General features: G+C 53.9%; 5 protein-coding genes and 1 pseudogene across 10 annotated transcripts in view; 4 read left to right on the top strand and 2 right to left on the bottom strand.

Annotated features, from left to right (window-relative positions):
• The first annotated feature begins 5,610 nt into the window (after positions 1-5,610).
• Hip1 (huntingtin interacting protein 1) lies at positions 5,611-78,978 on the top strand. The gene is made up of 31 exons (XM_090324175.1): positions 5,611-5,730; positions 48,138-48,201; positions 50,961-51,103; positions 52,266-52,322; positions 52,709-52,789; positions 54,538-54,614; positions 55,314-55,375; positions 57,450-57,590; positions 58,279-58,336; positions 61,043-61,118; positions 61,212-61,334; positions 62,162-62,259; positions 62,983-63,055; positions 63,830-64,013; positions 64,569-64,657; positions 64,892-65,008; positions 66,350-66,451; positions 66,608-66,751; positions 67,309-67,444; positions 68,761-68,847; positions 69,099-69,206; positions 69,284-69,420; positions 70,216-70,326; positions 70,834-70,892; positions 71,224-71,317; positions 73,475-73,575; positions 73,918-74,023; positions 74,812-74,935; positions 75,080-75,141; positions 75,818-75,926; positions 76,932-78,978. Exons 1-31 carry the CDS (start codon positions 5,611-5,613, stop codon positions 76,982-76,984), a joined length of 3,096 nt encoding a protein of 1,031 aa, XP_090180301.1. The 3' UTR covers positions 76,985-78,978.
• LOC150042749 (peptidyl-prolyl cis-trans isomerase H pseudogene) lies at positions 71,326-73,458 on the top strand (annotated as a pseudogene).
• Positions 78,979-85,563: 6,585 nt separating the features above from the next.
• On the top strand, positions 85,564-104,703 carry LOC150042750 (nuclear envelope pore membrane protein POM 121C-like). 4 transcript variants are annotated; one of them, XR_016533580.1, is made up of 14 exons: positions 90,385-90,971; positions 92,384-92,599; positions 93,263-93,421; positions 95,087-95,167; positions 95,660-95,831; positions 97,396-97,487; positions 98,023-98,096; positions 98,407-98,531; positions 98,644-98,746; positions 98,887-99,147; positions 99,496-101,127; positions 102,757-102,879; positions 103,160-103,447; positions 103,836-104,703. XR_016533580.1 is itself a non-coding variant. In XM_090324224.1 (13 exons), the coding sequence occupies exons 2-13, from the start codon at positions 92,535-92,537 to the stop codon at positions 103,255-103,257; spliced, it is 2,985 nt and encodes a 994-aa protein (XP_090180350.1). In that variant the 5' UTR covers positions 85,564-85,680; positions 92,384-92,534; the 3' UTR covers positions 103,258-103,773. The 4 variants fall into 4 exon arrangements, 3 of the variants coding, with proteins under 3 accessions (XP_090180350.1, XP_090180349.1, XP_090180347.1); XM_090324224.1 differs by lacking the exons at positions 90,385-90,971; positions 103,836-104,703 and adding an exon at positions 85,564-85,680 and having other exon boundaries at positions 103,160-103,773; XM_090324223.1 differs by lacking the exon at positions 103,836-104,703 and having other exon boundaries at positions 90,384-90,971; positions 98,413-98,531; positions 103,160-103,773.
• Nsun5 (NOP2/Sun RNA methyltransferase 5) lies at positions 104,694-109,036 on the bottom strand. Of its 2 annotated transcripts, XM_090324225.1 has the most exons (10): positions 108,930-109,036; positions 108,693-108,815; positions 107,455-107,629; positions 107,266-107,374; positions 106,051-106,189; positions 105,841-105,956; positions 105,495-105,673; positions 105,211-105,418; positions 104,992-105,132; positions 104,694-104,923 (listed from the first exon to the last, which is right to left on the bottom strand). In XM_090324225.1, exons 1-10 carry the CDS (start codon positions 109,020-109,022, stop codon positions 104,821-104,823), a joined length of 1,386 nt encoding a protein of 461 aa, XP_090180351.1. In that variant the 5' UTR covers positions 109,023-109,036; the 3' UTR covers positions 104,694-104,820. The 2 variants fall into 2 exon arrangements, with proteins under 2 accessions (XP_090180351.1, XP_090180352.1); XM_090324226.1 differs by lacking the exon at positions 104,694-104,923 and having other exon boundaries at positions 104,933-105,132.
• A 1,050-nt stretch (positions 109,037-110,086) lies between these two features.
• Positions 110,087-119,361, bottom strand: Trim50 (tripartite motif containing 50). Of its 2 annotated transcripts, XM_090324048.1 has the most exons (6): positions 118,955-119,361; positions 115,892-115,987; positions 113,549-113,779; positions 112,933-112,955; positions 112,115-112,239; positions 110,087-110,857 (listed from the first exon to the last, which is right to left on the bottom strand). In XM_090324048.1, exons 1-6 carry the CDS (start codon positions 119,351-119,353, stop codon positions 110,271-110,273), a joined length of 1,461 nt encoding a protein of 486 aa, XP_090180174.1. In that variant the 5' UTR covers positions 119,354-119,361; the 3' UTR covers positions 110,087-110,270. The 2 variants fall into 2 exon arrangements, with proteins under 2 accessions (XP_090180174.1, XP_090180175.1); XM_090324049.1 differs by lacking the exon at positions 112,933-112,955 and having other exon boundaries at positions 112,115-112,268.
• A 4,668-nt stretch (positions 119,362-124,029) lies between these two features.
• Fkbp6 (FKBP prolyl isomerase family member 6 (inactive)) overlaps positions 124,030-136,916 on the top strand; it is an 18,226-nt gene continuing 5,339 nt past the window's right edge. Inside the window, exons 1-8 of the mRNA XM_090324039.1 lie at positions 124,030-124,400; positions 124,486-124,603; positions 125,730-125,819; positions 127,222-127,424; positions 128,341-128,460; positions 130,971-131,165; positions 131,249-131,358; positions 132,073-132,165. Coding sequence (XP_090180165.1) covers positions 124,089-124,400; positions 124,486-124,603; positions 125,730-125,819; positions 127,222-127,424; positions 128,341-128,460; positions 130,971-131,165; positions 131,249-131,358; positions 132,073-132,163 — 1,239 coding nt within the window. The 5' untranslated portion in view covers positions 124,030-124,088 and the 3' untranslated portion in view covers positions 132,164-132,165. The remainder of the gene's footprint in view (positions 124,401-124,485; positions 124,604-125,729; positions 125,820-127,221; positions 127,425-128,340; positions 128,461-130,970; positions 131,166-131,248; positions 131,359-132,072; positions 132,166-136,916) is intronic.

A 136,916-nucleotide genomic window follows, 5' to 3' on the forward strand; every position in this document is an offset into this window, starting at 1 on the left:
GAGTTCAAACCCCAGTGTCACCATCAAAGGAGGTGCATGAGATGAAGAAGTTGAAGGTCACAGAAGTTAAGTGATTGGTACAGACCTGGCAGGGGCTCTGGCACTGGGCCCCGACTCATGTCAAAGTAGAAGCTTCCCCTGCATGCACAGCCTTACTCATCCAGGAAGCCCTGGCTGGCATCCCAGCGCACTTAACACTGGGAAAGTTCTAGACTAGCATCTTCTTCCCTGTCTGCTACTGAAAGACTTTTAAGACAGGGCAGAACCTTCCACACCAACCTACAGATGTCAGGCAGTAGTAACTCTCCTTGGGTGTGTTCTTTCTCCAAAGGTTGAGAATCTACATTCCTGTTGGCCCCTGTGGTGGGCTGTGCCACCTTCTCTAGACAATCCTGTGTGACAACGCCCCCGCCATGTTACCAGCTAGCACAAGAAGTGTGTGGTGTTGGGGACTGAACTCAGGGCCTTGTATATATATGCTAGTCACTTCTACCACTGAGCTACATCATACACCCTCAGCTCTTAACTCTTTCCCAGAGGAAATATACAGATATTAAATGAACTCATGAAAAAAAAAATAAAACAAAAACAAGCTTATTGTTTTTAGTCACTGGGGAAATGCAAACTTAAAAAGCCATGGGCTGCACGTTTGGCCTAGTGGTGGAGTGCTTGCCTAGCATGCACAGAGACCCGGGTTCAATTCCTCAGTACCACATACATAGAAAAAGACAGAAGTGGTGGTGTGGCTCAAGTGGTAGAGTGAGAGCCATGAGAAAGCCCAAGACAGTGCTCAGACCCTGAGTTCAATCCCCAGGACTGGCAAAAAAAAAAAAAAAAGAAAGAAAGAAAAGAAAAAAAATGAGATAGCATCACTGGTTCTCGCTAGGATGGCTGAGTGTAAGACACAGAACTCACCAAGTGTTGAGGAGGGGGAGGAGCCACAGGAGCTCTCGCTGGGGCTGTGTGTCTGAAACTACAACCATTTTGGAAGACAACTGGGAGATAGATAGATTGATTGATTGATTGATTCATGTTGGTTGTAGGGCATGAACTCTGGACCTGGGTGCTGTCCCTGAGCTCTTCAGCTCAAGGCTACCACCCTACCCCTGGAGCCACAGTGCCACTTCTGGTTTTCTGCTGGTTAATTGGAGATAAGGGTCTCATAGACTTTAGTGTCCAGGCTGACTTTGAACTGCGATCCTCAGCTCTCAGCCTCCTGAGTAGCTAGGATGACAGGCGTGAGCCACCACACCTTTAAAAATGACCTCCATGATTCCATTCGTGTAAAATTCTAGGTGGTTGTGAGTGTAGAGTGCATGGTTAGTTGGTATGTGTGAAGACCTGGGTTCAATCATGACCCCCCCCCCCAAAAAAAAAAAGAAATGAAAGAAAAAAGTTAACCCAAAGTCTGGAACATGCAAAGTAATTGAGAGTGGCCAGGGTGGGTGAACCAGGGAGTAGTGGTGTCTTCAACTCAGGCACTCGTGCTTGCCGTACCCTACCATTTCAGCCATTTGCTTCCAGTTCCAACTTTTTTTTTTCCCTAGCTAACTGGAGATTAAGAGTCTCAGATTTTTCTGTCTGGGTCGGCTTCCAACTGTGTTCTTCAGATCTTAGCCTCCTGAGTCCTGAGGATAAAAGCTGGGAGCCGCTGGTGCCAAGGCATCACAGGTAGGAGTTTCTTTAAAGAAGAATCAGCTCATCCAGTTGTATGCTTTGAATGGATGCAGCTTAATGCCAGTGATACCTCACTAAAGCTATTAAAGCAGAACCAGCAGGGCGATGTCTGATCAGCTCACATATCTTCATACTAAATACTAAGATTCAAATGACTGGATGTTAGATCTGCCCAGGAAAGTGGCACACCTGGGCAGTCCCCCAGGCTCTGAGGTCTTCGCTGGGACCACCCCCCCCACCTTCTCCCCATCTATGGGTGTCTACCCTGTTCTGCTCCTTCTCGCTTTATCCCAGGCACTCTTGCAGCCTTTCCTGGGCCTTTCCCCTGAGTCGTCCCCTCTCATGCAGGCTGGCAGGAGGCACTCACTCCCATAAACTCTTTTCTGCCTGAACCATGTGGTGGTCTCCTTTAGGCGAAACCTTACACTGGAGACCACACTTCAGCTACTAGGGGGAGGAGGGGATGGGCAGTTGATGGGTTTATCAGAGGCGAGTCTCATGTCCCAGACAGAACATGCTTCCGTGAGGGTCTGGGACAGGAGTTCCTTGGGCTGGGGTGCTGGCAGCAGCCGGCAGGTCCTGTGGTTTGCAGGGAGGAGGGGAGAGGCGCTTTACTTCATTGCACGCCTGGCAAAGGGTTTTGCTGCTCTGACAAAGTTTAAAAGTGGCACGGATCCTCCTTTGTAACTGGTCCTGAGTTTCACCCCAGAGGTGAGTCCTGGGTGCCTCCAAAACCGCAAATTCCACTCTGGTTTATTCTAATAAGCACAAGGCGGATCCCTTAATCCCTGTTGTAAAGAGCTGGTGTTTATTGATGCTATAAAATCTGGGCAAAGGGTCATAAATCACTTTTTTCCTCCCATCCAGGGTGTGAGGCCAGTGCAGAACTCAGCCTGGGCACCTGGGGTGAAAACACGGTGTGGGGGGGTGGGCTCTGGTTCTCTGCTTCTTGTTATTGAAAGGCCTGCCCTCCTATCCCTGGGTGGGAACCCCTTCGCTGGTGCACACCCCAGTCCACAGCGCTGGTCTCTGCGCCTGAGGGGCAGGCAGGACTCCATGACCCCTTTTTGACTCCATCTCAGTTTTATAGATTGGAGGCACTAGTAGGAAATGAGATGAGACCTCTGAGCAGGCCAAATGGCTCTTACAGTGATTGGTTTTTCTGCCAAGGGCTACAGTTCTTTCTTTCTTTCTTTCTTTCTTTCTTTCTTTCTTTCTTTTTCCTGGCTGGTTGCTTGTATTCAGGACCTGGACACTGTCCCTGAACTCTTTTTTTGTGTATGTGCCAGTCCTGGGACTTGAACTCAGGGCCTGGGCACTGTCCCTGAGCTTTTTTTTTTGCTCAAGGCTAGCACTCTACCACTTTGAGCCACAGAGCCACTTCGGGTTATGTGGTGGTTAATTGGAGGTAAGGCTCATGAACTTTCCTGCCTTGACTGACTTTGAACCACAATTCTCAAATCTCAGCCTCCAGAGTAGCTAGGATTACAGAAGTGAGCCACCGGTGCCCTGCTTTGCCACAGTTCTTTGCAGGTGCCAAACACCTCTTTGTTAACCATCCTCATTCTCTTCCCTTCCCCTTTTCTTCCAGCCCTCTCCCATCCCATCAAGTACTCAACTGGTTCCGCCGATGTGTGTGAACCATATTCTTTGGTCACACTTTTGTTCATAATTCATGTATTTACTTCCTTACTGATTGAGTGCCAGTACTAGGGTAATTGGGCTTGGGACACGGAGCTGGCTTGCCCAGCTGGAGCTCTACCACTTGAGCCACATTTCCAGCCTCCTGAGCAGCTAGGAATACAGGTATGAGTCATTGACACTCTGCCATAGCTTTTCATTGATGTCACTTTAATTCTTTGTTCTCTTTGGGATTAAATCCTGGCATGCCAGGCAAGTGCTCTGCTACTAAAGTAAATCCCCCCATGTGCTCACACCTGTTTTCTTTTTTTCTTTAACATGCAGCCCTTTATTTTATTTTTTGCCAGTCTTGGGCTTAGGTCAGGGCCCCAACATGTAGCCCTTTAAAAACTGGATTCCAGGGGCCTGGAGTTTGGCTTAGTGGTTAAAGTGCTTGTCTAGCATGCACAAAGACTAGGGTTTGATTCCACGGTACCACATACATAGAAAAAAGCTGGAAGTGGTGCTGAGGCTCAAGTGGTAGAGCTCTAGCCTTGAGAAAGTCCAAGGACAGTGCTCAGGCCCTGAGCTCAAGCCCAGGACTGGAAAAAAAAAATAAATAAAAAATAAAAAAAATAAAAAAATAAAAATAAAAACTGGATTCCAGTGAGAATGCTGAAGAGTACTAAACCCTCTATGGTAATTCAATTTACAAAACTGAATTCTTTGTTTTGTAACTATGGCCACAGAGAAATTCTTCAGCCCCAGGGACTGCTGCTCAGACGTCCCCCACCTCTTCCTTAGTAGGCGTGTGTGTCTGTGAGTGTCCTGGGGCTGGTGCCCTCTCTCAGCTTTCTTGCTCAAGACTGTCACTTGAGCCACAGCTCCACGTTAGTAAACCCGAGCTTGTTAACCTAAGCTTCCCAGGCGTGATGGAACTCTCTCCCTGCTTCGATTCTAGGCTCTTGTCATCCCTTTCCTCTCCAGCTCCTTCTCTTCATCTGAGCCAAAGCTTCGGTTGCTACCCAAGGCTTGGCCAACACTCTCACACCTTCTTTTGCTTTGAAGGCAAAGCTTTTTTACTTTAGCCAAAAGAAGAAAGGAAGGGAGGAAGGGAGGGAGGGAGGGAGGGAGGAAAGGAAAGAGGGAGGGAGGGAAGGAAGGAGAGAGAAAGGAAAGAAGGAGGGAGGGAGGAAAGGAAAGAGGGAGGGAGAAAGGGAAGGAAGGAAAGAGAGAGGGAGGAAAGGAAGGAAGGAGGGAAGGAGGGAGAAGAAATAGCAGGTGTCTGGCAGGCAGCAGAGCCTGGCCCAGTAGTTCAGAAGGAAGGAAGGAAGGAGGGAGGGAGGGAGGGAAGGAGAGAGGGAGGGAGGGAGGGAAGGAGGGAAGGAGGGAAGGAGGGAAGGAGGGAGGGAGGGAGGGAAGGAAGGAGGGAAAGAGGGAGGGAAGGAGGGAGGGAGGGAGGGAAGGAGGGAAAGAGGGAAGGAGGGAAGGAGGGAAGGAAGGAGGGAAGGAGGGAAGGAGGGAAGGAGGGAAGGAGGGAAGGAGAGAAGGAGGGAAGGAAGGAGGGAAGGAGGGAAGGAGGGAAGGAGGGAAGGAGGGAGGGAGGGAAGGAGGGAAAGAGGGAAGGAGGGAAGGAAGGAGGGAGGGAGGGAGGGAAGGAGAGAAGGAGGGAGGGAGGGAGGAAAGGAGGGAAAGAGGGAAGGAGGGGAGGAAGGAGGGAGGGAGGGAGGGAAGGAGGGAAGGAGGGAGGGAGAGAGGGGAGGAGGGGGAGGAGTCAGCGGCGCCTGCGGGAGCACGGCTGGCCGGGGTCTGTCCACGCGGGCACACCCGAGGCGGGCTTGCACACGCGCGTGTAAACGTAGTCTATCTAGCTCTCGATGCTCACACGGGGCTCCCGCCGGGTCCCTCCCATACAGCCCCGGTGAGCCGGGACGGCCGGGCGCCGCGGGAATCCGCGCGGGAGAGGCGGGAGGCGGCGCGGGCTCGGGGAGGGCGGAGCCCGGGAGGGGCGGGGCCCGTGCGGGCAGACCCACCCCTTCCCGCCCCGCCGGGGTGATGGGCAGGCCTCCTGGCCAGTCACAGCGCGCCTGTGGCCCTGAGGGCCAGCCCGGCGAGGAGCGCGGAGCGGCTCCGGAGGGGGCGGGGAACTCCCTGGCTGGGGGCGGGGTCTCCTGGCGATGGATGGCGATTCCAGCCAATAGGAGGAGGGATCCGTCCCGTTAGCGCCGGATCCCCCACGGGCAGGGCGGGGCAGGCGGCGCCGCGGGGATCCAGGGGCGGCCGCGGGCCACAGAGTCGTCTCGGTGAGGCAACATGGACCGTATGGCGAGCTCCATGAAGCAGGTTCCCAACCCGCTACCCAAGGTGTTGAGCCGGCGTGGGGTCGGCGCCGGGCTGGAGGCGGCCGAGCGAGAGAGCTTCGAGCGGACTCAGGTGAGGACCGGGGGGCGCCGGGCGGCGCGGGGTCGGGGCGGCTGTGGAGGGGAGTCCCGCAGGCCCGGCCGAGCGCTCGGGGGTCCCGGGGAGCCCGGGGCCGCCCGGAGGCGGAGGAGGAGGAGTGGAGGGAACGGAGGCCGTGCCCCGGCGCCTCCCCGGCACCCCCGTCACCGGAGCCCGGGAGGGGGGCTCGGCCTCCGCCCCAGCTCCTCCCCGCCGCCCGACAGCGCCCGGGAGCGTGGAGGCCGGGCGTCTCCGCCCTTGGTGGACTCATCCGTCCAGGAAAATCCATCCCCGGGCCAATCGGAGGACCCAGGCCGGCCTCCACTGCCCAGGGGCCAGGCCCCAGCTGTGCGGTGCCAGGGGAAAAGAAATGGTGGATAGGGAGGCCTGGGAGTGTCCTACAAATGAGCTTTCCAGAGAGTAAACGTGTGTGCGCGTGCGTGCACAGACAGACAGACAGACAGACACCACGCTGGTACTGGGGCTTCAACTCAGGGGCTCACGTTCTTGCTTCCCTTTTCACTCAAGGCTGCGGCTCTACCACTTGATCCGCATCTCTGCTCCCCAGCTTTTTGCCTCATGGACTTCCCTTGCCTAGGTGTGGGCCACGGGTGACTCAGGTGACTGGTTTAGAGAACAGAGCTCCTTAGCCCTAGAACCTCTACTTCCTGCACCCTCTGACCCTTCCCACTCGTGTCTTGAAAGGTGAGGACTGAGGTTACCCCAACTCGGAGAAGAAGGGGAGAAAAGTCTGCTCTGCGTCCTCAGATCCAGCCCTGAATGAGAGGGCTGATTCTCTGACAGCAGGATGACCCCTGACCTAAGGAGGTTTTTGTGATGGTCTTCAGCGGTTTCCGCCTTGTCACGTGGAGCTGCTTCCTCCTGCAAAACCCCTGCGCACGTCTCCTCTGGAAGAGGAAAAGAAATAAATGTTATTTTAGAACAATCAATTCCTTCCAGAGGCTTAGATCAGTAAAAACTGGAGCAATAAAGAACTATGCTCAAGAATTTGACCCGTTATGGTGATAGAAATTAGGTTTGGGAAAATTTCCAGCCCTGACTGGCATGTCCCCTGGCTGTCCAGGGACACACCAACAAGGAGAGTGTGTGCAGGTCAGTGTTTTCTCTAGAATACTTGTCATTAGCCAGATTTAATTGAGCGCGTGTGTGTGTTAAGGAGATGTAGATTGGACTAGGAAAAGAATGTTACTGTTGAAATTTCTTTTTTCTTTTTGTGGAGGGCAGGGTTATGGGCTTAAACTCAGGACCTGGGTGCTGTTTTTGTGCTCAAGGCTACTGCTGTATACTTGAGCCAAGGGCCACTTCGGTTTTTGAGTGGGTAATTGGAGACAAGCCTCTCATGGGGACTTTTCTGCCCAGGCTGGCTTTGAACCATGAACCTCAGATCTCAGCCTCTTGCGTATCTAGGATGGCAGGCGTGAGCCACTGGTCTCTGGCTTTTGTTGGAACTTTTAAGGGCCAGGCATGGCGTCTCATGCATATAATCCCAGCAGTTGGGAGGCTGTGCTGGAAGAGGAAAAGTTCAAGGATAGCGTAGGCTGCACAGCAAGACAAACAACATCACTTGCCCCTAGCCCAGCATTAATCATACTGCAAAAATTCATTTTGTGTTATGGAAACTTATCAAACATATCATAAGATATAAAAATGAGTTAGAAAAATGATAAGGTAAGAGAATCAGCTCAGGTGTAATAACAATTGTAATTAGCTGGGCACTGGTGGCTTATACCTAGAATCCTAGCTACTCACTGGCTGAGATCTGAGGAACACAGCTCCCAGCCAGCCTATGCAGAAAAGTCTGCATGAGCCTTCTATTTCCAATTAACTACGCAAAACAACATTAAGCAGCCGGAAGTAGCTCTGTGGCTCAAGTGGTAGAGCAGTAACCTCGAGTACAAAGAGGCCCAAGGACAACTCTCAGGTCCCGAGTTTAAGCCCTATAACTGACCATTAAAAAAAGGAACTAAATTATTCTTTAGCATCACTCAAAATACAGCCCTTCCTTATCTTCCACAGTCTTGGTGAGACCCTGTGAGGTGGGTGTCAGCCAGGTTTTACTCTGCGGAAATTGAGTCACAGAGAGGTTAAGCAAGTTACTAGAAGTCACACAGCTGCAAGTGATCCCACATGAACTACCAGTGCCCCCGGCTGCAGATAGATCCTTGGCTTAAGGCTGGGCATGTGTAGGGCACTTCCAGGCCGGCCCGGGCTATGGATTAAAGCGGCTGTGGGAATGGTAGCGTGCAGGAGAGCTCTCACCAGGTCCTCAGGCCTTTCATGGGTTAGCACTTGCCTGGTGGAGTGGAGAGGAGCAATGGCGTCTTCCAGCAATGAATGGGGAAGTGGTGGGAAGGGTTTGCTGGAGGCAGAAAGTCTTCCCGCCAGGGAACGGAAAGACTGTCTTCTGCGTCACTGCTCTGTGTGGCCCTCAGTAAACCATGAGGTTCGGGGTCAGATGCTTAGCCCAGCCCCTGGCCACATTTCTATCTACTTGCTGTTCTTTTTCTGATGGCTCCAAATCCCCTCCAGGTCTCCCTTCCTCCTGTCCATGCTCAGTGGAAAGCCCTGCCCCCCATCAGTGGGCTGTGGTGGCTTTGCCTGACTTCCTCTCCCAGACCCTGTACCCTCTGCCCTGCCTTCCAGCCACTTCCTGGAGGCCTTCCAGCCTCAGTTCTGTTGACAGTGACCACCTGGCCACTCTCTCTGCCAATGTGGGTATCAATGGCCCATTTTGATGGCCCAGCCACAGCTCAGCCCCCCCCCCCCGCCCACTACCTACTCATCTCCCCGCTCAGGGGTCCTTAGTATCTGCCCAGTGCCAGGGAAGTGAAGGCAGCATCTTGCCTCCCCAAAGCTGCTGTAATGATGTCTTGTCTGGGAAGCTGGTGTGAGTGTAATGAATGATTTCAGCTGGGCAAACACGGTGGTTAGGTGTGGGCCTTGTTCTGTGGACAGGGCCTGTGACTCAGGAATCTGGCATCTTGCCTGGGCTCCTCCCCACACTGAGTGAAAGGGTGGAGATTTGGGCTGGATGTGGTGGCGCGTGCCTGGAAGCTTAGCCACTAGGAAGGCAGAGGTGGAGGATCCGGGCGGGAGGATCAAGGTCAGGGTGACTTGGGCAAAAAGGAGCAGATGGAAAAGTACACAAGAACCCAAGTATAGACAAGAGGCCTCTGAGTTCAGTTTCTGGTCCCTCCTCTTCCCCCCAAAAAGGGTAGAGGTTCAAAACCAGGACACCGGGTCCCCCAAATGTCAGGTCTTTTTCACTTGTATTGGCAAAGAGAATGATTCTGGAATGAGCCAGGAGGGTGCGCGTTGCAGACAAGCCAAATATCCTGACTATTTACTTCACTAGAGAGTGGTTTTCTCTATGGCTGGTTTATTCTTTTAACATCCACTTAGGGAGCATGTACCCCAGAGGGGACACAGAGATAATCAAGAGACCAGTTCCTGGGGGGGCTCCTATGTGGTTAGAGGGGTCCCAGCACCAGCGTTACCTGAAGCCAGACCGTAGAGTGTTTGCTTGGCGTGCACAAGGCCCTGGGCTCAATCGCCAGCCTCACACACACAAAAAGCTGGGTATGGTAGCTCATGCATGTAATTCCTTGGGAGGCAGAAGCCAGAGGATGGTGGATTTAATGCCCGCTCCATAGGGAGACCCTGTCTCAAAAAACAAAACATGGCAGACCGGAGTGTGACCTAGTGGTAGAGTGCTTGCCTAGCATGCATGAAGACCTGGGTTTGATTCCTTGGTACCATATACATAGAAAAGGCCAGAAGTGGTGCTGTGGTTCAAGTGGTAGAGCTCTATCTAGCTTTGAGAAAGCCCAAGGAGTGCCTAGGCCCTGAGTTCAAGCCACTGAAATGGATAAAAACAAAACAAAAAACCCCCAAAACAAAAAATACCCCCAAACCAAACCAAAACCCACAACAGAGCAAATGGTGCTGTGATTCTTCCTTGGTCCCTTAGATGGGAGGAAGCTGTGAGCTTTCTTTGGACCACTCTTGGGTCATTTTCTGTTTTTTTGTTTGTTTTTTTTTTTTTCTCATTGGTAATAGTGACAGTGGCCAAGTTAACAGTGATCCAGGTCTTGCATGAGCTGCTGTCCTGTCCTTGTAATGTGTCTGACTTAAACATGAGGACTGTGTCTTTCTGAAGGCTGGTGAGGGGGGAGTTGACTTGATTTTTTTTTTTTGGTAGGTTATGGGGCTTGAACTCAGGGCCTGGGTGCTGTCCCTGACTCTTTAGCTCAAGACTAGCTAGCACACTACCAGTTTGAGCTACAGTGCTTCCAGTTTTCTGGTCAGTGCCTGGCAGACTGTTGATTTCCCCCCCCAGAATATTTGCACATGTGTAATGACATCTGTTGGGGAAGGGGACTGAAGTCAAAACACAAAGTTTTACTAGTTGCCAGGCATCAGTGGCTCACGCCTATAATCCTTACCCTTCGGGAGACTGAGATCTGAGGATCACTGTTCAAAGTCAGCTCTAGGCAGAAAAATCTGTAAAACTCTTCATCTCCAGTGAACCAACAGAAAGTCAGAAGCGGAGGCATCAGCCTTGAGTGGAAATCAAGTTGAGCTTGAGACCCTGAGTTCAGATCCAAGCATGTGTGTGTACGCACACACCAAACCCCCAAAGCAAAACAAGAACCCCACTTGTTCATATCCACGCATGTGTGTGTATTCACACACTGAATCCCAAACCACAGCCCCCGCTTGCTCATATCCAAGCATGTGCATGTACACATAAACCAAACCAAAACGCCCACTTGTTTGTTTCATCTACCTTAGGCCTATGGGCTATACGTCATTTGTTAAAGCATTGCTGTTATTATATATTTATTATCCAAGCTGGTCTTAAATTCCTGATCCTCCTGGTTCTCTCCCCCCACCTTTATTTTTAGGAAACCCACGCTGGTTTAGAACACTTTTTCTCATCTTCAAATAGTTCTACAGAGGAGTTTCATTATAAACATGGCCAAGCTTCAAATTCTTGATCTTTTTGCCTCAGGGTTCCGCTCTAGTGCTGAGATAATAAGCAGGTGCTACCACACCTTAAAAGGAGGCAAGTGATTTAATAAATATTTTAGTGGCTCTGCTGTCATGTTGGACATCCGAAAAAAAACAAAAACAAAAACAAATGTGGCGTCTGTTCATAACCCCACTTAGCAGGAGGGAAGAGAAGAAGATTGTGTTTCAAGACCCAAAGGAAACAGACCAGAGGTGGTTCAAATGGTCAAGGGGCTCTGAGTTCAATCCACAGTGAAGAAGGAGGAACTATGTCTTCAGATCCTTTTGGTTTAGATTCTCAAGTCTGTAATTCCAGTTTCATGGAAAAGAAAAATGAACTAGCTCAAGATTTTTTTTTTCCTTGAACCAGGACCTGGGCACTGTCCCTGAGCTTCTTTTGCTTAAGGCTAGCTCTACCACTTGAGCCACAGCACCACTTCCAACTTTTTCTGTTACGTGGTACTGAGGAATCAAACCCAGGGCTTCATGCATGCTAGGCCAGCACTCTACCACTAAGCCACATTCCCAGCCCTAGCTCAAGATTCTTAAGGAAGTGACTGAGCTGGGACCCAAATCCAGGACCACCAATCCTAGGGTGTGGCTTTCCATTGCTTCTCTCTCTGTACCCATTTACTCCCTCTCTCCTCTGAGCTTTGGTGTCCATCCACAAGGAACAGACCTCCCCTACTTCTGATTTTTTTTTTCTCTCTCTCTTTCAGTCGTGGAGCTTGAACTCTGGGTGTGGGCGTTGCCCCCGAGCACTTGAGCTCGGGACTAGCATCCCATCACTTGAGTCACAGCACCACTTTGGTTTTCTAGTGGTTAATTGGAGATAAGGGTCTCATGGACTTTCATCCCCGGGCTGGCTTTGCACCGCCATCCTCAGATCTCAGCCTCCTGAGTAGCTAGGATTATAGGCGTGAGCCACTGACGCCTAGTTCTACTTCTCATTTATCTCTTCCTCCTTCCTCTGCTCTCACCGCTGACCAGTGGTTTCTGTTTGTACATCTGTGATGCCAGCTTCCCACACCTCCCCACCCTGGCCTGTGTCACCACTCTCCCAGCCATCCTCATTCTCCCACAGCAGCTTTCCCTGCCTCTGTCCTCCCAGCTGCATTCTACTGATTGCTCTGTGATGCAGTCCCGGCTTCCCATCACCCTTCACCACTCCTGCCTTTGCTTCTGGAGACCAAGTCTTGTTACATAGCCTAGCTGGCCTCAAACTCCTAGACAGCTGGGATTACAGGCATGGACCCCCACGCTCGCCTCTTCATGAGCATGCCAATGTGCACATCTGTGGTAAAGGTGGAAGCCCAGGACAGGGAGAGGCTGGGAGTCCTTGATGCCTGGCTATGGCTGACTGGCAGGGAGTGACAGACATGGTCAAGGCACGAAGTAAAGGTCAAGCATCTCCATTCTGAGAATTCACAAGTATGACATGGCGTGAGCATCTGTATGATGCCCCACGGGTGTTATTCGCACTTTACCTTGCTGTGACCGAAGGTACCTGACAAACTTCAGAAGGTAGATTTTCTGTGGCCCATAGTTTTGGAGGCTGTAGTCGAGGTCAGCTGGCTCCCTTGTTGCCATGCTGAGGTGGCACACATTGGTGAAGGGCCTGGAGAAACCAAGTTGAGCACTTCATGGTGGCCAGCAAGTAGAGAGACAAACACAGCTTAGGCCCCCAAGGCCTACCACCAGTGACATACTTTCCTACAGTCTGATGCTGCCATTTCTAGCTTCCACTACCTCCTAATCATGTCATCGGGTTGTGGATCCGCCTGTAGATCTGCCCATTCATTACGTCAAAGCGATCCAGTGACTTCCTGGCGATTTGATCTACCAGCTGGGGACCAGGCCTTAGTGAGCCTTTGGGGGACAGACACGTCATTCACAAATCATAATGCCCTGAAACTATTTCATGCTCCAAATGACTAAACCATAATATATAAAAACACCTTCAGATTTGTATATAAAGGTGCATACGAAATAGAACTTCCTTTTGTGTCTAAATCTAACTCCCAGCCTCTCAGTATTTCCAGAGATACCCAGATCCAGGAACCATTTGTGGTTGCAAGTATTTTGGATTAGGGAAAGTAAGCTGAGCACTCTCCCTAGAGAGTAAGAAAGTCTGATTGTGCTACCGAATTTCCCTTTTTCAAAATGAGAGACTAGAAAAGCTTCCAGAAGATCCTTCCAGCTCTCCAGTGTTTTAGCTTACAAATTCCTGAAATCCGACTTGCAGATGAAATGGCCAGGAGCTTGATTGAGCTCTTGAAAGGATTTCCCATGTGCTCTGTTCAGGAGGAGCGGGGAGTGGGCAGCGGGAAACAGGTGTCACCCTGTCTGATTGCCCCAGCCCATCTGCCAGACACTGATGAGCGCTTGCACCATGCATCAAGGACTTCAGCATTCCCTTCCCTGAGACAGGCGGAGACCTGGGTGTGGCCCTCCTGCTGCTGTGGGCTGCTGGCCAGTGTGCTGCACTGGCCAGAGGGGCTGATGGCCTGGAGCACTGCCCACCTCACCAGGGTGTTTGGCAGCCCCACCTCTGGGCTGGGTGCAGTCTGCTTCCTGTTTCCCTCCTGGGAAGGCAGGGAGGAGCCATGGCCCCAGGCCTGGGCTATGCAGACTGCACTTAAATATCCATAAGGGGGCCTGAACTCAGAGCTTTCCACTCTTGCTCATCTATCATGTGAGCTGTGCCTCCAGTCTTGGTCTTTTTGCTGGTTATTTATAGCTAGAATCTTGTAGACTTGACCCCAGTTGGCTTCAAACCACAGCCCTCAAATCTCAGCCTTCTGAGTAGCTCAGACAACGGGTGAGGCCCTGGCCCTGCTGCCAGCTCACAATGGCCAGCACTGCACGTTGAAAGCCTCTGTGCACTTGACTGTGCAATGTTAAAATGGGGACATCGAGGCTCAGAGGGGATAAGTGGTTTACTCAGGGGGTCAGGAAAGGGGACTGAGCTTGGCACCTGGCCAGACTGATCCCACATGGCCTGCTGTCTGTAAATCTGAATCTTGGTCTACAACTGGTAACTTCTTAGAAAAGGAATGGAGATTTTGTTTTTTCCCCAGTTGACTTACTTGGCTATTTAAAATTCCTCCCAGAAGCAGTATTTTTGGTAACATGTAGAGCCATCACAGGATCTGAGTTTAGCTGGTGGTGATGCAGACTGTTCAAGCCAGACTCCCTGGGAGGCAGAGGCAGGAGAATCTTGGGAGCCCAGCAACTTTAGGCCAGCCTGGGCAACATGGCGAGAGCCCATCTCAACGCAGAACAAACAGCTCGGTGTGGTGGTACGCAGGTGTAATTCCAGCTATTTGGGAGGCAAAAACTGAAGAACGCACCTTTGAGGTTAGCTCAGATAAAGTTAGTGAGACCCTAGGTTTTGATCTCTGGGCCTCTTGCTTGCTAGGCAAGCATTCTACCAGTGGAGCCACTCCCCCGCCCTTTGCTTTTGTTGCTTTTCGGGTGTGTGTTTGTGTTTCCTGTCTGTGGCTCAGGGTGTCCTGGACCAACACCCTTCTACTTACACCTCAAACATATGTAGGATGGTAGGCGTGTGCTATGACGCCCAGCTTTTTATGTTGAGATGGAGTCTCATGAATGATTGTGCCCGTTTGGCCCGGATCCTCCGTCCTCCTGCTAGTTCTCCGCCTCCCATGCAGTTGGTTTAACAGCTGTGCACCCACAACTGCGCCGGCTATTGGTGGAGATGAAGTCTTGTGGACTTTTTGTTCAGGCTGGCCTAGAACTGAAATCCTCCCAGCATCTGCCTCATGAATGGTTGGGGATCCCTGGCCGTGAGCCCCTCACCAGGTCCCATGCACGCATTCCATTCGGCCTGTCACCGACTGGCTGTGTTCCTGGCTCTGCACACGCTCAGCGCAGGTAAACCCCAGGCTGCTTCCATGTAGTTGTACATTGTGCAGCGGTGGACAGGCAGCGCCCGCTCTGCATCCTGGAAGTGCATGGCACTCGTGGGTTGTGTTGTTTTGTTTTCATTGTCACTTCGTGTGATGCATTTCTGTTGTGCCATTAGGTGGCACTTGTCCCTTGTCTTGTTTTTCTCTGAGGTTGCCTGATATATATATATATATATATATATATATAATTTTTACTTTTAAGTCTTTTTTTTTCTTTTAAGTCTTCTTCCACACTCTGGATGCAGTTGTTTTTTTCTGCCAGTCCTTTGCCTTGTGAGCACTGTCCCTGGGCTTTCTCAAAACTAGAGCTCTGCCACTTGAGCCACAGCACCACTTCTAGCTTTTTTTCTGTGTATGTGGTATTGAGGAATCGAACCCAGGTCTTTGTGCATGCTAGGCAAGCATTCTACTACTAGGCTAAACTCCTGGCTCCATTAAAAACAAAAACACAAACAAAACCTCCTTATTAGGCAGGTGGTGGTTTATGACTGCATATTTATTCCCTGTGCAGTTTTCTGTACTTATATTTTTAAAATGCAGAAGTTCAAACAAAAACAGAAGGGTTTGGGACATGGCTTAGTTGGTAGAGTGCCAGCCAATGAGTGGAAGCATCAAGTACCGAGTTTGAGTTTCAGTCTCTGACCAAATAAAGAAAGGAAAAAGAGTCCTTTGCTCCTTTGAGGCCTCAGCAGGGCCCTGTTGGTGCCCTTGCTCTGATGCCGGGCTCCAGGCAGCAGGAAGTGGGGACCTGTCATTTGCCCCCACTTAGCAGGTTACCCTTGCCTTCTATTCCTCTGTATCTTCTGTCTGCCTTCCTTAGTGGCAAGCAGAAACCCCCTGCACCCTAATTTTCCTGCCCCTGGGTAGCGTGTTCCCCAGCACAAGGCTTCCCGCCAGCCAAGGCTCAGAGCATCTGTGAAATCCAGAACAGAACAGGTGGCAAAATGCCGTACAGCTTACGATGGCAGGCTCGGTGACGCCGTCCGGGACCCGTGGGAACACTAGCCTTCGGACGGGTGCTTTGAGGCCTACGACGGAGCCGGGCCACCAGGGAAGCCCATTCCAGCTGGTTTCCTCCATGTCTCTCCTGTGGCCCTCGCCCTCCCTCCCACCTCCGTCTCCATCACAGGCACTGTGAGTTCTCCTGAGCCACAGCCAGGGCCATTTCTCCCAGAGTGGCAGGTCTGCCCAGGTCACCTCTCCTGGGTTGGCAGTGGTAGATGTTCAAAAAATATACATTATGGGGCCGAAAGGATGGCCTAGTAGAATGCTCGCCTGGCATGCACTAAGTTCTGGGTTTGATTCCTCGATACCATATACACAGAGGAAGCCGGAAATGGTGCTGTGACTCAAGTGGTAGAGTGCTAGCCTTGAGCAAGAAGTGTCCAAGGACAGTGCCCAGACCCTGAATTCGAGCCCCAGGATTGGAAAAAAAAATTACGTCGAATCTGGAGCTATGTGGTAGAGCAGGTGGTTAGCATGTGCGGGGTCCTGGGTTCTATCCCCAGAGCCCCCACCTAGATTGTGATCCTATTTCTCACTTTCATTACGTCTAGGAGATCCGTAATATTCTATGTATTCATATGTGATTGCATTTATCTCTATCCACGGATGTAGATGTGACTGTATTGAAATATATGTTCATATTATTCATATTACATATGTTGAGTGCCTTATTCTTCTATAACTCTGTGTGTGTGTCTGTGTGTGTGCGTGCGTGTGCGTGCATGCATGTATGTGCATGCGCCAGTGCCAGTCCTATGGGTTGGACTCTGGTCTTGGCACTGTCCCTGAGCTTTTGTGATCAAGGCTGGTGTTCTACCACTTGAGCTACAGCTCTACTCCAAGCTTTTTGGTGGCTAATTGGAGACAAAAGTCTCAGACTGTCGTGCCAGACAGAATTAGCTTTGAAACACGATCCTCAGATCTCCGCCTCCTGAGTAGCTGGGATTGCAGGTATGAGTCACTGGCACACAGCCATCTATGTAACTTTGGTTCCCTCTCTCAGTATCTGTCCTTCAATAAGGCTAAAACAGTCTTATTTGTACAACAAAGGCTAAAATATTTCGGATGCAGAACTCAGTGACAGCCATTTAGGTTCTAGTTCTGGCCTTGAAACCGTCTTGAACTAATACACCCTGAGTCTGAACCTAAACTGGCATAGTTAGAGCCTTGAAGGAAGCTTCTGTCCTAAGAGTTCACTCGTTCTCCGAGGGTATTGTGGTCCCTCTCTGGGGAGGCTGAGTCAGGAGAATTTCCAGTGTCAGGCCAGTGTGGTTTCCATGGAAGGACCTCCTTGCTCAGGAAACCAGTGGCGGGGGCGGGGCGTTCATTGGTGACTTGCTAGGCAAGTGCCTGATGGGTCTCATTCCAGCACCTCAAAAAAAAAAAAAGTGCTCTGCATGACCCTCAGCTGAAACCTCAGCTCCTCCCCTGGCCCCAGCCCCAAAGGCACCAACCCAGACATCCTCCACATCTCTACCACACCAGGCCTGCCCGGCCCACTTCCCTGTATGCTGCCAGAGCCAAGTGTCTCAAGCTTTATTTCCTGTTTGTCCTCCCCACACGTTCTCCCATGCCTGAGCCCACCTCATCCCCGACTCTGGGAACTTCCCTGCCCATGCAACAACCACCATGTTGGGCATCAGAGGGAATGTAGGCGACCCAGGTGACAACCAAGTCCACACCTGAGTGCATCCATATTTCATATATGTCTCCATGCAGCCAGAAGGCAACTTGAGGAGATGTTTTTCCTGTCCCTGGTGTTTTGCCTGACCTGTCAAATGAGGCCAGGTATAGAATTTCCACAGTGGCGTCATGTTGGTGCTGGAAATTGTGGATTTTTCTCCCTATCCTGGGGATTGAACTCAAGGGCCTTTCACTTTCAAGGTGGGTGCTCTACCACTTGAGTTACCCCTCTCTCCTTCCCTTTGTCTCCTTCCTTCCTTCCTTCCTTGGTTGGCCTCCAACTGTAGATCTTCCTGGCTATACCTCCTGAGTAGCTGGGATTACATGTGGGTGCCACCACATTTGGCCACGTTGGAACCTGAGTTTCTGTCTTTGGCCAAGGTGGATTGTACCCCACATGGGGCTCGGAGCTTCCCTTTCTTTGTAGCCTGCCCACCTTATCCCAGGCGCTATGCTTAGCAGCCAGCAGGATGTAAATCAGTGCTTTTTGGATGACCTGAAGGTGCCTAATAAGGCCTAAAAGTAGCCTTGGGCCCTGCATCCACTCTACTAAGTCAGGCTCAATACTTAGGTGAACGTGTTTGATTTCTTTGCCACTGAGACTAATCAGCTTAGGTGGCTCTGCTGGGATAACGGTAACTGTACCTAAAAGCTGGAGTATTTAGGTGGAAGGCAATGTCTTCCCCTTAGTGGTATATGGCCTTGTATAAAGATGGAGCCTGTCTTCAGACCTCTGAATTTTAGTTTGATTTCAGGTAGGGTCTCACACTTTTGCTTAGGCTGGCTTTGAGGATGGCTAGAATTGCAGGCATGGCGTGGTATGAGGGGAGGGACCGAATGCTGAGATAGAGGAAGTATTCCTGATATAGGTTTTACAAGAAGATGGAAGGGTGTAACCGCAATGGCTTAGAAGGGGAAACGGGAGGTGGCAGGTGGGAAGTTGCCCCCCTCCTCCCATACATCTATACCCTAACCCTGGGACCTGTGAGCTGGCTCTATTCCTTGGCAGAAGGGCCCCTGGTTACAATGAGGCACTTTAGGTGGGGAAGGTATCTTGAATCACCTGGGCAGACCCCGCGAATCACAGGATACCTTCTAGCTGCATTTGTAAGAGCTTGAGCACGATTCTTCTGGATCTTAGGATATTTGCATATCATCATTGTGGGTGTTACCTATGTTATAGACATACAAATTGGGGCCTGAGTCTCAACATGAAACACATATTTGTTCCATTTACAGTTTACATACCTATTCAATCCTGCAGTGATTTCACAGTGCAAGGACAGGTGACAGCCAGCCAGGAGGCAGGGACAGCTGGCCTAGGGCTGCTAGAGTGGGTTCTACCACTGATTCTTCCCAGTACCACCAGTAGGGAGGGCAGCCTAGACCACACGTTGGTGGGAGCCCACTGAGGCCATGCTGACCTTCCACCCTGGGTGTGGTGGCCCTGTCTGTGGTCTGAATACTTAGGAGGCTATGGCTGGAGGACCTCAAGTTCAGGATCAGCCAGGGCTGACGTGTGAGACTGTCTCAGAGGAAAAATAAGAAAACGAACCCCGTGTGGTTTTAAGCTGCTGGGCTGTCGTTGTTGGATGCACTGGTGATAGAAATGGAGCGGCAGAGGGGAGCCTGTGCTCCAGGCTGCCTGTGGATCCTGGGACCCTGGCTGTTTCACGTGCCTAGTTAGTGCACAGAATCAGACGCTGCCCTTCCACGCCTTGTCCTGGAGGTTTCATCCGGAAGCAGCCATTTAGCAGCCCGTTCCAGGAATTTCTTCTCCCTGCTGGGCTGTGGAGTTGTTTGGTGTGATTCTAACTTGGAGGTTCATAGACACAATTGACTTAACCTTAAAGAATGTTTTGATGACGTGCTGGGCTGTTGAAAGGCCAGTGGGAAATCCCAGAGCAGCCATAGGACTGGGTGGCCCCTCTGCCGGGAAGAGTGCTGGCTTAGACCGGAAGTGGGGTGCATGACGCTGCATCCCACCAGCCAGGAGGTGGGGACCTGTGGCCAGGGTAGCTGGGAGGCCTGGATCCATGCCCAGGGTGGCCAGGAGGTGAGAACCTGTGGCCAGGGCAGCAAGGAAGGGTTCTGGGCAGAAATTAGGCACATGGTGGGGTCTGGACTGTTCCAGTTACGTGAGCATAGCCAGTGGAGCTTGGGAGCCTGGATTCTCCCAGCTGTGTGGGCTAGTCCGACCTCTGTTACTATAAGGAGATCACATCATCAGCTTGAAGAGAGACAGGGCTTCTTTGGACTCGGGATTTTAGCGGCTCTGTGTGTGGTGTGAGCTGATGGGCCTGTGGCTGACAGCATAGGTGGTGGAGCAGGTGGCAGAGCAGAGCCAGATGAGAGAAAGAGGAAAGGAGTTTGGTCTTGTAATCCCTTTCAAGGACAGCCTCCAGTGGCTTGGGGACCACCCTCCTCCCAGAAACAATCCAAAGTACCATGGATCTTTCTATTTTGCAGTCAGCCCTACTGTCCACAGGTTTTTGGGGGTGTATCTAAGAAACGAGAGGTAAGGACTGTCCAAGATTGCCCCAAAGGCTTAGAGACCGTGGCAGGCAGTTAGTGACTTAGTGTCCTGTCACAGCATTGGTGGGAACTCTCTTGGTATGGCATCCCTTCTCCTGCCATGGACAGCCTTGGCCCGCACTCTGCTCTGCTCTGAGACCCTTCCTCCCATGTAAATGGCTACATGTATCCTTTGGTGACTCATGTGGGCGGGGGACCCTGGAGGAACTGGCTCCCAGAGTGGGAGTGTGGCCCAGTGGCAGTGCCTCCCTGGAAAGTATACAGCCCAGAGTTCAAGGTCCCAGGTTCAAAACCTTGTACTGCCCTGGAACAAAGCAAACCTGGAAGTCAGGAGCTGGGACCAGGCTGAGGGGAGGGCATAGCCATCTCCATTGTGCCTGTAGCACATTTATTCTGAGTGCCAGTTTCCTATATTTAGAATGTCTTTTGCCATGGGAAACAGAAAGTGAAAAACCAAGTGATAACTCACCAGGCTAAGAATGACTAGAAAAACACACTGTCTAAATCTAGCCCTCTGTTGCAATCATATCACTGCAAATTAGTTTAACCCAGGTAGAATTTTAGTGATGGAATGTAGCGAAAAGAGCTCTGTTGGCTGGTAGTTTGGCCTAGCAGTAGAGTGCTTGCCTAGCATGCATGAAGACCTGGGTGCGATTCCTTGGTACCACATACATAGAAAAAGCCAAAAGTGGTGCTGAGGCTCAAGTGGTAGAGCTCTAGCCTTGAGAAAACCCAAGGACAGTGCCCAGGCCCTGAGCTCAAGCCCAGGACTGCCCCCCGCCCCCCCAAAAAAAGCTCTGTTGAAGCTCTGTTGCCAGCACCAGTGCTTGAACGAATGCTTCTCTCTCAGATCCCCTGTGTAACCAGATCAGTCCTGCCGTCCTGCCTTGCAGCTTCTGGTCATCAAGATGCAGGGAAGCAGTGCGTTAGAATGAACGCACTCGGTGTTAGAGATTGAGCTAGGCCCTGTCTGTCAGGGAGCTCCTGAACAGAACCAGTGGAATACACAGATATAACACATACACACATATGTACTCCTGCACGCGCGAACACACACACACAGGTACCTGTTCTGTAATAGCCTGCATACCACATGTGTGTTCCATATACATCACAGTGAGTAATAAGTATGTAGGGAGTAGAATCGGTGTGGGCGCTTGGCACACGTGATCTGGGCCAGTAGTCAGTCCATCGTGGTCATCTGTGAGCTGGAGAGCAAAGCGTGCCAGTACCTGCTGGGCTCAAGGAGCTGATGTCTCAGAAGGAGAGGGGCCCAGTGATGCAACCCTAATTAAGGGATGGAGGCCCGAAGAGTCTACTGTGAGTCCACATTGAAAGGCTGAAGATTCAAAAGACAAAACAAGAAACCCAAACACACACACTGAGGAACAGTCAGCTGTGCGTCCACATGTAAACTTCCCCTCTGGTTTTTGCCCCATGCAGGTCCCAGCCTATTGGATGGTACAATCACATTAGGGTGGGTCTTCTCCTTCTGTCGCTGGCCCACATGCCAATCATCTCAGAGACATCCTCGCAGACTCATCCAGAAGCGTGCTTCATTAGTGCTGTGGGTGTCTCTCAGTTCCGTTAGGAATCCCATTTCATCAGCTGGGTGCTGGCGGCTCACGCCTGTAATCCTAGCTACTTAGGAGGATGAGGTCTGAGAATTGTGATTCAGAGAGAGCTGGGGCACAAGAGTTCGGGAGACTCTTATCTCTAGTTAAGAACCAGAAAACCGGAAGTGGCATGGTGGCTCAAGTGGTAGAGCTGAAGAGCTCAGGAACTGTGCCCAGGCCCAGAGTTGAAGACCCACGACTGAGAAAAAAAAAAAAAGATGACCTCTGACACCCCAGAACCCAGGAACGGACCCCACAACACCTGAGTGTGACTCTTCAAAAGGGTCAAGGTCAAAACAAGGATTAGCTCACCAAAGAAGAGGCGTAGGAACAGTCACCAGCTAGGGAGACTCTGAAGACAGAACAGTTCATGCGAGGTGGGGTCCTGGAAGCCCATGAGGACCGAGAGGAAGGCCTGGAGACATGGGGTTAGTTCTGTAGTACGGGTGATAGTATTATTCTTGGATTGGTTATAGAAGACATGAGTTAATGGGGAGTTAGTCGAAGGGTGCTATTTTTACAACTCTTCTTAAGATCATCTCTGGAAACATCCTCACAGGTCCCCAGAAGCATGCTGTACCCGTTCTCTCAGTGTCTCTCCAGTCCTTGCTCATCCACTGTGTGTAGCCCCCCATGTCTCCACCAGGTTCCCAGGCATTCGCTTTGCCCCTCCGAGGTCCTGTCCAGGGTGGTCTCCAAGTCCATGGCTTGTGTTATATTTGGCTGCCCGCTGCCCTCTGCATATCACCCTGCGAGGATAGGTGTGGTTAAATAAGAGAGCCATGGAATGCATGAGGATGGAGCTGTTGAATGACTACCTGGAGGAATGGGGGAGGGAGGGAGGGATTGAAGGAGAGAATGAATGAGGGAGAGAGGGAAGAGTCAGAGTGAGTGAAAGGTAAGCGATGTGAGCATAGGAGCAGTTGGATGGAGGATGGAGTGAATGGTGAGAAAGTGAGTTAGTTGAATGAATGAGAAAATGGAGGTCGACCCTGCCTCTCAGAGAGAGGCTAGCTGCCAGGCTAGCTGTGGGGGACAGCCTCTGGTGGGTTCTACTTTGCTGACGGAAGCAATCCATCCTTGCTCCCTGCTCTCCACCCTGTCACTGTCTCCTGCTCTGGTCCCCTCAGGCAGGGCTTGCTGGAACCTGGGGAGTTCTGTTACCATCTAACCTTGAGCATCTCAGGCTGTGAGCTGCCCCGGGTGTGGCAGGCCTGGCCCCTCTCCTGCTGCTGAGAACTCACCACAGGAAATCAGGCTCATTTTCAGGACCAAGTAGTCTCTAAATATAGCCTCCCACTCCAGATACTTAAAGAGCTCTGCTGGTGATGTTATGTCTGAACAGAGAAGGGGAAAAAATAATTCCCCTCCTTCCCCCGGTAGAGCAGAGCATGGTTGCATGAGGTTTTCTTGGGACCACAGGACACAGATCTGCAGTATGGGGTCAGATGTTTTCATTATACAAGTACCATGTGTTTATCCTGGTCCCGCCACCAGCTTGACGCTTCGAGTATAGACTTCTGGAGCCGGACAGTGGTTTTGTTTTTTTTTTTGTACTGGGATGGAATGTGCAGTCTTGTATATGCTAATTAGGCCTGTCTCCTCTCCTTCATTTCTTTTCCTCTTCCCTTCCTCTCTTTCCTCCTTCCTCCCTCTCTCCCTCTGTTGGGGGCCGAGTAACGCCATTCTAATAACTTTCTGCTGAGACCTGTAGTGGGGTAAACAAGTGGACCTCTTTATCCTGCCCACCTGTTGTGCTGATAGGCTCCCGCACCCAATATAAGGAGGGGAGTTTTAGAGAGAGGGAGATTCCTGCCTTGATGAAGCTGCGTGGTTTCTGTTCGTGCTCCGGAGAAGCAAGGCTGAGTGCGGGAGGACAGTGGGCCCTCTCCTCTCGTGGCTTGGACTGGTTGGGGTGTGTTTTCCCATCCCTCCTCAAGAGGGACTGGGGATGAAGGACCCCGACATATTGGCACCCAACGTGGGGCACGAAAGAGGCATGAAATGGGGCATGAAAGGGGCACGACTGAGTTGAGCCAAGTGAGACATGGAGGAAAGACTGAAAAACCAGAGAAAACCTGAAAGGCACCAAAAGACTGAACAACCAGGGAAACCTAAAGGGATTTTGCAGGCTGAAGTTGCTCACAAGGAAAAAAAAAAAGACAGGAAGACAAGGAGAAAGAGAGGGACAAAGAGAAAGAAAAAAAGGTGATCAACAGGAGAAAAGGAAGCAATTACCTGCAAAAGTCAAAGAAGAAAAACTCAAACACTGAAAAACCAGAGAAACCTGAAAGGAAGATAATGCAAAGAAAAAGAAAAAGGGACTGAACAACCAGGGAAGCCTGAAGGGAAAATGCAGGCTGAAATTGCTCACAGGAAAAGAGAAAAAGACAGGAAGACAAAGAGCCAGGGAGAAAGACAAAGACAAAACTCCTCAAAGACTGAACCAGCGAATGTGTGTGTGAAAGAGATTTTACTCATTCCCAGGTCACCTCCGAAGTGCAGGTCACTTCAGGTATGGTAGGGGGGGAACCTCGCGGGAGTCTGACCAGAGCAGTATAAAGGCGAGGATATTTTAGAATAGAACCGAAATGGGTTCAAACCGGAACGACCGCGAATGTGTGTATGAAAGGGAACGAATGTGTTAAAGAGATTTTAGAATAGAACCAAATGGGTTCAGACTGGAACAACCGCGAATGTGTGTGTGAAAGGTAAATCTTAAGTCTATACGGGAGTAAACAGTTTAAGAACAGGTGAAAAGTGCAGACTTGAGAAAGAGAATTAAGTGGTAGTGATTTAGAAAGCCTGTGTTTGGGTGCAGAATAGTTGAAAACAGGCTAAAGCTTTTTAAAGTCCCTGAGTCAGCTTGAAGTTACAGAAAATGGATCTTCACCCATAACCCCCTAAAAATGAAGGGACCAGAGTCATTTTTGGAAAACAAGGGGGGACTGGAAGACTCTTAATTCTTCCATTGCCCTGCTATCCGTATGGCTTGTGTGAATGTTGTTTTCTTAGTTAATGTTGGAATGTTTCCCTATTTTCTCTGTTGTAGTCAGAGCCACTCAGTATACTAGTGCCTGGACAGGGGGAGGACAATGCTTTCCCGCTCATCAGTAAAAGAGACTTTGGTGTTTTCCTGCCCTTACTGCTGCGAGTATTGTCCTTGCCACTGTGGTTCCTACAGAGAATGCTTTGAATGTGAGGACTGGAATTGTTATGTGCACAAATGACAATATTCTAACTTTGGGTGATAGTTATCTTGATCAGTTTTGGGACTGATCAGTTTGGATTTGTTTTTATGCACTATCATTGTAATATGTCTATTGCCTGCCTACAAAGTCAACGCAGAAAGTCCATGCTAATGCGACAGTCATCTGCTCCCATGGAAGTAGGTGCATCCCCTCAGGTCTGATTTGCTTAAATGGACGGCTGGTAGTCAAAGACGGGCAAGTCCCAGCTGTGAGCCTATCGACCTAAGACAGGAGCCAAGTAAAAAGGACTTGGTGATCCCATGAAGAAGACTAATGAGCTTGGAGACACCTAAGACAGGCACAGCCGATCTAATATGGTGGTAGCCCCACATATCCTAAGTTTTGTCTTTTTTAAGATAAAAACGGGAGATGTTGGGGCCGAGTAACACCATTCTAATAACTTTCTGCTGAGACCTGTAGTGGGGGTAAACAAGTGGACCTCTTTATCCTGCCCACCTGTTGTGCTGATAGGCTCCCACACCCAATATAAGGAGGGGAGTTTTAGAGAGATTCCTGCCTTGATGAAGCTGTGTGGTTTCTGTTTGTGCTCCGGAGAAGCAAGGCTGAGTGCGGGAGGCCAGTGGGCCCTCTCCTCTCGCGGCTTGGACTGGTTGGGGTGTGTTTTCCCATCCCTCCTCAAGAGGGACTGGGGATGAAGGACCCCGACATCCCTCCTTCCCTTCTTTCCTTCTTCCTTCCTTCCTTCCTTCCTTCCTTCCTTCCTTCCTTCCTTTCTTTCCCTTCTCTTCCGCCATCCATTTTTCTCTTTTTTGTTGGTTGTGAGGCTTGAACTCAGAGCCTCGGCATTGTCCCTGAGCTTTTGTACTCAAGGCTACTACTCTGTCACTTTGAGCCATTGTCACTTCGGATTTTCTGGTGGTTAATTGGAGATAAGTCTCATGAACTTTCTTGCCCAAGCTAGCTTCGATCCTTATATCCCAGCCTCCTGCATAGCTGGGATTATGGGTGTGAATGTCTTCCCCTTCATTTGTTGATGATTTGTTGTCTCCATGGTTGATACATTCTAACATCCCAGCACTCAGGAGCTAAGGCAGGAATCATGAGATCAAGGCCTACATGGGCTGAAGAGAAAGGAAAGGGCTACAGGTATGGCTCAAATGGTAGACAGCTTGCTTAGTATGTGTGAGGGAGACCCTGGCTGCAAACCACAGTGCCACCAAAAAAGATAGTGCACACTCAACAGAAAACACCTCCTGCCCTGGACAAGGCATCATAAGGATGATACCGGCCTCCCTGCCACAGCCTCTTGGCCATGTTGTCAGAAGACCTGTGTTCACCCGCAGGGGCTGCCTTCCACCCAGCATCTCTCGTCCTCTCTCTGCTCCCCACCTTTCCTCTTCCCCTTCTTTTCCTTTCCCCTTCCCTTTTTTTCTCCTGTTCAATATAAAACAAATTTCAGACACACAGGGCAGGACACAGCTCACACCTCAGAGAGGTGAGGATGGTCATTCTGCTCGCTCCTGACCTCCCCCTCAGAGGCAGGCCCCTCCCACCTGCCACCTCTGCTCGCCTTTATTTGGGCTTGTGGGGTGGTCAGGATAGAGAGTTGTGGCTTTTGCATTTCAAGTGTCCCCACCAGACAGTGAATGGGGCCATTTAAGGAGGTGTGTGTGTGTCCATCCATCCCCATGATATATCTCTCTCTCTCCTTGTTGCCGGTCATGAAGCTTGAACTCAGGGCCTGAGTACTGTCCCTGAGCCTCTGTGCTCAAAGCTAGCACTCTATCACTTGAACCACAGCACCACTTCTAGCCTTTTCTGTTTATGGGGTGCTGAGGAAGCAAGCCCAGGGCTTCATGTATGCTAGAGAAACACTCTACCACTAGGCCACATTGCAGCCCCTCTTCCTCTGTTTTGGAGAGGAATCAAGTTTTGTTTTCTGTCCCAAGTTTTTGTTTTCTCGCCTCCGTGACCCTGGCATCCTTGTGTGCACAGCCGTCTACACTCACCTTCCCCACCCTCTGCACAGGCCAGGTCATTGCTACTTCTTCCTGGACAGTGACAGTATTAAAAATACCACACCAAGTCTGACACTAGTAGCTCACTCCTGTAATCCTAGCTACTTGGGAAGCTGAGATCTGAGAATCATGGTTCAAAACCATCTTGGACAGGAAAGTCCACGAGACTCTTATCTCCAGTGAACCACCTAAAAAGCCAGAGTGGAGCTGTGGCTCAAGCACAAAAGCTCAAGGATATCACCCAAGCACCGAGTTCAAGTCCCAGAACTGGCACGTAAAAATGAATTTTTCAGGAGCAATACCCAACCTTGGTCTCCTTTGTTCCTTGTTGCCATATCATACCAGGGGTTGGGTAACTTGTAGACTGGAGGCTTGTTTTGTCTGTGGCTGTAGAGGCAGCCAAGTCTAGAACCATGTGTGCCAGCTTCACTTCCTCCAGAGTCACATGTATGTACGTCATGCTGTGGTAGGACACAGCCAGTGTGCTAGATACTCGAGCTCCTGTAACAGCTCACGAACGCAGGAGGCCACGGTCCGGACTTAGCTGTGGAGCTAAGCTTCCAGTGCAGGGACTTCCAGAAAGTTCAAATCAGAACAGACTGTTTCACAGGTATAGAACATTCCGTGGTTTTCATATTGTTTTTGCACCTATCCAAACAAGGCAGAGCGAAGTATTTCCTCAGAATCTGTTTTACAGGACATACTTGGAAGTCTAGAGTGGAAGGAGCATGGGCGGGGCCCTCGGGGAGGAGGCACTGCAGGGCATCCTACACAATGGAGCATTTGGAAAGAGAAGACACTACACAAAGAGCCCTGTGCACACACAGCAGAGGAAACAAACCCCAGACTGAGCTAGAATGGAAATGGAGATGCAATTGTCATTTTCCACTGAGCTCTGGCCGTGTGTGTGTGTGGGTGTGAGCATGCTCAGAAGAGACTTGCGATGGTGATACCTCGCCTTGATAACCCCCCGAGTTATAAAGTGGCCCACAGGTGTTGAGGACAGGGCCAGTGTGCATACAGAGCTCAGCAACCTGTAGGAGGTAGATTGGTTCTGGAAGGTTCAGGAAATCTGTATAATCATTGCTGACCACTAAGTGACCTGAGGGAAGACTTCAGGTAGTTGCTGAACTAGTAACAACTACAGAAAGCAGCAGCGACAACCCATCTACCAAATGATTGAGCATGCTGGCTTCCAGATTGTCCATTTGTCCCATCTGAAATATCCTTTTCCTAACAAGAACGATGGAACATCCAAGGACACAGACTAACAAAATCCTTGGTCGGGGGCTGGGGAGGAAGCAATCCACATAAACTTTCTGAGGAAGTCTCCTCCAAAAGTTGAAGTTACTGGAGACAGTTTAAATCAGCAGTTTTCATGCCAGTCATGCCTGTGTTTGCTGTAAATACCAGCACTCAGGGCCAAGAACTTATCTGAAAAGAGAAAAAAAGAAAAGGGCTGGACAAAGTGGCTCACGCCTGTAATCCTAACTACTCAGGAGGCTGAGATCTGAGGATCATGGTTCAGAGCCAGCCTGGGCACTCCAAAGCCATGACACTTACCTCCAGTTAATCACTAGAAAATGGGAAGTGGTGCTTGGCTCAAGGGGTAAGGCGGTAGCTTTGAGCTGAAGAGCTCAGGGAAAGCACCCAGGCCCAGAGTTCAAGCCCCATGACCTACAAAAAAAAAAGGAGTAGGATTTGCTGAAAAGAAACTATGCAGTTCAAGAGAAGTTTATTGTGTGAGGGAAAGAGCAGCCCTCCAGCCACCAAAGATGGAGTCAGGTGATGGAGCAAGAGGCACTGTGGTAGGAGAGAGATTATATAGAGGAGAGGTGTGGCCACAGCGGAAGTGGAGGTGACCTCAGGGGATGGAGAACTACCTCAGTCTGGGGGACCACCTACTGACCCCAGACATGCCAGTCGCCAGGGTGAGGGGTGCTGGACAGGGATTTCCAAGGTGCAGGGGGAGAGAGAGCCAAGGGAAGGGCCATTCTTCCAGGCAGACCTAATGGAAGGAGTGAGAGAGATAAAATGTAAAAGTATAATTGAAACAACTTCACTAAAGAGCCTCAATAATGGATTAGAACTGGCAGGAGGAGGAATAGTGAATATGAAGTTTATCCAATTTGAGGGACAGGAAGAAAAAAAGTGAAGGTAAGTCATCTGAACACGAGGGTGGGTGGAGGTGGGGGGGAGAGGGATTCAGTGACGGCAGAGGGTAGAAAGATTTGAAGTAATGACTGAAAACACAACGGATCTGATGGGAGACATCAATCTACCTAGCTCCCCAAAAGCTGCGAGATTGCTCAAAGTTCAGAAGTCCTTACCAGCCGCCATATCCCAGCCACATTGTCAAAGAGAGAAAAGGGATGAGGCAGGAGTCCGGGGACGTGTTCATAGAGATGGACAGTTTCTCATCTAACACTGTGGCAGCCAGAGGGCAGTGGAACTACATTGTCTTAAGTTGGAAATAACTCCGTTAAATCACTAGCTGAAGAAACAGGAAGGATGTGGCCTGACCTGAGTACAGACACTGTGTCCGCTGTGCTGAGACCTCGGGCAGGAGGTGACGAAGCTGCTGGGAGCTGGGCTTAGACCCATGGGGAAGTTTTCAAAGGAGACTATTGTATGAAACAGTAACAGGGTGAAACAGAGTTGGAGAAAAAGTGGTGTGGTAACGTACCAATGTGAGCAGAGGTAGTTGGTACTGCTGAACTGTATTCTTAAAAATAATCGGGATGTTGCTGGCTCAGACCTGAAACCCTACCTATGGTGGAGTCTGAGAACTGAAGAGTCATAGTTTAGTTCCAGTCCCGGCAGAAAAGTCTATAATACTCCATCTGTAATTTGCCCGCAGAAAGCTGGGCTGGAAGCGTGATTCAAGTGAGCAAGAAACCTGAGCAAGTGTGAGGCCCCCAGTTCAAGCCCTGGTACCAGCACACATACAAAGGTACATTATTTTTGTCAGTCTTGGGGCTTAAACTCTGGGTGTGGGCCCTGTCCCTAAGCTTTTCAGCTCAAGGATAGTGCCGCTACCACTTGAGCCCCAGTTCCACTTCTGATTTTTGAGTGGTTACTTGGAGATAATAGTCTCATGGGAACTTTCCTGCCAGGGCTGGCTTCGAACCGCTATCCTCAGATCTCCGCCTCCTGAGTAGCTAGGATTACATGCAGGAGCCACTGGCACCTGGTTTAGCTAGGTAATTTTTTTATTTTTGCCAGTCTTAGGGATTGAACTCAGGGCCTGGGCTCTGTGTCCTTGAGCTTTCTCAAGGCTAGCACTCTACCATGTGAACCAGAGCACCACTCCCGGCCTTTTCTGTGTATGTGGTACCAAAGAATCGAAGCAAGGGCTTTGTGCATGCTAGGTGGGCACTCTACCAGTAGGGCGCACTCTTGGTCAGCCTGGTAAGTTTTTAGGTAATAAAAACTGTTCTGGAGGGTTGGGCGGTAGCCTTGAGCTGAAGAGCTCAGGGACAACACCCAGGCCCAGAGTTCAAGCCCCACCACTGACCAAAAAAACCAAAAAAAAAAAAAAAAAAAACTGTTCTGGAGTTGGGTGGTGAGTGGTGGTGGTGATCGTCATACAAGTAGCTCTTTACTTTTAGTTTGGTTTTCAGAAAGATACGGTGGTTCAAGTGGTAGAGCACCTAGCCAGTAGGCTATGAGCAGAAGCTGAACTGTGTGCCCTCCCCATGCAGACAAGAGCTAGTGTGCCTTTGATGCCATAAAACTATATTTATCCATTTTTAAAAAATAGTGTCATATTTTATAGACAGTTTAATTTGGATCAGGGCCTCTGTGACGGCGTTAATAACGTCATGTTATTAGACTCCCGCAGTTCAGCTGGCTTTGGGAAAGCTTGCATTTGCGGGGAGGGTTTATGGTGCGGGGCTGGTGACGAGCACTCAGGCCGCCCCAGCTCACCTCGCCCACTTTCCTGTCACCCAGGAGTCCAGCCAAACATGTGTTGACTCCAGCTCTCAGGCTCAGTACCAGGGTGCCTCTTTTAGAAACTATTTTTATAGAAAGTCTTTGATACTTGCCCATTCCCAAAGCTATTTATTTAAATAACATTTTTTCCCCTGTTAATCACATTAATGTTAAGGATAGAAGAGCCACAAAAAGTTTCAAAAATTACCACTAATAACCACTGTTAACGTTTTAGTGTATTTCTTTTCAGTATCAGTATCTGCCTAAAAATACACACACTAACATATATTTAGAACACTTTTACAGAATTGCCCTCCTACTCTATCCAGGCTTTGCACCCTGCTTTCCCACTTAGTATACGATGTGAAAGGCAGAGTTTGTATAATTGAAACAGTTAATTAGGCACTGGAGTCAGAATGGAACACCCTGTTAGCTATTTGCCCTTGTGGATCCCTAACTTACAGAACCTTCTAGAACCTCATGGTCCCTATTCTTAGGGCAGAAACTGTTGCATCTGAAGCTTGTTTGCAGTTTCTCCTGCAGGCCTGCAGGGTCTTGGCTTCCCAGCCCTCTTGCACGTCCCCTCCTGTCTCTGTCTCCCGAGCCTGGTTCACACCTGATCTAACCTGAGTCCTCCCTGCTGTGGGAGAAAACCACCCAGCAGCGGAATACGACATCTCTGTTGGTCCAGAACCTTCTGGACCTGTTTTTCTCCTTTTATAAGTTTCCACAGTTGGAGTCTATTTATTCTTTAAATATGTGATAAATGAAAATGATGTTTTCAAAAATACACAGGATGATTGTCATAGTAGAATCTTCCAGCCTCTGTCCCCCAGTCTCAGCTCCTCCCTGTCTTGGGACAGTCCATGTCCTCACGTTTCCACCCTGTGTCTGCGATGTGCACACACACACACACACACACACACACAAACACACCACCCCTTTCCATGGCTGATCTTGGCTATTATATTGGTTTGTTTCCTATTTTGTTGCCATTTCCAGCCCTTCCCCATTCCCTTACTAGGGTTTGAACTTGTTAGGCAAACACTCTGTCACTTGATCCATAAAGTTTCACGTTTTCATCTTGGCCAGCTTCTGATTGTGATCCTCCTCCTTCTGCCTCTTGAGTTGCTTGGGTGACAGCTATGAACTACTAGCCCTAGCTTATTTGTTGGTGTGGGGAATCCCTAGCTGGCTTTGAACCTTGATTGTCCCGTTGTCTCCTCCTAAGTATCTGGGACTACAAGTATGCCTCTCTGCACCCAGCTGGGGAGAAGCTTTTGAAAGTGTGCCAGGAAAAGAACAAGTTGGTAAATTTGACTATGTAAAAATAGAAAGCTTTTTGTACAGGAAGTGATGCCATCGTCAAGTCAAAAGGTCAGAGCCTGAATGGCCCCCTGGCTTCCTAGCCCTACAGCCCTTTTTGTGCCTCTCTGTTCTCGAGTGATAGGAGCACCCTTCAAAAATGCCCTGGAGGTGGGCCTGGAGCGTGGAGCCTGTGGTTCCTCAGCCACTGAGTTCAGACTTCTGGGACAACAGGTGCTGTGTGTGCCAGGGTGGGGGTGGGGGACCAGTCCTTGAAGACCCCATCTCACCTCCTTGTGGGTGAGCTGGCACAGCTGCTTCCCCTGCCTGCCCCCCTATGTGAGCAGCTGCCTTCCCCCAAGTGGTTTTCGCACAGAGCCCCTGTGATGACTTTTCAAAGAAAAATGCGGGGTGGATAAGCTCCTAAAAATACCCCAGGATCAATCTGGGGGTGGGGAGGTGGCCTTGTTTTTCCTCTCTCTTCCCTCCCTGAGGCTTGTAAATTGCTGCTGCCTGATGGCTGAGCCAGGCTGGCTTCCGGAGTGGCTGTAATAGCAGGGAATTAGCCCAGTGGCTTGCCATCTCCTCCCCGGGCACAGCTGAGGCCATGGTCACTCTGAGTGCCTCTGAGCTGCAACTTAACTCTTCTGCTTGGTCCATTCCTGGAGGATACATTTTGGCCACTGAGACAAACTGGGTAGAGAGGATTCTGGACTTGTTCCCAGGGAATTGCCATGGACCCAAGTCTCTGTCTGGGACTGGCTGCTTCTGGTCTCAGGCCACAGAGGGGAGCCCCACATTGCTGTGTCTCCTCCTTCTCCCAGAGGCCTCCAGGCCTTCTGCTGGCCCAGGGGCCATCTTGGTGCCGCCTCTTTGTTGTATGATATGACACGGGCAGCAAAGGCCCAGGCACGTCTGTGGTATGGGAGAATGATGGTGTGGAGAAAGAAATTGGGGGTAAAGGTCAGAAATTTCTGCTCATACCCAGCTTTGGCCAAGACCTGGAAAATTCCAGGTAGAAGGAAGCTTGAAAATTCCCAGTGTCGGTGGCGTACCTGTCCTTTATCTCCTGTCCAGCTCTGCCTCAGCCAGGACCAGTGTAGGAATTCCTGAGTCCACCTCTAGTTCTTGCTGTTTCCGGTCTTGGCTGCTAGTAAGGAAGTCCCGCCCATGGCACCGGGCTTGTACCCAGGGCCCTGTCCTTGCTGACAGATGCTCTACCACAGCCCCACCCAGCTCTTCTTGCTTTAGCTTATTTTCTTTTTCTGGGGGATACCCTTAAATATTCATCGATTTGCCTAGCTCTGCCTCCCGTGTAGCTGGGATGGCATGGCAGGAGTGCATCACCATACCCGGTCTGTTGGTTGCACTGGGGTGGGGACATCTCATTAATTTTGTATCCCAGCTGGTCTCAAACTGCCATCCTCTGCTTCCCCATAGCTGCGATGACACACACACACACCCATATGTGTACTGGAGTTGAACTCAGGGTCTTGGGCTTGCAGTGTCGGGGCACTACCACCTGAACTAGGCCCCCAGCACTTTTTTTGCTTTGGTTTTAATTTTTGTGTTAGGCCTTACATTTTTGCCTGGGCTGGTCCAAGACCATAGTCCTGTATATACTGCTTCCGGCATAGCATGCACCACCACACCGGGCTGGTTTGGTGAGCGAGGGATCTCACTGACTTTTTATTGGGTCTGGTTTCAAACCTTGATAGGATTATTGGTGTGAGCTACTGTATCCCACCCTCGGCACATACCTTCGTTGGTGCTAGAGTAAAAGGGGGCATGAGACACCTTTCAGCCCTTCCTCCTAGCTCTGCCATAGCAGGAGGGCCTACTCTAGACACCTGGGAGGGGGCTACACGCCCCAGAGCCCAGAGCGTCCCCCAGAATGACCTGGGGCCCGGTGCCTGCAGAACTTTTGACCTTCCCTGGCCTAAGGATGGACCGGGCCTTTTATTTACTCATTTATGCTCCAGGGCTCCCCAGCTGGTGCTCAGATGAGCAAGGGTTGGGGGTAGGGCAGCCCTGGTGATGACCTTGCTCCCTAAAGTCCTGCTGGGGAGGTGGGCAGATGAGCCTGCTGTGTTACCTCGCGCAGTGTGTGGTGACAGGATTGTCACAAGGAAACCCAGCACCTGGCTCAACACTGACCAGAGGTTCTGAGGTCCTGCTGTTGAGGGGTACAGGGGCTGGTACCTCCACATGTGGCTAGCAGAACAGCCACCCCTTCTGCCTGGCCTTCCCCTAGGAGAGTCCTCTGCCGCTTGTCCCCTTATCACTGCACCCAGGTATTTTGGAGCTGTGCTTCACGGGATCAGGATGAAGCCCTTGCAGACACTTGATGTGGTGGAAGGTGTTGACAGTGCCATTTAAATCATGCCTCCAGCCTCATTTTGCCTTTTGATGTAGGGTTTCCCTTATGTCCTTGGCCAGCAGGGCTGTGATCCTCCTGCTTGTACTTCTTGGAGTTGCTGGGGATGGGTGACAAGCACGCACTGCAGTGCTCGGCCATTGTGCCTCCCTGGCAGCTGGCATGACATTCGCATCCTAGGTACCTGCTCAAGACACAGCAGTGGAGATGGAATCTTGAGAACTTGCATGCGCAGGCCGGCTTCAAACTGTGTATGAGTCCTCCATCCCTACCTTCCTAGTAGCTGTATTACAGGCTTGAGCCACCACCCAAGCTGGTCTAGAAGAGGGTAGCCTAGACTGGACAAAAGGACATTTTATAACCATTGCACACACTTATTGTTTTTTTTTTTTTTTTTGTAAAAGCATGGTAATGTATCTGTTCAGGTTCTTTTGAAGCAGTATTGTTAGTTACTAATAAGAAGCCACATTAGGATCCTGGCATCCGGGACCCTGTTGGTATTTGTGGGGTCATCCCGCCCATCGCCCACCAGTAGGGGGCAGCCTCCACTAGGACATGGCCGCTGGCCTTTTGGAGATTGTCAGGAAGTCTTTTTTTTTTTTGCTTATTTTAGGTTTTTGGTGCTGGGGTTGGACCCAAGGCCTCACCTGTGCTAGGCAAGTGCCCTACCACCAAACCATATCTGCAGCCCTCATGTTTCTGAGATAGGGTCTCCCTATGTGGCCTGGAACTCACAGCTCTCCTGCTTCTACCTCCAGTTACCTGTGTGCTACTTCCCTTCCCCCTCGTTCTTTACTCTTTTTTTTTTTTTCCCCCAGTACTGGTGTTTGAATTCAGGGTCTCACATTTGCTAGGCCAGAGCCACACCCTAAGGCCACTGTGTGCTTTTAGGTAGTGTCTTGTGCATTTGCCCAGGCTGGCCTCAGGCTGTGAACCTCCTACCTGTAGGTAAAATTACAGGTGTGCATGAACACACCTGCCTTGTTTGTGGGTCTTACCCATCCTCTCATCCCTCCTCTCCCCCCACCCCACCATCCCCCTTAAACTGTGATCTTCTTCTCAAGTAGCTGTGATTAAAGGCGTGAGCCACCATGTGCTGCGTTTTCTGTGTTTTTAGCTGATGTTCCATGTGGACATCCAGCCTGGCTTACCCACCTGCAATCTGGGGAGCCCAGGGACTGTCCACTGTGGAAAGACACCCAAGTGTCTGGCTGTGTCAGCTGTGGCTTCACAAGCAGGAGGAAGACTCATCCAGGCTGAAGCTATGGGCACGTAGACGAGACTGGCAGGAGAGGCTGTTGACCCAAGGCCTTTGAATACCCAATGAACCTTGAAAAGGCTGGTTTTCCATTTGAGGCAGGCTGCTAGGGAATTAGGATGAAATTTGTGGCAGACGAGTCAGACAAGAAGACTGTGGGCAAGGAGGCTCATGTTGAAAGTCTTAGCCAGGCTGAGTATAGCGATTCCCAGACGAATCCCAGCACTGAAGAGGCTGGGACAGGAGGGTCTGGAGGTGACAGGTATCACCACATTCCGCTTTCATCTGTGTCTGGGCTGGTCTTGAGCTGTGATTCTCCTGATCTCACCCTTGCATGTAGCCAGGATTGTAGACATGAACCGTTGACATCCAACTTGACCTTGAACTCGGGGTGATCCTTCTGCATCGTCTGCCCCCCCCCTTTTTTTTGGCCAGTTCTGGGTCTTGACCTCAGGGCCTGAGCACCGTCCTTGAGCTTTCTCAAGACTAGAGCTCTACCACCTGAGCTACAGCACCACTTATGGCTTTTCTACGTTTGTGGTACCGAGGAATCGAACCCGGGTGTCTTCGTGCGTGCTGGGCCACTAAGCCAGGCGCCGGGCGCAGTGGAGAGGGCCTGGCCTCGGCTCTGGAAAGCCCCTCCTTGGCTTGTTCCAGGTGTGGCCCGCCTGTGACCCCAGCTTGTGGGTGGCGGGAGACTCTTAGGCCAGGTGTGTGGCCGGGGGCCACTCGGCAGCCCGGCTCCCCCTGGGTTACGACCGCACCTAAACCTCTGTGCACCTCCGGCGTGGGGCACAGATGCCACGCTGGTTCTGGGGCCCACCCCCGGGCTGGGGCGGGCGCTCCGAGGCCTTCGGGGGACACCTGTGCCCCCGCCCCCTTCTTCTGCTGCCTCATTCGGCAGGCGCACCATCCTTGAGTCTCCTCTTTTGTCTGGGGAGCCCGAGGAGGAGGAGGAGGAGGAGGGGCCCGGCGCGCCCCCTTCCCGAGCCCCCGACGCCCGCCGGGGCGATCCCCGCGCACGCTCACACGCGTGTGCGCGCTCGGGCCCACGCGCTCGGCACCGCGGGCCACCCGCGCTCCCGCCCCTCCCCGGGGCGCACAGGCCACCTTTTGTTATTCAGATCACACCTCCTCCCCGCCCCTCCCCCGCGCCGCCCCCTCCCCTCCTCCCCTCCCTCCTCCCCCTTCCCGCCCGCCCGGCCGCCGGCGCTGCCCGGCCCGCTGGCCGCCCGCCCGCCCGCCCGCCCGCAGCGCGGCTCCGGGGCCGCTCTCGCCGCCGCCGCCGGCAGCGTTCGGGGCCGGGGGATCTCGAGGGGGGGCGCCCGCAGCCTCGGCCATGGACGTGAGCAAGATGGTAAGCGAGGGGCTCTGCCCTCCCGCCCCTCCCGCCGGCCGCGGCGGAGAAAGTTTCTGGCCGGCGGATCCCGCCCGGCGCCTCCGCACCGCCCGCGGGGCTCCGGGGCGACGCCTCGGTCCGCGGGGACCCCGGAGCCGCCGGCGCGGGCCCCAGCCCCCGCCCGGGCCCCGCGCCGCCACGGCGGGCACCGCCGCGCGAGGGCCGCCACGCGAGGGCCGCCGCCGCCCGCCGGACCTGGAGGCCTGGGGCCGTCACGGGGGATTCCCTGGGGGGTCCGCGACCTGCCCGCACCCCAGACGCTGTAGGGGAGGGGCTGTGGGGGCTCCGGGGGGGGCTAGCCCTGCGGTTTGGGGGGCTCTGAGGGAGGGGTACAGCTAGCCCTGCGGTTTGGGGGGCTCTGAAGGGAGGGGTACAGCTAGCCCTGCGGTTTGGGGGGCTCTGAAGGGAGGGTGGCAACACTGCTCACTGCACTTCCCGGGAAGAAGGCGGGGCCCACTGACCCCAGGGCCCCCACCAGCCCGACTCCCACCTGTCGGGTTGGGAGGTCTCATGGTGGCTTGTGGGGGTCCCCAGAGCCACGGAGGAAAGGAATAGGCTGCTGCTGCTGTTGCTGCTGTGTCTGTGTGTCTGTGTCTGTGTGTCTGTGTCTTATCTGCCTTTCCACAGGGTCTTGTGCCTGTGTAGCTCAGCCATGAGAAGCTCGTCCTGGAATCCGAGACTGGTTGTCTTTGGGGACCCCCGTCCCTTACAGAAGGCAGATCCAGCCTTGACTGTGCCTGGCTTTGGCATTGTCTTGGTTATAGGGCAGGTGACAGGTGAACTTCTCTTCCTGTGCCTGGGGACCAGCCTCAATAGAACTGAGCCTGCCAAAGACAGGGGAGGGGAGGGGTCTTGTCTTCCTGTAGGGGCAGCCTGGCTGTGGTGAGCATTGCTGGAGGGCTGGGCCAGTGTGGGGAAGCTGTAAAGACCCCTTGGACCCCTGTCTGCCCGGCTGAAGGGTCAGGGGCTATGCAGAGCTGGCTTGCCCTTGCCACCCAGTTACCTGGCTGGGATATTGCGGTGGGGGCAGGGGGCGGTGTCTGATGGCTGCTGTACAGTGTTCTCCCCTTCCCTCCCTCCAGCTCCCCTTCTGACCCTGAACCCAAGAGCCTAGTCTGCCAGGACTACTGTTGTTAGAGATGCACCGTGCTGAAATTTCCACCATTGTCTCTCCCTCATTAATTCAGCATTAGTCATTTACTTATTTGTGGTCGCACTGGAACTCAGGGCCTTGAGTTTACCAGGCAAGCGCTCTATTACTTGATCCACTCTGCCAGTCCTTTTGCATTGGTTATGTTTGAGATAGCATCTCACTTGATGCCTAGTCTACAGTGCTTGTGTTTGGGATTCTTTGCTGCTGGAATGACAGGCATAGGCCACTGTGTTAAGCCAGTACTTGAAATGGAGTGTCACTAACTTGGATGCCTGAGCTGGCCTCCAGTCTCTACCCTGATCTCAGACTCCTGACTAGCTAGAGTTACAGGTGTGAGCCACTGTTCCCAGCACTCATTCCTTCTGTTGTTTCTATAACAAGTGTTAGGGTGAGGGGCACAAAGAAATGGAACCCAGACCTCTGCTCTTTGCGGCTCCTAGCACCTAAAGGAATGGTCTATAGAGACACAGGCCAATCAGTAGTCAATGTCCAGGCTGGCCCCAGACCAAGGCCACAACTCCAAAAGGCGGTCAGGTCCAAGAAGAAGCTGCAGAAGCAGCTGGAGTATGAGCGTTGCTTCTGCCTGGTACTGCAGTCTCAGGAAGGGCAGTGGGTATAGCCCATGGCTACGGCTGGGGCGTTCAGCTGGGATAGGGTTTTGAGTTAGGGAAATGTCTACGCTGATTGGTGGCAGCCTGACTGGGAAGGCTCTGAAAGCCGGCCAAGGTGCCAGGACAGAGGCCTGTGGGCACTGGGTATGCCTCTGGGGACTTATGAGATGAGGAGAGGTACATTTATTGCTGTGTTTTTCCTCTTTTAGCCTGGAGTCCAAACAAAAGTGATACTCAATTCTCATTAATCATTGAGCAGCCAAGAGGAGCCCAACCCAGAAGCCATTGTTCTGGCCCTTTGTGAGGCGTACAGACCCTGGGCTGTGTAGTGGAAAGAACCTTCCCACTGGGAAACTGCACCACCTACCCCACTTCCGTTCCCACTGGAGATGGGGGGGGGGCTTGCCTTCTCCACTGCCCATTCATGCCCCATGGGAAGTCTCTGGCTTAAAGGCCTCACCCTGGAGGCCCTGACTTCCAGGATTGGCCTCCAACTTACCACTACAGCCACATCCTTGCCTGACACTGGCCTTAAGGGCTTGTCTAGCTCATCAGTGAGGCGCCCTGCCCAGTAGGAGGTTTTGTGGCTGGCTGGGTCTGGTGTACTGGGAAGGACTGTTTACTAGGGAGGCACTAGCACTTGAGTCATGCCCACAGACCTTATTTTCTAAACAGGGTCTGGTGCTTTATTTATTTATAAGACTGGCCTCAGATTGACTGCAGTCCTCCTTCCTCCATCCCTCAGATAGCTGGGATCATAGACATATGCCACCACACTCAGCCCTGCACTCCTTAATTTGTTGATTGGCTAGAGAGCAGGAGTGTGTTTGGGTGATTGCTGTTGGGACCAATTCTCCAGGGTCTAGTTATCTTTTTGAAGAAGGGGACAAATGGCTACAGAGTGGGTTCACCAGCTGCTGCCACCCATGAATTTTTGATGACATCAGATATCTGCCCAGGGGACAGCCAGTTAGTTACCCGTGTGTTTGGGGCACAGTACAGATGCCTTGCGGAGATTGATGAGGGGTCTCTGCTTTCAGTGCTGTAATCCTGGGAACAGTCACTGCTCCCATCCTTGCAAAAGTGCATATTATTGTATGATGCTTCACAGCATGCAAAGTTTTTCCCTATCTGATTTTTTGGTAAATCGTGGGGCTTGAACTCTGGGCCTGGGTACTGTCCCTGAGCTCTTCAGCTCAAGGCTACCACTTTACCCCTGGAGCCACAGCGCCACTTCCAGTTTTCTGATGGTTAGTTGGAGATAAGAGTCTCATGGACTTTCGTGCCCTGGCTGACTTTGACCATTGGTCCTCAGATCTCAGCCTCCTGAGGGGCTAGGATGACAGGCGAGAGCCATCAGTGTTTTTATCTTTCATGATCCTCTTTAACCTCATCCTTCCTCACAAGTGTCACTAGCCACTGGGCATGTGCAGTGTGCACCTGTGATCCTCGCTGTTTGAGAGGAGGAGGCGGAAGGATTGAGAGTTTGAGGCCAGCCTGGGCAAAGTTAACTAGACTCTCAGAGTAAACACAAAAGGTCTAAGCCAAGTATGTGTGGCCTATCCTTGAAATCCTAGTTACTCAAGAGGCTAAGATGTAAATATAGAGGAACATGCTTCAAAGCTAGCCCAGGCAGGAAAGTTCATGATTATTCCACCTATAAAATAGCCAAAAGCAGGGCTGGAGACATGGCTCAAGTGGCAATGTTAGCCAAGCCAAGCGTGACTCTGGATTCAAACCCCAGTAATGCCAAAAAGAAAAAAAGCTGTAGGGAGTTCCTGGGGGCAATGAGTTTAGGGGGTGCTTGTTCAGTAAGTTCAATCCCTAGCCCCACAAAAACTGAATTCTGCATTTGGCCACCTGACATCAGTGAGTACCTGCTGTCTCCCTGCTTTGAGCAATTATGGTATCTGGCCTGGGGTGATGTAGCCACGTCTTCACTGTGGTCCCAGCGTGCTCGCCGCTCCACAAGGGCCACGCTTGTGCTACTTCCACATAGATTATGTATGGAATGTGGGGGGAAAAGACCTTAGAGTTTGGAGGAGATAGAAGAGTATTGGGTGGGCAAAGGTGGTGACAGAGCCAGGCTGGGCGTCTTCGAGAGATGGGGAGTGACCGCCTGTCCCCTGCCCACTCTATAGTTAGCAACTACATGAGAGGAAAGCTTTTTCTGCCCTTTATGTAACAGATGTGGTTTTGTATAAATCACTTTTCTGTAAACTGGATCCTATTTGGAATGAAATTAATGGAGATTGCTATTTAAGGGTACCTAGAATCAGTTTCTGTGGTGAAAGAAATAAGCATCTCCTTAATCTGTCCTCAGTGTCGATGCTTATATTTCAGAGAGGGGAACAAAAAGTGACCTGAACCTGGCCCACACCTGTAACCCCAGCTTTTCAGGAGGCTGAGATCTGAAGATCAAGGTTCAAAGCCAGCCCAGGCACTAAAGAACCTGAAATTCTTATCTCCAATGAACCTCTAGAAAACGGGAAGTGGGGCTTGGCTCAAGGGGTAGGGTGGTAGCCTTGAGCTGAAGAGCTCAGGGACAGTGCCCAGGCAGAGTTCAAGCCCTCTGACCCACCAAAAAAAAAAAAAAAAAGTGACATGAACTTAAATCAAGGTCTGCTTGTCCAAGCTGGTGGGCAGTACCCCTGAGCCTCCCTGGAGTCTCCCCTTCATTCCTGCTATTCCTTATAGCACACGGGCTGAGATCTGAGGATTGAAGTTCAAAGCCAGCCTGGGCAGGACCGTCCATGAGTCTCTTATCTCCAAGTAATCAGCAAGAAGCTGGAAATGGAGCCCCAGAATTGGCACACACACACACACACAAATGCAAACTGGTGAACCATGCCTATAAGTCTAGTCATTTCGAAAGTTGAGATCGAGGGGGTTACAGTTCAAAGATCGTCTGGGCAGAAAAGTTGGTGAAAAGGTCATCTCTAAAATGACCAGAAAAAAGCTGGACTGGTGGTGTGACTAAAGTGATAGAGCACCAGCCATGAGCAAGAAAGTTGAAAATGTGAAGCCCCGTATTCAAGTCCCAGTGTCAGTGCATGCAATACACACACACACACACACACACACACACTGCAGTGTAACCAATTTGGGGGTGGAGCTAAGAATGTTTTTGGAGTCTGCATCCTCGGGGTGTGGAGTTTGGTTCCAGTCAGGTTTAATGGACCATCAAGCAGAGTAGCACCTGTGCTCGTCTTAGGAGTTGCCTGCATCTACTCGGAAGGTCTCCTGAGACCCAGGGAACGTCCCGCTCTGGGGTTCACACAAAGTAGGTTTCGATGAGAGCAGGGCACTGTGGCCGCCTCCCTGGGGAGTTTCGTTCCGGACTCTCTAGACAGGCTGCCTGCGATGAGCTCAGACCTTGCAGGCCCGCCTCGCCGGGGTGGACAGTCTGTGAGGGTCGCTCCAGAGAGCACACAGCCGGGCAGTATGGGGTTGGGCAGAGACAGAACCTGCTTGTTTGGCCTTTGGTGTGGTCTTCTGGTTGTCACTCTCAGTTTTCTGCCAAAGCGTCTCCCTTTGGTTCTTCCTGTAATTGTAACAAGTGGGCCCCACAGAGTAGTGCATGCTGTCACCCCAGATACTCAGGAGGCAGTGGTCGAGGGCTCAGAGTCCTCCTCCATCTGAGACGAACACACAGGAGACCCTAGATGAAAAACAACAAAAACAACATAAATAAAGCAGAAAGATTTGAAGTGTGGTTTAAGTGGCAAAGCGCCTGTCCAGCATACCTCGAGCTCTGAGTCCAATCCCTAGTACTGCCACACATGTGCACACACTTATACACACGTGCATACTCACAGACATGCACATGCACACACGTACATGCATATCACATGCATTCATGCACACTTGTACTCTTCCACTTTTCTCTTCTGGGGTGAGGCATGAGCCCAGGCCCTGCCACTGACCAAGGCCAGCCCTAGGCACTGCTGCCTCAGGCCCAGTGTGGGGGAAGGGAGGGTCCCAGCATGAGCCGCAGAACAGGAGAGCTGTGCAGGTGTGGCCAGTGTGTTGTGCCCTGTCCGGCCCAGGCGTTGGGTTCTGGAAGAGCTGGCTGAGTGGCCGGAGGCCGAGGCCGCTTGGCTGGTGTGGGGGAGGACACGGCTTGGGATTGCAGTGTGTGTGGATCTGCTGTCCCAGAGTGTGGTGGAGGGGGCGCCAGGCCCTGGCTTTCCCTCTGTCCCACTGTGTCCTCCGTGGCCTATGAATCCCCACGATTGTTCCAGAAATTTGTGGGCACAAGGAGATGTCCCAGGACCCATGAGGGAAGCCAGGTGCCCGGCGCCATAGACTGTGTGGCCTGGGTTTGAAGGGTAGGGGGCAGGAAGAAGAGGGATAGGGAGAGATTTCTTGTGGAGTTTGGGAAGCACCAAGCAAGGCAGGTGCTCTTACCACTAAGCCACACCTCCACTCTGAGTTTTTGCAGGTAATTTTTGAAGCTGCCTCTTGCTTCCTCTCCAGGTGCCACCCGGGTATGCCCTGCCGGGGGCAGGCTTTCTGTGTGTGGGGGGCATGTACAGCTGTAGTAAGAGGGGTGTGGCTGAGTGCCACAGCTCATGCCTGGTCCCAGCTACTGGAGGCTGGAATCTGAGGATCACAATTCAGAGGCAGGCCAGGCACTAAAGACCCTTAACCTCCAATGAACCACCAGAAAACAGGCAGTAGGGCTGTGGCTCAAGAGTAGGGCAGTAGCCTTGAAGAACTCAGGGACAGCAACCGGGCCCAGAGTTCAAGCCCCATGACAAACAAACAAACAAAAAAATAGAAAAAGGAAGAAGAAGAGGGGGTGTCACGAGCCTCGGGCCCTGGTCCTCTATGTAGCCTTAAGATCCTTGATGCTGTGCAGCTGGATTGCAGGCTGCCCATACCGGAGTAAGGTCTTGCTGTTTTTTTCCCTGCCTGGCCTTCCAATTTGATCCTCTCACATCTCTATCTCCAAAGCAGCGGAGATTCCAGGGGTGAGCCAGTACACTGCCCCGTAGCATTTATGGGGTTTGGTTTGGTGTTTAAGACAGAATCTTGACATATAGCCCAAGCTGGCACCAGAACTCAGCGTGTAGCTTGGGCTGGAATCAGTTATGCTCTTCCTGCCTTTGCTAGGATTGCAGGCGTGTGCGACCACACTCAGCCACCATGGGATTGGACATTCTGATGGCAGTCTGCTTGCCATCAAGATATTTAGAACGCTCCCATACCTTCCTACTTCCCTCTGCCCCTTTTACACCATATCCTTCCCATCTCCCTCCTCTCCTCCAGTTTTTCCTTCTGTCCTTAGTGGTAGCCATCCCGGCTTCTGAGCTGCCACCCCACCCAGAGCACATCCTTTCTTCCTTTCCGGCCATGGGCCTGACCTTGGCAGCCCCTGGGCTGGCCTCCTGTCCAGAGCCACATTCGTGACCGGATGGTGCCCAGCTGGCCTGGAGGCTGGCTCAGCCCCTCCCCTCCACAGAAGCTTGGCCTGGGCTCCCATTGGCTCTTCCTGGCTGGGCTGTCCTGAGAGAGAGAGGAAGAGAGGCTGGGAGAAAGCTGCCCTTCCTGTGAGGCCTGCTGATAATTGGCTCTCGGGTACCCATGGGGCCAGGAGGGCCAGCTGGGGCCGGAAGTGTCGCACAATGCTGCCCATTCAGGGGCCCCGCTGAGGCTCCTAGGGCCTGGGTGACTGCATGGAAAGCCGGAGAACAGCCTGTTCTGAGAGGATGTGCTCTGACTCCGGGCTCCCTCCCGAGGTGAGACAACCCCTGGGGTGCTGTCCCCCCCTCCCCTCCCCCGCACGCTGGCATTGACTGGCAGAGCCCAGGCATCGTCCTGAGCAATTCCCTCCTGAGCGGGCTGCCAGTGTGGGGAGTGGATTCTCCCCCACTTCACCTAGGACGCAAGGCTGCAGCAAGGCCTGAGGACATGTTAGAACCCCAAGCCAGGCGCGGGTGTCTCCCTGCTGTCATCCTAGCTACTCAGAAGGCTGAGATCTGAGGATCACGGTTCAACGCCAGCCTGAGCAGGGAAGTCTGCAGGACTCTTATCTCCAATTAATCACCAAAAAACTGGAAATGAAAACTGAGTGTGATGGCTCAGGCCTATAATCCTAGCTACTCAGGAGGCTGAGGTCTGAAGATCTCAGTTCAAAGCCAGCCAGGGCACTACAAAGCCCAGAGACTCCTATCCCCAATTAATCACTAGAAAATGGGAAGTGGCGCTGTGCCTCTAGGATTGGATGGTAGCCTTGAGCTGAAGAGCTCAAGGACAATGCCCAGGCCTAGAGTAGGGTGGTAGCCTTGAACTGTAGAGCTCAGGGACAGTGCCCAGGCCGAGTTCAAGCCCCATGACCCCCCTCCCCCAGACAAACTGGAAGTAAAATTGTGGCTCAAAGTGGTAAAGCACTAGCCTTGAGCACTTGAGCAAAAGAGCTCAGGGACAGCACCCACGCCTGAGTTCAAGTCCCAGTTACTGGTGTGCCTATGCACATTCTCTCTCTCTTTCTCTCTCTCCTTCCTTCTTCCCTCCCCCCCCCCCACAGCTGTCTGTGGTGCTCCATGCCTCCCAGCTGTTGGGAGATAGAACTGCAAAGTCAGTATGAGCCAAAAAGTTAGCCAGACACCATCTCAAGTCAGGTGTGATGGTTTGCACCTGTAACCCAGCTACATAGGAGGTATAGGGAGGAAGGTGGAAGTACGAGGCTAGCCCTGAGCAGAAGCTTGTAACTGATGTAAAATGGATTAGTGATGCGGCTGAAAGAAAGCACAGAGCTCTGAGTTCAAACCTAGCTCAGGAAAAAACACAAGTCCTCCCAGCTGCCCTGCCTCTGCTTGGGAGTGCCCGCTGGGGCAGGAAAGGCAGAGTCTGGGTCTCTAGGTTTACCTTTGGTAGGGAGAAGAGCACGCATCCAGGACTAAGAGAAACGGGCCTGTGGCCAGGCGTGGCATGCATATCTGTAATCTAGCCACTGCCTGCCCGGAACCTGCAGTTGTGCCACATCCCGGGACCACGGCTTGCCTGCACTCACACAGGCATGTACCACTGGTGCCAGGCGTTGCCAGCTCGTTTTGGGCTGCGAGCAACCACGCTCCCTCATTTATGTGTCCGCTTAGTATTCGGTGACACAGTTGAGAATTACTCACAAAGCCTCAAATGTTGACTAACATTTTCTTCACAGAAAATGTTTGCTGATCCCTACCACTTATGGGGTGTGGTTTGGTTTGAAGACAGAATCTTGCTATATAGCCCAATGTAATGGTCACATTACAAATGTGATGGTGAGTGCTAGACTTGGTAAGACTGCTGTTCATATTTGTATTTCTTTAGGCTTTTCCATAATAAAAAGCTACAAAATGCCAGGCGCTGGTGGCTCACGCCTATCATCCTAGCCACTCAGGAGGCTGAGAACTGAGGATCACAGTTCGAAGCCAGCCTGGGCAGAAAGTCCATGAGACTCTCATCTATAATTAACCACTAGAAAACAGGAGCTGCGCTATGGCTCCCTGTGAAGAACAGTCGCCTTGAGCTGAAGAGCGCAGAGACAGCACCCAAGCCTAGAGTTCCAGCCCCACGAAACACCCTGACTCCAAAATCTCATACTCCAGATCTAACCTGTCTTAAAACACCAGCCAGTATTTACGGAGCCAGGCATGGTAGCACATGTCAGTATCCTAGCCCTGGGGAGACTGAAGAGGAGGATTGTGTTACAGAACAGCCTGGGCTACAGAGACCTTGTCTGAGAGAGGGGGGAGTGAGCGTGACTGTGTGGTGTGTGTGTGTATGTATAACAGTTCAGTAGAGGCAGGCACTGGTGACTCACGCCTGCAATCCTGGCTACTCAGGAGGCTGAGATCTGAGGATCACAGTTTGAAGGTGTGAGACTCTTATCTCCCTATAACCACCAGAAAGCTGGAAATGGCTCTTTGGCTAAAAATGGTAGTGGTAGCTTTGAAAAGCTGAAGAGCTCAGGAACAGCGCCAGACCCTGAGTTCAAGCCCCCTGAGCACTAACAAGAAGACAGTTTAGTACGTGGTTTGCAGTGGAGGAAGCGCTCGGCTTGCACACACTATGGAGAAGCGTGTTCTTCAGGACTGAGCTTGAGTTCTGGGGAGAAGGTGCCACGTGGTGTTTTCCTGTGGGGAAAGCAAGACGCGGAGAGGATGTGTGAACTGCAGAGAACTACCTCTGCTCTTTGCCCTTCACTGTTCCAGTCCTTGAGATGAACTCAGGGCCTGGGCGCTGGCCCTGAGCTTTTGCTCAAGGCTCACGCTCTACCACCTGAGCCACAGCACCACTTCCAGCTTTTTCTGTGTATGTGGTACTGAGGAATCGAACCCAGGGCTTCGTGCCTGCTAGGCCAGCGCTCTACCACTAGGCCACGCTCCTGCCCCTCTGCAGTTTTTATTAGGCATGTACTCCTAGCAAATGGTTGGTGTGATTTGGGGCTGAGGGATTGCATTGGAAGGAATGGAGAAAAGTGTAAAAAGGGAAAATCTACACAGTTAAGACACTCTTAGGCCACAGTGGCACAGGCCCGTAACCCCTCGGGAGGCCGAAATCAAGAGGATCATCGTAAGGCCAGCTCAGGCAAGATATTAGCGAGACCCCATCTCACCAAGTGAGCAGGGTACCATGGAGTACACTCTCGATCCAAGAAGCTCTAGGGGGACTGAGGCCTTCAGGCTGGCCCAGGTGAAAAAGGAGAAACCACACCTGAAAAAGGAAGCGAAAAGGTCTGAAGGTGTGGCTCAGGTGGTAGAGCACCTGCCTGGCAGGTGCCGGGCCCTGCGTTCAAGCCTCTCAGTACCACAGAATCAGCCTGCATTATGTAGTGTGGTTTTTATGTTTAGATCATTATATCCGTACGTATCTACACCATACCAAATTAAAGAGAGTTAGGACCAAACAAAGGACTGGGGAGACTAAGCCAGGTCCTCTGATATCATTAAAGAAAGCCGATGCCAGGGTGGCCGGCCAGGGACGGCCCCATGGACGTTTCAGGGTGACGAGGGGTGGCAGGATGGGCCCCCTGCTCCTGGAGGAATAATGTTTTCCTCGGGAATGAAAGGCCTCTTTGTGTGGGCCTTAATTGCTGGCCTGCCGTGCCAAGAGAATGAGTGGCAGGCGGGCATGGCAGCTGGGCACAGCCAATGCCAGGCAGTGGAGCACACTCCCTCGGCCAGCCTGAGCCAGCTGGCCTGGGACTGCTGCCCACCTCTGCCCCCAGCTGGGTCCGCCAGGCCTGTGGGCATTGGGGGAGGCCTGGGGGGGCGGGGCTCCGGGAGCCTCAGCCACTGAGTGGCTGGTTCACGGCTTTCTTCCCCTCTTGTCTTACAGACTATCAGCATCAACAAGGCCATTAATGTGCAGGAAGTGGCCGTCAAGGAAAAACATGCCAGAAATATCCTTTGGGAAGGATGTCCCGATCATCCTGGAGCAGAGGCGACCCCCGGGGAGGTCAGGCATGGGGAAGTGAGCCCCACCTGGGTCGAGGTACCCCAGGCAGAGCAGCCTCTGCTGGGTGCTGCAGCTTCTCAGAGTTCTGCCTTCAGAGCTCCCAGGATGGAAGGGACCCTGGGTTGCTGAGCCAGGTTTTGGGGGGGCTGTAAGTGGTTCTGGGGTCAGAAACGCAGGGCCTTGTGTTTGCTTTGCAAGGGCTCTCCTGCTTGCGTCACAGTCCAAGTCCTTCTCTGTTTCCGTTATCTTTTGGATATGGTGTCATGTTTTTGCCTGTGTGAGCCTGGACCCTAATCCTCCTCCTCCCTGTGGCCTCCCTGAGGGCACCACCATACTCTTCTTACTCTGATTGAGATGGAGGCCTTGCCGCCTTTATTTACCAGGCTGGCCTCAAACTGCCATCCTCCCCATCTCTGCCTCCTCAGGAGGTAGAGTTGCAATCATGAGCCACCATGCCTGGCCCCAGTCCTTCAACCCTGCCACAGACCTGCAGAACTCCCAGTCCATGCAGCGTTCTTTTGGGAGACCCTCCTGGCCTTTCGGGGTTCTCAGCTGTGGTTTCAAAACCTCTAGGCTTAGAAATTGGCTTCTGGAGCCACAATGACCACTTCCAGGCAGCTCAGTTGATCTTGAAGGCCAAAGAAGAAAAGGGAAAGACTCAGTCGTAAAGAAGCCAAGTCAAGGGACCACACGAGCCACAGCACCACATCCCTTCTTGTGAGCCATATCTGCTGAAGCCAGAAAATGGACAAAATGCTAGGTGGGGGTGTGGCTCATGTGGTAGAGCATTTGACGAGGCCTGGTGTTCAGTTTAAAAAAAAAAGGAAAAGCCTTACTGGGAGGCTTGAAAGGCCCCGTCCCAGACCACCGCACCGTGTCTGCCATCACGGATCTGTGGCCGTGTAGCAGGTGTAGGCGCAGCTCGCCCCGTCAGCGGGTCCCCTGAGGTCCTTCCTGGAGATACGGTGGGGCTGAGGCCAAGCAAGCCATGGGAAGGCTCCTGCTGGCTGGAGGAAGCTCCTGGGTGCCAGGCTTGTCGGGGCCACTGTGCTCTGTGGCACAAAGCTAGGCAGCTTGGAGCCCTGGAGAGGCTTCCCAGGGCCGGTGGCCCTCAGCGGCCATGCCTGGCACAGTGGGCCACAGTGACCGTGGGCAGCCACTAGGGGGCAGGCTCTGGCTGGAATTAAGGCCTCGCTGTAGAGCAGGGTCACTCAACCCCGAGTCACAAAGTAGGGAGGTGAGTAGTGGCCAAGAGCCGAGAGAGGAATTCTTCTACTGGGCCTGGGCCGTGGGGCTGCATCCCATCCTCCAGGCAGACTCGAGCCTTAGGCTTCAATGGAGACAGAAGGGCCTTACGCCATGGCCCAGCCCACCCGCTCCTCAGCCCTGCTTCTGTGGGTTCCAGGGACGTTGCTGTCTGTGGTCACTGTGGGGGAACAGTCCAGTCCCCAGGAGGTGACTGCCTGCTCCAGGTTGCCACCTCTTCCTCCTCCAAGTCTGGCGCTTACCATTTGAGCCATGGCTCCACTTCTGGCTCTTTGTGGTTAAAGCCAGCCTGCCCAGGCTGGCTTTGAACCACCATCCTCAGATCTTAGCCCCTCAGGTAGCTGTGATTATAGGTATGAGCCCCTGACACCTGGTTTAAGCTGGTTTTTTTGTTTTTGTTTTTGTTTTTTTCCAGTCCCGGGCTTGAGCTCAGGGCCTGAGCACTGTCCTTGGACTTTCTCAAGGCTAGAGCTCTACCACTTGAGCCTCAGCACCACTTTGGCTTTTTTTCTATGTATGTGGTACCGAGGAATTGAACCCGGGTCTTCGTGCATGCTAGGCAAGCACTCTACCAGTAGGCCAGACTCCCGGCCCTCTGCTGGTTATTTTTGAAATGGAGTCTCTTCTCCTGCCTTGGTGCAACCCTGAACCACCACTGGCCTATTTTCTGCTTCACTCCCAGCTTCTTCTGTTGAGGTGGAATCTTGAGGACTTTGCGACCCTGGCTAGCCTTACACCGTGGTCCTTCTCACTTCGGCCTCCCAAGTAGCTGGCCATTCAGATCAGAGCCACTGGCGCCTATGTAGGAGTAGCTAACAGATGTTCTGCCCCAGGAAGGGGCTTCGTCAAGCAGTGGATCCCGACCTGGAATCCCTGGGAGATCCAGGGCCATGGCACACAGAAGCACCTTCATTCATTCATCCGTTCTGCAGGGCTTTAGGTAGAGCTAGGCCCTCGCGTGTGCTAGGGGGTGTGCTAGGGGGGTGCGCTGTCACTGAGCACCATCCTGGCTTTCGTCTTTATATTTAGGATGAGGTCTCATGAAGTGGCAAAGGCTGTCCTCAAACCCATGATTCTGCTGCTTCTGGGGTTTACAGGAATGCTCTACCGTGCCTGGCACAGCCCCTCACTTAGTGTGTAAGAAACCCCTCTGAAAAGCTTGGGCCTGTGTTACTCAAGTGCTGAGGACAAGGCAGTGCCAGCCCTGGCCCAGGTGCCAGAGAGAGGGGGGGGAGGGAGGGAGAGAATGCGTGCATGCATGCCCAGGACCCTCTGTGAGACAAGTCTGTGTCCGGGGGACAGCTCCATGACTCTTCAAAGCAAGGCAGTTCATCCCATCGGCCCCCAGACTGGCAGGATGAGCACTGGGCTCGGGGTGCTGGCAGTGACTGAGCCCGGGAGGCCATGCTGGGCCTGTGTTTTCCCTGACCCCCTCACCCTGCATCCTGGGCACCCACCATGAGAAAGGTGCGCATACCTTCTGGTCCGTGGTCAACCGGCTGCCTCTGTCCAGCAACGCCATGCTGTGCTGGAAGTTCTGCCACGTGTTCCACAAGCTCCTCCGAGATGGCCACCCAAACGTAAGTCCTGGGGCCGGGGCCTGGGTGTTGGGCCTGCCTACCGCCACGCCCCTTCTCCCACTTCTGTGTCGTACTGAGATTGAACTCAGGGTCACGTCCTTGACTACTCAAGTCACACATCCCGGCCCCTTTTCCTTGCGTTGTGTAGAAGGGTGGTGTGCTTTTGCCTGGGTGGACCTCTGACCTTGATCCTCCCACCGGTGCCTCCAGAGCAGCGGGGCTGATATGGGCATACTACTGTGCCCTGGTTTGTTTGGTTTTGTGTGAATACGGGGGCTCGAACTCAGAGCCTAGCTCTGTCTCAGCTTTCTCACTCCAGGATGGCACTCTGTCCCTTGAACCACAGCTCCATTTCTGGCCTTTTGGTGGTCAGTTGGAGATAAGAATATTACAGACATTCCTGTCCAGCCTGGCCTTGCATTGCAATTCCTGAGAGGCTGGAATTACAGGCATGAGCCACTGGTATTAGGCTCCAGATTTTTTTTTTCACGATATTCATTTTTTCACTGAGACTGAATGTTGCTATTTAAAATGGACAGGCTCCAGATCTTTTTATTGCCTTCCCTGGACTTGAACTCAGGGCCTAAGTACTATCCTTGGGCTTTCTCAAAGCTAGAGCCCTACCACTTGAGCCACAGCACCATTTCTGGCTTTTTCTATGTATGTGGTACCAAAGAATCAAACCTGGGGCTTTGTGCATGCTAGGCCAGCACTCTACCACTAGACCAGACTCCCGGTCCTAGACTCCAGATTTTTTATGTGTTTGTTTGCCAGTCCTGAGGATTGAACTCAGGGCCTGGGCACTGACTGTAAGCTTTTTTGAGGCTAGAGCCTTACTGCTTGAGCCCCAGCACCACTTCTGGGTTTTTCTATGTATGTGGGACTGAGGAATCGAACCTGGGTCTTCGTGCATGCTAGGCAAGCACTCCACCACTAGGCCATGCTCCCGGCCCCTAGGTTGTTTTTGAAATGGGATTTTGCTGACTTTTGGCCAGGCCTGACCTTAGATCAGGTCTGCCTGATCTCATTCGCTGGGACTGCAGATGTCGTGTGCAGTTGGGACGACGGGCAGATGCGCTTCTTGGGGTCACCTCCTCAGTCCCCTCTCCAGCAAGATGTCCATCCGCTTGTCTGCTCCCTCACCATTCTGTTCCCTGTCCAGGTCTTGAAGGATTCTCTGAGATACAAGAATGAGTTGAGTGACATGAGCAGGATGTGGGTGAGTGTGGGAATGCTGTAGGGCTGCCTCCCCATCCCCCCAAGCAAGGGCTGAAACATGCAATGAATGCATCCCTTGCAGCTTAAGGTTTCTCTCCTGAGCAGCAGGGCGGGGTGACGGGGTGTGCTGCCACTTGAACCACAGCTCCACTTTGGCATTCTGCTAGTTAAGTGGAGATAAGGGTCTCATGGACTTAACTGCCTGGGCTGGCTTTGAACCTCAGTCCTAAGATCTCAGCCTCCTGAGTGGCTAGGATGCCAGGAGAGAGCCACTAGTGCCTGGAGGTTTTTTCTTTTCTGTTGAGAATAGGAAAGTTTTGGAAGGAAGCCCTGGCTGCAGGGTCTTTCCCTGGACACTATGCTGCCTCTCGTTGTCCATCCCTCTAGGGCCACCTGAGCGAGGGCTACGGGCAGCTGTGCAGCATCTACCTGAAGCTACTGAAGACAAGGATGGAGTTCCACACCAAGGTGAGCACTGGCGGGCCTGGCTGAGCTCATCTGTGCTCCTCACGGGGCCTGGGGTCCATCTCCCCGCTGGAGAGAAGACCACCGCCAGGGTAACTGTGCTCTGGGCCCTGGGGTGTAGCAATCAAGAGTTTCGGTTCATGTACTCTGCACCGATTTTACAAAATAGCCTCCCCCCCCAGTTGTGTGCAGTGCTTGTGAAAACGTTACAGAGGCTGCTGTGAGACATGCCTGTACCCCCAGCCACAGAGGAGACTGTGCATAAAAAGACTGAGTCTAAGACCCACCCTGGGCAAAAGTGACGGGGCTGGGAGTTTGGCCTAGTGGTGGAGTGCTTGCCTAGCGTGCACAAAGACCGGGGTTCGATTCCTTGATATCACATACATAAAAAACACTGTGCTGTGGCTCAAGTGGCAGAGTGCTAGCCTTGAGGAAAAAGCCCAAGGACAGTGCTCAGGCCCTGAATTCAAGTCCAGGACTGGCAAAAAAGGGAAAAAAAAGTGCAAGTGATCTTGGCTGAGACAAGGCTAAAGCACACAAGGGATGGAGGCGTGGCTCTAGAGGTAGACATCTCCCCAGCAAGCAGAGGATCCTGGCTTCAAACACCACTACTGGGGGGAAATTTTGGATTCTAAGGACTGCAGTTGTAAGGTAGTGATAGAGTTTTTCGCCTGGCATGATGCGGGGGAAGGCGGAAGGGAGGGAGAAGGACGGAGAGAGAGGGACGAGGAAGGGAGAAGTGGAGCAGGATTCATTTGATCACGAAAGTCATGGATGGAAGGAAGGATTGATTTGATCATAGAAAGCACTCCTGTAGCTGGGCTGAGTGCTTCCCGCCTATAATCCCAGCACTTGAAGGCCAGAGGATGCAATTGTAAGATCCTGTCTCAAATGTACAATAGGAAAAGGCAACTATTGCCATTTCCCTGATGAGTCTTCACACAGACCTTCATTTAGTCTGTATCTGGCAGTGACCCCAGCTACTCGGAGGCAGAGACAGGAGACTCGGAAACAGAATACAAACCACAGGACTGGGGATACACTCAAGGGGCAGAGCCCTTGCCTGGCATGGGCAAGGCCTGGGTTCCATTCCCAGGATTGCAGAAAGGAGAGGCTAGGAATGTTGCCTGGTGATAGCTTGCTTGTGTGCATGGATCTCTGGATTCAATGCCTCAGCACCACATAGAAAAAGCTGGGAGTGGCATTGTGGCTCAAGTGGTCAAGTGCTAGCTTTGTGTAAAGGAGGCTCTGAGACAGTGCGCAGGCCTGAGTACAGGCCCCTCTGTACCTGCAGATGTCCTTCCTGTGGTGTTGTAGCAGAGGGACACGGGTAAGTGTTGTTTTTGGGGTCACTCTGTGCTGGGCTCCTCATCCTGGAATCACTGGAACCCCGGTCCCTACAGACCCCAGAGGGTAGGACCAGGTGTAAGGAAGTGACCCGTGGGGCCACAAGAGGCTGAGAGCAGGTATGGAGCCTGGTGGTCCCAGCCTCTCAGGAGGCTGAAGCAGGATCAGAGTCAAGGTTCACACTTGGCGTTGACTCATGCCCGCCCAGGAATGTTCCAGTATATGGGCTGCGAGGGAGACCTGGACTCGGGTGGCAGTCGCAGTGGCGGTGGCTCCTACCCTCTCTCACCATCCGCGTGTGAGAGGTCTCGGGCACTGGCTCTGCAGTTCTGTGTATGGGCTGAGTGCCTACAGGAGGCCTGGCGGAGGTGGGGGGCTCACTTCCTTTCTCCCGCTCCTTCCAGAACCCCCGGTTCCCAGGCAACCTTCAGATGAACGACCGGCAGCTGGATGAGGCGGGCGAGAGTGATGTGAACAACTTGTGAGCTGGTGCAGGGAAGGGGGTTCCACACCTGTCACTCCCCACTGACCCCTACAGCCCAGGGCCCCTGGGTCTTCCCCCTCCTCTCCCCTACACGGGGCCCGCCCCCTAGCACTGGTGAGGGATGTCCACCCCTGTGGAGGGCTGAGCATCGGGGTGGGGTGGGCATGAGCCCGCATTTGGCATTAGCCAGAAGCGGGTGCTTCATGTCTGTCATCCTGGCTATTCAGGAGGCTGAGATCTGAGGATCATAGTTTGAGGTCAGCCTGAGAGTTTTCAACAAATCACAAAATCACCGCAAGTGGGGGGCGGGGGGGGGGGCACGTGGCCTAGTGGAAGCCCTGGGTTCAATTATTTGGTACCATATAAAGAAGTCGGAAGTGGTGCTGTGGCTCAAGTGGTAGAGCAGTAGTCTGGAGAAAGCCCAGGCCCTGAGTTCAAGCCCCAGGACTTGCAAAAAGAAAAAAAAAGCCCTAAGTAGCACTGTGATTCAAGTGGTAGAGCACCAGCCTTGTGGGAAAAAGCTCAGGGACAGCGCTTGGCTGGGTGCGAGGCTCAGGTGGCAGTGGTTACACGACATAGTCAGTCCAAGGCCCTGAATTCAGACTCTAGTTCTGCCCTCCCCACCCTAAAAGACCCAGGCTGTGGTATGTGATTAGCGTGCGTGCTCTCTCTGTCTCTCTCTGGTCTTATGCCCAGTTTCCAGCTCACAGTGGAGATGTTCGATTACCTGGAATGTGAACTGAGCCTCTTCCAGACTGGTGAGTCCCCGTCCTGGGCACCAGAGAGCACAGCGAGGGGGCAGATCTGCTGCCTCTGCTGGAAATCCTGCCAAGAGCCCAAGAACATTCTTAGATCTGCGATCACTGAGCAGTCTCGGCTGGTCTCATTCCCTCACAGGCCATGCCACCCCTTCTCCCCAGTGTCTCTACCTCTCGTCTTCCTGCAGTGGGTTCCCCTGTTTTCTAGGGACATTCCTTAGCAAGAGCCTGAATCAGAAAGTGTTCTGCACGACAGGCATTCTCACATAGCTCTGGTAGAAGCTACTGCCGTGGGACTCTGCCTCCCTTACCCCATTACAGCGTCTTCAGTGCCAGGCACTCCTTCATACTCAGCATGGGACATGAGCAAGGGAGTGCCAGAAAGATCTAGAAGCTTAGGTCTAGGCCAGCACCAGATCTAAGCAATTGTGATCCAAGCCAGTGGAGATGGAGACAGAGTTTGGTTTATAGCCCTGCCCTGGGCTGGCCTGGATCTTGGTCCTCCTGCCTCAGCCTCACAGGCAGGCACCACAGGCTGGGCTCTCAGATGCCGTCCAGAGCCATGTGTACTTTCCCACCCTCAGAGTGCTCCTGAGGGCCCTGCTCCTGGGTACGGAAGAGTGCTAAAGTTGGAGAGACCTCGAGGAAGCAGATGGACCCTGCACCACGCCCGCACTGCCACCCAGTGGCCTGTGCTCACCCAGGCAAATCAAAAAGGCGTGTGGAGGGTGGGTGCTACCCACTGTCCCCAGGGATGTCGTCCCACCCCAAGCTGAGAAGCCATTGTGCATCCGGGCGAGCATGGAGGCCCCAAGAGGGGGCATAACTTGTCCATACCACACAGTATGGCCAGTGACTGGCATGTAGAGTTTTCTGGGAAGGCCCTGGGGGAGCAGGCTGCAGAGCCGATGTGTTCTTGTCGGCTCTGGGCCTGAGCAGCGGATGCGGGCAGCCGTCTTGTGATGTGTGTCAAGAAGAGAAGCTGCCTTTTGGAACAGTTTCAGTGGGTTTTACATTTTTTTTTTTTTAATTTTTAGCTACCAGTTTAATCCTGGAGGCTCTGGGCTCCACTCAGGGCCACTCCACATGCAAGGCAGACACATCAGGGGAAGCCATGTCCTGGCCAGCCAGCGCTGCCTCTAGGGACAGTGGGCAGCCTGTCAAGAAGGAAATGAAGGGCCCGGTGGGATGGTGCATATCTGTAATCCCAGCACTCGGGAGGTTGAGGCAGGAAGATCCCCAGTTCAAAGTCAAGTTGGGCTATATAGCAAGACTTCCCATGTCAAGAAACCAGAAAAGGCCAGACAGTGATGGCTGTGCCTATAATGCTAGCTACCCAGGAAGCTGGGATCCAAGGACTGCAGTTCGAAGACAGTCTGGGAAAGAAAATGTATGGAACTCTTCTAATGACCCAGCAAAAAAATTGGAAGTGGAACTGTGACTCAAATGGTAGAGCACCAGGGCCTTGAGCCAGAAAGCTCACAGACAGTGTTCAGGCTCCAAGTTCAAGATCTAGTAGTCCAAAAGAAAAAGGAAGGAGAAGGAAAGCCCTGGCCAGGGGTGAGCTCTCCTGTCGCCAGCCCTGTGTCCAGTTGTGGGGCTGGGATTTGGATAGGGACTGGGGATGGAGGGGTCCCAGGAGCAGAAGATTGTAGGGCAACTTCTTTTCTAGACGTGGGAAAGCAGAGGGAGATAGAGTCTGCTGACCTGGCCATCCTTTGAGACTGTGGGGATGGTCTCGCCTGCACCCCACCCGACCCCGGGCCTCATGGGATTCCCAAGTGGACGGACGGACACCAGGGCTCCTGAGCAGGAGACCGAGTCTCTTGGCCTTCCCCGCCCAGGCTGGATCTACTACGATCCTGTAGATCTCCGCCTCCTGAGGAGCTGAGATGCCAGGTGTGCGTCACCTGTGCCAGGCTGGTTTTAGTTTTTGGAGTGAGGGCTGCACTCGAGGTCTTGTAAGTTAGCTGTGCTCAGGTGAAGGAAGTGGTTCAAAAGTACTCCTTGGTGGGTGGCACCTGCCTCTGCAAGCCCCCACCCCAACTGCCTGGCTCCCCCTCTCACTTGCCAGTGTTCAGTTCCCTGGACATGTCGCGCTCAGTGTCTGTGACGGCAGCCGGGCAGTGCCGCCTGGCGCCCCTCATCCAGGTCATCTTGGACTGCAGCCACCTGTATGACTACACCGTCAAGCTCCTCTTCAAGCTCCACTCCTGTGAGTAGCCGGACCTGCCTGGCCTGCCCAAGCTTTGGGGAGCCCCAAGTCCAGCTTCTGAGGTGCCTAGCATGGCCCCCTCTTCCCCCGCCCATGGCTGGGTGTGCAACTCAGCTGGGAAGCGCTGGCCCAGCATGTGCGAGACTCTCCCCTTCCTCCCAGCCCTATAGCCAATCACTGTTTTGCTTTCATGAATTTAGGAGAGATCTCAAGTGTTTGCTTGGGGCTGGCCTTCCTCAGTTCTCCAGCTCTGCCTCCCCATAGATTAGAGGGGTGCTTCCCTGCCCAGCCCAATACCAAATGAATGTGTCATCCCTTCAAAACCAACACTTCAACGTTCAAAAAATAAGCCCGGTGTGGTGGCATACACCTCTCATCCCCGGGACCCAGCAGCTCAGGGCCAGCCTGGGGGAAGTCAAAGGAAGGAGGAGGAAGACATACACATAACTTTAAAAACGTCCGATGAAGTTTCAGCTGCATCGGGATTCAAAGCTGAGGTTCAGATGTCCAGAGTCTGGAGGGCGAGGGGTCTGGAGACAGCAGCTCTGTCCCCAGGAGTGGGGACCCAGAGGTGGCTCGAGACCAAGACCCACACCCCAGAGTGTACCCCACCCAAGACAGCACCCATGCTGCCACATTTGGGCCACCACGGTGTCCCCTGTCTCTAACTGCTTCCAGTTCCCCGCAGGTCTCCCCGCTGACACCCTGCAGGGCCACCGAGACCGCTTCCTGGAGCAGTTCACAAAGTAAGCGATGCCCAAACAAGACCACGTGCTTTGAAATCCTTGCCAGGTAGAATTGTTCGCATAGAGCCGGGCGTTGTGGCACACCCCTGTAATCTCAGCACTTAGCAGCTGTAGGCCACTCTGGACCGTGCAGTGAAACTGTCTCAAGGTAGCTGTTGCTGGGCCCTGTGGCTTCAGCCTAGCCACTGGGGAAGTGAAGAGCAGGGGAGGGAGTTCGAGGCTGACCCAGGTAGGAAAATGTTGGTGAGATTCTATCTCAGACTGTGACTGCGTGTGGTGGCAGACACCTGCCGTCCCAGCCCCGGGGGAGGCTCGGTGGCCAGGCATAGGGGTGCCCACCTGTCACCCCCACAGTGCCAAGAAGCACAGGTGGGAAGAGCTCACCTCCACAGTGACCAGCGGTTCAGGGCCTGCTCTGTGAGGACAAAGTCCTGAGTTCAATTCCCAGTGCCCCTCAGAGCAGAGGAAAAGCAAGCACGCGCGGCCCAGGGCTCACGCTGCCGGAGATGACGGTGTCGTGGCCCGCGCCCTGGCTTCTGTGCCCTCCCACTGCAAGCCCTGCTCGGTCCACGTTCCGCTCCTCAGCCCCTGCCACCCTCTGGGATCTTCAGACTCCCAACCTCCATCCTGCCCCGCTTCCTGCCTGCACACCACCCAGCACACTCCGCAGCTCGTGCCCCCGCAGGGCCTGCGTGTCGCTCTCCTGGCTGGTCTGCCTGCCTGGCCAACATCTGATCCCCTCTTCCATGCCCGTGCCTGGCTTCCCCAGCTCCACTCCACCATCTCAGTGCTTGGTGTGCACTTGAGTTCTGTGTGTGTGCGTGTGCTGGTCCCGGGGATTAAACTCGGGGACTGGGTGTTGACCCTGACCTTCTTTGTGTGAGGCTAGTGCTTTTCCACTTGAGCTACTTGCCCACTTGTGGCTTTTCGGTGGTTCACTGCAGCCAAGAGTCATGGACTTTCCTGCCTAGGCATTTTGAAGCCTCCAGTAACTAGGGTTACAGGCATGAACCCCCAGCACCCGGCTTCTGCTTTTTTTATTTTTTGAGCCAGTCATACGTCTTGAACTCAGGGCCTCAAGCTCTTGTTTAGCTTTTTCACTCATGGCTGGGTGTTTTACCCCTTGAGACATACCAGCCTGGCGTTTTGCTGTTTATTTTGAGAATAAGAGACTCAGTCTTTCCTATCCAGGCTGGTTTCAACTGACTTTGAATCACAGTCCCCACCTCGGCCTCCTGAGCGGTGAGGATTCCAGGGTGGGCCTCTGCGCCGGCTTCCTGTTCATGTCTTTGTCCTTGACCAGGGCTCCTGGGCTGGAGTTTGTTGCTTTCCCATGGTCAGAGGGCAGCAGGCCTGAAATCATTTCTGGTCCCCTGGTTCTTGTGCAGAGCCTTTGTAAATATTCTGTAATGAATGGCTTATTAAAGCCGGGGAGACAGGCCCTGGGGCTCATTTCCTGGAATGGTAAATTCCAGTAGCTTGTGAAAGCAGTAGCCTGTTCACGTTGGCACAAGCCCAGCAACCAGCCTCCTTCCGCTTCCCCTTGGCTAAGGAGAACATCTCCCGGGGAAGATACTGTGCCTTTGCCTCCCCGGTGCCTTGCTGTACTTTAATTCAAGGAAAGCAGCGGTGCAGTGTGGCGGCGCCCGGGCCTGGGGCCTGCCAGGCTGTCCTGAGTCCCCAGACTCAGACTCCTCGGGGCTGAGCTGGAGAAAGTTCTGTCCCGCTTGAGATCTGTGATCCTGTCACACTTCAGAGTATCTCATTCTGAGTGCTCTTGTGATTCTAGGTTTTCAGTGGTTTGATTCAAAATAAAGAAGGGGCCAGGCTCAGTGGTTTATGTCTGCCATCCTAGCTACTCAGAGGCTGAGATCGGAGGACCACAGTTCAAAGCCAGCCTGGGCAGGAAAATCTGTGAGACTCTTATCCCCACTTAACCACCCCCAAAAAAAGTAAGCTGTGATTCACACGGTCGATCACTAGCCCTGCGCACAGAAGCTTAGGGACAGCTCCCAGCTTCCAGGTTCAAGCCCCAGGACTAGCAGCAAAGCAAGAGAAGATGGAACATTCCCACCACTGAGCTACTCAACCTAGGCCCCCCCCCCACTTTGTTTTTGTGCTGGTCAGGGCCCGTGTAATGCTGATTCAGTCTCTTTTTTTGGTTTGAACTCAAAACTATACTTCCTACCGTTTGATCCATGCTTCCAGTCCTGGTTTTTTGTTGGTTGTTTGTGTTAGGGTCTTATTTCCCGCACAGTATGTATCTGGACTGCTGGCTTCCTGTTTTCGGCTTGGTGTCATTGTGCTGGGATTACAGGAGTGCATCGCCACCCCTGTGGAGTTAGGAGTTTCCCGGGATTCTGTGCCCCTGTTAGCCTGGAGACGTGATCCTCCCCGTCTCAGCCTCCCACATGCTTGGGGGGACAGATGACAATGCATTGTGCCAGTTATGGGTTCAGAAGGCAGAGGGTGTCTCCAAACTTCTGCCTGGGCTAGCCTCCGACCACGGTCCTCCCGACCTCAGCCTCCTCAGCAGCTGGGATGGCAGGTGTGAGCCGCCGCTCGCCTTCCTATCAGCGTTGCCATTGGTGTGAATCGTGTCCTTCTTACAGTTGAAGGGGTCCCCCAGCAGGGCACAGGGTGGGGTGGGACAGCCAGGGGCCCCCACCCCGCAGCCGTCCCCAGCCCCCGGCCTCTGCTCCTCAGGTTGAGGGATCTGTTTCACCGCTCCAGCAATCTGCAGTACTTCAAGCGGCTCATTCAGATCCCGCAGCTGCCCGAGGTAAGCACTCCTGGCCACGCCCCACGTGGGGCCAGAGCTGGGGGGCCCTGCAGACAGGCTGGCGAGGCAGGCGGAACCATGTCTTCTCCTCAGAACCCCCCAAACTTCCTGCGAGCCTCGGCCTTGTCAGAGCACATCAGCCCCGTGGTCGTGATCCCCGCCGAGGCCTCGTCCCCCGACACCGCGCCTGCGCTGGACACGGACGCCGCCCGGCAGGTGCGGGCCCGGTGGGGGGGGGGGAGGCCCTGGCGGGCACTCCGGCTCCGGTCAGCTCCTGCCTCGGGGAGAGGCAGCCCTGGGCTGTGGACTCGGGGCCTTTGCCCCTTGAGCCACCCTCAGCCCTGTTTTGCTTGGGTTCGTTTGACCAGGTAAGGTCTTGTGTTTGTGTTGTTGGCTTTTTTTGCTGGGCAAATCTCAGACCCATGTTTTCTTGCTGTTCTTGCTCACAGCTAGGATCACCAGTGTGGACGACACGACACACTTGTTTGTTTTGGGATGAGGTCTCACTGCCTTGAATAGGCGGCTTCTGGATGCCTGGGCTGTGTCATTCTGGGACCCAGCTGAGTGGCTGAGACTTCTCTCAGCAGAAACCTGAGGGGGGGAGGCGGGGAGGGAGACACTGAACCAGATCAGAGATGGGGAAACTTGTGTTTGGTTTAGCATCTGAACTCATGGCCTCTTACTTATGAGACAGGTATTCTGCCACTTGAGCCACATACCCCATCCTTTTTGCTTTCGCTCTTTTTCTAGTAGAGTCTCAGTTTTGTCCAGGCAGGCCTGGACTGTGATTCTCCTATGTATCCTTCCTCTTATCTGTGGTCACAGACACACGCCACCACACTCAGCTTTTTTTTTTTTTTTCTTGGTTGGTTTTGATGGGGTTTTGAAACCATTTTGCTTGGACTAGCCTTGAACCGCAGTCCTTCCAGTTCCCAATTCCCAAGGAGCCAGGATTTCAGGGGTGAGCTACCTCACCCAGCAAGGGGAACTCGTTCATGTCACAGATGTCTCTGTGTGACTCGTTCTCCCGTGGGGCCCTGCAGACCTTGTTTGACGACAAGTTCGACGGCATCTTTGGCAGCTCCCTGAGCAACGATCCCTTCAACTTCGACAGTCAGAACGGTGTGAACAAGGATGGGAAGTGAGTGCAAGGCCCAGTTTCTCATCCCACACCCCTTGTACCCAGTCCTCCTGGTCCCTCGGGTGGGTCAAAGCCCCTCCCGTGGGCATCAGCATTTGCAGATGTGCAGCCTTGTGAAATGGCAGCTGGTATGGACATGCCACCCCCTGCTCAAGTCTCCACCATCTCCACAAGTGCTGGCAGCTGGGCCACGTGGCGGCACCGTATCGTTTCGGGCTAACAATGGGGGGTGCTGGGCACCAGTGGCTCGGGAGTCAGATCTGAGGATGGTGGATTCCCCAGCGGGAAAGGCCCTGGGACTCTTTATCTCCACTCAACTTCAAAAAGTAAAAGCCCCAAAGTATGGCGGTGGCTCTAGTGGAAAAGCACTAGCCTTGGGTGAAAAACCTCAGGGACAGTGCTCAGGCCCTGAGTTCAGGTCCCAGGAGCAGCACAAAAAGAAAGACCAAAGGGAAGCCTGGGACTGCTCACATTCCCAGCGGGTTTCTCGGTGTTGTTCACGCACAGTTGGTTGACTTCATGGGTTTGAATGTGCTGATGGGAAGGGCTCGTGTGATTTGGTGTCAAAGCATTGTTCCCCCCAAAAACACTGGCTTTGAGCTGGGGTCCTCACACCCGCTGGGCAGGCACCGGCTGCCCCTCCAGCCTTCCACCTCTGCCCCCCTCCACCCGCACACGCAGGACGCCCACAGTGGGTGTTGACCACGCTCCTCTTCTCCCCAGGGACCACTTGATCGAGCAGCTGTACAGGGAGATCCGTGGGCTCTCGGCGCAGCTGGAGAAGATCAAGGCAGAGGTGCGCTCGACGGCCGAGGTGCCCTTGTGCCTCCTGGTCAGCTTGGGGTGCTGACTGGTGGACCACAGCCCGGGAGGGTTAACAAAGCTGAGGAGCCCGCACTCGCCTCCCGTCCACGGCGCAGGCTTCAGGACGCGCGCAGCCTCCCCTCCGTGAGCCGTAGCTTGGCCCTGGCCAGGAGCTATGTTAAGGAAGATCCCCAGGAAGAATTGGGCTTGGGGTCAGAGCAGTGCTTCACCCTGTAATCCCAGCCCCCTGAGGCAGAGATCAGGAGGGTCTCTGTTGGAGGCCAGCCTAGGAGAAGTCAGCAAGACCCCAGCCCAGCCCACAAGGCCGACCTGACGGCACCGGCCTGGGACCCCAGCTCCACAAGGAGCCTAACTAAGTAGGAAGACTGAGACTTGAAACCCGAAGCAAAAGGGCTGTGAATACGGGTCAGTAGCACAGGGCCTGCCTAGGAGCCCTGAGTTCGGTTCCCAATACCACCAGGAGTCCAGTCTTTAATCTCCACTTAACCACTCATCAAAAACGCAAGTGGTGCTGTGGCTCAAGTGGTAGAGTGCTCGCCTGGAGCACAAAGAGGCTCAGGGATAGCAGCCAGGCCCTGAGTTCAAGCCCCAGGACCGGCACACACACAGCCTGTGCTTGTTCAGACGTTCCCGTTGGTGGTGGGTTGGATCTGCGGATCGGGGGTGAGGAGCGGTGGATGCAGAGGCCGTACTTGCTCAGTTCTGAAATGTCCCTCCTCACGGGCTCATCCCCGCCCCTGTGCAGAGCCAGCGCACCACGCTGCAGCTGAAGGGCCGCGTGAGTGAGCTGGAGGCCGAGCTGGCCGAGCAGAAGCACCTGGGGCGGCAGGCTGCCGACGACTGCGAGTTCCTGCGGGCAGAGCTGGATGAGCTCAAGAAGCAGCGGGAGGACACAGAGAAGGCCCAGCGGAGCCTGACAGAGATAGAGAGTGAGGAGTGGGGGGTGGGGGGCTCACAGGAGGCCCTGCTGGCCCCAGGGCTCCTGGGAACCTGGGGTGACTGCCCTGAGGGAGGGGAAACTAGACCGAGGCCTAGGGAAAGAAATCAGAAGCCCAGGTGTGATCCGGCTTCTTGGGGTGTATGTGGAAAGACGGCCACTGTCCAGGAATTGGTGCAGGCAGAACACAGGAAACCCTATCCAGTAAACTGACTTGACACACAGCACCGCCTGCGTGGAAAACCCAGGGAAAGCAGCACACCCCCAGTTTTAAGCCCTAAGCTGGTGAACCAAAACGAAACCCTGTGTAGGGATATAGACTTAAAGTCTCAGCACTCAGGAGGCTGAAACAAAAGGATTGCAAGTTCGAGGCCAGCCTGGGCTACATAGTGAGACACTGTCTCAAGAAAAGGAAAAAACTTGAAGGCATAATTTCTCGTGGGTGCAAGGAGGCGTGGATCAGTGGGCAGACCATTTGGTTTGGGGCTTGAGCCACCCCCCTGGGAGGAGGCGGGCCCAGGCCTCACCTCCATCCTTCCCCTTGCAGGGAAAGCACAGGCCAACGAACAGCGCTACAGTAAACTCAAAGAGAAGTACAGCGAACTGGTGCAGAACCATGCCGACCTGCTGCGGAAGGTAGGAGCCGTGGCTGTGGGGGTGGGGCACCCCAGTCCTCATATAGTGAGGGCTCTGTCTGCAGAGCCATGCAGAGTGAGCCCGTGGTCGTGCTTTTCCTCATACGTGGATGGCCAGTATCTGAAGGTGCTTGCTCCATTCTGGCGTCATCACACGATCTGGCCTGGTGGCTTCTTGAAGGAAATGCCCTCTAGGCCGGAGGCAAGCTAGCTCAACATCTTTTTCCCCACTCAGAACGCTGAGGTGACCAAGCAGGTGTCAGTGGCCAGGCAAGCGCAGGCGGAGCTGGAGCGAGAGAAGAGCGAGCTGCAGGGGACACTCCAGCACGTGAGCGAGCAGGCCCAACGCAAGGTGAGTGAGGAAATGGGAGCGTGGCGGGCTCTCCACCCCGCTCACTGGGGGCAGGGCTCACACACAGGGCAGAGACGAAACCCAATGTTTGAGCTGGAAGCTTTCCACTTCTCTCTGACCCTATCAAAAAATCAATCCATCGGGGCAGGGAGTTTGGCCTAGTGGTAGAGTGCTTGCCTAGCATGCATAAAGACCCTGATTCAATTCCTCGGTACCCCATATGTAGAAAAGCCAGAAGTGGTGCTGGGCTCAAGTAGTAGAGCACTAGCCATGAGGAAAGCCCAAGGACAGTGCTTAGGACTTGAGTTCAGACCCCAGGATGGGCAAAAAAAAAAAATCTGGGCTGGCTTTGAACCCCTGTCCTCAGATCTCAGCTTCCTAAGTAGCGGGGATTACAGGTGTGAGCCACTGTGCCCAGCCCTGCAGGGTGGTTAATGGCAGAGCAGCAGTTTAGTAAGCAAGCCAAGGTGAGAGCATGAGGCTTGTGAGTTCAAAACCTAGTGCTTTCCTCCCCTGCCCCCCAAAAAAGTAGCCGTGTAGGGCACCAGTGTCTCATGCCTGCAATCCTAGCTACTCAGGAGGCTGAGATCTGAGGGCTCAGTTCACAGCCAACCTGGACACAAGACGTGGCGCTGTGGCTCTAATGGTAGATCACTAGCCTTGAGCTCAGGGACAATGCCCAGGCCCAGAGTTCAAGTCCCACAACCCACAAAACAAACAAAAGAAGTCGCCATGAGGGGCCAGGAGTGCTTACCTAGCATGCACAAAGTTCAGGGTTCAATTCCTTGGTACCACATACATAGAAAAAGCTGGAAATGGTGTTGTGGCTCAAGTGGTAGAGCTCTAGCCTTGAAAAAAGACCAAGGACAGTGCTCAGGCCCTGAATTCAAACCCCAGGGCTGGGGGGGGGGGGGGGGGAAGTAGCCTTGAGTTCTGCTGCTGGGTGGCAATCCACACAGTCCACTCAGGAAATACCAGCACAGAAGAAGTCACTTGAAGAAGGTCCGTTGAAGCTCTGCTTGGACCTGAATCTGTGTAATAGGCTCAAGCCGGACTTCAGAGACATGGCCTCCTCCCTGGGCCGGAAGTGTAGTTTTAGAGGTGCTGCCTAGAATGCCACCTCCTTCCACTCTGCCCACACTTGTAGCAAGGTCTCACTGTGAGCCCAGCTGGTTTTGAACCCTCTTTCCATCCAGCCTCTGAATGCTGGGTTTCCAGGTGTGTGCCCCTGTGCCCAGCCCACACGAGTGTACGCAGTGTCACGTGATTGCGTAGGGACCTGTTCATTTGCTCATCCTTTCCACCCACCCCCCACACAGAGCCTGTGTGCTCCTCTTTCAGACTCAAGAACAGCAGGAAGTTCTGGAGAGTTTAAAGCAAGAACTTGTCAGCAGCAGACAGGAGGTCCAGGCCCTCCATAGCAGCCTGGAAACATCTGCCCAGGTGAGCCCCTCCCTGTCTCCCTCCTTCCCTGCCCCTGCCCCCCCGCCCCACCCCGCACCCTGCCGGTAGCCACACTGACCCCAGCTTTGGGTGGAGGCAGCAGGTATGGCCAGGGGACAGTTTCACCCCAGCGTCATCCTCTTTCCCATGCGGCAGTCAGAGGCACAGTGGGTGACGAAGATCACCGTGTTGGAAGAGGAGCATGGCAGCTTGGCGAGCGCGGCTGCCCGGCGGGAGGAGGAAGTGACAGCCCTGCGGGAACAGCTGCAAGACACCCAAGCCAAGCTGGAGGCTTCCCAGGCAAGTGGGGCCAGCGGAGACGTGGGTTTGGGGGCGTCCTGACCGCCCTGCAGTCTATAGGCATGGCATGCCCCACTTGTGTGCGAGAGGAGGAAAGCAGCCAGCCAGGCGAGGGTGTGACCCAGCTGCTTGGCATGTAGAGATCAGGAGGACCGCGGCTGGCGACCAGCAGGACACACGGCTAGGGAAACCTCATCTCCACTACAGCCAGGAGTGGTGGGTTTCCATGCAGGTCCACACTCCCAGAGGAATTAGGAAAGCACAATCCCGAGGCCGAATACAGACGGAAGCCAAAAGGGTGATGGCATCTGCCAAGAGCATCAGCAAGTGCAAGGCCCTGAGTTCAAACCCCAGCCCCACTGTAAAAAGAAAAGGGGAAGCACTTGGGAAGGAACTGGGCCCCAGCCAGCCCTCCGGAACTTGGTGTGGACAGCTCGCGTGCTCATTGCTACCTCACGCTCACTTGCCCCATTGGTGTCGGCCTGAGCCAGCCACCTGGCACTCAGCACCCATCATGGCACCCTTGGCAGATGCTCACTTCCCCGGGCCGTTTCTAGGAATCTCTGTGCCAGCACACGAAGGACCAGCGCAAGGTGCTCCTGGCGGGCTCCAGGAAGGCTGCAGAGCGGGTGGTGCAGGAGGCCCTGGGCGGGCTGGAGGAGCCCACCCTCATCCCCTGCGTGGGGTCTGCAGGTAACTCCACCCGCCAGCCTCCGGGGCTGCCCCAGCCCCATTCCAGGTCAGGTCAGCTCTGCCATAGGCCTGCGCAGTCCTGTCCTGCTACGTGCGCCCCCTGCTGAGTCAGCGATAGAACTCCAGAATAACCAGGAAGGAGGAAATGGGGCACATATGCAGCTCATGGGAGAAAAGGGCAGGTGGAATGGGCTTTGCCATGCATGCCTGCAATCCCTGCTGTGCCGGAAGCGAGCCCAGGCAAGAGTTAGGGAGATTCCATCTCAACCAGTACAACTGGACATGGTGGGACAAGCCTGTCATGGAGCCACGTGGGAGGGCAAGTGGGAGGGTTGTAACCTAGGGAGGCCCAGGCAACAATGAGCTCCAATTCAAAAGGAAACTAACGCCAGAAAGATTGAGGGCAGAGAGAAGAACTATGCTTTATAGAAGAAGAGACTTGAGTTAATGGAGGCCAGGAATGATAACAACTGCCAAGTGCCAGGTCTCACACCCCACAGTTCAAAGCTAGCCAGGATACAAAAGTCCATGGAACTCCATCCCCACTTAACCAACAAGAATGCCCGGGTGGCGGGGTGCTGGTAACTCCTGCCTATAATCCTAGCCACTCAGGAGACCGAGATCTGAGGATCACAGCTTGAAGCCATCCTGGGAAGGGAAGTCTTCAAGTCTGGTTTGTTTTTTTTGTTTTTTGGGGTATTTTTTTGTGGGGGGGGGGTTGTGGGACTTGAACTCTGGGCCTGGGCACTGTCCCCGAGCTCTTCAGCTCAAGGCTACTGCCCTATCCTTGAGCTACAGCGCCACTTCCAGTTTCCTGTGGATTAATAGGAGATAAGAGTCTCAGGGACTTTGGTGCCCGGGCTGGCTTTGAACGTGATCCTCAGATCTTAGCCTCCTGAGTCCTCAGATATCAGCCTCCTGAGTAGCTGGGATGACAGACATGAGCCACCACCCAGCTTCAAGACTGTTACCTGCAATTAACCATCAAAAAGTAGGAAGTGGAGCCAGGCCCTGGCTCCAGGCCCCAGGATTATCACATATGCACACACACAGGCAAAAAGCCAGGCTAGAAGTATGGGTCAAGTGGTAGGACTCCAGTAGTGAGAAAGAGTGTTAGAACACTTGGCTAACATGCCAGACCCTGGGTTCAATCCTCAGTACTACAAAAGTGCGGAGGGTCGCACACATGTCATCGGCACGTGTCTCGGAACGGCTGTTAAGGGCTGGGGCTCGCACTGGGTCAGCCTGTCCGTCCTGCAGCTTTGCTGCAGAGGTGAAAGAGGCTCTCCCTCTCATTTTACCCTCTCCCCTCCCAGATCACCTTCTCTCCAAGGTCAAATATGTTTCCAGCTGTCTTGACCAACTGGAAAGGGAACGAAGCCAGTACCTGGCCTGCCCAGAAGGTGAGGAGAGAGGGTGCCTCAGTGTAGCAGCAGGAAGGTAGGGCATGCCTGTAATCCCGGCCCCGGGCGCTGAGGCATGAAGATCATGAGCTCCAGACCAGCCTGGGCTACACTGTGGGACCCGGTCTCCCTTAGATATGGGGTGGTGACAAAATCCTGTATCCTGAGGAGATGAAAACCAGGGAGGGACCAGTCAGGGGGGACAGCCCTGTCCAGCCTGAGCTGCCTTCTGCTTCCCACCCCCCACCCAGACCTCAGCGGGCTCCTGCACTCCATCACCCGCCTTGCCCACCTCACCAGCGACATGATTGCACACGGGAGTGCCACCAGCCTCCGTGCCCCCCCAGAGCCCGCCGACTGTGAGTACGGGGCTGGGGCCGAGCCCATTGCAGGCTGCTTCAGGGGCCTCTAAGCAACCGTCCGCTTGTGTCTCCAGCTCTGAGCGAGGCCTGTAAGCAGTGCGGCAGGGAGACCCTGGCGTTCCTCGCCTCCCTGGAGGAAGAGGGAGCCCTGGAGAAGGCTGGCGGCGCGGCCCTGAGGCGCTGCCTCACCAAGATCCAGGCAGTTGGCGAGGTACGCAGCACTGTTGAGGTGCAGCCCAGGGGCCACACAGGAGAATGCGGGCCAGCACCCCGCACTTCCTTCCGGAAGGGGCTGTGGCGTTCCACGCCAGCCTCGGCTGCCACTGCCACTCCGCGAGACAGTCTCAGAACTGTCGTTAGTAGCGACAGAGCCAAGCGTGTCAGAGCGTCCCGGGCGAGCCGAGCCCTGTCATCCCAGCTACCGAGGCGGAGAGCCCAGGGGCAAAGCCAGCCTGGCAGGAAAGTCCATGGGACGCTCACCTCCAGTTAAACACCAAAAAGCCACAGTGGAGCAGCGGCCCGAAGAGTGGAGCACAATCCTGAGGAAAAAGGCTCAGGGCTAGCACCCAGGACGAGTTCAAAACCCAAAGTGCACCCGCATTGTCTCTCCCTGTCTCTTTCTCTCCCTCCACCTCTACCTCTCTTTCTCTCCTTCCCTCCCTCTCCCTCTTTCCCTCTCTCTCCTTCTCCCTTTCTCTACCTCTCTTTTCCTCTCCCTCCCTCTCTTCTCTCCTTCTCCTTCTCTCTCACTCCCTCTTCCTCTCTCTCTCTCCCCCCTCCCTCTCTCTTTCCTCCCTCTTTCTTTCCTCCCCCTCTTTCCCTCCCTCCCTCCATCTCTGTCTCTTTCTCTCTGTCTCTCTGGGCAGGGGTGTATGGTTTATTTCCTAGAAGTCATGCACAAGATCTTACGTTCAATCCAGAACTATAAAATAACATAAAGATCTCTCCATAGATGGTGTGGGGCGGGGCGGGCCACGCCTGTCAGCCTCTGCCCTCTTCTTCCCAGGAGCTGCTGCCCAGGGGTCTTGACATCAGGCAGGAGGAACTGGGGGACCTGGTGGACAAGGAGATGGCGGCCACATCAGCTGCCATTGAAGCTGCCACCACCCGCATCGAGGTAAGTGCTTCTCCGTCTCGGTGTGGTCCCTCAGGCAGTCCCAGAGGTGAGAAACCCAGGGGCTGCGTGTGGTGGCTCCCTCGGTGACCCGGCACTCAGGAGGAACAGGGTGGTCCCTGAGTAAAATCTCAAGACCCTACCTGAGAAGAGAGGGCAAAAAGCTGGGGGGCAGGGGGATCAAGCAGTGGATTGCCTGAGAGCAAGGCCCTGAGTTCATTTCCACCCCTACAAAGTAAAGTCACTGAGAGGAGGGGAGCAGTTTCCTGTGGGTCCCCTGGGGTGTTGGCCCATGCAGGGCTCAGGTTCCACATGACCACGCCCGGGCTACCTGTCGCCTCCTCCGAGACCGTCGGGCTGCCATGGCCCAGGGTTCAGTGTTGAATGACATCAGCCAGTGTCCCCGGGACCATCTGCCCGTGCTCCCCTAGATTCCCGACCCTCAGGGAGCAGGCAGCCACTTGAACCTGCTCAGTGCTACGCCCAATTGAGAAAACATCTTTTCAACAGGAAATGCTCAGTAAATCCCGAGCTGGAGACACTGGAGTCAAGCTGGAGGTGAACGAGAGGTGGGTCCAGCCTGCGCCTGCGCCCTGGTAGAGGGTGGGTGGGGCGTATCCAGGCTGCCGCACACAGTGAGGTCCCTGTGCGGTGGAAGCGTGGTGGCGAGAACTTAGCACTGTGGGAAATGGAACTCTGCCGGTCATGATAGCTTTTCTTCTTTAGCAGATGCAGGCCTTCATTCAACCCCCCTCCCCTTCCCAGCCATGTTCTAGCAATCCCCCAGCCCTCCCCACCTCTCAGCCCACTCCAGGTCTGCCTTGGCTGGGAGAGCCCGAGCATGCCTGCTTTGTCCTGGGTCTCTGGCCTGACCTTTTTGTCGTTGTACTTTCGTCTCAGGATCCTTGGGTCCTGTACTGGCCTCATGCAAGCCATCCAGGCCCTGGTGGCAGCCTCCAAGGACCTCCAGAGGGAGATCGTGGACAGTGGCAGGGTGAGCAAGCTGGGCCGAGGTTGGGCTGCATACCCGCCCCTCCCATTCCATGTGCTGGGTCCACGGAGGGCCGGGTGACTGTTCCCGAGCTGGCCAGCTCTAGAGAGGTGGGATCCTGGTAGTCCCAGAGCCCGGCCACGGCCCCTCGAAGGACTTGCTGTGAAAGCATCCCGTCCACCTTGCACATCTCCATCCTCTTTCAGAGGCTGGCCAGATCCCAGGAGCAAATCTACTTTAATTATCATTGGAGTCACAGGGGATTGGGTCTGGGATCTCTTGTGAATACCAAAACACCCAGAATGTTCCAGTCCCTTTGTTAGATGCTTCAGGGATACATATGGTAACACATACCTGTAATGTCAGCACTTGGGAGGCTAAGGCAGAAGGATGGTGATTTCTAGGCTAGCCTGGGCAACAAGGTAGAACTGTGTCTCGTGGCCTAGTGGCAGAGTGCTTGCCTAGCATGTACTAAGACCCAGGTTCAATTCCTCAGTACCACATACATAGAAAAAGCTGGAAGTGGTGCTGTGACTCAAGTGGTAGAGCTCTAGCCTTGAGAAAGCCCAAGGGCAGTGCCCAGGCCCTGAGTTCAGGCCCCAGGACTGGCAAAAAAAAAAAAAAATCACAACAAAAAACTGACAGAGATGAGCTTCCAGATCAGAGCCATGGTGGTGGCAAATTCAAGCTCTGTCAACCGGTTCTGTTCTTTGACGTCAGCATGGTGGTCAGGAGGCTGGATGCAGGAAGAGTGAGCTGTTTGTAGACGTTGTGCCCAAGATGGCCAAGAACTTTGGGCAGTTGTGCACTGGAGAATTAAGAAAATACAAGGTTCCAATAGGATACAACGGGAGCACTTTCCAGAGTCATAAAGGATTTCATGATTCAGGTGGAGATGGTACAGGAGTTCCCAGGATTCTCCGGGGGCCGTTTGCAGATGAAAATTTTAAACTGAGATACTTTGCTCCAGGCCTACTTTCTATAGCAAACAGTGGTCCAAGTACAAAGGGCTCTAAGTGTGACTGGCTGGGTGGAAAACATGTAGTGTGTGGAAAAATCATGGGTGGACTTCTGAATGTTCCCACGGGCCCCAACAATAAGCCCAAGCTGCCTGTGGTGATCTCACAGTGTAGGCAGATGTAGTCCAGAGGAAGACTGGCTCAGGCCTGCCCTTGCCCTGCATGCATTCTGGCTTCTGGTGTTGCTTTCCCGCTTACTACCTCCTTGTTTGGTAAAGAGACCATAGAAATGCACAGACTAGAACCAAGATTATCTGTTTAAATTTTCAATTGTAAATATAGGATTTTTTTTAATGTGAAAAAAAACTGACAGAGAACTTGCATATAACCTCCCATCTACTTTAAATCATATCTAAATGATTTACAATACCTACTACTATATAAATACTATGCGGCATAGTGGTTCATGTCTGTAATTTGAATGACTCAGGAGGTGGAGATTGGGAGAGTTGTGGTTCAAGGCCAGCCTAAGCAAAAAGTTAGTGAGGGGGCTGGGAGTTTGGCCTAGTGGTAGAGTGCTTGCCTAGCATGCACGAAAACCTGGGTTCAATTCCTCAGTACCACATAAATAGAAAAAAGCCAGAAGTGGTGCTGAGGCTCAAGTGGTAGAGCGCTAGCCTTGAGAAAGTCCAAGGACAGTGCTCAGGCCCTGAGCTCAAGCAAAAAAAAAAAAAAAAAAAAAGTTATTGAGGAACTTCCTCCCCCGCAACCAACAAAGCTGGGTACATTTTATTCCATCACCAGAGTCCTGAATAGACAGATCTGAGGTCCAGGTCATCCCAGGTAAACACATGACCCTATCCTATCCCCAAAAAACTCCAGATAGGGGTGGAGGCATGGCTGGAATGGTAGGGCTCCACCTTGAGATTCAAAACCTTGAGTTCTAACCCTAGTATTGCACCAGCCCCAAACAATAATGGGTCTTCTGTCGTTTGTGAAGTAATGGTTCTTTGCAGTTTAGATTTGAAGATTGTTAACGGCAGAGAGGGAGGTGGGCTGTATAGCCTCCAGGGACACTGTTGCCTGGGCCTTTTGCTGGAGCAGGGCTGGGGATGGAACCCGGGCCCTTGGTGTGAGGTGTGCTTGCACATGCTCAGTGTTGCAAAATGAAGCGCTCGCTCGCTGCCTTTTGCTTGCATAGGGTACTGCCTCCCCGAAAGAATTTTATGCCAAGAATTCTCGATGGACAGAAGGACTCCTCTCCGCCTCCAAAGCCGTGGGCTGGGGTGCCACCGTCATGGTGTAAGTGTGCATGTGCTGTGCCTGTCCCATGGCCACAGATGACAGCACGCAATTGTCATCCCTGGGAGACAGAAGGAGGATCATGAGTTTGAGGCCAGTCTGAGTTAAACATGGAGACTCTGCCACGTGTGGCTGCCTGAGATGGAAATCCTGGATCTGACCCCCAGAGGAGGAGGTGGGGGGAGCGTTCCCTTGGGAACAAATGATGGATAAGCCAATAGGAAGAAAAGTTTCACAGACGCCTGTCCTCCTTACCTGGCCAGGGCCACTGGAGGGGTCCCGGAGAGGGCTGGCCAGCTCTCGGCTCTCCTGGCCTCAGCCGCTGCTGTCTCCCGGCTCCAGGGATGCCGCTGATCTGGTGGTGCAAGGCAGGGGGACGTTTGAGGAGCTGATGGTGTGTTCCCACGAGATTGCTGCAAGCACGGCCCAGCTCGTGGCTGCCTCCAAGGTAGGACGCTCTTGGGACTCCTGCAACTCCCCAGGGCCTGGCTCGCTCGGAGAGCAGGGACTTGGCCAGCCAGGCACAGTAGCACACACTTGCAGTCCCAGCAGGCAAGAGGCTGAGGCAGGAACATCACCAGTTGGAGGCCAGCCTGGGCTACGTGGAACTGATGTCACGCTCGGGATTTCTCCACGACCTTGATCATGTGGGGCCCAAATGAAAACTCAGGGATTTCCAGTCTTTTTCTAGATGCCTTTGTGGCCCTTGACTTTGGGGAAGTTGAAATCACAGCATTCGGGGGACATGGGCTGGCCTGGTCACTGGGTCATCTGGCATAGCTACGATTGGGCATGTAACCCATGGGGACCCGCCCCTCCCCCCCTCCCCAGTGTGTTGTATCTACAACAGTTTGTCCAAAGAGGTGAGTTGGGTGCCAGTGGCTCCTGCTTGTCATCCTAGCTACTTAGGAGGCTGAGATCTGAGGATCCCAGTTCAAAGCCAGCCCAGCCAAGAAAGTTCATGAGACTCTTAGCCAACAAACTACTCAGAAAAAGCTGGAAGTGGCTTTATGGCTCAAGTAGTAGAGCACTAGCCTTAAGTACAAAGAGGCTCAGGAACAACACTTAGACCCTGGATTCAAGCTCTAGCACTGGCAAAAACAAATAGGTGAGAAAACTAGTGATGGGGTCCCGGGGCCATTAAGCCAAGAGTACTGGGAGCTGTTATGCTGCCCAGGGGCTGGTGGCGACAGTGGGTGGTGCGTGGGTAGGTAAACCCATCACTCTGTCCTGCAGGTGAAAGCAGACAAGGACAGCCCCAACCTGGCCCGGCTGCAGCAGGCCTCGAGGGGTGTGAACCAGGCCACGGCGGGGGTGGTGGCCTCCACCATTTCGGGCAAATCACAGATTGAGGAATCAGGTAGCCAGGGCCTGGCTGCCCCCTGAGAGATCAGCTCCTGGGACCCTGGGGTCTTTGTCCTCCTTCCTGCCTCCCCTTCTTCCCTGTGCTGTTGGTGGACAGGCGCCAGGCCTGGCTCACCTGCCCTCCCCTCTCGCCCCTCAGACAGCATGGACTTCTCCAGCATGACGCTGACACAGATCAAGCGCCAGGAAATGGATTCCCAGGTGAGCAGTCCCCAGCCTTTGCCCCACCACCATCTCCCTCACCAAAGGCCCCAGGAGAAGCTGTCCTGCCTGCTCAAATCCCTCTAGACACCCCCTGTACACATGCTTTGCCTGCCCAACCTCTCCCCCAAAGGCCACTGCTTCTAGGCACCCTCTGCCTAGAATGTCCTGGAATGTTCTCCTACCCTCCTGGGGCTTGAACCCAGGGCCTGGCCACTACCCCTTAGCTTTTTAGATTGTCTGCTCAAGGCCTGTGCTCTACCACTTGAGCCACACAGTTCTACTTTTAGCCATTTACAGGTTAATTGCAGATAAGAGTTTTACATGGCTTCAAACCATAACCCTCAGGTCTCAGCCTCCCGAGTAGTTAGGATGACAGGCATGAGCCAGGAGGTGGCTCTATGGCTCAAGTGGTAGAGCACTAGCCATGCCGGCACTGGAAATATTTCTGCAAGTGCTAACGATTAGAACCACCAAGCGCTTCCTGGAGGGAGCTGGAACGCCCGGGTGCAGATCCTAAGCTGTCTTGCTGGTCCCACGGTGGGAGAGAAGGGTTGCAGCTGGACTGGTGCCCACCATACCTGAAGCGGCAGATTTAAAATTATTGGAGGAACAGAAGCAGGACCCCTGCTGGCCTAGACATCAACGAAGACAACTGTACTTCCTCTGCCCACAGGTCAGGGTGCTGGAGCTAGAAAACGACCTACAGAAGGAGCGTCAGAAACTAGGAGAGCTGCGGAAAAAGCACTACGAGCTCGCTGGGGTGGCGGAGGGCTGGGCGGAAGGTAAGTTGTCCAGGACCCGCAGCAAGGTGCCCTGAAGAGAAGGGGTAGCAGGGCGAAACTGTCAGCCAGGCTGTGACTAGAAAGAGCCAGACACTAGTGGCTCATGCCTACAATCCCTACTACTCAGGAGGCTGAGATCTGGATCTGCTCGCCCAGGCGATCCTGGAGACTACATCTCCAAGCTAGCAAAAAACTGGAAGCGAGCCAGATGCCAGCAGCCCACACCTGTAATACTAGCTCTTCAGGAGGCTACGAGCGAAGGGTCAAGGTTCAAAGCCCCCTCAGGCACTCACTAAAGTTCATAAGACTCTTATTTTTCTGATCAACCACCAGAAAACTAGAAGTGGTACTGAGGCTCGAGTGGTAGAACACTAGCTTTGAGCTGAAGAGCTCTGAGATAAAGCTCAGGCCCAGAGTTCAAGCCCCACAACCAGTAACAACAACAAAAAGGTGGCAGTTGAGCTCAAGTGGTAGAGTGCTAGCTTTTGAGTCAAAAAGCTATGAGACAGAGCCGGGCGCGGTGGCTCACGCCTGTCATCCTAGCTACTCAGGAGGCTGAGATCTGAGGATCGAGGTTTTAAGCCAGCTCGGGCACAAAAGGACCTGAGACTCTTTATCTCCAATTAACCTCTAGAAAATGGGAAATGGGGCTTGGGTCTAGGGTAGGGGTGGTATCCTTGAGCTGCAGAGCTCAGGGACAGTGCCCAGGCCAAGTTCAAGCCCCATCACCCACAAAAAAAGAAAAAAAGGCTACAGGACAGTACCCATAAGTCCCATGGCCCTAAGTTCAAGCCCCAGGACTGGCACACAGTCACACCAGGCAGCAGGCAGCAAGCCCTCTGACCCCTAGGCCGAGGCCTGCTGTTGCTTGGCATCAGGAGCCCTACCTGGCCTCAGTGGCCAATTCAGTCACCATCTGACAGTTCCTGGATGCTGAGCTGGCAGGCACCGTAGGCCATGTTTGTGGGTTTGGTAATGTCACTCATGAGTGCCACTGTCTTGTAGGAACAGAGGCACCCACGTCCACACTGCAAGAGGCAGTCCCGGAGAAAGAATAGAGCCAAGCCAGTGCTACGCGCCTGCATAAATCCTCACCACCCACCCGTGCGTGCGCCACTCCCACACCAGACTGGCCTCTCCACCGGGACCCCTGTGGCCTTTGAAAGCTCCATCCTTGCTCGGAGCTGCCCCTGCGTGCTCGCACAGTCTGGGATGCTCGTCTGCTCCCCTGGGGTCCAGGCCTGCCCAGCACCCATTAGCACAGAAGCTGCTGCCATGAAGGGGCGGCTCCTCCTCTTTTTCTCTTCTTCCCAGTCTCTTCGGTGTTCATCATTTGCACAGTGTGGACCCTCTGGGGGCCAGAGGCAGGTGCAGGCACCACGGGAGTCCATCCGTCCCTGCAGAGTCCTGGCTGCCCCTCCGATCTGCACAGCTTCCTCCAGGGCTCCTTCGCGCTCTTGGTTTTCGGTTATCCACGTTTCACTTATAGCCAACTCTCCCACAGGCCCATCCCGGGGCTCTGAGCCTCCGGGGGCCCCACCATGGTGCCACTCAGGCTTTGCCTTGGTGCTGCATCTGCATCTGCTCGCTGGGTGTCCCCGAGTGTGCCAAGGCCACCCCAGGGTGGGTGACAGCCTCCTCTAAGGCCCAAGCAGAGCGAGTGCCTTCTCTTCCTCATGCTGGATGCCAGCTCAACACCTCTGCTCCCTTACAAGCCACAGGCACCTGAGTGCCACCCCCAGGGGACACCTGCAACTCCCTCATTGCGTGCTTTAATGGAGCTGGTGGCACCCGGCCTTGGCCTTCCAGAGCCTTCTACCAATCTGCCTACCATGGTGACATCTCCGACCTGCAGAAGAGGGCTCCGCGCGCTCTTGACCCTCTCTCCTCTCTGGAAGTGCTCTGGGCCAGAGGACGCCCCTCTTGTTAGCTAGCCCTGAAAGCAGGGGTGCTGGGGCAGCAGGGTGCGTGCATCCTGTCCTCCACTGTCTTCACAGCCCACAGAGGTGCCCTCCCAGGCCACTGCCACATATGGGTCCCAAAGCAGGCAGGTTCCTCAGCATGAAGGGGCTGGGGCCCAAGACCAGGACCTCCACCCATATGTCCCCAGCTCTCGTTGCCCTGCAGACAGGACAAGGACAAAGGGCACAGCCCCCTGAAAAGGACACTCCCCCCTCCCAAGTGACCCCGTGCTAAGTGACCTTGTGATCCTGGCAACACAGCGTCTTCCTTACTCACCAGTGGGAGCCCATGATTAGCCCTGGGTCTCGTCCCCACAGGACAGTCACATAGCTGGACTGCTGTGGGTGGGTTGTGAGACTTTGATCACTGTGAATCACCCCTTCTACCCCTCCCACTCCACTCAGTTGTCCAGGAACTTGGACAGTCACTCAAGACAGGTGACCTCCACACCAGGCTGAGACACAGGCTAGCTGCTGTGGAGGTATCCCTGCCCACTCCCGTGTCAGTGGGGCCCAAAGAGACCACCCCTGCTCCTCGCCTCGAGAATCTGCTACTCAATTACATCAGGACAGACTGGATTCTCAAAACCCACTAAAAATGGATCACAGCAAGACTGGAGGTGTTCCCTGAGGGGTATAGCACCTGTCTAGCAAGCACAAAGCTCTGAGTGAAAGAAAGAAGAGTGGAATTGAGCCCCGGTTCAGTGTCATCTGAGTATTCCTACCTGTCATGGGGTGTCACTCCTTTTGTCAGAGCTCAGATCAACAATGACGCCATTTTCAAACGCAAAGCAATTTGCCATGCCTTGGCTTTGCCACTCCTCAGCGCTTCTAGAGACCAGTGCATCACAGTGTGAAATGCCTGTGATAAGAACAGCAGTTACACCTGAGGCTAAGAGTGAATCTCCCAAGTCTTCTGAAGGGTTGCTGGGCCTCCCAACACTCAAGTCCCTCGACACGAGTTAATGTAGGCAGATCCTGACACCAGAGGATGGCATTCTAGGACAGAGTTACAGCTTTGCAGGCGTTTTATATCTGAGCAGAGCTTCAGTGTGACTCAGATTATTTGCTGGCTCTGCCATGGGCTTCTTACAGCTGATTATTTGCTGGCTCTGCCATGGGCTTCTTATAGCTAGCAAGTCAGACGCCACTCGTGTCCACACCAGGGAATGTGTCCAAGGTTGTCTCTCCTGGTCAGGTGGCTGCGCTTTGACTGCTGGCTCCTGAAAAGTTGGTTTTCTGCTTGTGCCTGGGACATTTCTCACCTCTTCCCTGCTCCTTAGGGGGCAGTAGATATAAATACCATTGCATAAACTGGATTGGTGGCTCATGCCTGTAATCCCAGCTAGTAATAAAACTATCATCTGAGGGTCGAGGTTCAAAGCCAACCTGGGCAGGAAGTCTGTGAGACTCTTATCTCCAGTGGACAACCTGAAAACCAGAAGTGGCTCTGTGGCTCAAGTGGTAGAGCGCTTAGCTTTGAGCCAAAAAGCTCAGGGACAGCACCCAGATTCAAGTTTAAGCCCCATGATCTACAAAATAAATACCATTATAAATATTGGACTGGAGTTCTCTGAGAAAGGCCTGCAGCCCCCATGCTTGGCCTTCCAAACAGTGGTTTTGCCCCTGACCAGCCATCTTGGTCCTTCAGAGACCACAGGAGGAGGGGATGTGAAGGCCACTGAGTCTGCCAACCACCCACAGTCAAATAGGAAGGTTTGCACTCAGCTCTTACCTCCAGGGACCAGCTGCCCGGGAGCCAGGGCGATGGGAGAAGACCCCGTTCCCGGAATAGCTCTGTCCAGCCAGGTTTTGCAGGAGATCAACTACCTCAGGTCTGAAGGCCCTGTTCACAGCTGATCCCACTCAGTGGCAAGCCCAGGCAACTCCTCAGTCTCGGTGACAGTGTAGGTTTTCTGGGACTGAGGACAGACTCCCGCATGTAGGTTTGCAGGGATGGGCTGGGTTGGTTTTCTTTTCTTCTGTCTTTTAACTTCTTTCCCAGTCCTCTAGTAGAACAGTCGCCGTAGGTAAATCTCATTTCTCACAGAGTGCCTACCTTTCCAGGGCAGGCAGACACTGCCTTTCGTTTCCTCCTAACCAGACGTTCATTCTGGTATTAAGACCTTTCTTTGTATAATACATTGCATCCATGTTTTCAATTTTTCAAATAAATATTTCAGCCTGGCCATGGAAAATAGTGCTGGTAATTTATCAGAGTGGCCGTGGGTTCTGGGCTCCAGGGTTCCCCATCCTGGGGTTTACGGAATCCACTTGACACCTCTGGGGATGTCTTGGAAGCATCAGTCTATGCAGAGTGGTTCACGCCTACAATCCCAGCAACCTCAGAGGTGGAAATCAGAGTCGGTCTGAGGCCAGCCCAGGCAAGTAGATCCCCATGTCAACCAGTATGTGGGCATGGAGGTTTGTGCCTATAATCCAGCTACTCAAAGAGGCATTGCTAAGAGGGTCTTGTTCTGAGACCAGCCCGGTGAAGAATAACAAACCATAAAGGGCCTAGCTAGGAGCATGGCTCAAGTGGTGAAGCACCTGCCTAGCAAGTCACCTGCAAGGGACTGGCCCTGATCTCAAAAGAAAAGTCACATGTAGTAAACAAGCTCCTCCATCTTTGTCCACTCAACCCAAAAGGGACAAAGCGGTTGGTCACTGCTGGGATTTCTCTAGAAGGCCGGGTCTCTGCGTGAACGCAGAGGATTCAGACCTAGAGATGCAAATAGGAGCTGCTAGACACTGCTGTGCAGGAGGCTCTCACAGCAGGGCAGCCACCATCTACAGGGCTGTGTGGGTGCTGGCCTACACAGGGACCTCATCGCACTGTGCGCCAGTGAGAGCCCAGGGGGGTCTGGGCGGGGGAAGGCTTGGAGTGGTGAGAGGTGTCCCATGTGCAGCAGGTTTTGTTGGTTCGAGGCTCCAAAGGCCTCTATCCATGGTGGGCTGTGGCAGGGCAGAGCATCGTGGAGGAGAAAGATGCTCTCGTGGTAGCCAGGAAGCAGAGATGCAGAGAGGCCAGGAACAAGATAAGATTTCAAGGGCACCCCCTGACCTACTTTAATTAGTCCCCGGCCACAGAATAGCCTGGCTCAACGCTCAGTGCATGTATTGATGAACTCAGCGCTCAGGATCCACTTCTCAAGGCCCACCAGCTGCCAACCAAGTCCTTCACACATGAGCCTTTGGGGGACAGTAGATTCAAACTGCAACATGCACAAAGGACTCATCAAGACAGGCCAGGGAAGCCAGGCACTGGTGGCTCATGCTTGTCATCTTAGCTCCCAAGGAGGCTGAGATTTGAGGATGGTGATTCAAAGCCAGCCCAGGCAAAAAGGTCGCCATGAGACTCTTACCTCCAATGAACCCCTCACAAACAGAAAGTAGTACTGTGGCTTGAGTAGCAGAGCGCTAACCTTGAGCACTATGAGACTCAAGGACAGCACCCAGGCCCTGAGTTCAAGCCCCACAAACAACAACAACAACAACAACAAAAAGGTAAAAATGAAGAGAGGACTGAAGGGAGGGAAGCAGGCAGGCAGGCCAGGGTGTGGCTTAGTGGGAGAATGCTTGCCTAGCATGCATGAAGCCGCGGGCTTCAGTACCACACAAACAGAAAAGGCCAGAAGTGGTGCTGTCTGTGGCTCACTTGGAAGAGATAGCCTTGAGCAAAAGAATCCCAGGAACAGTGCCCAAGCCCTGAGTTCAAGTACCAGGACTAGAAAGAGAGAGGAGTGGGGAGGAAAGAAAAAAAGGAAGGATAAAAAACGAGACGAGAACAAAAGGAAGAGACAGAAAGGCCAGGGACTGGGGCTGGTGGGGCATGCCTGCAATCGCGAAGATACTGATGGTGTGTGGTGGGAGATCTCCAGCTGGGATTGGCCCAGGCAAATGTGTGAGACAAACTGAAAAGCAAAACTAAAAGACACACTCAAAGCAAAAAGAGCAGATGAAGCGCAAGTGGTGGAGTAGCTACCTAGCAAAAACAAGACTGAATTCAAATGCTAATACTGTCAAAAAGAAATAAAGAAAAAAACCAACATGAAGAATCAAGTTAATGTGTCTATATTCTGGTTGGAGTATAGAAAAATATAAACGGGGGCCAGGAATTTGGCCTAGTGGTTAAAGTGCTTGCCTAGCATGCATGAAGACCTGGGTTCAATTCCTCGGTACCACATACATAGAAAAAAGCCGGAAGTGGTGCTGAGCTCAAGTGGTAGAGTTCTAGCCTTGAGAAAGTCCAAGGATAGTGCTCAGGCCCTGAGCTCAAACCCAGGACTGGCAAAAAAAAAAAAGAAGAAAAATATAAACGCTGAGGCCTGGTATAGCCTGGTTAAGGCACTTGCCTTGACCATTTGCATATGCAAAGTCCAGGCTCCATCCCTGTTACTGTGAAAGAGAAAAAAGAAAATACTGTAATCCAGGGGATCCTTCCATCCTGTGCGGACTCTGCAATCAGCCAGGAGTTGGGAACTGAGCTCCATTCCTGCTGTGTCCATGCTGGGAGAGACATTACCCATCCTGTTTCAGAAATACACTAATCCCCACAAGGGCCCCATACTGGTGAGCCAGCTCCTCCCGTGGCTTCCAGCCTCAACACACTGCGGATTCAGTGAGATTCAAGTGGCCCCAGATATCCAGTGCTCCACACAGGTTAAGGGATGGCTCGGGTAGCTATCAGACCTGTCTCCATCCCACTTGCCCCATGACACTGCTGTTATCCAGATTTTCCACCTCCTGAGACAGACAGACAGACACAAGGCTGGGGACTGGAACCCTGGGCTTCCGGCATCCCAGCACTCAGCACTTTGCTTTTTTCTGATCACAGTTCTGTTGGTCTAGATCAGATGCCTCCCATGCACAGCACTCACTCAGTGAGTGCACAGCTTCCCACACTTGGCTCACAGACCGGCCACATAGCTGCTAGTAGAGGCACACACTGCCTCTCCTGCCTTCCTCTCTTCCCTCTGCATTTCTGTGGGAGCCTGTGAACACTAAACTTAAAGATCAAAGAGACTTGGAATGCCATCTTCTAACTCCAGAGTGACTTATTAGTATTACAGAGACCCAACTTTCTGCCCTAGAAGTGAAGGCAAAAACAACTGGCTGTTTCTGCTTAAGTCCCCTCCTGAGATTGTTCACACTTAACTTGTATCTGTAACTTGAAAGAGATTGCTGGCTTGTTTTCTACATGTATCCCCGTTTGGTAATCAATCAACACCCTGTGAATGGTTGAGAGTCAGTTACAGACAAGTCACAGGCCCCTGGCTGCCCTGTAAACCAAATCCCAGCCTGTGGGGGGAGGGCAGCCGTTCATGACACATTTCCTGTGGGTTAGGCAGCATTTACTGCGTAGCCCAGGCAAGCCTAGAACTCAGGGTACTCCTGCCACAGCCTCCCTATTATGGGAATACACCACCACACATGGGGGACAAAAATATAACATTTTAAGTTTGAATATCAAAGTTCTGCCTAAAGTATCCTTTAAAATTTCCACTCAGAAGAGGGTGATGAAAAGTGAGAGAGGGAGTAAGACTGGCTGGCATATATTGTAAACCTGTGGAAATGTAACAATGAAATCACCCCTGTATGATGTAAGCTACATTTAAAAGGAGAGTAAAACCTCCACTCAGTTCTCCATGATTCTCCTACTTATATCTATTTCTATTCAAATATGAATAAAATTTGAATAACTGTATTGTTTAAAATGACAGATATCACAAGTTAATGTTCTCAATTCATGTTAATTCAACAAACATTTTTTGTTTGTGTCCATACTGGGACTTGAACCCAAAATCTGGGCACTTTCCCTTAGCTTTCTCTGCTCAAAGCTGGTGCTCTACAACTTGAGCCACAGCTCTACTCCTGCCTTCTTTTGTGTGGTTAATTAGAGTCTCACAGACTTTTCTGCCTGGGCTGGCTTCAAACCATAATTCTCAGACCTTAGTCTCCTCAGTAGCTAGGATTACAGGCACGAGTCACTGGTGCTCAGCACAAAAATAGTTTTTCTTGAATGCTCGAAGTAGAACAGAGCAGCTTTCAACCATGCAGTGTTGGCCAGACCTGAGACACAATGGCTGCTAGCTCAGGCCACACATTTCATCCAGCCTGTGTAATCTCCACAGAGATTATGTACATTAGTGAAGAAAAGCAAAAACTCATGCTATCACTCCTTGACAAATGTATGATTCTGTAAATAAATAAATATGTAACTAAGCTGCCAGCAAGGGGGGTGACTACTGTGTAAGTGTAACTGTGCAGCTTTATTATAATTGGAGTAGCTTTCAAACAACAACAAAAAACAGGACCAAGGCCGGGAGAGGTGCCTCCCATCTATAATCCTAGCTACTCAGGAGGCCGGGGTTTGAGGATCATGGCTCAAAGCCAGCCTGGGCACTAAAGTCCTGAGACTCTCATCTCCAATTAGCCACCAGAAAAGCAGAAGCAGTGCTATGGCTCAAGAGGTAGGGCAGTAGCCTTAAGCTGAAGAGCTCAGGGATAGCGCCCATGCCCAGAGTTCAAGTCCCATGACCCTATTGGTAGAGTGCATCCATGAAGACCCGGGTTCGATTCCTTGGTACCACATACATAGAAAAAAGCCGGAAGTGATGCTGTGGCTCAAGTAGTAGAGCCTTGAGAAAGTCCAAGGACAGTGCTCAGGCTCTGAGCTCAAGCCCAGGACTGGCGAAAACAAACAGAAACAGGGTCAGGCATGGTAGCTCATACTGAATCAGAGACACAAGGATAGAGGTTTGAGGCCAGCTCCTACAAAAAGTGATTGAGATGATCCTTTCCACCAACAAACCTTGGTTGTGGTGACTGCTATCAACCCAGCTAGATAGATGGTAGAGATGTTAGATCTGGCACAAGAGCAAGGCTATCTGAAAAACCAACTCCGGTGTGGGCCTGGCCCGCGTAGCAGCTCCTCCGCAGCAAGCTCCAAGCCCTGAATTAAAGCCACACGCAGCCCTCGCCAAGGCTCCGAGAGTCCAAACCCCGGGTCATGAACAACGGAGAAACGGAGTTGCAGCCTCACCGGCCCCGGTGCAACGGGAGACCTCGCCCAACCCCCGCGCGGGCCCGGGAACGACGCCCTCGTCCCGGCCGAGGCGCCCCCACGCGCACCCAGGACGGCGCCGCGGCCCAGCCTGCGGGGACGGGGAGCAGACTGGGTCTCCCGGCCGCGTGTGGGTCAAAGGGCCCGCGCCCACCGCAAACCACTTGCCGCGCTTCCCGTCCAGACCGAGCCCGGCGGCCGCCGCACCCTCACGGCTCCACAACAGGCCTCCTCGCCGCGCAGTGACGTCCGCGCGCGGTGCACGCCGGGACCACGAGGCTGGCCGCACCCTCATTGCTTAACAACAGGTCTCCTCGCCGCGCAGTGACGTCGGCGGGCGCGCGGTGCACGCCGGGACCACGAGGCTGGCCGCACCCTCATTGCTCAACAACAGGTCTCCTCGCCGCACAGTGACGCCGGCGCGCGGTGCACGCCGGGACCACGAGGCTGGCCGCACCTCCGTCGCTTGACGACAGGCCTCCTCGCCGCGTTGTCCGCAGTGACGTGGGCGCGCGGTGCACGTCCAGACCACGAGGCTTTGCGGCCCTGCCCTCGGAGGCGACGGCGGCGGTGGGGCGGCCTAGGGCGGGCGGGCGGAGGACGCTGGCGAGGCTCCCCCAGGAGAGGACTGGTACGAGTCCCAGATTGGCGGGCCTCGGCCTGGACTGGGCGCAGCCGTGGCGGGGCCGCCACCCTCCCCGACCGCAGCGCCTCGAGGCCCGCTCCGGTAAGTTCGGGCCGCTCCCTGGGATCCGGGGTAGACACCGGGCCGTTCCCTGGGATCGGGGGTAGACACCGCATGCAGCTCGCCTGGGATCGGGGGTAGACACCGCATGCAGCTCGCCTGGGATCAGGGGGTAGACACCGCGTGCAGCTCGCCTGGGATCAGGGGGTAGACACCGCGTGCAGCTCGCCTGGGATCAGGGGGTAGACACCGGGCCGTTCCCTGGGATCGGGGGTAGACACCGCATGCAGCTCGCCTGGGATCAGGGGGTAGACACCGGGCCGTTCCCTGGGATCGGGGGTAGACACCGCATGCAGCTCGCCTGAGATCGGGGGTAGACACCGGGCAGTTCCCTGGATTCGGGGGTAGACACCGCGTGCAGCTCGCATGAGGTCGGGCGGGAGTCGCATCCCAAAGCCCCTCTGCCTGGGACCGAGCTACTCGGGAGGGAGAGATTCCGAGGACTGCAGCTTAGGGCCGGCTTCCATTTCGTATGAACCTGCAGAAAGCCTGTTGGTGACGCGGTTCTATGGGGCTGAGCCGCTCCTGAGCAGGCGGCGGGCTCTGAGTTCAGGAGACAGGTCTTGCAGTGGCTCCGGCTTGTCCTGGCCAGGTCCCTGCCTTCTGCGTCCTGGTTTCCTTGAGCCCAGGACACCCCTCTTTGTGAGTGAGTGTGGGCGCTGGGACTCGGTCAGGCCATTGTTCCTGAGCTTGCTTGCTCAAGCCTAGCTCCCAACTACTTGCCGCACAGCTCCACTGCTGGCTTTTGGACATTTAGTTTAGATAATGGACTTTCCTAAGTTGGCTTCAAACCGTGATCGCCAGACCTCAGCCTGAGTAGGATCACAGATGTGAGCCACCTTTCTTTTTGTATTGGTCCTGGAGCTTGAGCTCCGGGCCTTTGTTCTTCATTCTCAAGGCTAGAGCTCTACTACTGGAGCCACACTTTACTTTTTGCTGGTTAACTGAAGGTAAGAATCTCAGGGAATTTCCTGCTGGGTCTGGCTTCAAACCTTGAACCCCAGACCTTAGCCTCCTCAGAAGCTAGGATTACACGCATGAGTCACAAGGGCCCAGCTCTGCCGCATTTTTCCTTTCACGCAGTGCTTGTATATTTCACTCTACCTCTGAAGGGAAAAGTAAAAGGATAAAGAAATAAAAATTCCAAACATAAGCAGATACTAGCCTTAGGTAGGGCTTTTGTCCTTTAAGACTAATAGTCCTGTGCCATTGTATACAAGATTTAGTCCGCCCTCTAGTGGGAGGAACTTTTTACCTGGCCTTTTGTTGACAGTTTAGTAGCATTTTGTTTTGTTTTAGTGGTCAAAGTTTACAATGTAGATTTTGTGTTTGTTTTGTTTTGCCAGCCTCTGGGCTTGAAAGCTGGGCCTGAGCACTGTCCCTGGGCATTCTCAAAGCTAAAGCTCTACTACTTGAGCCACAGCACTATTTCCGGCTTTTTCTATGTATGTGGTACTGGGGAATTGAACCTAGGTCTTCATGCATGCTAGGCAGGCATTCTACCACTAGGCCAAACTCCCAGCCCTACAATGTAGAATTATAAGTCATGAGGACCTACTCTAAAGTATGTCATATGTGATGTAAGAACTTTATACTACTCTCCCATCTGCCCTTCTGGCATTTATACTATTGTTTTACTATTCTACAATACATTGCTGTTTGATTTTTTTTTTTTTTTTTTTTTTTTTTTTGCCAGTCCTGGGCTTGAGCTCAGGGCCTGAGCACTGTCCTTGGACTTTCTCAAGGCTAGAGCTCTACCACTTGAGCCTCAGCACCACTTCCAGCTTTTTTCTATGTATGTGGTACCGAGGAATCGAACCCAGGTCTTCATGCATGCTAGGCAAGCACTTTAACCACTAGGCCAAACTCCCGGCCCTGTTTGATATTTTTTATGTGTGGGAGTTGTGGGACTTGAACTCAGCCTGAGTGCTGTCCCTGAGCTCTTCAGCTCACGGCTACCACCCCACCTTTAAGCCAAACCCTACTTCCCATTTTCTAGAGGTTAAGTGAAGAATCTCAGGTCCTTTTGTGCCCAGCTGGCTTTGAACCTTGATCCTCAGATCCCAGCTTCCCGAGTAGCTAGGATTACAGGCCTGAGCCACCATGCCCAGCTGTATTTTTTTTTTTTTAGCAACATAAAATTTATATGTGGTGTTTCAAGTTTGGTGTGTGTGTGTGTGTGTGTGTGTGTGTGTGTGTGTGTGTGTGTGTGTGTGTGTATCCGTATGCCAATATTGGGACTTTAACTCAGGACCTGGGCACTGTCCTTATGTTTTTTGGCTCAAGGCTGGTGCTCTACCACTTGAGCCACAGCTCTACTTCTTTCTTTTCCCTTGCTACTTAGAGATAAGAGTCTAGTGGACTTTCCTCCCTCAAGGCTGACTTCAACTGGAATCTTCAGATCTCACTGAGTAGCTGGGATTACAAGTGTGAATCAGGAGTGCTTGAATGCAAGTTTAATCTTGACCACTTTGAGAAAGATTAAAGCACTTTTGGAGTTGTGATAGGTTTTGCAGAGAGGATTAACAAAGGAAGAAGGACTGGCATGGAATGTGGGCAGCTCCATCTCACAAGTTGGGGGCTGGAGGGGATGCAGGGAGAGGAGAAAGGCTTAACTCAGGCATACTCCTGGCTCCAGGTGTGAACTGCTTTGCCCTGCCCTCCCCACCATGCCAAATTGAAAGAAAGCCTTACTCCTTTAGATTATTTTTCCCAGATATTTGGCCATAGTGACAAAACCTGGACTAATGTACAAGCTTACATACATTTCAGTAGTGTTGGGATATTCATGTGTAAGACAGCTTTTTCATCTTGCAGCTCTTTTCTCCCTACAGAGCCTATTAACCTACTTTCTTTTTTTTTTTTTTTTTTTTTTTTGCCAGTCCTGGGCTTGAGCTCAGGGCGCGAGCACTGTCCTTGGACTTTCTCAAGGCTAGAGCTCTACCACTTGAGCCTCAGCACCATTTCCGGCTTTTTTCTATGTATGTGGTACCGAGGAATCGAACCCAGGTCTTCATGCATGCTAGCCAAGCACTTTAACCACTAGGCCAAACTCCCGGCCCCCTATTAACCTACTTTCTATAGTGTTTGTATTGCAGTGCCACCAGTGCATCCATTTCCACTTGCTCCATGACCTTCTCTATTTTTGTTGCTTTCTGGTGTTTGATGGCACTGTCTTGAGTGTTAGATTTCTCTCATGATCAGTGATGTTGAACATCTTTCCAGGTTTGTTGTGCCATCTTGGAGAACTGTAAAGACTTTTCCTCACTATTTATTTGTTCCATTGTAGTTTTTTTGTTTTGTTTGTTGTTGTTTGTGGGACTTGAACTCTGGGCCTGGCCACTGTCTCTGAGCTCTTCAACTCAAAGCTAGCACTCTACCATTTGAGCCACAGTGCCAATTCCAGGATTCTGGTGGTTAATTGGAGAAAAGAGTCTCACAGTCTTTCATTTCCAGCCTGGCTTTGAACCTTGATCCTCAGATTTCAGCCTCCTAAGTAGTTACTTTTTACTGGGCTGTCTGGTAGTCTCTTTGTCCAATGTCAAAAAGGTCTCCTCTGATTTTCTATAGGATCTATTGCTCCAGATCTTTTATGTAGGTCTGTAATCCACTTTGAGTTACTTTTCATAGGTGGTTGAATCAGGTTCATTGCTTTCACAGTGGACATTCAGTTTTTCCAACATCATTGTTGGGGAGTCTGTCATTTCTCCGAGTCATTGCTCTTAGCATTCTTGTTTCTTCCAGTCCATTTGACAATATGCACATGGGTTTATTTGAGACTTCCCAGTTTGGTCAGTATATCTGCTTGCCTGTCCTGTGGCTTGAACTCAGGGTCTCATACTCTCACTTGGCTGTTCTCTTGAAAGAAAGTAACTTTGTTCACTGAGGGGCAGTTTGCCTTTGGTCACCTAATGCTAATGTCGAATCCCAGAGCTTTAGGTTGTTGTAAAGTGCCTGTTGCTGGGAACAACTCAGGTCAAAAAGCTGATGAAAAATGGAGGACTGGGTGCCCTGGTTTTAGTTACAAACCCAGGAAAAGCACCTCTTAAGTTGTATTAGATATCATATAATTCACAAGGTTGTGTAAAAATGGCAATTTTAGGGACTGGAGCCTCCTGGTAGAGTGCTAGCCTCCCATGGAGGAAGCCCTGGGTTCGATTCCTCCGTACCACATACATAAAGCAGGAAGTGACACTGTGATTCAAGTGGCAGAGCACTATCCTTGAGCAGAAAGTGTCCAAGGACAGTGCTCAGTCCCGGAGTTCAAGCCCCTGGACTGACAAAACAAAATGCAATCTCATTGCTTTTTATTTTAAATTACGTGTTTGCGGTGCTGTGGCAATGCAGTTTTGTTTCAACATTTTTACCTTCACAATCGACTTTTAGCCATAGCCCGGCCTTTAACAACTCGTCTTCTTCGGACCTCCAGACCCGCTCCTGCACATCTGCCCTGGCTCTGGCTCACTCTGGGCGTCGGAAGGGTGGCGGGCCCCTCACCTCCCGCGCCGTCCCTCGGGTAGGAAGCGGGGCACCGGCGGCGGCCGGGCGGCCGAACAGGCTCCTGAGCGTGACTTTGCCCACGCTGCGCCCAGGCCAGACCCGCGTCCCCACCCTCGAGCGTCCGCGAGTCGCGCGCGCGGTGACGCAGGCGGCGCGCGGTGACGTCAGCGGCGCGATGGCGCAGGCGGCGCGGTGCATGCTGGGAGACGCGAGTCTTCTCCGCGGCGCGGGGCCGCAATGTCTCCGGCGGCCGCAGTCGGCGAGCGGCGGCGTCCCATCTCGAGCGCCGGGGAGGGCCGAGGCCTGGTTCGCGGCGGGCCGGCCGGCGCGCTGCTGCTCGGCCTGGCGCTGCTCGGCCTGGTGCTGTGCCTGGTGCCCGCGGCGGCGGCGCTGGCCTGGCTGGCCGTGGGGGCCACCGCGGCCTGGTGGGGGCTGACCCGGGAGCCCCGAGGTCCGCGCGCCTGGGCCCCACGGCTCGCGCGGCGCCCGAGGGCCTTGCTCGCCTCGTCTCCCGCCAAGGCGGCGGCGAACGGAGGCGTTCCGGAGCCGCGGAGCCTGCTTGAGGGACCCGACCCGGCCGAGCTGCTCCTCATGGGCAGCTACCTGGGCAAGCCGGGCCCGCCGCCCGCCCCCGAGAGGCCAGGCCTGCGCCCCCCGCCTCCCGCGCGCTCCCCGCTCCCCGCGCGCTCCCCGCCGCCGGGCCCGCGCCTCCACCGCGTCCGCCCCCCGCTCTCCACGCCGCTCCTCGGGCCCGCCAGGAGGCCTTTCCAGCGGTAAGACGCGCCGATCCGCCCACCCGATCCGGGGAAATCTGGCTGTGGGGGGCTTAACTTCTAACTTCCGAAATTTTGGCTTGTGGGGAATCTCCTGCCCCCTGACTGTTCGGGTGCGACGTGGGTCCTGAGCATGTCCCTTCCTTGCAGGTCTTGGAACTGCCTGAACGTTAGAATGATCTAGATAGTGAGGAGATTACGAAGACATAAGCTCACCTTTTTAAAAGATGGGATAAGCCTTTTTCTTTGAGTTCAGTCGTTTGGCCCTGTTTTTTTTTTGAACCAGTTAGAGACATTTTTATGAAAACTCAAAGAGGCATCCCAATAAATATCTCCTTGACAATTTTGTTGATAAAGTTGATCGAATTTTGCCAGTCCTGGGGCTTGAACTCAAGACCTGCGCACCGTTCTTGGGCTTTCTCAAGGCTAGAGCTCTACCACTTGAGCCACAGCACCACTTCTAGCTTTTTCTAAGTATGTGGTACCGAGGAATCCAACCCAGGGATTCATGAATGTTAGGCGAGCACTCTACCACTGAGCCACACTCCCAAGCTGGTCTTGAACCCTAGCGAGCCTCCTTTTTGACTTCCTGGTACCTGGTATTGTAGGTGTGCACCACCACTCTTGTCTTTTTTAGAAGATTGGCTTACCAGTTAAAAATCAGTAACCCTACCTTCTCTGGACGCTGAGATCCAGAGAGTATGACTTTGAAGCCAGATCTGGTGGAAAATCTGTAAGAAACTTACGTGCAAATTAACGAGCAGAAAGTCAGGATGATGGTGAGCACCAGCAAAGCAATAATCATGGGGCGGTGAGTTCAAACCCTAGTACTGGGCAGGGGGAAAAAAGAGAAAATGCTGGACAAGAACAGTGGCTCAAGTGGTAGAGTGTAGAGTGCCAGTCATGAGCAAAAAAAGCTGAGCAAGAGCATGAGGCCCTCAGTGCAAGTCCCAATACAGGCACATAAGACAACAAGAAGTTTGGTTTTCTGTGCATGTGCTGATTTATAAATGGTTTCCTGATTTTTGCAGTTTTCCTCCCAAACTGTACGAGTTAGAGGTAGCTAACTAATAAGCTACCACTTATTCCTCATATGGAATAGGGAAAGTAGTTGTTGAAATATTCTGTGTTCTGTGCACCTTAGAAAGAGACAAAGCTGGGCGGGGATGAAGGGAGGGAAATGGGGACCAAGACAGGAGAAAGGGCATCAATGTATGTGAAGTCAGCACCTTCTACCTGGCGAATGTTATGTAACCCTTCTATTAATTACAATAAAAATATATGAAAATTAAAGAAAGAGACAAAGCTATCTGGAAAATATACGACTGAACTCCTGTGAATCTCTAGCCATTTAAATTTTCTGACATTTTTTATCCTCTTCGGTTCCCTGGTCTGCCTCTCATCCTCTCCAGGGACAGTGGGTCTTCATCCAGCCGCTTTGTAATAACGCCTCGCAGACGCTACCCAGTCCAGCAGGCTCAGTACTCCTTGCTAGGAGTGCTGCCCACCGTGTGCTGGAATGGTTGTCAGAAGAAGACGGTGCTCTCTGCACGGAACTCGAGGATGGTGTGTAGCCCAGTGACCGTGAGAATTGCCCCTCCAAACAGCAAACTGATGCGTTCTCCAGTGTGAGTACTGTTGGAGCATGCTGGTCATTGTATCCACTCTCTTCTATAGTTGTTCCTCTGACAAAACAGCTAGAAGAAGCTACTCTGTAACCGAAACCCAGAGAACCACAATTTGAAGCCAGCTTGAGTAGACTCTCATCTCTAGTTAAGTAGCAAAATGCTAGACTAAAGGCATGGCTCAAGGGTAGAGCACCAACAATGAACAAAAGCCAGAGAAAGCTTGAAGCCCTGAGTTCTAGCCTCTGTACCAGCGTACACAATAAAGAATCACAAAGTAGCTATAAAATTTAAAAGAAGGCAGCTGGGCACCAGTGGCTCATATCTGTAATCCTAGCAACTCAGGAGGCTGGGCTCTGAGGATCATGGTTTGAAGCCAACCTAGGCATTAAAGTCTATGAGATCTTTATCTCCAATTAGCCACCAGAAAACTAGAAGTGGAGTTGTTGCTCAAATTGATAGAGCACTATGGGGGTAGAGTCCAGGCCGAGTTCAGATCTCAAATTCTAGTTACAGTTAGCCTTTTTGGTCTGTAACTGTAGTCTTCATAGCTGATGGCAATTTGCTTTGAGGTTTTTTGTTTTGTTTCCAATGACTTAAGTCTGTTCTGTTTTATATGGGGGTGTTGAGGATCTCTTCCTGCTAGAATTTTGTCTTTGATTACAGACCAGAGCAGCTAGTGAACTCAGCACTGTCTTCACCAACAAGAAATGCACCAGACCCATGTGCAAAGGAGACCGTCCTGAATGCCCTCAGAGAGAGGAAGAAAAGGGCTGTGGAGGAAGAAGACCAGATCTTCGCTGATGGCCAGGAAAACAAGAGACGGTAATGGGCCCCATGGAGTTGTAAGCTGCAACTGCAGTGTTATAATCTCACGCGGACTCTTCTCAGGCTCCTGTGGAACAGCCTGGTGAGGTGCTGTCCGGTGCTGTCCTTCTGGTGTGCAGGCTTGGTATACTTTATAGTTTCCCATTAGCAGTAGAGGTAGGCTGCCATCTCTTACTGCTTCAGTCTTGCTGTTTTCCAACAGCTACATTACATGTTATTTTCAAGCCAGGTCACTGAGTGTCCCCTCGTAATTTTATGAGTTAAGTACCAAGCTAGGTGTCATGGTGCGAGGGCAATGCTTGTGCGAGGAAAATGAAGAGTTCACTTTAACACAGGCTTCTCAGGCAGGAGGAGAATCAGCGCCTCTCTGGGTTCACAGGGAAGTCAGTGGAAGTGGAATAACAGTTTCTGAGAGTGGAGGAGGTAGACCAGGTAGTTGAGGCTCAGGACTATTTGTCATTTCCAAGGAATCATTTTAAAAGCCCACCTTTACTTTTCCAGTGCTGGGATAGAACATAGATCCTCACTCACTGGGGCAAAGCTCTGCTACCAAGCCACAGACCACCTGGCCTAACTGTGTGTGTGTGTGTGTGTGTGTGTGTGTGTGTGTGTGTGTGTGTGTGTGTGTGTGTGTGTGTGTGTGCGTGCGCATGAGCTCAAGTTTTATCCTTGCTTGGCTGGTGCTCTACCACTTGAGCCATGCTCCCAGCACTGCTTTTTGTTAGCTATTTTTGGAAATGGATTCTCTCAAACCTCGTTGTCAAGACTGGCTTCAAATGCAGTCCTCTCTATCTCATTCTCCTCAGTACCTGGTATTACAGGTATGAGTCACCAACACCTCACTTGCATTTTTATCACCTCTTCTGTGCCCAATTCTGTGCCAATAGTTTTAGGTCTTCAACTAAAGACCTGGGCACTGTCCCTGAGCTGCTTTTTGCTTGATCCACAGCACCACTTCCAGTTTTCTGGTGGTTAATTGGAAGAGATAAGAGTCTCACGGACTTTTGTGCCCAGGAAAATAGGTGTGAGGCGCCAGTGGCCAGCACGCAGTTTTGTTTGTAATGGTAAAGTAACTGGGGTGAGGTGAAGGCGTCAGAGGTGATGGCATGGCCTGCTTCTTTAAAGGTCACTGCTGCGCACTGCGGGACAACCCACACCTAAAACGCTACTACTACCCCAGTCCCTCCTCCACGCTGTACATATCTGCTAGTGTGTGTCATGTTTGCTGCCCTTGGTGCCAGATGACAAGGCGGAGTGAGGGAAGTGCTAAGCAGACGAGTCTGAGCATACAGGAGGCTCAGTGAAGGGAACTGCAGACTGGGACTACAGTGTCACCTGGCCAGGCTGGAGTGGCCTGGTGGGAGGAAGTCGGGGCCTCCAAGGCCTGGGAGGTATCTGCTGATCTCCCCGGCTGCGCTGTCACAGGAGGGGTGCTGAGTCCTGGCATCAGTGGTCTCAGGCTCACCTCCAGGCCACCGCCGCGTGCAGCCTGCTCCTCGGCAAAGTGGACAACCTTAGATTAGATTTGTTGTTCAGAAACTTGGGGATTTGAGACAATGCTTTTGACGTCAAGCGTGGAACCTGTACTCAGGCGGGGATCCTGTGAGGTCCCAGGAGTACAGAAAGGTGCTTTCATGGGAGCATGTTTTGGCTTTTACACAGGCGCCGGGATAGCAGCGGGAGCGGACATTCTGCATTTGAACCTCTCGTGGCCAACGGGATCCCAGCCTCTTTTGTGCCTAAGTAAGCGAGGGTCAAGAGCAAGTGTGATCATGGCTGATTACTTCTTTAGGAGACAGCGTCTCACCTCACTGTGTCATTCTCATTGCTGGGGTTACATGAGTGCACCACCATGCCAGGCTTCACCAGCTTTATTTAGGTGTAATTGGGGTGTAGGACACTCGGTTTAAAGTTGAACAGGAAGCCCTCACGGGTGAGGAGGGTGCCCGTCACCATTGGTCATCCCCACCCCAGTCCCTACCCCTACCCCTCATCATAGACCCTTGTGCATTTGTTAATACTGAATCGGTGGAATCACATTTCAGTTTTCAATGTCTACCTTTCTCTGTTTGGTTTGTGTCAGATATATGTAGTAGCTAAAAACTTATCAGTGCCAATTCAGAGCATTATCTGTCATCTTTGCATTGGCTTTTGTAAGAAAAAGGTACCAGAAGTCCGGTGGAACTGTAAGAGAACACTGCCCGGGTGACGTGCTGCCTCTTTCCCTGTTTGTAGGCCTGGGTCCCTGAAGAGAGGCCTCGCTTCCCAGAATGCAGACGACCACTTGAACAAGCGGTCACGCACGTCTTCTGTGAGCTCCCTGACGAGCACGTGCCCAGGGGGCATCCTGAGCTCCAGCCGAAACGCCATCGCCAGCTCCTACAGCTCCACCCGGGGCATGCCTCAGGTACATCGGCCGCACGGCGCTGCCGCCCAGGCCTCCCTGTGCCACCTGCTTATCATTCACACATGGAAATGCCTCTGAGCTACAGCACCAAGTACTGGGTTTACGCCTCGGTGTTCTCACAACCAAAAGTCACATGATTGGAGTTGTCCTTCTAAAGAGCTCTGTGAATAGTAAGAACATTAAAACTGTGTTTTAGAGTGGTGTGACTGGGCACTTGTGTTTCAGGTCTGTAATCCTAGCTGCTTAAGAGCTTGAGACCTGAGAATCCTGGTTGGATTCTCCAGGTTCTGGAGCTTGAACTCAAGGCCTGGGCATTGCCCTGCCCCTGAGCTTTATTGATTAAGGTAGCATTCTACCACTTGAGCCACAGCTCCACTTCTAGCTTTTTCTTTTCCATGCTTAATCAGAGATAAGAGTCTCACAGCCTTTCCTGCTCGTCTCTCATAGGTTTTCTTTTTCCTACTGGTTGGAGAAAGTTCTTCATATGTCTTCAATAAAAGCCCTCAGTCAGTTGACCTGAGTTCTCAGGGCTTTGCCACTTGGCTGAGATGAAGAGTGTGTGGAGTTGTGCTCTTGAGGAAATCTGAACCTACCTGGGATGATGAGAATTTTCTCAAAGCTTTATTGTTTTTTGCTCTTCAGTTAAATCTACATACGTTTGATCCTTATATAAGGTGTGGGATGGAGAGCAAGCTCTGCCCTCTGCTCTGTCACATGTATTTCTCTCAGGGTCAGTTATTGAAAGGACCATGCTTCCCTGTGCTGTGGAGCACTCACTTGCCATCCTTTAAGTGTCTGTGGGGTCTGTCCCACGCCATTGTGTCCCATTGACTGGATCTGACCTCTTACCTGCATCTAATTCTCCCAACTAATGAACACGGGATATTCTTCACTTACATGCATTCTCTCTGATTTCTCTGTAAGGATTGTATTTCTTTTCTGTGAGATTATTCTTAGATATATGGCTGTGTGTGTGGATTGGAGGGGAGGTTGGGTCATGGGGCTCGAACTTGGGACCTGGGTGCTGTCCCTGAACTCTTCAGTTCGAGGCTTGCACTCTACCACTTTGAGCCATAGCTCTGCTTCCAGTTTTCTGGTGGTTAACAACGAGATGAGTCTTAACAGACTTTCCTGCCCATGCTGGCTTCAAGTTGGAATCCTCAAATCTTCTGAAGTAGCTAGGGTTACAGGCCTGAGTCTCCAGTGTCCAGCAGGTTATGTTTTTGATACTATTATAGATCATACCTTTAAGATGTGATTGTTGGGCTGGGAATGTGGCTTAGTGGTAGATTATTTGCTTAGCATGCATGAAGTGGCGCTATGGCTCAAGTGGTAGAGTGCTAGCTTTGAGCAAAAGAGGCTCAGGAACAGTGCCCAGGCCCTGAGTTAAGCCCCAGGATTGGCAAAAAAAAAATACGAAAAGATTGCCTTTGTGTGGAAATACAGAGTTTGTATTCTGAAAATTGGCTGAATTCCAGATAGTTGGCTCTTTATACTTTAGAAATTTTGTACATACAGCCATATTATTAATAAGCTCAATTACGTTTCTCTGCTGAACTTTCAGCTGTGGAAGAGGAATTGTCCTACATCCTCCCCCTTCTCCAGCCCAGCCTCTTCCCGCTCCCAGACCCCCGAGAGGCCAGCCAAGAAAACAAGGTAATCCCCGTTCTCCAGCCTCCTTGTGCTGTGTGCATGGACAGTGATGGGGGTGTACCTTAAATTCCCCTGGGACTGCTCCATTCTTGGAGATGTCAGTCACTGGAGCTCCCAGGACTTGGCAGGCTGTAGCTTTGAAGGTGAATCTTCTGTGGTTTCTCATGCCCTCCTTGAATTATAGTCTTCTTGTGACCTTCGTTGTCTTGGTGTCTACATTTTATAGCTATTTGGTGGTTAGGAGGGAATGAGGTGTACATAAAGCATTCATGAAAGTTCTTTCTCTATCTGGGTGGCTTACGCCTGTAATCCTGGCTTCTCAAGAGGCCAAGATCTGAGAATTGTGGTTCCCAGGCAGGAAAATCTGTGAGGTTTTTATCTCCAATTAACTCCCAGAAAGCTGGAAGTGGCACTGTACCTCCAAGTGGTAGAGTGCTAGTGTTGAATAGAAAAGCCTCAGGGATGGGGTCCAGGTGACTGACCAAAGAAAAAGCAATGTTCTTCCTCAACTAAATTTTGCCCTTTGAAATCTCTCCAGAGAAGAGGAGCCATGTCACCACTCCGGCGCCTCACCTCCACTGGTGACAGACATGGAGTCGCAGGGAGAAAGGGGTGAGCGATGGCGGTGTGGGAGCTGTGTTATCAGAAACCATAGATCCATGGGGCTGGGCGCCCAGGGTGGAGCGGAGGGAGCTCTGACGTGCTAGGGTGGGATAATAGACTCATAGGTGTAACAACTGAAGCCACACGGTTGGGCACATTTGCTAGGCAAGTGTGCCTGCGCTTGGAGCTCCGATCTTCAAGTCACCTTGATGCCAAGAAATAAATCACACACGCTGTAGAGGAGCGTGTTAGGCGATGCCATGACAGCTGGCACCTCCTCCCGGAAGAGGCTGCCAGCCCAGGCCTATGCTTCCTTCAGTTGCAGATGGGGCCGCACTGATGCAGAGGGGCCCCAGCCCTCCCCCGCCCCCACCGGGCTCCTCTGGGAAGCGGAAACGAAAGACACCGCTGCTGCCTTCCAGGCGGGGGGACCAACTGACCTTGGTATGTCTGCTGCAACCTCCCCCCCCCCACATACACACACACTGCCGCAAGACGGCTGGGCGCCGGGTCTGCTCTGTCCACGGCCTGAGCTCACTGCCCCACCCTCCCGCAGCCCCCACCGCCTCAGCTTGGCTATTCCATTACCGCCGAGGACCTGGACATGGAAAAGAAGGCGTCACTGCAGTGGTTTAACAAGGCCCTGGAGGACGCCTCCGGTAAGGCCCACGGCTCACAGAGGTTTGCCTTGTTCGGCCTTTGAATCCTTTCAGGCCGCATGGGGAGAGTTCCTGGGTCCTGCCTTGTGCTGGAGTGGGAGTAAAAGCAATTGGTGTGAGCACCCATGTTTGCTCCTTAGATGCCGCCGCCTCTGTCACCGAGACCCCTCCAGCGTCCGCCCAGCCCTCCTTTACCTTCTCCCTGCCTGCTGTGGCACCAACTCCTCTGCCCGCCTCCTCCTCAGTCTCCCTCCCAGCCTCCTCCCCAGCCTCCCTCCCAGCCTCTTCCCCAGCTCCCTCCTCGGCCCCCTCCTCGGCCCCCTCCTCAGCCCCCGCTGCTAACCCGCTGTTGGAGAGCTTGAAGAAGATGCAGAGCCCCCCGCTGCTGCCGGCCTTTCCAGGTGAGTGTGGGCCCTCCGCCTGAAAAGGCCTGCGGCTGCGCTGCCCTGGCAGCCCCGTGGTGGCGAGTGTGAGTGAGCAAGCACCCAGTTGGCTTGGGGTGGGGAGGGCAGGAGAGTGGACAGCCCCTCACCCGTGCACTCCACCCTGGACCGCCTCGATGTCCAGGCGGCGTCCACACCAGGCCCTGCAAGCACAGATGTGGACGCCTTGAGTCATGGTGTGGGTCTGTGCCGTCCACCTGGTAGCCTTTCTTGGCTTTGGGTGCCCAGCGTGGTGGGCACTGGAGGACACATATTGAAGACTGTCCCACGGATGGTCGCAGACCTGACCTCCCTCTCGTCTTCCAGAGTCTGCAAGGGCAGCAGCCATTTCTGCCGCCCCTTCACCTCCCAAGACAGCTGGACTCCCAAGACAGCCCACCTTCCCCGAGCTGGCCCCAGCCAAGGACACAAAGTCACCTCTCGCCCCTGTCCCTGAGCCACCTGCCAGTGCCCAGGACGTCCGTGCCCCATCCCCCACCCCCAGGTCCAGCACCCTGTGCGGGGCGCCCAGAAGCATGCTTCCCAGCCCTGCCACCACCGCCACCGTCTTCACTACCTCCTCTTCCTCCACCAACACTGTGGCTACTGCCACCACACAAGCCGCCAATGCCACCACTACGGCCACCACGTCTGTCCCTCCAGCGCCTGCCGCTCCAGCCTCTCCCATGTTCAAGCCCATTTTTCTGGCCACACCTAAAAGTGAAGGCACCAGCCTCTCATCACCCGTGCTGTCAGGTGGCACTGCCACCACCCCAGCCTTCAAGCCGATTTTCGGCAGCATGGGGCCAGCAGCCTCCATGTCCCCAGTCTCCCCGTTCCTGAAGCCAACCACAGCTGTGGCCACAACCACGGCCACTCCGGCCCCTGCCTTTGCTGGGGTCGCCACTGCCACCACCACCACCACCACCACCACTACTACCGCAGCCTCCGTCACCACCAGCTCATCCACAGACTCTGCCACAAAGCCAGTGTTTGGCTTTGCCGCTCCCGGTGCAGTCAGCACCACGGGCACAGAGCCTGCCAGCTCCAGCTCTCAGCCCTTCCTCTTTGGGGCGGCCCCAGCCACTGCCAGCGGCTTCCCTGCCCCTGGGGGCCCTGTGTTCCAGTTCGGCAAGGCCCCTGCTGCGCTGGCCCCGGCGCCCAGCCCCTTTGGGCAGCCATCCAGCACAGCCGCGCTCCCAGCCAGCAGCAGTAGCTCCGGCGGCTTCAGTGGCTTCAGTGGTGGGCTCACCACCTCAGCCACAGCAGCCAGCAGCCAGCCCGGCCTCACCTTCAGCACCGCCACCCCTGCCTTCCACATTCCCTTCGGCTCCAGCACCAAGGCGGCTCTCCCGCCCTACCCAGGCACCAGCAGCGCACAACCAGCGTTCGGGGCCACCGAGGGGCCAGCTCCGGGGACCACCAAGCCCACCCTCATCCCAAGCTTCGGCAGCACCTTCACGTTCGGGACCTCTGCAGCCCCTGCCCCGGTGGCAGCAGCAGCAGCAGCCGCCCCAGCCCCTACCCCAGTCCCCACGGCCTTCGGGGCTTCCGTGCTTCCAGCATTCGGGGCTTTGAAAGGCACAGCGTCCGCCTTTGGCACCCCAGCCAGCACACAGCCCGCCTTCGGCAGCAGCTCCACCGCCGTTTTTTCCTTTGGGACAGCCACCACCCAGACCACCAGCGCGGGGACCACCAGCTCCGTGTTTGGGAGCTCCGCCACCCCAGCGCCGTTCACCTTTGGGAGCTCGGCCACCCCAGCTGGCAGTGGGGGATTTGGGCTCGGTGCAGCCACCCCAAGCTCCAGCTCTGGAGCCTTCACTTTCGGAGCCGGACAGGGTGGGAGCGTGGCTGCCTCCACCGCCTTTGGTGGAGGCCTGAGTCAAAACGCCCTGGGCCAGCACACGCCCTTCATCCTCAACATGGCAGGCACGGCCGACAGCAAGCCCGTGTTTGGAGGTAAGCTTAGGAGCCCCGTGACGGGACTGCTGGGCCTCTGCTTGTACTGAGATGGGAGGATCGTAGTTTGGACAGGAGTATTCATGAGACTCAGCTCCATGAGACTACTCAAAAAGCCAAAAGTGCAACTGTGGCAGGGCAAGAGGCTTAGGTAAAAAAACCCAAATAACTCAGGGACAACATCCAGGCCCTGAGTTCAAGCCCAAGGAACACCTCCAAAAAAAAAAGAAAAAAAGATGAAATGCCAGCTGGATGCGGGTGCAGTGAGAAGGAAGCGGCTGCTGACAGTGGCTGAGAGGCTTGCGTGGAGGCAGCATTAGGCTAAGGGTGCTTGCTCTTTGGGCTTCTTGTGTCTTGAGTCTCCGCTCCAGTGCTGGGACTGTAGGTGTGTGCCACCAGGCTCAGTGGATTTCTGACCAGCTGGTAGAAAAGACAGAGTGGGCACCTACACTCCAGGAGCAGGCAAATTTGTCAGAAGGCTGAGTGGCTTTGAGGTAGGCAGACCGCAAGAATGCTGCAGTAGGGTGTGGCTACTCGGGAGGCGGAGATCTGAGGATCGTGGTTCACTAGAGTCCATGAGACTCTCCAGTTAACTAGCAGAAAACCGGAAGTGGGGCTGTGGCTCAAGGGGTAGGGTGTTAGCCTTGAGCTGAAGAGCTCAGGGACAGTGCCCAGGCCCAGAGATCCAAGTCCTACAACCAACCAAACAACAACAAAAAAATGTCAGGCAGAGAAGTAATCTTGTTTGTGGCGAGAGCTTCCTCATTGAATAGGCTGAAGTTCTGGGGTGCAAGAGGGTGGCTACAGGCAGGAGGCCATTTTTGTTGAGCCCTCTGCCTGAGGAGAGGCGCGGGAGAGGCGAATGTATAGGCTTGCCAGCCTGGAGGACTGAATTTCAGGCATGACGAGTTGGCATTGTGTCTTTCTAGCACGCAGGATTTGAGATGTCTCCTGAAATCAGGCACTGAACCCCAACTGTGGAGTCTTACCCAGGAGGAAGGAGCTGCGGGAAGAGGCCTAGAGTAAAAATAGGGCCTACAGTCTGCTTGGGAGCTGGGGCAGGGCCTGATATCACAGGAATGAATGAATGAAGGGTACATTGAGGGGGAGAGGAGAGGTGGTGGGGGTTCATGAGGTCATGAACCACCCCCTGGTAGAAGAAATGAAAGGGGAAGTAACCCAGGGGCTGTCAGCCGAGACCATCTAATCTCACTCGGCGAGGGCCCATCTGTAATCCAGCAGTGGAAGACTGAGGCCCACCTGGGCCACAAAGTAAGATTCTGTCTCAGGAAAATACTAAGCTGTACCCACAGCTTGGAAGGAGGCAGAAGCAAAGTGGTTTGGAAGCCATAGCAGGGAGCAGACGTGGCCTGCAGTTGAGCCCGGCCCTTCTGGGGGCAGCTCAGGCATCTGGGCCAGGCTGTGTGGAAGGGCCTGGAAGGCTGAGTCCCGGCAGCAGTCACATCTTTTGGTCAGGCCATAAGCAGCTCCAGCTCTTCTCAGTACCGAAGGGTGCAGTGGATACCCCAGCTGTGGGGCACCACGGTGAGGGAGGCTGCAGGGCACAGCCACTACCCTGCTTCTCTGCTGCATGCCTCCACCCTCAGGTGTTGGGTTCCTTTGTTCTAGGCACCTCTACCCCCACCTTTGGCCAGACCACCCTTGCCCCTGGCGTGGGCTCAGCAGGCAGCAGCCTCTCCTTTGGGACCTCCTCGACACCCACCCAAGGCTTCACTGGGGCTGGACCTTTTGGTAAGCAGCTCCCCACGTTCAGCAGGCAACTGGGGTGGAGTGGCATGCTGCTGGCTCTTGTGCCCTGTGAGTTTCAGCCTCAGGAGTTCAGCCCAGGGTTGGAATTCTGGCTTAGAGTCCAGGAGACATTGGGAAACGTGGGTGAATGGTTTGTTGCCTGGCTCAGAGCACTGCCTGCGAAGCTGCTGGAGACGCTGCATTCCGGCGTCTGCTTACCTGTCCAGAGCAGGGCACCAGCCAGGCAGCAGCAGCCCTGCTGAGGTCTGTGGCATCTTTACAGGGTCAGCCACACCTTCCTTCTCCATCGGTGCGGGGTCCAAGACTCCTGGCGCTCGACAGCGTCTGCAGGCCCGAAGGCAGCACACACGCAAGAAGTAGCTCTGCCCCACCCCACCCCACCCCACATCTGGACCTCAGCACCTGCTAGGAAGAGCCTCTGAATTCCATCGTGCAGACCCAGCCTTGGATCTCTGGCTCCAGCGGCCAGGACGCAGCACCGGAGGAGGCTGGCACCGCTGGAGGAGGTAGCGAGGCGCCAGCCTGGTCCCTAACACGAGCAGTGCCACAGGTGAGGCTGGAAAACTAAAGAACACGTGTACATACCATGCGCTCCCTGCCCTCACTCTGCACCGTGTGGCCAGGCGGTACCCCGGCTGCCTGGGAATGGGAACGGAGATGTCTCTTTCCCATCTTGCTGCTTAGTCCTCGGGTCCCCAGGGACCCCCGAGTCTGGCTTTGCTGCCTCCTGCCCCACCCACTCTTGTTTGATCTCCAGCCTCTGCCAGTTTAGCCCCTAAAAACTTGGTGGCTCAGGACTGTTAAGCCTGTGAGAGCCGGGGCGAGCACCTCTCCAGGAGAGAAGTAACTGGAGCAGCAGCAGGCCCTCCCCCCCCCCCCTCCCCCCGCCATGTCTGCCTCTCTGGGATTGTTTGTTCAAGCTTTGTCCTGTGTTGTAGTCTGATGCTCGTGTGTTGCTCTTTGAATCGAGTTTGGAGGAAGAACCGAGTTGTGTGTATGGCGGCATTTTGGTAGTGCCGGAATTAACTGTCTTCAGCCGCAGGGCTCACTGAATGTGGACCGTGGCGCCCGTGACCGTGCAGTGCTGACTTTCCAGCCGTGTTTTCACTTGGAAGGGCTGGCAGCCTGGGTCTGGGGCTGGGGAAGCCAAGACTTCACTCCACCTCCCTCCAAAGCCTCTGGGCGCTGCCCCGACCCTTTCCCCAGCCCCACAGCCTGGCTGCCCTGCCAACTTCTGCGAGAAGTATGAATGCGTGTGTCTAAATTAAAAGAAAAAATATTTAAACATTTTTTAACAAGATAAATTTATTTTTGTATTTAAGCTAAATTGCCTTTTAAATTCCTTCAAGCTTGGTTCACTGAGGCGGTGGGGTAGGAATGCCGTCTAGCGGTGTGGGTATAGCTGTGCTCCCCGGGTGGAGGCCCACGCGCCTCTGGACACAGGGAAATGTACTTGTCCTTTGGGTGAGCGGGGTTGAATGCTTGCTGTGTGATGGCACAGTCCATCCGTCTGTGCCCACACCCCATGAGCTGGCAGCTGACCACTTAGGGCTTGGCAACATGCAACTGAGGAAGGAAGGAGCCTGGCCTGGAGGCCCCGACACCTGTTTGCGTGGGGGCGTGGCAGGTCCTCGGGGCCTGGCTCAGCCCAGGTGCACACGCACAGCCCCTGCCAGCACAGAACTGGAGCTGGCTGCGACGTCCTGTTAGACTTCATTCCTGCCAAGTCTACTTGGGGTTTTTAGTATAAATGTGAGAAATTTCTCCTTGCTGTGTCATTCAGAATAAAAACTGTGATTGGTCATAGACCCTGTCCTGCTCTCACTTATGCCACGGGGTGGGAGAAGGGAGGGCCAAGACTCCTGGGACACTGCAGCTGCAGGGGCAGGAGAGCCCGCCACCAGTGCCACACCTCGCACCCCTCTATGGGCCAGGGCCAGCCACTGCTTTCCGCCGCTTCTTCTTTCTTGTGGCTGGGCGAGGAGTGAGTTGTGCCAGTGCCAGTGCTTCAGCATGTGGAGCCAAGCTGAAAGAATAGCCCGACGTCAGGCATGTCCACGTGCCAGCCCACCAAGCGGGATCCCCCCCCCTTACCTTGGCACCTCTGCCCGTTCAATGACGGCGACGAAGAAGCCACCAGTGAGCGTGGTCTCGGGGGAAGCTCGGAGGCAGTGCTCACCCCCTGAAAATGTGTTGAGGCCTCGGTGGGGCCAGGAGGGCAGGGCAGGAGCCAGCCTGCAAAGACAGCCAGCTCAGACCTGGGCACCAGGGTAGGGAGCAGGAGCCCCGGGGCCCAGGATGGGGTGCCGTTACCTGAAGGCCCCCGAGCTCTCCTGCAGCGCTTTCTGGACCACATCTTCGTTCTCCTCTCGGCAGAGGGAGCAGGTGGAGTAGACGAGGCGCCGCAGGGCAGGGAATGAGAGGGCGTGGCGCAGGGCGCGCAGCTGGAACCCCGCCAGGGCACGCAGGCGCTCCTCGCTGGGGGCCACCGCTGGCTCCTCTAGCTGCCGGCTCACCATCCCTGCACGGGAGTCCCCAGTGAGGCCTTGGGGCTGTGGGAGTCCTGGGGGGGGGGGCCCCTGGCTGTCACCCCTCACCTGAGCCACTGCAAGAGGGGTCCAGCAAGATGTACTGGACCTGCTCAAACCGAGGGTCGGAAGGCGCCACTGCGAGGAAGTCTCTCTCTGCTAACTCACAACAAGAGACTCCAGCCCGGGCCAGCAGCGTAGCCATGGAGGCCAGGCGCTTGGCATCCTGGTCGAAAGCAAAGATCTTCCTAGGAAAGAGGCAGATGAGTGAAGCCCCAGTTCTGCCCCAGCCATCAGTATTGTCAAGTCACACAAGTGGCATTCAGGTGGCCTCTGGGACCCCTGAGGACCTCTCCTGGAAGACTTCTGCCAGAGCCAGACCCACCCCCTGCTCTGCGACCTGCCCCCAGCTCACCCTTGGTTCTTCAGGAGAGCTGCCAAGTGACTCGTCTTGTTGCCAGGGGCAGCACAGGCATCAATAACGTGGGAGCCTGGAGGGGGGGCCAGCAGCACGGCTGGGAGGCAGCTGGCCTGGAGGACAGAGCACCATAACCCTGAACAGAGCGAGCCCGTCCGCCCGCCCAGGGGTCACCCCCTCCCCCCACCCCCTGCAGCGACCCCTGACCTTATCCTGCAGGATGAGGTGTCCGGCTAAGTACAGTGGGTGCTCGTGCAGGTCTGTTTGGGCAGGAAACACAAGCAGCTCAGGCAACAAAGGATCCAGAAGAAAGTGCTTTCCCCCGAGGGCCCTTAAGTCCTCCAGGCTGCAGGAAAGAAAAACCTGGCAGATCACAGGAGACCAGGCAGAAAAACTCAAGACTCCTCCTCCAATTGACTACCAAAAAGTCCAATGGGGCCGGGAGTTTGGCCTAGTGGTAGAGTGCTTGCCTAGCATGCACGAAGGCCCAGAATCAATATCTCGGTACCACATACATAGAAAAAAGCCAGAAACAGTGCTGTGGCTCAAGTGGTAGAGCTCTAGCCTTGCGCCCAGGGACAGCACCCAGGTCCAGAGTTCAAGCCCCACAACTGACCAAAAAAAAGCTCAGCTGGAGGCATGGCTCAAGTGGTAGAGTACCACACTGTAAGCAAGCCAAGTTATGTGCAAGGCTCCTGACATTGTAGCCTGGCATCGCCCCCCCCCCAAAAAAAGGAGGAGGGCCAAATCCAAATTAGCAAAGAGAGTGGATCAAACACAGCTGTACTACAGGCATCAGATCCCACCTCTGCCATTTACCAGGAGTCCAAGCAAAGGACTAGAAGGCTTAACTCTGGCCTCTGTGTTCACTTCTATACAACGGCAGATGTGAAGATGAAACAAGTTAGGAAGGTACTGGCTAAATGTAAGCTGTCTCTGATGCTGCAGGCAGGACTGGACTTCCAGGTGGGAAGCACTCAGCTTCAGCCGCAGCCCCTGCACCTACAGTGCACACTGTCTGCAGGACCAACAGGGACAACGCTCAGCAAGGGATGCTGTGGCTCACGAGAGAGACATAGTCTTCAGCAAAGACGCTCAGGGACAGCCAGCCCTGCAGCTGCCCCAGCGTAGCGCAATCAGAAGCCACGTGTAGTGGCACATGCCTGTAGATCCAGCATTCAGAAGGCTGACAGGAGACTCGCCAACTTCCAGGCAATAGGCAATGTGGTGAGTTTGTGTCTAGCCAGGGTCGGTGAGACTGTATCTCAACCAAACAAAGTAAAAGGCAAGGTGGACCGAGTGCCAGGAGCAGGTGCCCTGTCAGGAGGTGGGAAGACAGGAGATGCAGGAAGAAAACCCAGGCTCCCCAGGGCCACAGCCACCTCCAAGCTGAGCCTAAGCGGCAGCACGCACCACTCTCACCTGCAAGCCCGGCCCTGGTAGGAGAAACCTTTTCTCTTGAAATAATCCACTGCATCGTCAGAGCAGGTCTTGAGGGTGTTGACCCGAACGTACCGGGGCACCTGGGGGGCTACGGAGCACAGCACTGAGGGGCACTGAGTCCTCCGGGCAGGCAGCGCCACGCTCCACCCCACCATTCCCTCGGCTCACCCGAGCCGGGCTTGGACCCTGCTTCCAAAAGGTCCTCATTGCGGCTCACGCCCCGCTGAACCTTCAGCCGGGCCAGCTCAGCCTTGAGCCGCGCCTGGTGCCGGTCCAGCAGGGCCTTCCACCGGCCCCCGCCGCCCCGGAAGCCCTTCCCCAGCAGCAACTCGTACACCAGCACCTGGGGCAGGGAAGAAAACAGAGAGGGCGTCTCTGGCTGAGATCTGAGGATCGCAGTTCCAAGCCAGAGGCAGAGCTGGGGCTCAAGTGGCAGAGCGCTAACCCCAAGCAAAAAGAAGGCTCAGGGGCAGTGCGCCTCGGACCTGAGGTCAAGCCCCGGGATCAGACACCGGGCCGGAACCCCCGCTCCCCGCTCCCCCGGGACCCGAGGTCAAGCCCCAGGATCAGACACCCGCCGGACCCCCGCTCCCCCGGGACCCGAGGTCAAGCCCGGGGATCAGACACCCCGCTCCCCGGGACTGAGATCAAGCCCCGGGATCAGACACCCGCCTGACCCCCGCTTCCCCCGGGACTGAGGTCAAGCCCCGGGATCAGACACCCCGCTCCCCGGGACTGAGGTCAAGCCCCGGGATCAGACACCCGCCTGACCCCCGCTTCCCCCGGGACTGAGGTCAAGCCCCGGGATCAGACACCCCGCTCCCCGGGACTGAGGTCAAGCCCCGGGATCAGACACCCGCCGGACCCCCGCTCCCCCGGGACCCGAGGTCAAGCCCCGGGATCAGACACCCCGCTCCCCGGGACTGAGGTCAAGCCCCGGGATCAGACACCCGCCGGACCCCCGCTCCCCCGGGACCCGAGGTCAAGCCCCGGGATCAGACACCCCGCTCCCCGGGACTGAGGTCAAGCCCCGGGATCAGACACCCCGCTCCCCGGGACTGAGGTCAAGCCCCGGGATCAGACACCCCGCTCCCCGGGACTGAGGTCAAGCCCCGGGATCAGACACCCGCCGGACCCCCGCTCCCCCGGGACCCGAGGTCAAGCCCCGGGATCAGACACCCCGCTCCCCGGGCCTGAGGGCAAGCCCCGGGATCAGACACCCGCCGGACCCCCGCTCCCCCCGGGACCCGAGGTCAAGCCCGGGGATCAGACACCCGCCGGACCCCCGCTCCCCGGGCCTGAGGTCAAGCCCGGGGATCAGACACCCCGCAGGACCCCCCTCCCAAACACAAGCCCGACACGGAGAGCCGCATCCGGGCGGCCGGCGGGAGGCCCCGCCGCGTCACCTTGGCCAGGTGCGGCCGCAGCTGCTTCTCGGCGCGGAGCAGGCCGGCGCGGGCGATCACGGCGTCCAGCACGGCGGCGAAGCGCTGCGTCTCGCACACCAGCGCGTACAGCGGCTTCACGTTCTGCGGGGCCCAGGGGAGACGGGCAACGTGGGCGCCGGGTCCCGCGCGGGGACCTCCGCGACCCCGGCCCGGGAGCCCCTCCCCCGGTGTCCGCGCGCGCCCCGGCCCCGCTACCTGGAAGCCGCTGGAGTAGACCAGCGCCCGGACCGAGCCCCGGCGCTCCTCCACGCCCGCCAGCACCGAGGCGGCCGTCGCGTACAGCGCCATGCTCCTCGCGCCTTTACGGCTCCGTCGCAAATCCCAATTTGCGCCCGCCCCCACTTCCGGGGTCAGAGAGCGCACTTCCGGGCTCAAAGGGCCCCGCCCCCCGGAGAGGGCGGGACCGTACCGCCGTCAGCCAACCAGCGTCTGCGAGAGACCGGTTCCCGTCCGCCTCCGCGCGGGCTGGAGTCCCGCGCGCCTGCGCGGTGAGACGCCGCCGTCCCGGGAGGCCGGCCGAGTCCCGCGCCGATCGCACCCTGCCCCGGCGAAAATGAGTGTGAGTCCGTCTCAATCCCAGCCGCGAGCCTGGCCCGAAGATAACTGAAGCCAGAAGGGCGGAGCGTGGCTCGGGAGGAGAGCGCCCCTCCGGCAAGCGCGGGCCCGTGAGTCCCAACCCAAGGGCCGCCAGAAGGAAAACGTGCTCGTCACCCTGCTGGGGACAGGTGTGTGGCCTCGCTGCAGGCGCCAGGTACAGGTCGGGGGCCCTCAGGTCCCGCTCACCTGCGGGAATCGTGACCCGCCAGCGCTGCTCTTTAAGACCCAAGCTTGGGGCCGGCTGTGGCGGTGCACTGCTGTGAACCCGCCTCGAGGGGATGTAGAGGCAGACGACTGAAGCCAGAGGCCAAAGCATGAGACCCTGCCAAACGAAGCCAAAATGGGCCTGGCGCGGTGGCTCTCGCCTGTCATCCCAGCTACTCAGGAGGCTGAGATCTGAGGATCGAGGTTCAAAGCCAGCCCGGGCACGAAAGGACCTGAGACTCATCTCCAGTTAACCCCTGGAAAATGGGAAGTGGGGCTGAGGCTGAAAGGTAGGGCGGTAGCCTTGAGCTGAAAGCTCAGAGACAACACCCAGGTCGAGTTCAAGCCCCATGATCAAAAAAAAGCCAAAATAGAAGGGGCTGTAGCTCAAGTGGTGGAGCCGTAAGTTCAAACCACGGTAGGATAGGACTGGAGATGTGGCTCCTGTGGAGAGTTTAGCCAGACTGTGCAAGGCCCTGGGTTCCACCCTTAGCACCCACCACAAGCACAGACACATGAGAAGACTCAACACTGCAATATGAAATAGCAACTGTCATTTAAATAAGAGACAGAGAACTAATATCAAATATATTCTCCTACAGAGTTGAAGTTTCAGTAATAAGGGAGAAAGATAAGCTGGAGTGCAGAGGGTGCAGTCTGAAGAGCCAGGCCAGGCAGGCCCTGTGGCCAGTGTGAGAGGAGAGCCTTCTGTCATCCATGGCACCACCAGGCAGCCTACAGCTTGGTGGGCTGTGGAGAGAGGTAGCCAGGCTCAGAGGGTGGGGGCAGAACCAAGGGCAGTGAGTTGCTGCCCCTCTCGTGCCAGCATGTGTCCAGGATGGGGTAGAGCTTGCCCTGGAAGTCAGCCTGGAAGGTGTAGAGTGGCCGCAGGTCATCTGGACGGTCAGCGTCGAAGAAGGTGAGCTGGCCCTGCTCATAGTGCAGGTAGACCCCGATGCGGTGGGGGTGGCCCGCCACGGGCAGCGGCACCCTAGGGCAGCCAAAGGCCTGGTACACACGGCCCTCCTTCAGGCCGATCAGCCACACGCCGTGCTCCGGGGACTTGCTCAGCTTGCCCTTGCGAGTGGCCGTGCCCTTCATGATGCCCAGCCGCCAATCGCTCTTGCTGCCCACCACCACCTCCCAGTAGTGGCGGCCACAGGAGAACCCCCGGCTGGCCAGGACACACGTGTTGTAGTCGAAGCGCTCAGGCTGGCTGGCACGCCGCTGGGCCAAGAGGCCACACTGTACGACAGTGTTGCCCTTGGATAGCTCCAGCAGAGGGTGGGCTGTGGCAGGGTCCAACCTGAGACACTCTGGGGCTGAAAGGACACAGTGACCCACATGTGGTCAAGCCACACAGAAAGCACCAGACCCCACCCACCCCAGGAGGATACAGACGGGACTGTCTGTCCGTTGATGGGCGGATGATGGATTCTGGGTACCATTCCTCAGTACCACATACAGAGAAAAAGCTGGAAGTGGTGCTGTGGCTCAAGTGGTAGAGTGCTAGCCTTGAGCAAAAGAAGCTCAGGGACAAAGTCTAAGCCCTGAGTTCAAGCCCCATGACCAGCAAAAAAAAAAAAAAAAAAGGATGGATGGATACTGGACAGATGGATAAATGGGTGGGTGAATGACATGGACAATCCCTGAAGGATTTGACACCCTATTAGCTCAGGAACTGTAGTAAAAGGGAGGTGCAGTCTGGGAATGTGACTAAGTGATAGAGAGCTTACCTAGCATGCATTAAGCCCTGGGTTCCAATTCCTCAGTACCACATAACCAGAAAAAGCCAGAAGTGATGCTGTAGCTCAAGGGTAGAGTGCTAGCCTTAAGCAAAAGAAGCTCAGGGACAGAGTCTAAGCCCTGAGTTCAAGCCCCAGGATTAGCCAAAAAAAAAAAAAAAAAAAAAATGGGTGGTAAGGTGCAGGCCAGTCCCCCTGCTGTGGGTAGAGGTGCTGATAGAATGACCTTGAAGGCTATTTGGTAGGCAAGCTCCATAGCCCACTCAGGCAATTTGTGTTCACCGTGGAGGAATGATTCCAGGACCTCATCCGTGCTGGGCCATCCTTGACTGGACAGTGACCACACTCGTGGCCCTGTGGCAGACATGCTTGGTCTGCTGACCTCAGCTGACGGCCTAAGGACAAGTTATCCCTGCTTGCCTGTTTTAGCTAACTAAAAGCCAATTTGTTATTTCCAAACATGTGCCGAGGGGCCCCTCCCCCCACGGCCGGAGCCCCAGCCTGGCTTTGCAGTTGGTGGATGAAATCTGTCCGCTAGCTGCTCGCCTTCATGCACACATAAACAGCAAACTGGAACAGAGGGCAAGAACTGACTGGCTGGTATGGATTAAGCAGGAGATCCTATATATCTGTGTGTGTATGCAGACTGCAGCCCGGCCATCTGGCCATGAGCAGAACAATGGAGGAGCAGGGTCACAGCTCACCCTCACACCCCATCACAGGCTGCACACAGCTGGGCATGCTCACCGCAACCCCATGTTCTCTGGAACCTAAAAGCCCTCTGCTGCCACTGCTGGTCCTGGCTGCTGCCCTCGGAAAGAGGGAGGGGCTCACCTGGCAGAACTTTCCGGAACAGCCTTTTCCACACGGTCAGCTTGATATCTGCCTGGTGCAGGGCTGGCTTGAAGGAGATAGGGCTGAAAGTGCCTTCCCAGGGCCTGGCCTGCTGGAGCTCTGCCCTGCATGCAATGGACAGCAAGGAGAGGGCCTGGGCGATGGTGCCCCCCTCCCCTACGGGGAGGCCACAGAGGGAGCCCCCCCCCAAGAGCAGCACAGCCTCCATGTCCCTCAGGGTCCTGTCCCTGCAGTGGTATTCAGACTAGGGACATGCCGGGAAGATCCTAATATCACCTGGGCACTTTTGCAAGTGCAGAGCCCTGGGCCCCCCCCAGACTTGCTGATTAAACCTCTGAATGGGCAGGGCAGGGCAGGTAGGCGGTGCCCTGCCACCCTCCAGCCTGGTCCTGGGTGCTCTGAGGGCCTTGACTAAGCCACAGCTCCACTCCAGCTCCCTTGTTTGTTTCAGCTGTGGCTTCACACTTCGGTTCACTCAGACCTTAGACCAGGGTCCTCCACCGCCCAGAGGGCTGGGCGCAGCCTGGGCTCCACCATCCCTCCCTGACTCAACAGGTTTGAGGAGGGGCTGCGGGTTTGTGAGGCTAAGCATGGAGCTTCTCTCCCTGGCCAGCCTGGGGACCCACAGGGGCCGCCCTTCCGGGCTGTTCACCCGGGCGCTCCCCACGGCGGGGCGGGGCGGGGCGGCCCCGGGGCCATCCCCTCCGCCCACTGCTTTTCCTGCGGGGAGCCACAGGAGAGGAGAAGCCCGCGCCCGCCGTCCCCGTCCTGTCCCCGGCGGCAGTGGGGGTTGCTACCTGGAGGCCAAGCCATGGTATTTCTGCAAGACAGGGGAGGGTCACAGCTACTCCAACGTCCGGCGCTGTTCCCGCCCCAGAGGCCACGCCCACCCCTGTCACTCACGAGGGCCCGCCCTCCCGCTGCCACTCACAGGGGCCCGCCCATACCCCTGTCACTCACAAGGGCTGGCCCACCCTCTGTCCCTCACGAGGTCCCGCCCTCCCCCTGTCACTCACAAAGGCCGGCCCACCCCCTGCCACTCACAGGGGCCCGCCCACACCCCTGTCACTCACAAGGGCCGGCCCACCCACCCCCCTGTCACTCTCGAGGGCCCACCCTCTGTCACTCACGAGGGCCCGCCCACACCCCTGTCACTCACGAGGGCCTTCCCACCCCCTGTCACTCTCAAGGGCCCGCCCACACCCCTGTCACTCACAAGGGCCGGCCCACCCACCCCCTGTCACTCTCGAGGGCCCACCCACACCCCTGTCACTCACAAGGGCCGGCCCTCCTCCTGTCACTCGAGGGCCCGCCCACACCCCTGTCACTCACAAGGGCCCACCCACACCCCGAGGGCCCGCCCACCCCCTGTCACTCTCGAGGTCCCCCCGTCCCCCCCCACCCCGCGCTCACCCGGATGAACTCGAGCTGGCTCTCCCCGGCCAGCTGCTCCTGCAGGCGCTCAGCCTGGGCCAGCCGCTCCCGGGCGCCCTGGGCCTGGGCCAGCTGCAGGCCGAGGGAGGCCAGCAGGCCGCGGGTGTGGCCCTCGACGCCCTCCAGGCAGCGGGCCTTCTCCTCGTCCACCAGGCGGTGCAGCTCCTGGAACTCACGGCGGATCACCCAGCTGAACACATCCGACTCGTTCTAGGACACGGAGAGCCGGTGGGGTGGGGCGCAGACACGGCCCGGGCCGTGGCGGCAGGACCCTCAGCTCCCACTGTCGTTTTGGGCAGTACTGGGATTTGAACTCGGGGCCCCTTGCTCGCTATGTATATGCTGACTACTTGAGCTAACCCTCTAGCCCTTTGTAAAAGTTATTTCTCGAAGAAGGCCTCACTTTTTTTTGTTCTTTTTTTGGTGGGTCTTGGGGCTAGATCTAGGCCTGGGCGCTGTCCCTGAGCTCTTCAGCCCAAGGCTACCACCCTACCCTTGAGCCAAGCCCCACTTTCCATTTTCTAGAGGTTAATTGGAAAGAAGAGTCTCAGGTCCTTTTGTGTCTGAGCTGGCTTTGAACCTGGATCCTCATATCTCAGCCTCCTGAGATGACAGGCGTGAGCCACCGCACCCATCCAAGGCCTCACTTTTTAAGCCAGGCCAACCTGGACTGAGATCCCGGTTACACCTGCCACATAGAAAATGGAGTCTCCATGCAGCGTGGCTGTGGTTGGCTGCAAACTGCGATCCTAATGATCTCTGCCTCCTCAGAAACTGGAACTGCAGACATGGGACATGGTGCCTGCCTCCCGGTCCCATCGCAAACATTCTCCCCTGCCTTTTTTTTTTTTCCAGTGCTGAGATTGGGCATACTGAGCCATGTCCCTGTCTGCTTTTGCCTCTTTTCTTTCTTAAATCTGTACGAGTAGTGCAGCTTGAAACTCGGGGCTCATGTTTTCACTTGGGTTTTTCACTCAAAGCTAGGGTTCTATCACTTGAGCCAGTTTGTTTATCCTGCTCTGTTTTGAGTCAATTGGAGGTAAGAGTTTAACATACTTCAAACCAGAATCCTCAGATCTCAACCTCCCGAGCGGCTGGGAGTATAAGTGTAAGCTACAATGCCTGGCTGTCTTTTCCTCTTTTAACTCCTTCAGCACACAAGACTTCATTTTTATCACTGAGGTGTGCAAGACTGCGGGTTTGGGAGTGGAGAGGGAGTCCAGGATTCCCAGCAGTACCCAATTCCTGCGGCCCAGAAGGAGGGCTGATCCTGGGCACATTGTCCCAGGCACAGAAGACTTCCTCTGCAGGCCCCAGACTGCTCAAGGTCACAAAGACATTGGCTGCACAGGGGAGGGGGGCGGTGCAGCATTGGGGGGGGGTGGTCACGTCCCAGGTTGGCTGCTTATCTCTGGGTTTCAAGTCTTGGGTTATCTCAACCATCCCAAGGACACCGAGGACCCAGGGTGGCACCAGCCTGGCCAGGGCTGGAGTTCTCTGGGTAGACCGGCCTTTCCCACCTCCCTGGAAGGCTGTGAACTTGGCTTGGCTTGCTGGGGGTGGGGCTCAGCCCTTGCCTAGCAGGTACCAGTCACCAGTGTGGTAAGAAACCAGCCACTGAAACTCACCGTGTTCAGGCTAGGGGCAGGACTTAGTGGAAGAGCACTTGCCTAGCGTATACGAGGCCCTGGGTTCCATTCTCAGCACCACAAGAGCATAAAATGCAAAATAATGAGGCTGGGTGCTGGTGGATCATGCCAAAGTGGCAGAGAGCTAGCCTTGAATAAAAGTGCTCAGGGAGGGCTGCGAGTTTGGCCTAGTGGTAGAGTGTTTGCCTAGCATGTACGAAGGCCTGGGTTCAGTTCCTTGGTACCACATACATAGAAAAAAGCCAGAAGTGGTGCTGAGGCTCAAGTGGTAGAGCTCTAGCCTTGAGAAAGTCCAAGGACAGTGCTCAGGCCCTGAGCCCAAGCCCAGGACTGGCAAAAAAAAAAAAAAAAAAAGTGCTCAGGGACAGTACCCAGGCTCTGAGTTCAAGACTCACAACTGATAAAATAATAATAATGAATTTTTAAAATAATGAAAAGTAGCCAGGTCCTGGTAGCTCACGCCTATAGCCCTAGCTACACAGGAGGCTAAGATCCGAGGATCGTGGTGTGAACCCTACCCTGGCAGGAATGTCTGTGACACTAAGCTACTCAGAAAAGCTGGGTGTGACACCGGGGCTGACCTGATAGAGTGCTAAGTTTGAACAAAAGAAGCTCAGAGGTAAGAAAAGGGAAACCATGGGAAGGAGAGGCCACAGGCTGGCCGGGCACTCACGACGAGGCGGGTCCTGTTGTTCTCCAGTTTGGCCATGTGCTCCTCCACCTCCTTCTGCTCCTGCTTCAGGTCAGAGAGGAAGGCCGCCAGCTCCTCCTGGGTCAACATCCTCCCGTGAGCCGCTGGACTCGGCCCCGGCCCCGGGCTGCACTGGGCACTGGGCCTCGCGCAGCCTGCAGCCACCACAGCTCCCCAGGTGCTGCACCCCTAAACAGGCCATGAGTATGGATGGCAGGAGCTGTCCAGACCGAGGGTCCTGACATTTGCCCTCCAGGACATTGGACGTCACCACGGGACATCTCAGCGTCCAGACTGCAACCGGAAGCCACATTCCCGGTACTGAACGCCCCCTTCCTGAGCCCACCAGAGAAGCTGCCACTCTCAGCAAGTCACTAGTAAGCACTGGATCATCTTGACAGGCAGAGCGCTGGCAGCTTACATCTGGAACTCTAGGGACCAAGGAGGCTGGGATCTGGAGGACTGCTGTTCAAGGTCAGCTCAGCTAGAAAAGGTTTTACAAAACAACCATCAAGAAGTTGGGCTGGGGGCCAGGAGTGTGGCCTAGTGGTAGAGGGCTTGCCTAGCATGCATGAAGACCTGGGTTCGATTCCTCAGTGCCACATACACAGATTATGCCAGAAGTGGTGTTGTGGCTCAAGTGATAGAGCACTAGCCTTGAGAGAGCCCAGGGAGAATCCCAAGGCCCTGAGTTCAAGCCCCAGGACTGGCAGAAAAAAAAAAGTTGCTACTCAAGAGGCTGAGATCTGAGGATTAAGGTTCAAAGCCAGCCTGGGCACAAAAGGACCTGAGACTCTTTATCTCCAATTAACCTCTAGAAAATGGGAAATGGGGCTTGACTCAAGGGTAGGGTGGTAGCCTTGAGCTGAAGAGCTCAGGGACTGTGCCTAGGCGGAGTTCAAGCCCCATGACCCACAAAAAAAAAGGGGGGGCTGGAAAGGAAGGTACTGAGAAGAAAGGAGTACTAAAACATGATGCCTTATGCATCTGTTCATATAAAACAATATTTATCAAAACAAACTCCAGGAAATGAAAACAAGTGGGTTCCCCCCTTTTGAGGGGTGTTTTCCTCTTTTCTTTTTGTCTAGTGTGTCTGTCTCTCTGTCTTTGGGAGGGTGACGTGGGGCACACAAATGGAGGGATACAGGGTCCACAAATGCAGCAGTAGTGCAGTAGGTAGAAAATGAACACAACTTGGAGTAGAAATGGGAGGGAAAAATTGGGAGAGGAGGAGAGAAAGGGTTACAATGTCCAAAAAACAAGTGTACTTTGTTCTTGACTTATGTAACTGGAACCCCTCTGTATATTACCTTTACAATAACAATTAAAAATTAAAATTTGGGGTTGGAATCAGATGCTGGTAGCTCGTACTCATAATCTTAAATACTCAGTAACTGAGATCTGAGGATCTCAGTTCTGCCCAGGTTGAAGCCAACCTGGTCAGAAAAATCCAAGAGACTTTTTTGTTTTAATCACCAATTAACCTGCAAAAAGCTAGACTTAGCCAGGCATGGTGGCTCACACCTGTAATCCTAGCTACTCAGGAGGTTAAGATCTGAGGATTGATGGGTTCAAGCCAGCCCAGGCATTAAAGAACTTGAGACTCTATTTCCAGTTAACCACTAGAAAATGGGAAGTGGGGCTGTGATTCAAGAGGTAGGGCAGGGGGCCGGGAGTTTGGCCTAGTGGTTAAAGTGCTTGCCTAGCATGCATGAAGACCCGGGTTCAATTCCTCAGTACCACATACATAGAAAAAAGCCGGAAGTGGTGCTGAGGCTCAAGTGGTAGAGCTCTAGCCTTGAGAAAGTCCAAGGACAGTGCTCAGGCCCTGAGCTCAAGCCCAGGACTGGCAAAAAAAAAAAAAAAAAAAAAGAGGTAGGGCAGTAGCCTTGGCCTAAAGAGCTCAGTCCCAGAGTTCAAGCCCCATGACCTACAAGAATAGCTAGCACTGGAGGCATGGCTCAACTGGTAGAGCACTAGTCACGAGAGAAAGGAGCCAAGGAAGGGTGAGAAACCCTAAGTTCCCAGTACTGGATAAAAAGAAAATTATGGCAAAGTAGCCCAGCTGGAGCCCACGGCCGCCCCTCAACACGCCAAGCAGCCCTGGACCCAGCCAGGTCTCGGCTTGGCAGCCTCCCCTGCCTCCCCGAGCCCGGGCAGGCTTCAGGTTCTAAACCATCTCCCCTTGCCAGCACTGAGCCTTCTCCTCAGCATCCTCCCGGTGCCCTCCCAGGCTCTGCCAGCCGAGCCCACGGGTGCCTGGCACCTATTAGGAGCGCGGACCAGTTCTGTGCACGGTCCCCACTTGTCTCCCAGGGCTGAAATGCTGTCCAGAGCGGTCCCCCAGCAGGTGGCCGGCCCAGCCTCTCCTCTCCCTACAGCCCCTCCCCTGACTTCCGCCATTCCTCTCGTCCATATCCACCACGCAAGTGAGAACCTCCTCTCTGGCCTCCCTGGAGCTGCGAGCAGAGAGGACGGGCCACTTGAGCCACAGGCCTGAAGCCTGCCTCGCCCGCACCAGGCCCCGCGTCCTTCTCAGAGTCTGGCTTTCCACATTTGCAAAACCACGACCCAAGTGTTCTACAAAGCAAAGGGAATGGAGGAAGCCGCGCTGCTCCGCTGGGGTCCAGCGGGACAGGAATTTGCCAGCCGTGGCTTTGGCACACACACCACGGAACACACCAAACCCTGCGCGGGCGGGAAAACAAACCAGATCGCTCACGCCAGGCACTCCAGGAAGCAGGGAGTGGAGGAAGGGGCTTCAGGAACGCGCGCGTCACTAAACCCCCGCGTGGCTGCTCAAGGCGTGAATGAGTGAATGAACAATGAGGAAATAAGTGCGTGCATGCGTGCACACGTGCTCCAAGACAGAACAGAACTGGAGGGAAACTGAGCCCTAGCTGCGGCGGTGGCGGCCGAGCCTTCCCGAGGCCCCGCCCTCCTTCCCGACTCGTCCCCCGAAGCTCCGCCCCTCGGCCCGCCCTCCGTTCCCGACCCGCCAAGCCCCGCCCCTGCGAAGCCCCGCCCTCCGTTCCCGTCCCGCACCTTCATGCGGCTGTAGACCGTGGAGACCGGGGTGACCGGGTGGTGCCGGTGCGAGCCCAGCAGGCCGCAGAGCCCGCAGATGAGCTCCTGGTCCTTCTCGCAGAAGAGGCTGAGGGGGTTGCGGTGGTGCGCGCAGACCGTGGGCTCCGGGTCCTCCGGCAGCCGCAGGGCCTCGATCACCCGGGCCAAGGACACGTTGGGCGGGGAGCTGCTGCCGTCCACCGCCCGGCGGCACACCGGGCAGCGCAGGTCCGAGGCCAGGTGGCAGGACAGGGACTGCAGGCAGGCCTTGCAGTAGGAGTGGCCGCACGGCAGCACCAGGGGCTCTTTGAAGACCTCCAGGCAGATGGGACACTGGAGCTGGTCGTGCAGCCCCGGCACGCTGGCCTGCCAGGCCATGTCCGCCGCCCGCTGCAACACAGATCCCGGGTCCATCCTGGTCCGCCTCGGCTCCCGCCTCCCGCCGGCCCACCACCCCGGCCGCGCGCTCCCACACGGCCTGGTTCCAGTCTGCACTCCCTAAGACCCTGGCCTCCGTCTCCTCATCTTGTAACACACTAATCGCAGCACCCAAGACCTGAGTTCAAACCCTAGGACCGCCACAAACATTAAATAAATAAAGAAGAAAACTGATCTCTCCACAGCTGGGGATGTGGGTCAGTGGTAAAAGTATTTCCTAGCATGAACGAGGCCCTGGGTTCAATCTGTAACACAAAAAGCCAGCGAATAAGATGGGGGTGTGCGTGTGTGTGTGTGTGTGTGTGTGTGTGGTGTGAGGCTTCAACTCAAGAGTCCCATGCTCTTGCTTGCCATTTGCCACTCAAGGCTGCTCCTCTACCACATAAGCCACATCTCCACCTGTCTCTTCCCTAGTTGATGGAAGATAAAGTCTCATTTACTTTTCTTCTAAGGCTGATTTCAAACTGGGATCCTCTGATCTCAGCTTCCAGAGTTGCTAGGATTATAGACCTGAGCTACCATAGCCTCGCACTACTACTTTTTTTCCCTTTTCAGTGCTAGGTTTGAATCAAGGACTCAAGAAAGTGCTCTACACCCCAAACTCTTTTTGCTTTCCTTTTAAGATAGGGTCTCAAGGAGGTTTTCTTTGTCTAGGACTTCTATCCTCCTGTCTGTCTTCCTGATAACTGAGATTACAGGAGTGACTCACTGTACCCTGCTTGATTTTATGTCTTTTGCTCAGACACAGAAGGGGTCATGTTCCCGACACATCAATGGTCCCAACAGCCTACATTAGCCCAGCAATATTTGCATCTTGACCAGCATTGCAAACATGAGTTCTTTCCCACAATCCTCTAGATTGGTTCTGGAACTTTCAACTACCCTACAGTTTCCTGCTTTCCATCCTCAGGAATTCTGTTACGGGGAGAGGTTTCCAATGAACCTCAAAAACCTTTCTTTTTCTTCCTCTGCCTCCTTCTCCTCCTCATCAGTCCTTGTCCTTGAACTCAGTGCCTATGCTCTGTCCCGAAGCTTCTTTGTGATTGAGGCTAGAGCTCTACCACTTCTGGCTTCTTTTTATATGGTACTGCAGAATCAAACCCAGGGCTTCTTACATGCTAGGCAAGCACTCTATCACTAAGCCACATTCCCAGCACCAGGAACCCAGACACCCCCAGGCAATTCTAAAGCAAAGTTCTGGCCCAGCATGCTGCTCTCAAGTCTGGGACAGAAGGGCTCTGCTTCTGTATGGAAGCTAGGCAGAGGAGAAAGGAGGAGTCCCAGGCTGAAGTCAGCAGCAGACCAGGGACGTGCCCCCAACATCTATCTTACCTGGTTACCTGATTGCTCTCAGTCCACGGGGCTCCCTCTAAGCCTTCAAACCAGCAAGAATGTCCAGAGGGGTTCTGACCTCCTTTCCCCAGTAGGGCAGCAAACAGGAGATCACAGCTGGACACCCGCTCCACAGCCTCTCCCCGCCCCCCCTCTCCTTTCCCAGCAACACCTGTGTCCCCCAAGGTCACCCAGTGTCAGGTGGAAGTGGATCCCGTCACGGGACTAACCCCTTCTGATAAGCTCCGTGCCATGTGGTGGCCTTGGCCCCTGTGGGGGTGGAGCAGAGACGCAGGGACCAAGCGTAGCCTCCACACTGCTGGCTGCACACTGGAGCAGACGAGGGCTCCGATCCCCTGCTTTCTAGATCTGATGTAGAATCCTGAAGCTATTTCAAATTGCTGAGGAAGCTCTTTCAATTGAGGCCTGACTCAACAGATGTACAAGTAAGCACCCCACTGTGCTATGCAGTTCCTATGGGCATTCACCCCACTCCAAGACTCAGTTGTGGAGCAGGTCCGGCCCTAGGCGACCCCTGGGTCTCCCCAGCGTCCATGCCTTCAAGATAACCCCATCCTGACTCAGGCTCCGGGGCCCTGGTTTTGAATTCTATATAAATAGAATCATGGAATGTGAGTTTTTTGTGCTTGTCTTCTTTCATTCAGCTTTATGAAATTATGAACTTTTAAAGTATGAAGCTATGGCTGGGGATGTGGCTAAATGGCAGAGTGCAAGCAAGGTCCTGGAATCAATTACCAGCACACCAGGAACAAAACTAACATGGGAACTCAAGGCTTAGTTCAATGACATTCTGGGGGCAAGACTCAGGTAGCACATACACAAGTCCCATGTTTGATCCCCAATATAAACAACAAGCTACAAAAAGAAAGATGGCACCAGTGCCTCACCCCTAGAAGACTTATAGCTGCAGGGACTGTTTGGTGGGCTCAAGAATTGCAGCACAAGATGGGCACAGTTGGAAAGGTGGGGTCCAAGGACAGGCCCAAGGTTGTGCATGCACAGAGATTAGGACAAGATGTCCTGATGGGCCAGTAAGGAGGAAACCTAGGGGATTTCCATGCACTCTTTCCCACCATCTGTGACTGTGCCCTTACACGGGAAAATGCTTCGTGGGCTGGGAACCCATGACTCATCCCATAACCCCAGCTACTCAAGAGGCTGAGAACTCAGGATCACAGTTTGAAGCCAGCCTGACCACAGAGGTCTGTGAGACTTAGCTCCAATTAAGACACACAGACACACACACACACACACACACACACACACACACACACAGAGCCAGAAGGGGAAAAATAGCTCAAGCCTAGCCTTGAGTAAGAAAAAAAAATCTCAGGAATAGCACTGAGGCCCACGCCTAGTGTTTCAGCCTCAAACCACGCCCCCAGCTCACTTCTGAAAAAAGAATCACCAGCCTGAATTATCAAAGCACACCCAATGTGTGAGACCTTAGCAGACAGGAGTCCTCTGGCTAGTCAGGAAAAGATGTGAGAAGGACAAAAGGAGTCTCGACACAAGTCCGCAGTTGTGTTTCTGTTTCTAAGGTGTGGGGATGTCTAGCAGCTTAAAGAGCTTCCCAGCTGCCAGCCCACCAAGAGATAGGGACTAATACTTTTGGGATCTGGATTCTGGATTCAAGGGCATCCAGTCAATAATAAAGCCTTTGGACCCTTTATCTTGGCCCAATGAACTTCTGACCGGCGCTACCATGACCTAAGAAGTGTTGCCTGAAGCCACTAGCTTTGTAGTCCTCTCTTGCACTCAGGGAACACAACTGAGCTGGGTGTTGGTACATGAGCTGGCTCACTCCAGTCATTCCTGGCTGCTCAGGAGGCTGAGATTTGAAGATCACGCCTCAAAGCCAGCCCAGGCAGGAGAGTCCATGAAACTCTTAATCTCCAATTAACCACTAAAAAGCTGGTAGTGGGAGGTGGCTTGAGTGGCAGAGCTTCAGCTGCAAGTGATAAAAGCTGGATACTAGCACAACAAAACCAAATCAAACCTAAAACATCAGTTCTGTCCCCCAAAAATCAATCTTGTCCTCCACTGGGTGGGTGGGGGGCAAACAGCAGAGAAACTCTTCCCAGTCACCCTCTAGAGAAGCTAATCCCAAACAAGCCTGGGCCACTTGCACACAAACAGGGTCCGATCCTTGCAACCCAGGCTGAAGTAAGGAGACTGGATCTAAGCAATATGCATCGTCTTTACCTTGCTGGGTGGAGGGGACTTTTCACACAGCTTTGAAAAACTAGAATAAAAGACACTCTTTGGATTACAAATGTATCCTGAGTTGGTAAGCTCCAGGAAAGTCCTACTTCCCTTAGATAACTGGCCCATGATTTCTCCTGATTGCTTCCTTACATTGTTTGCTTTGCTTATATTTATATTTAACACCTTTACTAAGTTTAAGTGCTCTTGTACGGTTTTCTTTGCCAAACACTTTTGTTAGGATAAATTCTCATACCTTATGTGGTTTTGGCCTATATAAGCTTTAGGCTACGCCTGTGCTGCTGGTCTTTGAGACAGGAGTCCACCGGCTCTCCAATAAAGACTCCCAATTCCGCCTCTCAAGTGGTGGCTTCTCTGCTTCTCCCGGAGGAGTCCCCTTCAATAAGGCACGAGGAGGGACCTGCGGCAGGTGAGCACGTCGAGGGCACTTGTCCTCCTAGAACGGGGCGCAGGGACCCAAGCATACGAGCATCGCCTCTCCTGCCCCGGGCGGTCGCACGGGCCTCCCTCGCCAAGGGCTGCCCTGCCAGGGGCGCTCCAGGCCCGGCAGGCCCGGCAGGCCCGGCACTTCCCTCTGGTTGCCATGTGTCCCCACCACCTTCAGGAACTTTCCATGTGCCCTCCCAGCTTCCCACTCCGCCGTGCCGGGCACTGCAGGCCTCCCACCCCGCCACGCTTCGCGCACAGTTACCCACAAGGCGCTGCCTGTCTTCTCACGTGCGCCAGCGCGCCTGCGCAGTTACCCCCAAGGCGCTGCCCGGCTTCTCACGTGCGCCAGCGCGCCTGCGCAGTTACCCCCAAGGAGCTGCCCGGCTTCTCACATACGCCAGCGCGCCTGCGCAGTTACCCCCAAGGAGCTGCCCGGCTTCTCACGTGCGCCAGCTCGCCTGCGCAGTCACCCACAAGGCGCTGCCCGGCTTCCCACGTGCGCCAGCGCGCCTGCGCAGTCACCCACAAGGCGCTGCCTGGTTTCTCGGGTGCTCCAGCGCGCCTGCGCAGTTACCCAGAAGGCTCTGCGTGTCTGCTCAGGTGTTCTCTCCCCACCCCTGTCCGACGTGTCTGGTTTGTGTCTCCGTCTCGAGGCCTCGGGGTCGCCATGCGTCCCTGGCTCATGCCGGGCGGGCGCTTTCCGGTTTCTCCCTCCGAGCGAGTCCAGCCAGGTGGAGACAACGAGATAAGCGCCTTCACCAGGGCCCAGCACGGAATGCCGCCCGCGGGGGCGAGCTGCTGGGCACAGAGGGGCGCAGGCCGCGCCCTCCGAACGCCCCAGAGCCACAGCCCCCGGAGCGGCCGGGGAGGCCGGGGCGGGCCCCGGGCGCACGCAGCCCGGAGCTCGAGCGGCGGCGGGCCGGCGGGAGGGGACGCGCGGAGCGCGGGAGTCCTCGAAGGGGACGAAGCCCCGGGTCAGGTGCGGCCGAGGCGCGGGCTCGGGGCTGCGGGCGGGCCCCGAGCCCGTGGGGTCCGGCTCTGAGCTCCGACTTTGTCCTCTCCAGTCTCCATACGAGCGGTTGAGTCAGAGGATGCTGGACGTTTCCGGGGACCGGGGTGTGCTGAAGGATGTCATCCGAGAGGGTGCTGGAGACCTGGTGGCCCCCGACGCCTCGGTACTGGGTATGGCTGCAGCTTGCTTTGGTTGTGTCCTCGGGGAACTACACGGTTTCACTTCCTTTGGGGCAAGGGAAATTGGTGTTTGGGAATTGGAATCCAGGCTATTTGGTTTTAGCTGATGTGCGCCACCGTACCTGGATCGTTTGAAGATGGGGTCTCCCTAACATTTTTAAAGTTTTATTTTATTGTGGGTGTGATGTACAGAGAGGCTGCAGTTCCATTCATCCGGTAGTGGCTGCATTACTTGTTGAATATTGTTACCCTTTCCGTGTTTTTCTCCCGCTTTCTCTTCCCTCACCCCTTCTTTTTTGTTTGTTTGTTTTTTGTTTTTGAGCTGTGGTCTTCTTACTCCTCGCCGCCCAAGTAGCTATCATGACAGGCCTGTCCAAGTAGAAAAGCTCCTTTTAGATTGGAGATGTTCAGAGGAAAGTGAGGTTTCCATGTTTCCCCAGTGCTGGTTGTGAGGCACATCCGCTGACACGAGCTCGTGAGCTTGAGATGCTCAGCCAGGTATCCAGGCCTTACTCAGTTTCTAGTACCCAGTTTCCAGGACTGACCGTGAGCGAATCTGTGAATCATTGGGGAGAGGGGACAGTGGTCCTAGGGCTTGAACTCAGGGCCTAGGTGCTGCCCCTGAGAATTTTTGCTCAAGGCTAGCACTGCCACTTGAGATGGGCCATAGCTCTACTTCTAGAATTTTTTTTTTGGCCAGTGGTAGGGCTTGAACTCAGGGCCTCAGCACTGCCCTTGGGCTTTTCTAAAGGCTAGAGCTCTACCACTTGAGCCACAGCACCGCTTCCAGCTTTCTCTGTATACATGGTACTGAGGAATCGAACCCAGGTCTTCGGTGCATGCTTGGCAAGCATTCTACCAGTAGGCCAAACTCCCAGCCATAGTTTTTTTTTTTTTTTAATCAGTTTTGGAACTTGAACTCTGGTCCTGGGCACTGTCCCTGAGCTCTTCAGCTCAAGGCTGCTGCCTTACTCCTTCAGCAGTAGTGCCACTTTCTGTTTTCTGGTGGTTGATTGAAGATAGGAGTCTATGAGGATTACAGGTGTGAGCCACTGGTGCACAGCTCATTGGCAATGTTTTTAAACTTTCACACTTTTTTTTTTGTTCTCTGTTCTAGTGAAATTTTCTGGTTACCTGGAACACATGGATAAACCTTTCGATTCAAATTGCTATAGAAAAACTCCTCGACTGATGAAGCTTGGAGAGGGTAAATTCAGACTAGAGCTGGGGAAAAAAAAGATTTTGGGGAAGAGAAAAGGCACCATGCATTTGGGTTGGAAGATATTCCAGAGCACAGATCTGAGTTGGTTGGTTTTTTTCCTACTGAGGATTGAACTCAAGACCTTGTGCAGGAACAGATGCTACTGGAATCACATTTCCAGTCCTTTGTGTTTTGTTGTATTCAAAACTTAATTACATTAGTGGGGGGTTGCATTGTGACATTCCCACACATGTAAACAGTGTGCACCCATCAATCTGTCCATCATTCTCCCCATCTCCCTCTTAAAGAATTTTCAGCAGGGCCCAGGGGCTCATAACTGTCATCCTAACTACTCAGAAGGCTGAGATCTGAGGATCACAGTTCAAAGCCATCCCGGGCACTAAAAAGAATGTAAGACTGTAATCTCCACTTAATCACTAAAAAAAACCATGAAGTGGGGCTGTGGCTCAAGGGTTAGGGCGGTAGCCTTGAGCTAAAGAGTTCAAGGACAGTGCCTAGGCCCAGAGTTCAAGCCCTATGACCAACCCCCACCCCCCAAAAAAAAAAGAATTTTCAGTAGGCCTCATTGTTTCCCTCCAGACAGACAAAGCACTGCAGAGCACATTCATTCTCACCACTCTGTCAGTTGTCCTCTTTCCAGCCCTGGGCACCCATCACTCTCCCATCCAAGCCTGGTTTAGTTTCTGAGGCTTCTTTTGTCTGTTTTTATGATAGAATTTCAGTAACAACTGCTCCGGCTAGTCTCAAACTCTCAAGTGTTCCTCTTTCTGCATCTACTTCCCACAAAGTAGGGTTGGTAAGGCTGGATTTGGGGGAGGGACCAGTATTCTTTCTTACCTCTCGCATGGCCTGCCTGGCCAGATAGCCTTTACACCTTGGCTTGCCTACTGGACGTTTGTCTTAGTTCTTGTGGGCAGTAGCCGTCTTCCAAGTGCTTTCTTCCCACCAGGCCTGCTGAGATGAGAGTCTGCAGTCTTGATTAGTGTGTCCTTTCTCTTAAGGAAGGGATGGCAGAGACTGAGAATGGGGGAGAAATAAGCAGTTTTGGGGGCTGGTACAGTGCAGTCACAGTTGACTGTAGCTGGGGCATCATGGTGGGCTCCCTGAAAGCAGGGACACGATGAGCCCTAAAGTATGTGCCTCATGTGTATCAGGGCAGCAACCAGCATGTGGTGAGGAGATGTGGAGATGGAGCCCTGCTGAGCCTGGAAAATGTGGGTTTGGGGGCAGTGGGACTCAGGGCTGCCTGAGCAGTGGGCTGGAATCATGGCACAGAAAGCCTGGGTGTACCTATAGAGGTTTACATTGGGAAGGGGGAGAAACAGATTGACCAGCATTGAGCAAGCTGCTGGGAGCACTCCAACAAGTTCTCCACCTGTTCTGCCAGATATCACGCTCTGGGGCATGGAGCTGGGTCTTCTGAGCATGCGGAGAGGGGAGCTGGCCAGGTTCCTGTTCAAGCCGACCTACGCCTATGGCACGCTGGGGTGTCCTCCGCTCATCCCCCCCAACACCACTGTTCTATTTGAGATTGAGCTTCTCGACTTCCTGGACTCGGCCGAGTCAGACAAGTTTTATGCCCTCTCAGCTGTAAGTTTCAGAGCCAGTAGCAGCAGTGTTTCCCGGGAGGAGTGTGGGTTTGTGCTGGGTTACTCTACATCTCCTGCTCTGCTAATGGCAACCAAGCCTGGGCAGTCACGGGGCGTGGGGTGGTCTGTAAGTCCTAGCTAGCTAAATGTGCTGGGCAGTGTGGGATCCTGGGGGTTTCTAAATGGGCTCTTTGAGCAGCCAGGTCACCCTTGTCATTTCCTTCCGCAAGACAGTGAGCATGGGCCTTTCAGCAGGTTAGCTGTTGGTAGCTCAGAATTAGGGGCCCTGTGTAACCCATGGAGGCAGCCAGGCCTCGGAGAATGAAGAGCTTCTGACTCGATAGGTCACCCAGGGCTTCAGGTGTAAGCTGGACCAGGATATATGGTCACTGTCCTCTTGGCAAGGGCCATTGTCTCAGGCTGTACAGACTACCACTATAGATAGACATGCGGAGAAGAAGCACACACAGCAAATGATACTGATTTTATGCACCCCGACTGTCTTGCCTTTTCTTTGTCACCCTTTCCTATACCTTCTATAGACAGGGCTTGTCTCATCCGACAGGCTCTGGGGCCTCCACTTCCTGAGGTGTCTCTCCTTTTCTTCAGTCTCATAAAGCCTGAGGATCTGACTGTGGCCAGGCCAAAAGAGGCTTAGCAGAGGGTTCTTCTGCACCAGGGCTCTGAGCGAAGTGCCTGAGCTGTGCTTGTACCATGTGACGGTTGTGAGCCCTGAGGTCCAGGCTTAGCCAGCTCCTTCAGTTTCAAGTCCAGGGACAGCCCAGGATAGTAGCTGACTCTAGAACGGCCCGTAGCCTCTGCATCTACAGGCAGCCAGCACCCGTTTTAGTCTGCACGGGGGAAACTCAGCCCCTAGGCACCCAGCTTCATTTCTGTCTGTTCTGTCTGAGCTGCAGGAGCAACAAGAGCAGTTTCCACTTCAGAAGGTCCTCAAGGTGGCAGCAACTGAAAGGGAGTTTGGCAACTACCTTTTCCGCCAGAACCGGTTCTATGATGCCAAAGTGAGGTATAAACGGGTAAGGAAGCTCCGGCAGTGAAGGATACGTGCACCTCAGAAACACTGTATCTCTCCTTACTCTTTTGTTTGTTTGTTTGTTTTGTTTTGTTTTGTTTTTTGCCACTCCTGGGCTTGAGCTCAGGGCCTGAGCACTGTCCTTGGACTTTCTCAAGGCTAGAGCTCTACCACTTGAGCCTCAGCACCACTTCTGGCTTTTTTTTTTTTTTTTCTTTTCTACGTATGTGGAACTGAGGAATCGAATCCGGGGCCTTCATGCATGCTAGCCAAGCACTCTACCACTAGGCCAAACTCCCAGCCCTCTCCTTACTCTTTTTTCTTTTCTTTTCGTGTCAGTCCTGAAGCTTGAACTCAGGGCCTGGGTGCTGTCCCTAAACTACTAGTACTCTACTACTTTAGCCACAGCTCCACTTTTAGCTTTTGGTGGTTAATTAGAGGTAAGAGTCTCATAGACTTTCCTGTCTGGTCTGCCTTTGATCCTCATATCTCAGCCTCCCGAGTATCTGGGCTTATAAGGCTTGAGCTACCAGTGCGCAGCTCTTTATGGGCAGCCATTATAAAAGTCTCATGCAGGATGTAGTAGCACATACCTATAATGCCATCATCACTCAGCTGACAGGAGTTTCAGGCCAACTAGCTCTGCACAAAGAGATTCTTATTTCAAAAGGAAAAGAAGAAAGAAAAGAATTTGTTTTTTGCCAGTCCTGGGGCTTGAACTCAGGACCTGGGTACTGTCCCCAAGCTGCTACTACTTCTTTTTTTTTTATTAAAATATTTTATTAACACTGATTTCATTTATTTATTTTGCCAGTCCTGGGGCGGGAACACAGGGCCTGAGTGTTGTCCGTGGGCTTTCTCAAGGCTAGAAATCTAGCACTTGAGTCACAGTCCCATGTCCAGCTTTTTCTATGTATGTGGTACTGAGGAATTGAACCCCAGTCTTCGTGCATGCCTAGGCAAGCACTCTACCACTGGGCAAAACTCCTGGCCAACTGTTTTTTTTGTTGTTGTTTTGTTTTGTTTTGTGGGTCATGGGTCTTGAACTTGGCCTGGGCACTGTCCCTGAGCTCTTCAGCTCAAGGCTTACTGCCCTACGCCTGGGCTGGGTGCTGTCCCTGAGCTCTTCAGTTCCAGGTTACAGCCCTACCCTGTGAGCCAAGCCCCACTTCCCATTTTCTAAAGGTTAATTAGAGATAAGAGTCTCAGGTCCTTTTGTGCCCAGGCTGGCTTTGAACTTTGATCCTCAGATCTCAGCCTCCTGAGTAGCTAGGATTACAGGCATGAGCTACTGTGCCTGATTTTTTTTTACATCATATTTCAAATGTCAAGTTTAACAAACAAGCATTCAAGAATGGAATCTCTGTATGCAATCACTGGCATATAAATTTAAGAACAAAATTAAAATTAAGCTGAGAGTTTGTCATAGATACGTATCAATCTGTATAGTATATCATCATGTCTATAGAGTATATATCTATCATAGATTTTTATGTCTATGACTTATGTTTGCATACCTCCAGGATTGTGTCAGTGACCTTGAGTACCTGAGTACTGAGTCATCGCGCTTGTACTGGTTGGATCTAATATCTTCATATCAAGGAGACCATGAGCCTTTTGTTCCTTTGGTCTTGGCTTATCTCACTCAACATGATTTGCTCTAGTCCATCCACTTCCCAAGAAATGTCATTATTTTAGCTTGACTGGTGGCCATGTAGAATTTCATTGTATATAGGTTCCACATTTTTTGATCCATTCATCTGTAGTGGGGCATCTGAGTTGTTTCCATATCTTGGCTATTGTGAATAGTGCAGCAATGAACATGGCTGTGCAGGTGTCCTTATCCTATCCTGGGTTATGATACCTGAACTGCTTTTGATCAAGGCTAGCACTCTTCCACTTAATTTACAATGCTACTTTTTTTTTCTGTGTTGTGGTACTAAGGAAATGAACCCAGGGCTTCATACATGCTAGAAAAGCTCTCTATACTAGGCTACATTCCTAGCCCCTCATTGAGCCCATTTTTTGTACTTTATATATTTTTGTTTGGTAGAAATAAGGATTGAGCTCGGGTCTTACTCTTACTTTGTTTTCCTTTACTAGATTTGTGTGTGCTTGCTTGCTTGCTTGTTAGTCTTGGGGCCTGAGCTCTGTGCCTGGGCACTGTCCCTGAGCTTCTTTTGCTTAAGGCTAGCACTCTACCACTTGAACCACAGCGCCACTTTTAACTCTTTGTTTTTATGTGGTACTGAAGAATCCAACCCAGACCTTCATGTATGCTAGGCAAGCACTCTACCACTAGGCCCCACTCCTGGCCCCTCCTCAGTCTCTTGAGTGCTGAAGCACGGGCGTGTACCCCAGCGCCCAAGGGCTGAATTGGCCATTTCCCATTACTAGTTGTTTGTTTGTTTGTGTATATACATATATAACACCTGTTATGTGTATGTGTATGTGTGTATATACATACATACATACATACCTGTCCGGGGCCCCCGCCTGCCCTCCCTCCCTCAGGCCTTGCTGCTGCTCCGTCGGCGGTTGGCTCCCCGTGAGGAGCAGCACCTGGTGGAGGCTGCCAGGCTTCTCGTTCTGCTCAACCTGTCCCTTGTGTACCTGAAGTTAGACCGTCCAGCGGCAGCCCTGCGCTTTGGACAGCAGGCTCTGACCATTGACCAAAGGAATGCCAAGGCCCTCTTCAGGTGTGGACAGGTGAGCAGGAGAGTCCACATCCAGGCAGGGAGCAGCGGTGCTCAGCTCAGCACCGGAGCCCCTGACGCCTGCCTTTGCCACAGGCCTGTCTCCTCCTGACCGAGTACCAGCAGGCCCGGGACTTTCTGGTGCGAGCTCAGAAGGAGCAGCCCCTCAATCAGGACGTCAACAACGAGCTGCGGAAGCTGGCCAGGTGAGTCCCAGGCCTCAGGACAGGCCTGTGGGCTCGCAGAGAGGACTGGCTGGGCTGTGGCCCAGAACCTGCCCAGAGGCTCAGTGCTCAAGGCCCGGAAGTGGCACTTCCTCTCTCTGTGCCACCCTACAAATCTGTGCCATCCCGAGTGGTGGGCCCATGAGGTTCCTTAAAGGGTTTTGTGCTTGAGACCCTGCCCGCCTCCACTGCTTGCTCCCAGTGGACCACGGTGCCCAGTAGGTCGTGACAGGACTCCCCACGGGCCTGCGGGGATTCTCATGAGTCCTTTCTTGAGGATCAGGTGTTCATTGTGGAAAACCAGGTGCCCCCTGTAAGTCACCTTCTAGTAAACAGCCTCTGCCTGCTTGGCGCCGGGGACTCCGCAGCCTCATCGTCAAGGATGGGATCTGGAGCACTAGCTAAAGGTTGCTGGGCTCTAAGGTGTGGAGTTGGGTTCACTCATGGCGTTTGTAGGCATTTCCTCTCACTGGGAGAGTGGGAGGTGGGAACCTGACTACTTAGCAGGGAAGTTGCAGACACTGAGCGTAGAGAGCCACTGGGAATGACACGGCCTGAAGCCCGCTGATGGGGCCACTCTCTCTTGAAAGAAGGGCACTGGGAAGCCTTGCTTGTCTCCCTGCCCTCCCGGCAGCCCTTCGCCCCTTCCTGGCTCAGGCCAAAGCCTGCTGGATGTCAGCTCCTTTTTCTCTGCAGCTGTTACAGGGACTACATGGACAAAGAGAAAGAAATGTGCCACCGGATGTTTGCTGCTTGCGACGAGGGCTCCTCTGCAGGAGGAAGCTGAAGGTGAGGAGGGCTGGCAGGATGGGGGTGGGGGCAGGAAGAACGTCCAGGCAGGCAGAGAAGCATGCTGTCCCCCAGCCTTGGCCATGAGTGGGAGTGGCCATGGGGCCCGTGAGGCAGTGGGGCAGTGATTGTCCACAAAAATCACTTAGAGCTTTGATGTTTTTTGTTTGTTCTGTTTTGTGTCATGGGGCTTGAATTCAGGGCCTGGACACTGTCCCTTAGCTGTTTCATTCAAGGCTGGTGCTCTACCACTTGAGCCACCTCCATTTCTGGCTTTTTGGTGTTTTATTGGAGACAAGAGTCTCAAAGCCTGGGCTGGCTTTGAACCTTGATCCTCAGATCTCAGCCTATGGGTAGAATCGAGCTACTGAATTAAGCTTTGACTTTGGTGTTGGTGTTGGTGTTGATCATGGGGCTTGAACTCTGGGCCTGGGCGCTATCCCTGAGCCCTTCAGCAGCTCAAGGCTACCGCCCTACCCCTTGAGCCACAGCCCCAGTTCCCATTTTCTAGGGATTAATTGGAGATAAGTCTCACATTCTTTAGTGCCCGGGCTGGCTTTGAACCTTGATCCTCAGATCTCAGCCTCCTGAGTAGCTAGGATGACAGGCGTGAGCCACCACGCCCAATGAGCTTTGACTTTTCTTAAACCCTTTTTGTGTGTTCTGTGTTCAACTCTCACGTGTAACAGTGAGCATATGTGGGATGTGGTGGCTCACTAGTGGGGTGAACAAGCGGGGTGTTGAAGTGGGGGTGCCGGCCCTTCGTCTGGGCTTTCCTGAGAACCTGGAAATTCCCCTCATTTTACCTGCTACGAGTTAGCAGAAGGAGAGGCTCCCACTTGCAGGCTGGCGAGGCCTTATGTCTCTTTCTCCCATGCGCACACAGGCTGCTTCGGCAGGCCTTGCCAGGACCAGGTGCCTCCGCAGTCTGCTTTGCTCTGCGCCGAGGAACACGGGACACCTGCTCTGCTGGGCAGACAACTGGGCTCCCTAGGGAGCAAGTCAAACAGGAGCGAGACCACAGCTGCTCGATGGCCTCACCTGTGAAGCTGCCTCCTGGCTGATGGGACCCCCCACCCCAGCGTGCAGCTCCAGGGAATTACTGGTAGGGCTACAGGGAACCAGCCAGCATTAGGTTTTTGTGGGTTTTGTCACCAGAGGTTTTGCCAAACACAGCTAAACATGTCCACTTGTGCCAGTGCAGAGTGGCTCTTAGTCCCCCTGGACAAGCCCTGTGCCAAGTCAGTGTGTGAGCTGCAGCGTCTCCCTGCCCTCATCTTGGAAAAATCTCTCCCCCAAAGCAAGATGGAAGGGTGAGTCGCGCACCAGGTTTAGAAATAGAGATGTTACAGGTGGTAGTCTCCACCCTAGGCCAGATATGAGTGAGGGGAAGAGTACAAAGTGAGGCTTTGAGTTTGGGTACGCAGTAATACGGGTCATTTCCATGGCAGCTGTGTAACTGACTGCATGCAGTTTCCGGAATGCCCAGGCCTGCTGTGGGCACAGTGTAGGGATTTGCTTCATTTGAGAGTACTGAACTACACCGCTAGTGTGTGTGTGGGGAGGGTTCTCCTCACCATGACCTCTTCAGGACCCCATCCAAAGCTGCACTGCAGGCCTGTGGCCCAGCTGCAGGTAGGGGACTGCCCTACGTGCAGGGGTGCTTCTGGCCAAGTGAATGCTTAGTTGCTCTGTGAACCTGGGATTACAGGAGTCTTGAAACTGGAAACCCAGTTTGCATCACTGCATTTTCCAGCACTGAGAACCTTCCCTGGTGCTTGCTAAGTAGTGCCTGGATCAGTCTAAACCGCCAAGATGGTGGGCCAGCCTCATCTGGGGGACCCCAGCATTAGCTCCTTCCTTCCCTGGCCGTCCAGTGACAAAGCCTTTTTTCGAGCACCAGCCAAAATGGGTTCACTGACAGGATCTTGTGAGATGTGACCAGGTCCTGGTGGAAGTGTGCACAGAGCTTGGCGAGTGGAGCCCACGCCGTTCTGAGGGCCTGGGGTGCCGGCAGCCTCGCCCTGCCGCAGCCTCGCCTCGGAAGCACAGAGGCAGCCATGTGCTCGGCTTTTCCTCACACCTCCTCTTCCCATACCAACCGCAGCCCCAGTCTGGAAACACTTGGGGCAGAACCCTGAGCTGACGGGGGCATGTGGAGCCTCTGAAGCTGTCTCCTTGGCAGTGCTGGAGGAGGTGGGCGGGACTGGCTGTGGAGGTGAGAAGTTGCCATGCTGGTGCCAAGCTGCCGCCAAGCTGCCCTCTCTCTGCTGTTGCAGGCGACAGTGATAGCAACAGACCTCTCTGTCATTAGCCCTTTTTGGTAGAGCATCAGTTTTATTGGCTATCTGTATTTCATTTAATTTTTTTTTTTTGCCAGTGCTGGCCTTGAGCTCAGGGCCTGAGCACTGTCCTTGGACTTTCTCAAGACTAGAGCTCTGCCACTTGAGCCTCAGCACCACTTCCGGCTTTTTTCTATGTATGTGGTACCAAGGAATCGAACCCCGGTCTTTGTGCATGCAAGGCAAGCACTCTACCACTAAGCCAAACTCCCGGCGCCTTAAAAGAATTTTTTTTGCTGGTTGTAGGGCTTGAACTCAGGACCTGGACACTGTCCCAGAGCTCTTCTTCTCAAGTAGTGATTTGCCACTTTGAGCCACAATGCCACTTCCCCATTTGTATTTTTTATGCAGCTTTTCTTTTTTTTCAGTCCTAGGGCTTGAACTCAGGACCTGGACACTGTCCCTGAGCTTCTTTTGCTGAAGGCTAGAGCTCTACCACTTGAGCCACAGCACCACTTCCAGCTTTTTCTGTGTATGAGATACTGAAGAGTTGAACCTGGGTCTTCATGCATGCTAAGCAAGCACTCTGCCACTAGGCTACGCTCCTGGCCCTGTTCAGGCTGTTCACTGAGGACCCCTGCCCCTGCTTCTCCTGTGGTCTTGTCTGTCACTGGCAGGCCTCTGTGTGTGAGGGCGTCAGCTCAGGAGTCCTCCCCCAGTACCTGGTGGTTTCTGTTCATGTGGTCTGGCCCATCACCGTGCCTCTGCAGTGCCAGGATGGGGTATAGATGGCCGCACCAGAGGGAGTGGGGCAGGAGCCCCAGCGAGAAACCCCTCCCCCTCCCCCCAGCTCTTCCTGAGCCAGCCAGCCTCCAGGGCCTTCTGTGACTTCTGACGTGCAAGGGAGGGAGGGACACAGACCTTCTCCAGTGGTGTCTGCATGGGCGTGCACCAACCCCCTTCATCGCACGTCAAATGCAGGACAGCTGTCAACAGATCGGGCCTCTGTTCTGACACCACTGATGGGAACATCCTTCCTCCATGCTTCCCATACTTACGGAAGCTGAGGCCTCTGGGGGAGGAAGACGATGATGGAGAATTTACCCAATTGGCCCTTTAAAAGCTATGTCTTGGGCCAGGAGTTTGGAGTAGTGGTAAAGTGCTTGCCTAGCATGCACAAAGAACTGGGTTTGTTTTTTCGGTACCACATGCATAGAAAAAGCTGGAAATGGTGCTGTGGCTCAAGTGGTAGAGCTCTAGCCTTGAGAAAACCCAAGGACAGTGCTCAGGTCCTGAGTTTAAGCCCCAGGACTGGCAAAAAAAAAAAAAAAACTATATCTCTTGGGAAGTTAGAGCAGCTCCCAGGAAGCCCTGGTGGAAATAAAACCAACTGTAGAGGTCCCAGAAGCTACGGACCTGGAATCTTGGTCTGGCAAGTGTGCACATAGGAACGGCAGTCTCTCATGGTCTGGGGCGAGTTCTGGGGCCGGTGGAGTCCTCCACAGGGCTCCCTTGATCCAGAATGGCCATCCCATGTCCAGGCTCCTGGCCGGTTGCCAGGAAATCATCTTCTCTCACATAATGTGCCTGGATTGGACTGGGAATCTGTTTGATCTGCTTGTTCCTAAAGAGATTAAGACAGGAAGCCTGTGATCTAATGCTGGGTCTGTGCAAGCTACTGGATTCATCGGCTGCCTGAGCAAATAGCACCATTTGTGTAAAGGCATGTCTGCAATTTGGTATGAGGTTCATTTCCCTTCCGGCCCCCTCCCCATGGTGATTTTTCTGGGAAGCCAGCGTTGCATTTTCTGCAGATCACTGGGGCAGCGTCGCATGTGGCCAGTGAGGGCAAGCCCTTCTAAACCTGCAGACAACACAGACTCAGGCTCGTGGTGTGGGCCCGGCGGTGAGGTGCCTCCCCTCCCCTCACAGGAGCTGTGTCTGAAGCCACCCTCTGTTGTCTGACCATAAACGCTTCCCTTAGCTTGTTCCTTTTGGGGCGCCCCTTCCTACCAGGCTTCCTTGTGAGTTTCTCTGGCCTTTCACTTGGTCACATCTGCTCTTGCAGCTGTAACTCCCCGAAGCCTGCGTCCCACCGAGACCTGCCCCAGTGGGTGAGGGAGCAGCAATGGGGCCATCCCTGGTGCTTCAGGGCACAAAGAGCTGGCTTCCCTTCCTGGTCTCCAGGCCAGCCTCAGGAGGCACCCACCCTCCACGAGTCCTCGTGGGAGGCTTCCAGCCTCGCTCTGGCTGTGACTGTCTCTGCAGCTCCCTGGGCCTCGTCTCAGCATCTGTCATAGTCAAGGTCACACATGTATCTTTAGGTTGTGCTCCCCAGTCCATCAGCTGTTGGCGTGGCCTGGTTTAAGTTTCTTGGGTCCACTCTTACCTCTATAAGCTCTGCATCCAAGCAGGGGTCCTGCCACCCAGCCAAACAGTGAGAGCAGTGAAGCTGAGAAACGGGGAATT

Source organism: Megascapheus bottae, chromosome 34 (assembly GCF_031878675.1).
Source record: "Megascapheus bottae isolate mThoBot1 chromosome 34, mThoBot2.hap1, whole genome shotgun sequence".
NCBI lineage: Eukaryota > Metazoa > Chordata > Mammalia > Rodentia > Geomyidae > Megascapheus > Megascapheus bottae.

Bases quoted from the DNA above. Each gene is read 5' to 3' on its own strand.
- Hip1 (XM_090324175.1), top strand. From the start codon at position 5,611: ATGGACCGTATGGCGAGCTCCATGAAGCAGGTTCCCAACCCGCTACCC. The intron at 58,337-61,042 runs GTAAGCGATGCC...TCTGCTCCTCAG, and splicing joins TTCCTGGAGCAGTTCACAAA to GTTGAGGGATCTGTTTCACC. The intron at 73,576-73,917 runs GTAAGTGTGCAT...TCCCGGCTCCAG, and splicing joins TGGGGTGCCACCGTCATGGT to GGATGCCGCTGATCTGGTGG.
- LOC150042750 (XM_090324221.1), top strand. From the start codon at position 90,436: ATGTCTCCGGCGGCCGCAGTCGGCGAGCGGCGGCGTCCCATCTCGAGC. The intron at 93,422-95,086 runs GTAATGGGCCCC...GCTTTTACACAG, and splicing joins GGCCAGGAAAACAAGAGACG to GCGCCGGGATAGCAGCGGGA. The intron at 98,097-98,406 runs GTGAGCGATGGC...TGCTTCCTTCAG, and splicing joins GGAGTCGCAGGGAGAAAGGG to TTGCAGATGGGGCCGCACTG.
- Nsun5 (XM_090324225.1), bottom strand. From the start codon at position 109,022: ATGGCGCTGTACGCGACGGCCGCCTCGGTGCTGGCGGGCGTGGAGGAG. The intron at 107,375-107,454 runs GTGAGCCGAGGG...TGTGCTCCGTAG, and splicing joins AGGGTCCAAGCCCGGCTCGG to CCCCCCAGGTGCCCCGGTAC. The intron at 106,190-107,265 runs GTGAGAGTGGTG...TCTTTCCTGCAG, and splicing joins TACCAGGGCCGGGCTTGCAG to CCTGGAGGACTTAAGGGCCC.
- Trim50 (XM_090324049.1), bottom strand. From the start codon at position 119,353: ATGGCCTGGCAGGCCAGCGTGCCGGGGCTGCACGACCAGCTCCAGTGT. The intron at 115,988-118,954 runs GTGCGGGACGGG...ATGTTGACCCAG, and splicing joins CGGTCTACAGCCGCATGAAG to GAGGAGCTGGCGGCCTTCCT. The intron at 110,858-112,114 runs GTGAGCCCCTCC...GTGTCCTTTCAG, and splicing joins GTTCCGGAAAGTTCTGCCAG to CCCCAGAGTGTCTCAGGTTG.